The sequence below is a fragment of the Cetorhinus maximus genome, chromosome 24 (assembly GCF_964194155.1).
Source record: "Cetorhinus maximus chromosome 24, sCetMax3.hap1.1, whole genome shotgun sequence".
NCBI lineage: Eukaryota > Metazoa > Chordata > Chondrichthyes > Lamniformes > Cetorhinidae > Cetorhinus > Cetorhinus maximus.
In genome coordinates, this window is record NC_135902.1 from 38514892 (window position 1) to 38659070 (window position 144179).

The window sequence follows — 144179 nt, forward strand, 5'->3', positions numbered from 1 at the left end:
AAGTCCAGCAACCAATGGAGGTGCGATTAAAATCAAGGATGTTCAAGAGGCTGGAATTAGAGGAGTGCAGATATCTTGGAAAGTTGCAGGGTTGGAGGAGGCTACAGAGATGGGAAGGGGCCAGACCATGGAGGATTTTGAAAACAAGGGTGAGAACTTTAATATTGAGGTGTTGTTTAACCGGAAGTCAGTATAGGTCAATGAGCAAAGGGGTGATGGGTGAATGGAACTTGGTGCAAGTTAGGACATGGACAGCAGAAAATCTCAAGTTTATGGAGGTTAGAACTTGCAGCCAGGAGTGCATTGGAATTCTCTGGTGTTAACAGTGGCATGGATGAAGGTTTCAACAGAAGAAGAGCTGAGGCAGCAGTGAAGTCTGATACGGAGATAGAAATAGGTAGTTTTAGTGATAGTATGGATATGTGGCTGAAAGTTCATCTTTAGTCCATGGCTAGGGAGCAGAGTTTGTGACAGGGACTAATACATTGGCTTCAGTCTTCCCAATGTTTAACTGGAGGAGATTTCTGTTCCTCCAGTACTGGGTGTCAGACAAGCAGCCTGGCAATGTAGATGCAGTGGAGGGATTGAGGTGGTGGTGAGGTAAAGTTGGGTGTTGTCAGCATGCATGTGGAAACTGACATTTTGTTTTTGGATGATGTCACGAGAAGCAGCAGATAAATGAGAAATAGGAGGGGGCAAAGGATAGATCCTTGCAGGGAACACCAGGGATAACTGTGGGAATGGAAGCCATTGATAGTGATTCTCTGGCTACAATTAGATAGATGAGAATAAAATTCCTTAGAGATTGAACTCCATGAAAAGAAATAGGTACCAGCTGGCTGGAGCATGAGGTCAGATAATAGGTTCTGCTGTAGAGGACAACAGATGAAGACATTGATGGGACAGCCTACATAACAACAAATTGGTATGCACATGGGGTGCTTGGTCCATTGGGAAGCCTGTCAGAGAGATTGCAGTCAAAGTCAGGGAACATGAAGGAGTCCAACACTAACTTACATAGGGCTTTCCGCAGAGGTTGGAGCCCATCCTTTCTGGAATTGAAGTGGCGCTAACTCTATTTGTACACTCATGGCTTCAACCGTTTTGTAGCGTTTGATGGCTGATGTTGCAGCTTCCATTGCAACACCCATCATCTGAGTATGGCAGGGGTAGCTCAGATTTCTATCACACAAAATCAGCTTGCTGCCATGCAAGTCATAATGGCCATGGAGTACAGTGTGTAAAGGAGCTTGCACAGTGTCTTAGCAGTCCAGGAATCTGTCCTCCAACATATTATCACCCCAGGAGAAGTGCTAGTGTCTCCAAGGGGTATGAACCTCAGGAAGACGGCATTCTCCCTCTGACCCCAACCACTCCACCAATGTCTTTGCTGTTGTCTGTCCAGTCAGCCAACCCAGACTGCTGCCACCCATGCTGAAATAGTGCAATCCAGAGTTAGGCCCAGCGCTGCTCAAGGTCATCCTGCAAGGGCATTTGTATTCTCCCCCTTGGCAATGCATCCCAAAGCAGCTTCCCCTTATTTTCTTGGCCCACCCACCTCCAAATCCATCTCCACAGGGCTGGGAAAATCCAACTTTAAAAGTCAGCAGCTTTCCATCAGCTATGGTGCAGCTACTGGGGTGGTATTGCAGACGAGCAGTAGGACAGACCAAGGTACACAGAAGACAGGCACTAAGGTAATGTACAAGGGTAATTAATTGACATTTGTACTCTAGTATCCAAGTCATTTACATATATCGAAACAAAAACAATGGTCCAAGCACTGACCCTTAGGGAACACCACTTTCTACCATCCTCCAGTCTAAGAAACAATCATTTACCATTACTCAATTCTTTTTGTCCTTAAACCAATGTTTTATCCAAGCTAACACTGACACCCCCTATTCCATTAGCCTCAATTTTGTTAACCAGTGTTTTATGTGATACTTTGTCAAATACTTCTTCTGGTAGAGCAGAATAAAATTTCGTTAGCACTCTTCGAATAGAGAGGCTCAGGGACCTCCTTTCACAACATATTAACAGCAAAAGGCAAGATGTTGCAAATATCTCCAGCTTCAGGCTGGAAGGAGCCAGATGCATAGAAGTTCATCACCACAGTCACCTTCACATCCACTGGTGATGTGTTTTTGCCTTGCTCTGAGTTTGCAAAGTAGCTGCAGTAGGAGGCAGATTTCAATAAGGACATCCTTACTGAAGCAGAGGTGTCTCATACCCGGTTTCTTAAATGAGGTTCAGGTAGAATTGTTCTCCTACCTGGGTGACATGACCTCCTGATTAGATACCCTCTCTTCCTCCCCTCTTCCAGCAGTCCATCTTGTCTTTGTAATATCTCTATACTCTCCAAGTCATGCTCTAATCCAAGGGGATTGCTGACTATTCATGTTCTCCCATGTCTGGAAGCAATTGGTTTGTGGAGAAGCTTTGAAGTCAACAAAAAACGTTCTTCAGCACCTGCCACAGCATTCCCTGTAGACTTGCATTTTGAAACAACTATAGAAAGTACCAACCCTTGTTGCATCATAGTAACAATCAGAAACAACCAGCGGATTTTAGTAAAATAAGGCAGGATCTGGCCAAGGTAGACTGAGAACAGCTATTTGTGGAGAAATCTACAGGGGGGTGTTCAAAAAGGAAATGGGGAGGGTACAGGCTCAACATGTTCCCTCTCGGGTGATAGGAAGGAGTAACAAGCGCAGAGAACCATGGATGACCAGAGATACAGATATTCAGGATACGATGAGAAGGAAAAGAGAGGCTTTTAGCAGGTACAAGAGGAGCAAATCAGCGGAAGCATTAGTGGAGTACAGAAAGTGCAGAGTGGAGTAAAGGAAGCAATAAGGAGAGCAAAGAGGGGATATGAGAAAGTTCTGGCTGGTAAAAGTAGGGAAAATCCCAAGATATTCTATAAGTATATCAATGGGAAGAGGATAACCAGGGAAAGAGTAGGACCCATTAGGGACCAAGGGGGCAATCTATGGGTGGAGCCAGAGGTCTTCGGTAGAATGTTGAACGAATACTTCACATCCGTCTTCACCGAAGAGAATGAAGATGAAGGTATGGAACTCGTGGAGAGAGACTGCGAGGTTCTTGATCAAATTGATATAGGGAGTGACAAGGTATTGGAGGTGTTGGCAGGCTTAAAAAGTGGACAAATCTCCAGGTCCAGATGATTTATGTCCCAGACTGCTGAGGGAGGCAAGGGAGGAGATCGCAGGGGCTCTGACCCAAATTTTTAATTCCTCTCTGGCCCTGGGGGAGGTGCCAGAGGACTGAAAAACAGTTAATGTGGTTCCGCTATTTAAGAAAGGTTGTAGAGATAAGCCAGGGAGTACAGGCCAGTGAGTCTCACGTCAGTGGTAGGGAAACTATTGGAGAAAATTCTGAAGGACAGTATCTATCTCCACTTGGAGAGGCAAGATTTGATCAGGGATAGTCAGCATGGCTTTGTCAGAGGGAGGTCATGCCTAACAAATTTGATTGAATTTTTTTGAGGGGGTGACCAGGTGTGTAGATGAAGGTAGTGCAGTTGATGTAGTTTATATGGATTTCAGCAAAGCCTTTGACAAGATCCCACATGGGAGGCTTATAAAGAAGGCAAATGCACATGGAATACAGGGTAATTTGATAAGGTGGATTCAAAATTGGCTTAGTTGTAGGAGACAGAGGGTGGTGACAGAAGGATGCTTTAGTGACTGGAAGCCAGTGTCCAGTAGCATACCACAGGGATCTGTGCTAGGTCCCCTATTATTTGTCATTTATATAAACGACATAGATGACTATGTTGGGGGTAGGATTAGTAAGTTTGCAGATGACACAAAGATTGGCTGGGTGGTTAACAGTGAGGTTGAGTGTCTTGGGCTACAGGAAGATATAGACGGGATGGTCAAATGGGCAGATAAGTGGCAGATGGAATTTAACCCTGAAAAGTGTGAAGTGATACACTTTGGAAGGAATAATTTGACAAGGAATTATTCAATGAACAGCATGACACTAGGAAGTTCTGAGGAACAAAGGGACTTTGGTGTGTGTATCCATAGTTCTCTGAAGGCGGAGGGGCATGTTACTGGGGTGGTGAAAAAGTCATATGGGACACTTGTCTTTATCAATCGAGGCATAGATCACAAAAGTAGGGAGATCATGTTGGAGTTGTATAGAACCTTGGTGAGGCCACAGCTGGAGTAGTGTGTGCAGTTCTGGTTGCCACATTATAGGAAGGATGTGATTGCACTGGAGGGGGGTGCAAAGGAGATTCACCAGGATGTTGCCTGGGATGAAACATTTAAGTTATGAAGAGAGGTTGGATAGACTTGGGTTGTTTTCGTTGGAGCAGAGAAGACTGAGGGGCGACCTGATCGAGGTGTACAAGATTATGAGGGGCATGGACAGCGTGGATAGGGAGCAGCTGTTTCCCTTGGTTGAAGGGTCAGTCATGAGGGGACATAAGTTCAAGGTGAGGGGCAGGTGGTTTAGGTGAGGAAAAACCTTTTTACTCAGAGGGTGGTGATGGTCTGGAATGCGCTGCCTGGGAGGGTGGTGGAGGCGGGTTGCCTCACATCCTTTAAAAAGTACCTGGATGAGCACTTGGCATGTCATAACATTCAAGGCTATGGGCCAAGTGCCGGTAAATGGGATTAGGTAGGTAGGTTAGGTGTTTCTCACTTGTTGGTACAGACTCAATGGGCCGAAGGGCCTCTTCTGCACTGTGCGATTCTGAGAACTAATCTGTAAGTGGTTGAAAATCCCTTTTAGTAGTGCTGGATGAGGGTACTTCATGCTGCTGAACACATGTTCGGCTGTGCAAGGTTAGAGGAGCTATTGGTGGCATCAAATCAGTGTTGCACACTGCTCCACATCATCATGATCTGTATGCTCTGAACATTCACAATGGATATTTACTGCACGCATGCCAACACCTGCACCAATATGGTGTCCAAGGTGATTTGCCCTACAAGTGTACAAACATCCATCACAGACATCATTTTGGATTTCTAAGGGCAGATGTATCAGCCAAAAACAGGTGCTGACAAATCCAATTTCTCACCACAATGTGTCCTATTGGACAATTCTTGAATTGGCCCTCACCCTGTTCCCAACTGTTTGTAAAACCTTTGCTGGAACCACAACCCTGACTGCAGGGGTGAACACTGATCATCTAGGAGCAAGACTGCTACCACTAAGCCAAGGTTTATACCAGTGAAATAGTATGCAAGCTAAATAAAATCAACAGCAAAAGCTCTGTTTTTCCTCCAAAGTACTAAACAAGATAATATGCAGACAAAAGTGATTGGTTCAGCACACAAATTGGGCAGTAATAGAATGAAAGCTTTCGTATGCATAAGATTGAGGAAGCTGTCATATCAGGTTTGAGTGCCACATGCACTTTGTCAATCATTGCTTGCAGCTGCAGGAACCTTAAGCCTGTCAAAATAGATATGTCCACTTTTGCTTTTGTTTTGTGCCCATGATGAAGGATCTGAATCAACAAAAATTGCCAGAGACTGCCTGGAAGGACCCAACTACAAAAACATTCAGGGCAGTGGTGAAATTTACTGGCTCAGATGGTTTTGCTTCTGTGTAGAAGGGGGCTGCAAATCTTTGGCTTTCCTCAGACCAGAGTGCAGCCTTTTGAGGCATTGGCATTAAAAAAAAGTAAGACTGACCTTCTGTAGTCCCTGCTGAATGGGTATTAAGTGTAGGAAATTGTAAAGCCTGACTCGAAGCCTCACATCCAGACTCTTCTATATTCTTCTCTTCAGGGTAAAATAGAGGTACCCCTATTGGCAAATCCATGTCAGCATGCAAAGCGGTAATTTGAGCAAAGCTGAGTGAAACCAGCAGCAGAAGTTCTGACTGAACCTCCAAAAGTACTAATGAGATAATATGCAGGCAAATTAACACCAACCTTTAGTAGCAGCTTACAACATAATCTCCTCATTGCGGTCCCTCCTTCAAGGGTTCTTTACTGCATCTACCACTGCTACTTATATAATGGCTGTAATTATGAGGCTGAAATTGAGGAAAATGGCTTGGAGGGCTAGTCCTCTTGACCCTAATATATGATGGATTGTGCTTCTGGCGGGCCTTAAAATAAAACAGCTGCTTTTTTTGGGAGGATATTTTACTCCATTTACTACAGCAAATCTATTGAAGAGAAAAATCCAGGGCAATTTTTGGGTTATTTGCAAATGCAGTTGTGATATAAATACAAATAGACTCAGGGACTTGTCATTCTATTATGTATTCAGCAATTAAAAAATGTAAGGCAAAAAGTAATTGAAATTTATTTCAAAAGTATTTATTAATTTTAACAAAATTATCATTCCTTCCACTGCTCCATGCGATTTCTCTATTAGAAATCCCCAAAAGAACATAAGACTGGAAAGAATTAAATTTCTTGGGCATGAAAACAAATGTTAGATGGGTATTTTGCATTTTTGATATACAACAAGGGTAAAATATTCTTCAACCGGTTCTCCCTCTACATTTTTACTAATATATCTGCACATCTCTTTATATCTCCTGTCAGGAGACTAAGACCTCACACTATATATTTTTTATAAAATATGTATAGATAGCCTCATGGCTAATTTCTAAAATTTTAAATACTGGGCAAAGACCTTTGAAAACGGCTGAAGCTGTGTCTATCCGTGACCCTTCAACAAAAGGAGATTTCTGGCAGTATCAGGGAAACTCGCAACTTGTTATTTCTGAAGAGATACTAATGTTACCCCTGTGGGCTGCACAGACCAAATTCAAAAAGAACTATACAAAGGCTATCTGCATTTCCTAACCCAGGTTGGCCAACTGGAGTCTATTCGTCTGTTAGGACAAAGGAACCTGCAAACTTCCTTTCAAGTCTTAATAGTTGGAACATTTAACCATCTCAGGATCCCAGACAGGGTATACAGACCCTTTCCCTTTGTCAAAGACACTGTGAAAAGTGGGAGTCATGTGACATGAGCCTCTAGCTGGTGGAACCAGTAACATTGACTTGTGGAACTGCAAAGCTCAGTCTGCCATCTTACCATCTATAAGCAGCAGCACAGAAAAAGGGGGCTCCCATCTACACTGTTTCTACTGGAACTTCAGCACCATCGCCTACAAGACTGATTCATCTCTGCGTTCCTATCTCCTCATGTGGAGTCAACTCCAATGGAAAAGTGAATTATACAGCATTGGTTTCCAGCCTGTTGACCTCCATGAAGGAATACTTCATTGGACTTTGATTCTGGACTCTGGACACATGCAAGTCGTTAATTCTTTGTGATCTTTTCTCTGTCCCTCTTTTACTGCGCACCCTCTTTTAGTGTGACCCTCCTCCTATGTACAAACAAACATTTGAGTTCATCCTATCTCTTGTTTGCTGTTGAGTTAATAATAGAAAATTGAATCACCAAAAACCGAGGGGTTGGGAAATACACCACAGCCTTTAAAGGAGGAAGCAAATCAAAACACTTTTCTGTTTATGGAAGGGCATCGATAGGAGAAATCAAGGCTGTTCAAATTAAAACCCTTCCTGTCTGTACCACTCCCATGTATAGTTCACAACATGATAAATAAAGCTACTAGGATAACTACAAATAACATAGTAGCACCTGTGTATCATCCTCTATTTAATGGAGTAAGATGGAGCAAGCTGAATTGCCTCTTCCTTTTGTTAAACCTATTCTTTAGTTTGTATAGGTGTTTTAAAATGACAGAACTTCAATAATTAATTATTCTACTAGCTAACCAAATGTTCTGAACAATGCTATGCCTAATTGTATTGTTAAAAGTATTAAAAATCAGAAAGGATAATGGATTCTGATAATTACCCTATTGGGTTCCACATGTCATGAACATCTTAATCATAGAAAATGATTCATCTTCAAGGACATTCTGGAAGCATTGGTGTCTAAAAGACACTGCCCCTTAAAGGGTTAATGCAGGACTCAGATTGCTATTCCTGCCAAAAGCATCTTTCTACAAGGAAGGGTAATTAAGCAGTTGGGAAAAAACCGTAAACCCCTCGACCTTAGTGGCCTGGGTACAAAGGAGGTCACATGATTTTTATGGCTCTGAAAAGAACAAAAATTGCCTGGAAGACTATTTTAAAAAGTGGGGGTTGGTTCAGCTTTGAGAGAAGGACCAACTGCTTGAGAAGGAAGACAGCAACCTTTTTTCAGTCCAGAGCCAAAAATGAATAAAAGCTGATCGCAAGATGCTTACATGTTGGAATAGGGTAGCTTTGAGTATTCCTGGAATCCACCTGAAAAGCAGTGCCAGAGTCATTGATTGTTTCGCGGATCAGTGCTGAGACACCAAAAATAACCCGGATGCCATTTCAAGAAGTCCACCGTCTATCCTTTGCCTTTAAACTATTGACTTTTAACTTTTAGCCGAATTCCTCAATTTCTATTTTTATTTCATTGCATTTTTTAAGTGCGTGTGAGAGAGAGACTTAGAGGATTCTGAAAGAGTAATTAGGAGATTCTGAAAGAGTAATTAGTATAATTTCATATTCCATACTGTAAGTTTTGCTTTTCTATTCAACGTGACTAGCTTCATAATAAACTAATAGGTTTGTTGTTTATTGAAAGAAGCTTGGTGAAAGTCTCTTTTATTCTGGGTAACAGCAGTGAAGGTAAATAATTGGCCATTTTGGGTGAGTGAATTGAATATTTAAATGAATGTTGCGACTTCTGGAGCAGTGGGGCAAGGTCAACTGTGCACTCCTCCATCCTGGTCAATACTAAAGGAAATTTGCCATGTCGTTAAGTGCCAATTCCTTAAACTTCAACTAGTTTATATTTTTGGTAAATGTGGTAGTATTAGACATCAATGCATTTAAAGATTAACTATAGCAATTTCTTTACATTTTCTCTAACAAAGATGCCTGAAGGAGTCCGGACACTGTATTTTATCCCATGTGACGCTTTCATCAAACAAAAACTACTTTAGGTGCTAGAAGAGGTTATAGAAATAGGTAGGGGCGAGGCCATGAAGGGATTTGTAAATTATGAGGTGAATTTTTTTTTAAAAAGAGGGGTTGCTTAACTGGAAGCCATTGTAGGCCAGTGAACTCGGGAGTGGTGGTTAAAGAGAACCTGGTGTGAATTAGGAGATGAACAACAGAGTATTGGATGACCTCAAGTTTACAGAGGGTGGAAGGCTATGTAATATCCTAATGTTAGGTGATACAAATATAGGTAATGGGTCAAAATCCTGAACTCTCTCGCGAACAGCACTGTGGGTGTACTTACAGACTGCAGCTGTTCAAGAAGGTGGTGGATAATTCAAGATGGGTAATAGATGCTGGCCATACCAGTAACCTTAACATCCCATGAACAAACAAAAAAAATGCCACTATAGCCATGCATTTTTGCATGTGAATCTTATTCCTGAGCTATTTTATTGGCTTAGAACAATTGTACCATAAGGACACTGGAAAATACATTAAAACACTAAACAAAACGTATTGTATCAAATACTAAGGGCCTGCAATTCAAGGATTGGATCTTATATGGAAAGGTGATTAGCATTACAACATTCTATGCCAGAATAATAGGGAATGGCATTGTACAAATAATTCCTTGATTTTAGCTATGCAGTTAGAAAAAACACAATGAACAAAAAGATTTGGCATTTTCCTGCAGGTAGATTCAATTGCAAAGAGCTGAGAGTATAAATTTATCCACGTCAACTGGAAATGTGCCATCAGAGAGGGGTTTGGTTTGTTAGCATTGACAGGACATATTTGTGCCAGTGTATGTATTGCAAAAATAATAGAGTTGCTATAAACAACCTGGAGGATTAGCAGAATAAAAATAGCCTAGTAATTGGCAGTCAGCATGGTTTCAGTTGAGAGAAGTTCGACTCTTGTGTCTCTCCAATTGACAGTGTAGCATAGTCTACCTATGTGCCAGGAAAGCTTTTAATTCAAGTTCTAAATGAAGTAGCTTTCCTGGATATAGATAAGGAATTGGCTGAAGAGAAATAGTAGCAGGTACTAGTTGAGAGAGTGACGTTGGGCTGGGGAGATATACTGAGTGGGATGTATAGAATAATGCTGAAGCCTGGATTTAGAAATCAAATTTGATTTGGTGAAATACACAAATGATATGAAGTTGGTGGGGATTGTTAACCAGATTGAACAAACTATAGCAGGATCTTGACAACATTTACAGAAAGACAACAGATTTTTAAAAATCACTAAATATTACACAAGAATGGGAGACATTAACTTAATGGTCGATGCTGAATCAGCTAGGGGACCAGCAAACAATGAAACCGAATGCTGAGCCATATTGCCAGAAGGTAAGTCTGATGTAATCATGTTTAGTCAGGTCACATCTCGAGGACTGTGTGTAGTTCTGGTTACCCAGATGAGAAGGAAACAACCAGTCCCTGAAGGTAATGCAGAAAAAGACCGCAAGGTTGATCTCAAATGGCACGATTGAATTATGAGGATTGGCTAGGGAAATGCAAACCCTTTAGCCTTGAAAGGAATTGAATGAAAGGGAACATACAGCAATGCAAGATACCAAGCTGACTAGGAGAGAGAAATCTGAATATGATATTAATTTAAACTTCAACTACAAGACAAACGGCCATTAGTGGAAATCAAGTTCAAGATTGAGGAAATGACATCACTGCCTTCTGTGGAAGAATGAGCTAGACAGGTTGAATAAACGCACCCTCCTCTCTCCTCCCCACCCCACCTCCACCCCAGAACAGCCATCTGCATTTGCTTTTGCATACTGAATAAAGGTAAATTTTCACAGTGCTGCCCTCAGGCCAAGTATTTTAATGTGTTTTAAATGCTGTATAAATGGAACAATTCACATTAAGAAAAAGTTTACTAAGACAGTAGAATTTTCCATTTCTTTATTTCTCAAATCAAACAAATTAAGATTCACATTATTCTTTGGAAGAAAAAAGCCTGAGATTGAACAGGTAATTCCGCATTTGAAAGATGATTGAAGCATGTGTAAAAGTTATGTAGCTTTAGTCCCTTGAGAGAGCAAGCCACCCTTCATGGTTAAAAGGTACATCTAAAACCAGAATCTTATTGTTGGCCAGCACATAAATTTAATCTTTCAAAACATATAATGCAAATATTAAAATTAATGTCCAAATTTAAACTGATCAAAGTAGACCAAATAATAGTTGAAATTATTTATTGTATAATCAAGGATAATTGCATGTCCAATAATAGGAAAAATATGCTTTTTACTGTGTAATCAAGGGCCTTGCTACTTCATTGGTACCAAGGGGTTGAAACAATTAGAAGCATAGGAGAAATTGCCAAGTTTCTGGGCTCCTTGCACTTCTCTCTCCACCACAGACAGACAGGTAGGCTCCTCATCATTGAATCAAAGAGTATCACTTAGTAACATAGAGAATATCACAGTCCTGCCCAATATATCGAGGGTAAGGATAATCTGTAGAATTAATTTTTCAATTGTAAACAAAACCTCTTTTGAATGTAAACAAAGTTTTCCTTCAGTGTTTAGTCAGGTTTTACCTTCAGTAAAGATTCAAAGGCATAACATATGAATAATGGAAAAACCTTTGGCAAACCTTCTCCCGGATTCAACAAATGCAAACATTTTATATTACAGAACACCATAAACTAGGTTATACTACAGAAATGAATATGCATGAATTATCAGTTTTCAAATATAGGTCAAAGAAGAGCAGTAGCCTTGTTAAGAATTTGTTTCACAATTGTGCTTACCAGAAACATCAAAATGAACATTAATGCAAATTCACAAATAATGCAGATGGAATTCCTTCTTTCAGCAAACAAACTGGAAGTGCAAACTTCAACAGGATCAATATTCATGAGGTTTTAGTGCACATACTCAAAGGCATACTATACTTTTGCGTATAAAACTGGGCAGTTCACAAATATCATAACCCATCATAGGTTTTATTGGGTTGGCCATATAAGATAAAGTACATCAAACCTTTAAGCATTGTACTTATCTTTACATCTCCATACATCTTACTTTACAACAGACTTATTGTGCATTTCATGAAGAATAGTGTGTGGTTTTCTTCAAAATTAAGGATGACAGCTCTGAAAATAGAACACTTTCCCATTATACATTCTGTGCCAGTTTCCCACATTCCCAAGTCTGGTGCAGCACATGCTTGGTGCAGAACTATAAGAACCAGGATTCATCATGATAATGAACTGTAAGAACGTGATAACAAACAATGCAACAACTAAAACAGCAGAATGATGAGTGAACTACCGGTTCAGCAATCCCAAAAGCAAACTCCTTAACCAAGAGGCCAGAAGTGATTAGCAATGTAGAAAAACAACTTATATGGTAACAAAAGGCTCTTGGGAGGAGCAGACAGACCATGCCTTATTTAGTAACAACTTGAGCTGGTATAAAAGGAGGATAAGTTGAGATAGAGGCAGGAGAACAAATGGTATTGATGCTAAGTAGCTAATTTCTCAGTACTGTGAACTATCTACAAGATAGTCACTGGTTCTCTCAGAACAAAAGTTTGCTCAACCTATATTCTGAAGTGTACTCTGCAGGCATAAGCATAAACACTTTTACTGAATAAAATTACTGTTTGGTAACTGAATAAACCTGCTTGTTTGAGTAAAGTATGATTGCTGTCACTGTCTCACCTCAAGGTCTTACAAAATCAAAATACATATGGTCTTACAGAAATGTTCCCCTTATGTTGTTTTGACTTACGCACCTCTGCCACAGTAAAGCACCAGCTGTGGTATGAGTTTTATGATTCCACTCTTTACCACTTTAATATTGGGCCTGACAGGAAATGGATACCGAGTTACATGCTAAATTCAGCACACTTTTAAGAAATGAGCTGAAATGAGATCAAAACTGCTTAAACACAATTCAGTTGTGATCCTTCATTGAATCTAAATGAAGATTTCCCAGACTGTCAGCGAGATTTAGATCTTGAACAAATTCACTTCCTCAAATATTGCGCTTTAGATTAGCTGCCTTGTGGGGTGGGCTTTCTTTTTTAAACTGATACCAGAATTGTGTAATATCTATATACCTACACTGTAAGACTGAACTGCATGCACTTGTGTATATGGAACAAAACATTGCTTTTAGAAACAGTGATGGACCAAGTGAATGAGAGTCTGAATTGATTGTTCACTCATTGATGTAACTTATAGCGCCAACTAGAAACACTGGCTGGTTTTAAAACATTGCTATTGATGAGATTGGTCAAAATTGTATTTAACATGTTCTGAACAGAGGCCAGCATTCCATCATGGAACCACAACTAGACTTGAGCTTCACCACATCTCTTATACACCATCATTCGGGTAAATGTTCTTATTTAGGACACAAAATTTACAATTAATTATGAAGTGATAATGCTTATTTCAGAAGTACAGCTGTAAGCAACCTATAACGAACAAGTATCAAGTTCAACAGCAGACCCTCGAGACCTGATCCAATAAATTCAGAAATAGAGGTGAAGTAGTTGAAACCAGCTTAACAAGGCATGAGTTCTTTAAAGAATTCCGAGATTGATGATATCAATTTATACAATTGATTGAAGTGCAAAAGTACAATGGAAAATTTATTGGAAAAATGTTGATACCATTATTTTGCAATTCAAACGTGCAATACCAGCACATTTTAGGACTAATTATTTCCATGATGAATATCATAATAGAACCATCCATCATTATAAGTTAACTAATCAGAAAATATGCAGATAACTTTTCAAAACTTGACATTTACGGAAAAAGTTATGTAGTACAACACTATATACTTCAGAACAGATAATTTAACAGTGCTTCCTAATGGAATTATCACAATGCACTAGTTTAAAAACAAGTAAGTGTAGGAGAAACAGTAACAACAGTCCAATTTTTCCAATTTATTTAAAAATAGTGGTTTGGATATGTCAATTATTTAGGTTTTTATATAAAAACAGCTGATGTAGCAAAGCATTTTAAACAAAACAGTCACTTCAAAAAGATCTCTTTTTGCCTACAGGGATATTTACTGGAAGCAAGGTTAGATAAATTAAGCTTTTGTCATGTTTTTGATTAAAAAGGAATTTGAGGACCAGGCATTAAGACATGAAAGAAAATTTCCTTTGCTTAATTAGTACTGGATCACAGCTCTCTAACATGTTAATGTGAATCAAGAGCCAGGCTTCCTTTAAGCTTCTGTATCTATTTTCTAAAACCACTAGCTTCCTTTTGGTTCCTTCATACTGCGTTTGACAGACATGCAGTCTGTTGACCACAACGTTTGCTTGAAAGAAAGAGAATGATCAAATACAAAGCATGTCCCATTTTTAAAATGGGGGAATATCAAAATCGAATTTATGTCCAGCTGCCTAAATGTGCATCTCCACAATGTAACATGATTTAGATTTTCCCGCGAAAGGGCAAAATAAAATCTCTCATCAAACTTCAGTAAAAGCACATTAAGCTAGCAGGCAGGATATGTAGGTTCAGGTTTAGCTTTAGGTTTTCAGTCTTTCGGGCAAAGTAAATCCCGTTGTAAAAATGGGCCACTCTCAGCACATTTACTTCTGCCCATTTTATAACTGCAACAGACAATTTTAAATACCAACAGCTTCTATTTAAATGTGCTCATGGAACAATTTATGTTGAAAGCATTTTTAAAAAATACATTTTGTAGCTATGAAGAGATGGCAATGAATGGAAGGGCTGGGCAAAATATTCGCTTGTGCTAAGGAACCAGAACATAATGCTTTGATATAAAACTTCTTGGATTTATGACAAGCGTTCTGAAACAAAAGTCATTGTCAATGAAATGTACAGTATTATTACTCGTGTAAGATCTACATACTATCACGCAGCACCTGGAAACCTCACCCCCACCACCCAAATTTTTCTTCTTTGGTTTTTCCCAACCTCCACAAAAAACCAAAATAGATTCCTGCTCCATAACAGTCTTATACGGATGTAATATGGCATGCTGGCAACAATCTATATAAATAAATCCCCAGTTGGCACTTGCATCTGATAACACTTGGTAGTGTTAATAAAATTTCATGTTGGGGCTAGGAGAAAGCATGAGTTGCAGCAGCCCAAATTCAAACTTTGCCTTCTCTCAGGCCTACAACAATAGTTTCTAAGAATATTTCAAGCAATGCTGCTAAACTGAAGTCCATATCTGTAAACGTACAGTAACACCTAGCAACGCCATGCACTTCATTATGTTCTGAGCACAGTGCTCAGCTGACAGCTAAGACAGTCTTGTGCTGTGGACTCATGTTCATTAGGAACTGAACTGAAACTAGTCATTTCAATGAATACCCTTAATATCCATCTGACAAAGAACACCTTCATCCTACTAATCAAAGTTCAATTTAATCCGAAATTCCACAATGTTTCAACATAGCATCTAGCCTATTAACAGGATTAAAATTATCTAAAAACTATTTCTATATGTATTTGTTGCCAGTGTAGCACAGACATTTACACACTGGCCTAAATAAATGCCCTTATAATACCACCACTGCAACAGGAGCAAGGTAGAAAACAGTAATTATTTCCATTTGACAAAACACATTTTGGATTTTATTTAACTTTTGGACCACCATATACAACATGATTTCAAAGATGGTTTCATGATTACAAGATACAAGGCAGTCTAAAGGTTAAATTAAACTGTTAGATAGTATATTTAGATTTTCCACAAATAGATGTAAAGTAGGAATTCCTGAATAGAATGGACACACTGGCTTAAAGACTTATATAAGCAGATCATTAAGCAAGTGGCATTTACGAGCAAGATAAATACTGTACTGCAATTTTAAAGTGTTCAACAAATACAGTACTCAAATCCTGAAAGCTGCAACATTTCACATTGTCTTAAAAAGAAATCCAAAATATATTTTCAAACTACATGGGACGACTTTAACTCAGTGGGGTATGTTTCAGCAGGTAGGAAGGAAACATACGTGGAGAGTTATGTATGAGGCAATTTTAACACCCTGGCCTCATTTAAATACTGTAGCACTGTCTCCCGCCTAAAGCAGGCAGGAGCGATGTGAGGACTGTCAGGCTGGAACAGAAATTTGGCCAGGAGCCCGAGGACTCCAGGGAATTGGGGCGATCTCCACACCCAGGGATGGATTTACAATGAAACACACTGTGCTGTGGCACGGGGCCCCCAAATGACAAGGGGGCCCCAAAACTGAGTGAGTGCTGAACTGTTGGAAGTACCGCCTTTCAGGTGAGACATTAAACCGTCTGCTCGGCTGTACACAAAAAATCCACTGACAGTCTCCCCCTTCTCAAGACACTAAAACAAACCATTATACAACTTGCAAGCTTGATGCGGCTGGTGTGAAGGGGAGGGAGAGGGAGAGTAGGGAGGTGGGCGGGGGGAGGTTTTGGGGTAAGCAGCAAACTCCTTCTCCCTACACTCCAGTGCTCCAGGCAATGTGGATGAATGGCTGAGATCTGAGAGATGGGAAACACTCTCCAGTGATGTCCCTGTAATAATGTCACCTCTTACAGCTTTTAGATTCACCCTGCTGTGCTTGCTCAGTTATAGTGTGAGTGCTTCAGGTTTCAGTCGTGCAGGGTGAATACAATGAATGCAACATGGTTCTAGGAAGCGGAATGGTGTCACTGTTCCTGCTTTCAGAGGCACCAGATTGCATTGCTGGGCAGTTAGTTTTCAACTTAGGTTATAAAACAAGAGGGGTGGGGGAAGAGAGAGAAACAATCTGGATGCACAGCTCATTCATATTACTGCATAATAGCCCTTCTCTTTGTAGGCAGTACGGCGGCAGGAAAAGAAAGCCTGAATATTGCTAAAACCGATTGGGGATCCAAGTTGAACTGAACACTGACTGGTAGGGCGGGGGTGGGGGAACGGAGCGAGAGGCAAAGGGATGCTATTCATTCAGAGGGAACTGGGTGGGAAAGGGGGCGGCTTTGATGTTTTTGAAGCTTCAGCCCTTTTGTTGTGTGTGTTAACAGGGGTTCAGGCTGGCACTGTTTTCTAGAAGGGCAGGGGAATTTTCCCTGTACAACCAGCATTACAAAAGCAGGTTATCCGGTAAAGGTCACGTGTTAAAGCACACACTTCCTGTGTGCAACAGTGACTGCAACTCAACAATACTTTATTGGCTGTATTGCCATTGTTCACAACCACCAGATGTCTCAAAGTGTTATTACATTTCAGTCTCTTTTTTAAAACTCCAGCATAAAGATGGGGGGAGAGATCGAAGAGAGTCACAGGTTAAATGAACCCGGGGACCACTAGTCGGAAAACTGCATGATGACCTCCCTTCTCTTGCCCACACTGCCTAACGTGCTTAGAGAATTCTATTGCCTACTTCATAGAACCATAGAACACTACAGCACAGAAAACAGGCCATTCGGCCCTTCTAGTCTATGCCGAAATTTTATTCCGCTAGTCCCATTGACCTGCATCTAGTCCATAACCCTCCAGACCTCTCCAATCCATGTATCGATCCAATTTATTCTTAAAACTTAAGAGCGAGCCCGCATTTACCAATTCAGATGGTAGCTCGTTCCACTCTCTCACCAATCTCTGAGTGAAGAAGTTCCCCCTAAACCTTTCCCCTTTCACCCTAAAGCCATGTCCTCTCGTGTTTATCTCTCCTAATCTAAGTGGAAAGAGCCTACTCGCATTTACTCTGTCTATAACCCTCATAATTTTGTAAACTTCTATCAAATCTCCCCTCATTCTTCTACGCTTCAAGGAATAAAGTCCTAACCTGTTTAATCTTTCCCTGTAACTCAACTCCTTAAGACCCGGCAACATCCTAGTAAATTTTCTCTGCACTCTCTCAATCTTACTGATATCCTTCCTGTAGTTAGGTGACCAGAACTGCACACAATACTCCAAAGCTGGCCTCACCAATGTCTTATACAACCTCACCATAACATCCCAACTCCTATACTCAATACTTTGATTTATGAAGGCCAGTATGCCAAAAGCTTTCTTTACAACCCTGTCTACCTGTGACGCCACTTTCAGGGAATTATGTATCTGAACTCCCAGATCCCTTTGTTCCTTCGCACTCCTCAGTGCCCTACCATTTACTGTGTATGTCCTACCTTGGTTTGTCCTTCCAAAATGCAACATCTCACACTTTTCCGCATTAAATTCCATCTGCCATTTTCTGGCCTATTTTTCCAGTTGGTCCAGATCCCTCTGCAAGCTTTGAAAGCCTTCCTCGCTGTCCACAACGCCTCAAATCTTAGTGTCATCAGCAAACTTGCTGATCCAATTTACCACATTATCATCCAAATCATTGATATAGACAACAAACAACAATGGTCCCAGCACAGATCCCTGAGGCACACCACTAGTCACAGACCTCCGGTCTGAGAAACAATCATCCACTACCACTCTCTGTCTTCTCCCACACAGCCAATTTCGAATCCAGGCACAGGGCCCCACTAACTGTAAATCCGCCGCTGCCCACACCCTGACATGAAATTAGTACTGGTTGGGGTTCACAGAACATTTCTTTCTGGAAAATCACAATAATTATCACTTGAAACAGACATCATTTACTATTCCCTTATTAACAAGTCCTATTAAAAAAAAATCACTCTCTGCAACACTCCCTTCACGACAGCATGCACTTGTGCATGCCTTCCAAATACAGAATTTTGAAGGGTTTATTGTACAGTACTGAAAGTTTATCAGTTACAACATGATGTTAATAATCATATATTCTTACATTTTAAAGGGAAATAAATAGGCTTTGAGGTGAGCTTGGGTACAAATTAACTGTTTTGTAAGATCGGGCTTAACCAAGGACTTTAATCTCTATCCTGAACGTTTAACCTATTCGTAACATCTTCTATTACCAATAAACATCGGATGGTTTAGACTATGGCTGACGACTATGGCAATCATCACTGTGACTCTTTTCAATCCGAGAAACTGGCAACAAATTGAACAACATGAAACGAGTTAAAGAGTCAATACCAAGATGAAACACACAGTGCAGGATCAGCGATATCAGAAGGATCATCGCCTTTGTTTCTCTCTCCACAGAAGCTGCTTCATCTGCTGAGTATTTGCAGGATTTATGTTCATACTTGTGACATTTAATCAGAACAGCTCCGTTCTCAATCTACAGAAATGGATCCCTTCTAATTAAATTATTTTATTGCTCGAGATTGCATCGTGTCCTGTTCCACAGCCAGCCGAAACCTCATGTTTTTTGGAACATGAGCTGCTCAACAGAAGTTCCTCTAGGTTTGGCTTGAACTCACAGCCTTGGCATTGCACACACCTCAATCCTGCCATTAATGTGCCACGTGCTAACCGATTGCGCCACAAGAGCAAAGCAGCGCTCATTTGCATACATGTTTTAAGTGGTATCACCTCGTTAGAGGCACTAAATTTTTTCGATTGAGTGGAAAGAACGGAGGTTATGCAATAGTGTATGGAAGTAGTTATGTGACTGTGAGAAAAGCTGGTGATATTACCAGTGCCCTGTAGTTTTGGGTTGTGTCTGGGGGAGTGGGGGCAAAGATGAAACTGAGCAGGGCCCCACTAACTGTAAATCCGCCGCTGCCCACACCCTGACATGAAATTAGTACTGGTTGGGGTTCGCAGAACATTTCTTTCTGGAAAATCACAATAACTATCACTTGAAACAGACATCATTTACTATTCAAAAACAGAATTACTTGGAAAAACTCAGCAGGTCTGGCAGCATTGGCGGAGAAGAAAAGAGTTGACGTTTCGAGTCCTCATGACCCTGAAGCGTCGACTCTTTTCTTCTCCGCCGATGCTGCCAGACCTGCTGAGTTTTTCCAGGTAATTCTGTTTTTGTTTTGGATTTCCAGCATCCGCAGTAGTTTTTTGTTTTCCCTTATTAACAAGTCCTATTACAAAAAAAATCACTCTCTGCAACACTCCCTTCACGACAGCATGCACTTGTGCATGCCTTCCAAATACAGAATTTTGAAGGGTTTATTGTACAGTAATGAAAGTTTATCAGTTACAACATGATGTTAATAAAAAAAATTAAAAGAATGGACTGTAACATGATACTTGTTTCACTACTTTGATACATGGTAAGTGCATATTGACTGAAATTTTATCCATAGTGTTTAAAGTGGCAATTCTGTACATAATGGGGAGAGGCGGTGGTATTGTCACTGGACTGGTAATCCAGAAGCCCAGGGTAATGCTTTGGGGACCAGGTTTGCATCCCACAAGGGCAGATGGTGGAACTGGAATTCAATAAAAATCTGGAATTAAAAGTCCAATGGTGACAATAAAACCATTGTTGATTGTTGTAAAAACCAACCTGGTTCACTAATGTCCTTTAGGGAAGGAAATCTGCCATCCTCACATGGTCAGGCCAACATGTGCCTCCAGTTCTGCCGTAATGTGGTTGATTCGTAAACGCCTTCTGAAATGGCCTAGCAAGCCACTCAGTTGTATCAAACCGCTAAAAAGTAAATGAAAAGGAACAAAACTGAATGGATCACTGGGGTTGACCTAGGCACCAGAAACGACCATGGCAAACCTAGCCCTGTCGACTCTACACAGTCCTCCTTACCATCACCTGGGAGTTTATGCCAAAATTGGGAGAGCTATCTTATAGACTAGTCAGGCAACAGCCTGTCATAGTCATACGCATGGAATCATACCTTACAGATCATGTCCCAGGCACCACCATCATTATCCCTGGGTGTGTCCTGTCCCACGGGCAGAACAGGCCCAGCAGAGGCGGCAGCAGTGGTATACAGTCGGGAGGGAGTTGCCCTCGGAGTCCTCACCATCGACTCTGGCGCACAAGAAGTCACGTGGCATCAGGTCAAACATGGGCCAGGGTGGGGGACTTCAATGTCCATCACTATGAGTGGCTTGGTAGCACCACCACAGACGGAGCTGGCTGAGTCCTAAAGGACACAGCTGCGGCAGGTAGTGAGAGAACCAAGAGGGAAAAACATACTTGACCTCATCCTCACCAACCTGCCTGCCGCAGATGTATCTGTCCATGATGGTATCGGTAGGAGTGACCACCGCACAGTGCTTGTAGAGACGAAGTCCCATCTTCATATTGAGGATACCCTCCATCCTGTTATGTAGTACCACCACCGTGCTAAATGGGACAAATTTCGAACAGATCTAGCAACTCAAGAATGGACATCCATGAGGCACTGTGGGCAATCAGCAGCAGCAGAATTGTACTCAACTACAATCTGTAACCTCATGGCCTGGTATATTCCCCACTCTACCATTACCACCAAGCCAGGGGATCAACCCTGGTTCAATGGAGTGCAGTAGGGCATGCCAGGATCAGTACCAGGCATACCTAAAAATGAGGTGTCAGGCTGGTGAAACTACTACACTGAACCACTTGCAAGAGCATAAGCAGCAAGTGATAGACCGTGCTAAGCAATCCCACAACCAATGGATCAGATCAAAGCTCTGCAGTCCTGGCACATCCAGTTGTGAATGATGGTGGACAATTAAACAACTCACTGGAGGAGGCGGCTCCACAAATATCCCCATCCTCAATGACGGAGGGGCCCAGCACATCAGTGCACAAGATAAGGCTGAAGCATTCACAACAATCTTCAACCAGGAGTGCCAAGTAGATGGTCCATCTCGGCCTCCTCCGGAGGTTCCCAGCATCACCAGTCTTCATCCAATTCAATTCACTCCACATAATATCAAGAAATGGCTGAAGGCACTGGATACCGCAAAAGCTGTGTCCCCGGACGATATTCTAGCAATAGTACTGAAGACTCGTGCTCCAGAACTAGTGATGGAAGGGGTAATCAGCACTGTTGTCAAGTGGCACTTGCTAAGCAATAACCTGCTCACTGGCGCTCAGTTTGGCTGCCTCCAGAGTCACTCAGCTTCTGACTCCATTACAGCCTTGGTTCAAATATGGACAAAAGAGTTGAACTCCAGAGGTGAGACGAGAGTGTCTGCCCTTGACATCAAGGCTGCATTTGACCAAGTGTGGCATCAAGGAGCCCTGGCAAAACTGGAGTCAATGGGAATCCTGGAGAAAACTTTCCGCTAGTCGGAGTCATATCTAGCACAAAGGATGATGGTTGTGATTGTATCTTGTGCACTGATGTGCTGGGCTCTTCTGTCATTGAGGATGGGGATATTTGTGGAGCCTCCTCCTCCAGTGAGTTGTTTAATTGTCCACCACCATTCACAACTGGGTGTGGTAGGACTGCAGAGCTTTGATCTGATCCGTTGGTTCCAGGACATCACTGCAGGAGTTCCTCAGGGTAGTGTCCTAGGCCCAACCATTGTCAGCTGCTTCATCAATGACCTTCCTTCCATCATGAGGTCAGATGTGGGGATGTTTGGTGGTGATTGCACAATGTTCAGCACCATTCACGACTCCTCAGATACTGAAGCAGTCAGTTGGATCTTGTGGATTTTCGTCGCACGCTTGTTGTAAGTGGTGCCCAAGTTGGTACTATAGATAGAGTTGATCAGCAGGCACTTCTTAGGTGGAAAACATTATGTTTATTTACAAAGGTACTCAGCAGCAACTACATGTGTGCTTTCACTTCAAACCCTATCTCCATACTACTGACTGACTAGAGGTAGCCCGTGCTACTTTCCTATTGATTACTAAAGATCATGTGATCTTCCTTAGCAGCATTCTTCCTAAGGTATATTACGCATTAGATAAAACCACACAGTCCATGTCCAAATGCAATATCCAGGCTTGAGGTGACAAGTGCCAAGTAATATTCGCGCCACAGGTGCCGAGCAATTATCATCTCCAACAAGAGAAAATCTAACCATCTCCCATGACATTCAATGGCATTACCATCGCTGAGTGCCGCATTATCAACATCCTGGGGGTTACCATTGACCAAAAACTGAACTGGACGAGCCATATAAATACTGTGGCTATAAGAGCAGGCCAGAGGCTAGGAATCCTGCGGCGAGTAACTCACCTCCTGACTCCTCAAAGCCAGTCCACCATCTACAAGGCAAATCAGGTGTGTGATGGAATACCCTCCACATGCCTGGATGAGTGCAGCTCCAACAACTCTCAAGAAGCTTGACACCATCCAGGACAAAGCAGCCTGCTTGAGTAGCACCCCTTCCACAAACATTCACTCCCTCCAACACTGACGAACAGTGGCAGTAGTTTGTACTGTTTACACAATGCACTGCAGAAACTCACCAAGGCTCCTTAGACAGCACCTTCTAAACCCATGACCGCTACCATCGAGAAGGACAAGGACAGCAGACACATGGGAACATCATCACCTGCAAGTTCCCTTCCAAACCACTCACTATCCTGACTTGGAAATATATCACCATTCTTTCACTGCCAAAATCCTGGAACTCCCTCTATAACAGTGCTGTACCTACACTACGTGGGCTGCAGTGGTTCAAGAAGGCAGCTCATCACCACCTTCTCAAGAGCAATCAGGGATGGGGAATAAATGTTGGCCTAGCCAGCGATGTCCAAAACCCATAAATTAATTTTTAAAATTAATACTAGATGCTTGCCACAAACAGTATGGGTAGAAAAGTCGTCATCATTTCAACATGTTGAAATTGCCAGACAGGTTTTTAATGATCCAAAAATGTAAAGTGCCACAAAATAACTGCAATTTGGAGCTCAGAAACAGCACCTAAAAGTAGGAACATAAATAATGGTCTCAGCTTGTTAGATGCATCACTTTAAATGCTTCTTTTGGCAAGATTAAATGTTTTAAAATCAGAATTGTATTGCATAAATGCTCACATATAGATTTTTCCCCTTTGTCATTTAGGTTTCACTGCCAATCTCTATTTTCATTGATATGTTACACGTAAAAAATAAACTCATTATAAATTTCATTCAAATTTCAAAGCAATCAGAAGTTTCAAAAACAGATGACAGCCAGCTTGCTACAAAAGACACAGAGTCTTTTTAACCTTGATATCAACCGATTTCTAGTTGAGGGCATTGGTCCAATACGCTGCATGAGGCAGGTATCATCAGATAAAAAAGCCAACCTTCCTGGAGTGCATATTACCCAGTCCTTCTTCACACACTGCCATCAGATCTAACAACTTAAATTTTAGACATGAAAAGGCAATGTTCTAATACAAGCAATCAGCCAGTCCCCCTTTTGCTAAGGTTCATATTAAGCACTATAACTCTGGGTGTTACTTGAAACCCTAATGTGACAAGTTTACAACTGATTTTGATTCATAACTGGATAGGTAAAGTCAGATTTCCAAATGTAACAATAAAACACTTTGATGTACAATATAAGTGCACAGTTTGAAGGTGGTCCAGCACTCTCTGCTATACAATAATGAAACTGCTTTCAACAAAAAAGAACAAAATTCACCTTTAATGTTAAATATTAACGTTAAAGCCTTTTACTGACCTAAATCAACATTTAGACTGGCCTCAAACTTTGTATGAAGATCAGTCTGTACACTGTTCCTTCCTAGTTTTGCAGTCAATGACTGGAGAACAACTGAAGAGGTGCAATAGAATAGCATGTTGATTTTAAGCACTATAACTCTGGGTGTTACTCAAATCGGACCAACAATAAAAGAAAATTTCAAAAGCACCATTACCGAAGAAACTAGACTTTGTGTAACTGAACATACTGAAAGAATGAAATATTTGAAACAATCTACTGCTAGATTTATTAAAACAACAGCACTTTGCTGTCAGTCTGCCAAAAGATTAAGACTAAAGTTTAAAACATAAGAATACCTTCAATTTCAGTGGCCAATTTGAAAAGGGGCAAGATCTGATTTGCAACACAACGATGTGACTGCTATATCCAAACTAAAGCAGGTGAGATACAATCACTACATTGTTCACTTCAAAATATTTACTATGACCAGTTTTCATCTTTATTTTTCCCATTAGCCACCTCTTTTGAACCACATGCAAACCACCTGCTTCACAACTACTTTAACAGTGATGAGCCTAGGTTACCTTAAACATCAAAACATAAAACCCTGGAGAATTTGCAAGGACTTTTATCTTCAAGGTATCCTGTGTCACTTGGAGTGTGTGTGAGAATCTCGAAGTTCAAACATGTAACCCTGAAATATTCCAAAGTAAGTCCAGTTAGGACAAGTGAATAAATTGTGCTGCATTAGAACAATGGTTTCTGACGTCTAGGGTGTGGCCAGAGGGTTTAAATGCCAACATAGCCCAGTACTGTTCTCTGGGCACAATTATATTGAAACTGCAGGACTCTGATAATAAGCACATCTGTGAAATTTCCACAACATCCAGATATCTGTACCCATGTTTTTTATTGTGATGTTTGAATTAGTTTGCTATTGCTGCCATTCTCTCAGCCATCAATATTTTGTAAAGATACAATCATCAATTGAATTTTTTGCCCAAAATCTCCAGAGATTTTCCAAAGCTTTCAAGATTTCTGAAACAATATTAAAATGAACCATTACGTTGTAAAAGTTAAATGCCAGCAATAGTCATAAAAGTAGTGACAGGGGAAGTATTTTACAATGTTTATGTTACTGAGAGTGTAGCGAAATTTGAAGGAATTGTGCTTTAAAAGACAAGGGGAGAAGTTTTAACTTCATACAACAGGTTGGTTTGGGAACAATGGGTGGTTAAAAGTGTTGTAATTGACCATGTCAGGAAGTTGGTTCCAACCTGTCGATTTCTGTATTTAAGTGCAGCTTGTTCAGCTGCGAGCAGGAAAACCCCTTGGGAGAGGCAGGTTGCCAATTTAAATAAGTTAAGAGGCAATTAACAGCTATTTTAACGGGGGGTTTTCAACTGTGGGCGCACAGATGTTCCAGGATTCCTGGAACTTTCCAGTGAAAGCAAGGCAAGAGAACAGCAGCAATTGAAGGGGCTGAACATATAACAGGCGAAAGAAAAAGATCCCCCAAGTGCTCAGATCTCACACCTGCCTCCTTGCCTAATGAAAGGCTTTTGCTCACAGGACTCATTCTGAAAGTTTGTTTTTAGTGACTTCCACTGCTTTGGAGGTGACTTTCGCTACACTGGAGGTTTGTGCACCTGATCTCCATTTTCCATCTGGCTTAGTTCAGCATGGGTGCTGCTTATGCTGCTTTACCTTGGATCTCAGATGAGCACAGAGGTACAGCTTGCAGGGGGTGATACCCACAACACAGGGTATATATAGGCACAGGACCAGTGTCCTGGACATGTCTGAATACCAGTGCCTCAGGAAGCTTAGAGTATCCTGTCAGGCTGTCGCAGATATTAGCAACCTGGTGGAAGACCACCTGCTGCCAAGGGGATCTGATGGTCACGCTTTACCAGTCGCTGTCAAAGTGGTCACTGCTCTCAACTTCTTTTCCACAGGCTCCTTCCAGGGACCTGCAGGAGATATTTGCAGGAATTTGCAGTTAGTCTCCCATAAATGCATCACACATGTGAAATGCCATGTTTGCCAGCCAAGGCAGTTATATACGCTTTACCACCGATGCAAACAGTCAGAATGAGCGGAAGCTCAAGTCTGCAGCTCTGGCTGGCTCCCCAAAGGTGTAGGACAGCATTGTCTGCACACATGGTAATCAAGGCATTCAAATGAGTTTGTGAACAGTAAGGGTTTCCACTCCGTCAATGTGCAGCTTGCCCGCAACCACTAAAGCATTTCACAGGTGTGTGCAAGATTCCCAGGCAACTGCTATGATGCATTCATTGCCAGCTCACCCTCCCAGAGATGCTGGCACCTTGGAACAGAATTACCGACTGGTTGCTTAAAGACAAGGACTATGTACTTAAGTGTGGCTGGTGACACCTGGGAGGAGCTCAAGCAATAAGATGCAAGAGTGCTATAATCAAAGCCATAATATGATGAGATGTGTTTTAGAGCAAGTAATTGGGATGTTGAAGCTTCGGGTGCCTTGACAAATTTGTAATCACCCTTCAATACAAACCAGCAAGGATTGGAGTTGCAGGTGCAGCAATGTAGAAAGGAGGAGGAACATGACATGGCCATGGCACCAGCAGCAGCTCACACTGTTGCCTAGGATGCTCTCATAATGGCATAATGGTATACACCTGGCAGCCACATGCTGAACCCAGTTACCATGCCCACTGAGAGCCCCCCACCCACCAACACAATAGCAAAACAATCAGCAAAACATCCCTTTCACAGACACCCATTACTCGCCTTAGTCTTGTCTTACTCTTTATCACAAGTGAGAAGGCCACTTGCCAGGCAGCAGGCAAAGGCAGTCAAGATGGGAAATTGGTGCAAACAGATAATTTTTACCATGTCTCAAAAATTAAACAGAAACTTAACATTGTACAACACACCCATATGCATAACATTGTGCAACTATAAATCTTGGCTCTTTTTCTGCTACTCCAAATTGATGCAGCCCCTGTCACTTCAGCAGAGCTAGGAGGAGGCAGGCAGCTCAGCTCTCAGCACTGACTGCTCAGATGCTCTTGGCAGGCACCCTTTGGACATTGAAGCCCATGAGGGCTCTGTCAAAGATGGTTCCGCATCCACCTGTGCAGTGGTAGGCTTGGCCATTTGGATACCAGGCAGCATGTGTGGCACTGACCGGAAGCACTTTGAGCAGACTCCTTACTCCATGTCCGCTTTTCCATCTTCCTTTTCATGATCCACTGCACTTTCCTGCTAGCAATGAGCTGGAAAGAACTTTGTTACACACCAGTGGGGGACTGAAGAGTTGAGACTAGAGTTATCTATCCTATTTCATCCCAGCAAAAAGACATGAAAACCATTGGTGAAAGCCTGCATACACCTGTCGTTCCACGGAGTCACTCTTTCCATGGACAAGAACATCATCGCAAAGATCTACGACATCATGGCATTCAAGCTCCGATCTATTGCAGTTCTTCATGAGAGTGAGAGCTAATTCGTGTGTCATCAACATACTGTAGTTCTATTACAGAAGTGGTTGTTTTCCAGTTGAGGTTGAAGAGTTTACCATCAGTGCAATAAATTATTACCACACCTGGCGGAGGGGGGGCCCTGTCTGTAGTAAGCCAGTGTTGCTGCAAGAAAGATTGAGAATAGTGCTGGTACAAAGACACACCCTTGTTTGGTGCTTGTTTTGACAGGGAAGGAGTCTGTAGTGAAGTGATTGCATTATACTGTGGTTGCATATTGTCATGTCGGAGACCGATGAGATCTATGAACTTAGCTGGGCATACAAGAGCTTACAAGAGCATGAGACTTGCCCTGAATGCCAAGACCACCAAAGTCCTCTACCAACCAAATGCATCAAATCCAATGCCTTCAATTGTGATTCATGGGGCAGAATTTTGCCCTTGGCGTGTGGACTCAGCGGGGGCAGTCAGGAAGCCGACCGCCGCCCATGATTGGCACCACATTACGATTTCTTGGAAGCCATCTATCCCAAAATATTGAAGAAGAGGTACACCACTGATTATAGCACTGGCCAGAAATGATGGGATTCCACAATTTATGGGCGTGGCAGATACTCATTGCAGATTCTGTCGTCCAATCATCTTAGAAACCCCTTGCCATTGAACTAAGGCCCCGCTCTGTCGAGACCATGTGGTCCCATGTTCAAAAAGAATCATGCACAGGTATCTTCCACTCATATCAGATGGAAGCAAGTCATCCTCAATCCTGAAGGAATGCCTGAGACGAGACACCACTGAATCCAATGTGCCAGCTCAGCCTATGGTAAATTACCAGCTCGAGTTTTCGAGAATCGTGCTATCAGACCTGCAACCAAACTCAAAGTCTAATGGGCAGTAATTCTCCCAACACTTCTCTATGGTGAAGTTTGGACAATTTATAGATGCTATATCAAGGGCCTAGAACAATTTCATTAACATTGTCTTAGAAAGATCCCTCAAGTGGAGGTCAAAAGAACAAACATGAGCATCCTCCAAGTCACAGATATGCTAACTATACAGAGACCATGATAATCTAAATCAGCTGAGATGGATAGGACGTGTTATCAGAATGCTCACGTCAAGACAGTCCAAACAGGTGCTCTACTCAGAGCTACGCCAGGGAGACCACTCACACAGCAGCCAAAACATTTCAAAGGCAATCTCAAAGCCCCCACGAAGAACTGCTCTATTGCCATCAATACATAGGAAGCAGCTGCCCAATCATGGCCAAAATTGCGATCCATCGTCAAAAATGGTGTCAAGACCTTTCAATCAACAAGAGCAACCACCGAGAGAGAATGGCAAGAGAGATGGAAAGAGAGGGCAGCTGTTTGAGCCAACAATGTACCACCACCTCTACCAGCCAACAACTGATGCCTTCACCATAGGAAGGTCTATAAGGCTAAGATAAACTTCACAAGCCATCTGTGAATCCTTAGCCAACACTAACATGTCCCTTCCACCCAACCATCTGCAAGGAAGAATCATTCTCAGCACAAGTGATTGTCAATGATGACTCATGCTCCAGACAGATCCTTCCAATCACTTTGCAGCGTGCAGTTGGAGAGTCTTCCAGTACCTCACATTTTTTTTTTGCTGCTGCTCCAGAATTATTCTTTGTCAACAACCCAATGGGGTTCAGTATCTGCATCCAGCTGAGCTGAGCAGAGCTTGGAGCAATTGTGCTCTCTGATGTGGAGTCTTCATTACTCTCCCTGTCTCCACCATCTGCTCTTGCTCAGTTGTGATGTGTGAGACACCTGGTCAAAACTTAACTATATCTTACCAGTCCCACCAAAATGTGTGTATCTGAGCTGGTGCATGGTCTGCAAGAGTCCTGTAATGGTGTACCTTCAGAGTGTGTGACCACTTCAAAGGAGTCTTTGTCTTCATCTTGCACAGCCTCCTGCAGGGTGCTTGATGAGACTATGCGAGCTTAAAAAAGTGAATCATAACTCTCAAAGTGAGAATTCATTAAGTGTACATTATGCACATGATTGCTTTCCACATGTTGACTTGATGCCAGCAACCAAATGATTGTTGTATGCCATGCGGCTGAGAGATATTTAATTCTGTCACCTGGTAGCCGACCCACACCCCCCACTCCTTCATGCAGAAGCTCAGCTTATCTTCAGCATTTCCTCCTTTCCAGCTGTCAGTGTTGAGAGGGCCACTTCTGGCTCTTTACCTCTACCTGGTATTTTGTGCTTTTTTCATCAGCAAAGAGGGAGAGACCTATAGGTAAGAATAATGGAATGTGTCAGTTGGATAGATGAACAAAATTTCTTGAAGGTCACTGAGAGAAAGGTGTGACATTGCATTAGGATAAGGGTGAATGCCAGTGGTAAATTGTGGGGCAGTGCCAAGAGAGGAACAGATGCATCTGGAAGAAAGTTGGGACGAGGAATGATGTTCAGGAATAGGCTTTGGAAGGTAGAAGAAGAGGAGGATCAGGCTTATATACACATACAGGTTGTGGCTGAATGTGCCTTTGAAATCACCTTTCCAGACCTGATTTGGTAATTAAACTGCTTCCCACACTGCATTCAGGAGTGTGGCACCACATTCCTGTTGCTAACCTCCTCAGCAATCACCAGCTGTGCCTTCTTGCTCTCCAAGGCAAGCTTCTTCCTCCTGTCTGCAGGGAAGAGTATCTCCCTGCAGACCCTTGCACACTACAGCATGAAGTCTAGGAGGCTGTGAACTGAGGCACAACCTTGCCATACTGGGAATTCATTACTACAATTGCGTCCTTTGTTCCCTTACCTCCACAATTCATCATGTTTGCAGTGTCCCTTTAAATAGTTCAGCTGAAATACAATGATGCAGGATGCCATCATGCCTGTTCACACTAATTGTTCAAGAACCCAGAAGTCATATGCAAAAGCAGTAGCTGGTTTAAAAAGTCACTGACAGACCTGCTGCAGCTACTTCCTGGCTCCCCATGTGCCACTGGGCATTAAAATCTCCCCCAAGTACTAAGTTTACCTTTCTCATCAGAGAAATTACTTTTGGAATCTATTGTTCAGTTGTACTATCATTCTTTTTATGTAAAATACAGAACGCAAAACAGCTCCCTCAAATGGTTTCATTGTCATAAAAAAGGAGATATTTTTAGTCAGCCAAAACTTATTTGAATGCTGAAATCTGATCTGCTGCAAAATATGCCATATAATTCATTGAGGAGGTTGAATCTGACTGAAGATGTCAATGATATCGGGCCCACAGTCCCATACCTGATTAATGAAAGGCAGAGGTGAAGCAGCTTAAAGATCAAAATAATTGGTAAAATCATTAAATACTAGAGAACTGAAACAATATTATAAAAATCTTTAGCTTGTTACACTAAGATTATAGGAGCAGGTTTGCCAAGTTGAAGACATGTCTATTCTTTCACTGACAACCTATTTGAATGGCAAGAACACACATGCAAAACTAATACTTATTTTTGAATATCTAAATAGCATTTGCAACTGCAAGAACTACAATTTGAGAGGAAGGTCAACGCTTATACAATGGTTCTCAAACTGAGGTCCATAGAGCCCGAGGGACTTCCTGTGGGGTCTACAAAATAATGTGTTTACTAAGCAGGGTTGGCCTTATGGGTGAGCAGCCACCCAGTGTGCAGTAGTCAGGGGGGCCATGATCAAGATTAAAAGAATGAGCAATGGGTGGAGATGGGCTTGGTACAAGCCAGGAGCGGAATGCATCCACCAAATTGGCAGCAGGTTGGGTGGGTGGGTGGGGGGGGGCTGAGGAACGGATGAGCGCTGAGCGCAATACAAAGTTCGCCATCTTGTATCACAGTTACCAAGATTGGTGGTGAGTTTTATGTCAAAGGTACTATATATTTAAACTCAAAGAAAAGATGACAAAATACAAGTTTGCCGAGAGCACCATTTTCCTAAAGTCAGCCATGTTAACGAGTGTAGCTGTAAAAGTGACTTCTTGTTTACAGCACCTGTAAACTCCGCAACACTGCACTGTGAAAGTTCACAGTTGCCATATAGAGCAAATGCAAAAACAAACAAAAGTATACATTACCTTTGGAACATGTTTTGTTGGCTGTCATTCTGACAACTCTGTGCTTCTGTACAACACTGACACCCTTAAAAAAGCTGATCGATGATAGTCTTTGAGTAAATTATTTTAAAATAGAAAAGTACTTAAAACGGCTTCAAAGTGCCATTGCAAGTAGTTCAGCTGAAGCCACGGACAATACAGAGTCCGTTAATGAGGAACAAATGAAGAACAGAAAGTGTGAGGAGAGTTATACAGGATTCGGATTTATGGATCTCAGTGATGGATGGCTGCAATATGTTGTGTACTTAAACATTTTATCCAATGAAGCAATGAAATAGGCAAAACTGCATCGACACCTCAAAACAAAGCAGCTGGAACATGAAGATAAATTGAAAGACTTCTTTGAATGAAGAAAGCAAAAGAACAGTTAGAAAACTCAAGTGACAAATATCACATCAGTTCTGGAAAAGGCCCCGAAAACATCTCTCTTAACAGGGTTTTGGTTTGCTAAAAGAAAGAAAGTCCACACTATTGGAGAGGAGCTGATTCTTCCAGCTGCTGTGGAAAGCTGCTGTAAAATTGTGATGGTGACTGAAGAGGCAGCACAAAAGATGAAGGCCATAACCATTTTCTAATGGCCGAGTTGGTAGAAGAATCAAGGAACTTAGACATAAAATGCCAATTGTCAGAAAGGCTTTGTGAATGTGAGCAGTTTGCAATTCAGCTGGATGAGACAATGGATGCTGGTGGTACAGCACAATTATTAGTTTAAGCGTGCTTTGTTTGATTAGGGGAAATTTTCAAAGATTTTCATTTTTGTAAGGCGTTACCAGAATTAACAACAGGTGAGGAAATATTCAAGTTACTGAATAATTTCATGGAATCAGAGTGGGAGCTTAAGTGGGAATGCTGCATTGCACAGATGGTGCTCACTCTATGGCAGGCAAAAGGAATGGTGTTGCAAGAAAAGAAGAGCAGCAGGTAATTGTGACAAAAACTATGCTGAATCGCCAAGCCCTTACTTCAAAAAGAATGGAAGCTGAATGACATGCTCTTTTCAATGCAAATATGAGAGCTGTGACTTTTGTGAAGTCCAAACCTGTGAATTCATGTTTGTTTGCAAAGCAGTGTTCAGAAATGGGTGCAGAACATGAAAATTGTTTCACATTGTAGAACATTGGTTATCTTGGGGCAGAGTAAAAGTTTTTGAGCTTCATAAACAGCTTCTAACTTTTTTTTAAAAAGCACAATCCTGCATTAGCCAAAAACTTCTCTGATCACAAATGGGTAACAAATTTTGCACATGTCGCTGACATTTTTAACCTGTCAATATTCTGAATCAAATCAATACAAAGGGCAATACAACCATGCTCAAACTAATTGACAAGACTGCAACATTGAGGAACAAAATTGAGATTTGGAAAACTAGACTGATCAATGGAGTTTTAGACATGTTCCCGCTGCTGGCTGTGTTTTGGATGCAAACACGATGACAGCTAATTGCATGAAAGAAAGGACCATTGCTCATCTTGCAACATTGGCAGAGTACTTCAGCGTCGATTTTTAAAATATAAAAATTGATAAGTCCGATCAGGTTTAGGATTCATTTTCAACATTTGCTATGTCATTTTGTTGCTGAAGTGGAAAAGTGAAACAGGAATGGGTGGAACCTGTGACCACTCACTGAAAATTAAGGTGTAAAAACAAACACCTTCACAGTTTTGGCCATCCACTGCTGCAAAGTAGAGAGAATTAGTGAATGAAACAATGAATGTGTTGCTACCTTTCCCAACAACTTACATTTGTTAAACATGATTTTCTGCTTTGACAGCAATCAAGACAAAGTGCAGGTTGATCTGAAAGTGGAGATTGACTTACGAATGTCATTGCCAAACATCACACCAAGAACTGGTAGACTCTGCAGTGAGAAACAGGGACACCCATCTCACAGATATCTGTAAGTAAATACCTGTTTTCTTAAAAGCATTACTAAAAGACTCTTTACATGCAGCATTTTCATATTATGAGCATTATGCAGTATTATAATTTAGATGGGAGAGTCCATGATTACTAATCTATTTGAAAAGGGGTCCTTTAATCAAAGAAGCTTGAGAACCACTGACCTAAGTTGCTTTTTTAAAATGGAAATTAATGTCCAGTGATACGGCAGAAATACTAACAGATTTCAAGATGCTTTCTGGTTGTACAATTAATGGTTATACCGGGATGTGGCAATTTAAACAAGATAATATGGTAAATGAGATGTTTTAGTTTTCTCCATCAAAACTTTTTACCTTTTCGCAAGAAATGTCTGAATTCTCACGACTGTCACAAATCCACAGCTGGACTGAAGTTTAGCCAACAGCATACAATTAGGTAACACCATCATGTGAAAAGGCAATGCATTTAGCTACTTTTGAGCTATTATTGTGCTAAGGGCAATGCATTTTCAGGTATAACATTTCCTTAATAGGGATGTGGTTAAGTGCTATTTACAGACAATACTGTAAATTGCTGGGTGCCAGCAATTTAAAAAATATATTTAAATCAACACTGAAGTGTTTCATTGTATGGGAATTGTCAAATAAGCTGCATGTTTATACTTTCACACAGAGTTTCCCAAGGGTCAACTGCGTTTTTTGCAACACGTCATAAGCATTCCAGAAAATTGACTTTTCCCTTCCCTAAAAATCATTCAAAACAAACACTATGTTTAGGCTAATTGAGGGAATCCCCAAGATACCCATTTATATTTCAATAGGTTAAAGTGCTCAGGTCACCATCATCTCCCTCCTTGTGTGCCTTTTCCACTTCAACTCAAATCACCTAAGTTCAGAAAAATTGTATTAAATAATTAGTTTTGTGCAACTGTATCAATCCTAGGGACGCCCAAAACTGTATCAGGAGAAATATCAATACTAGCTCATAGTTACTAAAAAATATATAGTTACTAAGTAATCAGGTTCAGCCCCTATCAAGTAGCTACCTTCAAAACAATGCCTAGTAATTGGACTTTGAGCACAAAATATGCTTAATTAGAAAGACTATCTCAGGAAAGTGAAAACATCTTTTGCCCCTCTTTTGCCTTCATGTGCTGATCTTGGAGATGGTGTAGCAGAGGTCCCTCCATACGGGCAACCATCAAAATCCAAGTGATTTAATGTACACTCCACAGCTGGGATGTATCCGCTGTCCCACATTCCTGTGCCACACAACTTACACAAGTCATGTAGACTGCAGGGGATTCTGGGCAAGAGACGAAATTGGTACAAAAGACTCCGTGCCTGTAAAAGAGAAGAGAAGAAATTGGGTCAGATAAGACAAACAGGATTGAATGAGATTTGCCCCTTTCAAAGCTTTTATTTGGGAACAGTGAAAAATAATCAAATTTCCTTTTACATAAAACTCTGTTTAACATCAAATTTCGTGATGATTATTCCCCAATGGCTGGAGAAAACCTGTAATAGCAATCTAAGGTGGAGGGGAATGCTGCAATTATTCAGTACACAAATGACCATGTTTTTTGCCTGTGCCTTGCAGCATGCTACCATTGGTGAGAAAGACAGCAGAGTCACTTTTTTCTTACATCAACTGCACCACTGCAGTTCGTCCTTGAGTGGCACCGCACACACAAGCCTCCTCACCCCCACCCCGCAAAAGAAAATGGAAACATAAATCAGAAGTCATCATTCTCCAGAAGTTGTTTTAAGAATTTTTTACCCTCTTAGTGGACTGTTTTGCAATTCATAGAAAAGATACCCCAATACTGGAGATTATCAGGGCCCACTGAAACATTTAAAAACACTGTTGTTTGCCTAACCAAGTCAGTTCAGCTATTCAACAAATACTAGAGTCTAGCTGCTGTTGACAACAATTTCTTAAGCCTTCTCCAGCTGTCATTACATTAAATACGGTTTTGGACTACAGTGCACATTAGGGCAAAGTAACTAGAACACTGAGCACAATGTAGGACAATGTTTGTCATATAATTTTATCCCATTTTTATTCTCCCCACAAAAGAGTAAGTCGCTAACCAGTAAACAACCAAAAAAATGCACAAAAATACCACAACGGGAACTACTTCCTCATACAGAGAAATCAGCAGGAAACAACGTTCTGCCAACAGCTGTACATCATCGTAAGATTCAACGTCTTTTTGCTAAAAAACAGTAGAAATAAAATATTACATGCCAGCTTGTTGCTACAAGAATACCACTTGTTTAATACTATATTCCGGTAAGTTTTTTGTTTAAAAGGATAAGTGCTAGAATCAGTATCTTTTAAAAAAATAATGTTATGGAGAATACTTCAGTTTTTTTTAAAAAAAGGATTGATTGAGTGGCACACTGGGATAGGATATTGTTATATTATTTATGCAGCCTGGGTGATGGATTTTCCCATCACTTCGACACATGAGTTTTCAGCAAAAAAAAGAAACACGGTTTTCGGTCTATTTTGATGAGTGACATTAGACCAAGTCTCAATTTGCATAACTGATTGTCAGTGTTGGAGGGATGGATGTCAGTGCTGGAGGGATGGATGGAGGCATTGGTTTTGTGCCATGTTCACTTGTCCTGAAGGTATTGACTCTGCTCTCCTCGAATGTCAAAACTGCTTGATGAAGAGACTTCTCCATTTGGGTCTGTCCAAGTTTGTCTTTTCCGCCATGTATTAGGATCTAGCTTGCAAGTTCGGAGGTTGGCTTTCAGATTGTCTTTATATCCAAGTTTGGGACGTCTTGTGGTGCAGGTTTCCGTGCTCAGCTGGCTGTAGAGTACTGCCTTTGGTATGCGGAAATCCTCCATGTGAACCACATGACCGACCCAGTGAAGCTGAGCTCTGATGAGCATGCTCTCGGTGCCAGGTATGCAGCATTTTGCAAGAACCTCAGTGTTGTGGATTTTGTTCTGCCACCTGATGTTGCAAATAGATCTCAGATGACACAGATGGAATGCGTTTAGTTGCTTTACATGATGCTGCTTGGGTGTCCAAATCTCTCACCCATGAAGAAGTGATGCAAGAACAACTGCCTGGTAGATTTTGATCTTTGCTCTGAGGCAAACGCCATGCTCTTTCCAAAGTCTGCCAGTGAGCCTGCCAAACGCTGACCTTGCTTTTGCCAGGTGATGGTTGATTTTGTCATCCAGCATAGTGTTATTGGAGAGGGTACTCACAAGATAGTAAAACTTCTATACTGAATGGAGGAGTGTGTTGGTGGTAGTGACTGTAGGGTTTTGGAGTATGTGGCCAGGGGTGGGTTGAGAAAATATCTCATTGTCAAGCCAATGTGCTTTGAGCCTAGGACAAAGTGATCAACAAATAGTTGAATGTCCTCCCGAGTATGTGCCAAGAGATCCCAGCCATCTGCAAACAATAGTTCATTCAGTAGCTGCTAAGTAACCTTCATGCAAACCTTGAGCCTTTGCAATTTGAAGCGGCTGCTGTTTGTCCTGAATTGAACGTGTACTCCTTTGTCAAGATCTTTGAGTGTACTGCAGCATGGCCGAGGCGTATAGAGCAAACAAACAGAGTCTTGCTCGGTGCTGTTGGTGACAGGAAAGGCACCTGATGATGTACCACTTTGCATCATGCAGGCCATCATGCCATCATGAAAAAGATGACACTAATCATCTTTTCAGGGCAGCTATGTTTGTACAGAATCTTCTAAAGGCCTTTCTGGCTTACTGTCTTAAAAGTCTTTGTCAGTTCAACAAACACCACATAAGAGGGGTCCTTATTCTGTTCATGAGACTTTTCTTGAATTTGACATGCTGCAAAGATCATGTCTACTTTTCATGATCCTGCACGGAAGCCACACTGATTCTGGGTACACAATCTATGATATGAGTGACAATCCGATTAAGAATAACCCTTGCAAGAACATTTCCTGATGTTGAAAGAGATATTCCACAATGACTGTCACAGACGGACTTGCTCCCTTTCTGTTTATAAAGATGAGTTATGGAGGCATCTTTGTAGTCTTGAGGTACAGAGCCCGGATTCTCGATTAGGCAGAAGAGACTAGTGAGTTTCCATGCGAGTCCCTCCAAACTTGAGTACTTAAGGCAGGATGCCATCAGCTGCTGGTTTCATTGCTCACTATGGATAGTTGGTTTAAGATGATGTGCCATGCTCGTTATGAAAGCCAATTTACCTTCTCGTCGAGAGCAAAGGTCGGGTACTCCCAAGTTTCGACAGGCTTCAGCGTTTCTGCGCATGCACGGACTGGGAGCGGGCTGCATCTGTGCAATTCAGCATTTAAGTTCTTTGGGCCGAGGACGGGCCCAGCGCGCCTGTGCTGAAAGGGATAACGGCACACAAGCCCAGTCATGTGACCGGGAGCAGCGCACCACTGCAGACAAGTGTCCAAGGCAGGGAACAAGGGGAGGACCCAAAGGAAGTCCCAGGCAGGGGACAGAGACGGGGGACAGAGACAGGTCCCAGTTAAGGCCAAAGAGGAGCAGAGAAATAGGGTCCAAGCAAACAAAAGGGGTGCAGTTGGCAGACTTTGTAGCAAGGGCTCAGGGGAAGCCCTGGCAATTGAAAAGGGCTCAGGAGAAGCTTTGAAGATCCAAGAAGGCAGCTGAAGGTGAGTGATTCCATGCTGTGGACCATTGGGGCAAAGGTACCCCTTTGGAGCAGTAGTATCCTGCTTGGCACAGCCGAAAAGCGGAAGTTGTGCTTGTGAGTTGGTGCTTGAGTGCATAGCCGGGAATCCAGGGGAACAGAATCTCAGGAGGCAAGACTGAAACCCTGCAATGTGGGCAGTTATTGATGCCATCCAAGTTGGAGCGACTTTTGGAGCGAATTCCAAGGTTAGATCTTCGAAGGTGAAGACTGGGATCCCTCATGACAGGGACAGAGTTTCAGCCAGATTGGTTGACTCTGTTTACTGACATCTAGGTGGGTTGTTGAAAAATCTCTGGACTCTGTCTTGGTTGCACCTGCCATTTATAGTGCAGTGTGGTGTGTTCAACCACTGTTTGCCTGTTAATTCCCATGTACCTCATTGTTACACCGAATGTTATACTCTAAGATAGATATTCTAAGTGTTTTATGTTTCTGACCTTGTATCGAAAAATTTAATTTTCCTTTGTTCAAAACCCATGGAATTTTGTGGCTTTATTCTCTTAGTAAGTGCACTGAATCTCAAACTTTGTTTACTTTAAACAAAACGTCATTGGTCCCCAACAGATCTTATTGAAAACTTGAGGTCTGGTCTAGGATCATAACATGCCCAACAAGAGACCATCTCATGTCTATTTGTTAGGAGCTGATTGTCATCTGCTGGGAGGATGGGTGTCACACTGTTGGTTTTGGGGCCACAGACTGATTGCAGACTTTTGTGTGGAACCTTCAGGTCATTTTTTAAAAAAAAAATCGGTAGCTGCTTGAAGTTCATCAGCCTTATTTTCCCACCATCAGTTCTTAATTTCTCTTAGCTTGGCCTGCAGCATGTGTTTTGTGTGATGGTATCTGGTGTTCCTTGCTGGTGATTTCTTGTCAAGTATGTAAGATCTGTGAGTGTTCATTTAGAAGCTTGCCTGTGTCTTGGTCATTGCTGTCAAACCAGTCTTGGTGTTTCTGTTTAACGAATCCTAGGACCTCAGGTGCCATGCTGTAAGTAACATCCTTTAACTTCTTCCAATAATCTTCAATAGCAATATTATCCTCCAGGATATTAGCAATTCCTGTGGCTAGTTTGTGTTCCAGTTCTTTTCTCTTGACTATAGCTTCAAGGACAGTTACATCAAGCTTCCTTTGTGGCTTGACACTGTGCCGAAATGCCTTAGAATCTTTCTTCAAAGATACAATACTCCTAACAAGCCAAGACAAATAGTCAGACCAGCATTCTTCACCTCCAAGGCAATGGGTGGAGTGCATGTACTTGAGGTGGCATAATAACATAGCTCACCATGTGCCATCTATGAGTTGCATCCATGTTGTTTTCAATTTGTCTACTTGCTGGAAGACTGTGCTAGGGATGGTCAGGTCAAACTCCCCGCACTTGGAGAGAAGGAGCTGGCCATTGGAGTTTGCTCTGCCAATACCATGGTGTCCCAGAACTCCCCTCCATGTATGACAGCCTGTGCCCATTCAGACATTGACATCACCAAGAATAATGAATTTGTTCTGATGGGGTACTCCTTTAATTATCTTGCTGATGTCATCATAGAATGCTTCTCTGACCTCATTTGTATGTGTCATCGTCGGAGCATAGACACTAATGAGTGTTGCAAGCTGGTTACTGGCAAGGCGCAAATGAAGAACCATGAGTTAATCACTGATCCCTGTAGGAAGTGAGTCAAGCTTGCGTGCCAGTTCAGATCATATAGCAAAGCCTACGCCTGACTGTTGAGACTGGTCCCTGGACTTGCCAATCCAGTAGAATGTGTAGCCTGCACCAACCTCAAGTCAAAACTCCTCAGTGAGCCTCGTTTCGCTTCGGGTGGCTATGTCAATGTTGTACCTGCCCAGCATGAGGATTGTTCTGTGCTCTAGTCTCATATTGTTGTCTATAATGTGTTCAGACATTCAATAAACCAAGCTTCATATAATGTCTTTACATTTCGACCACAGTGAACAGGTGACCAGCCAGGAGCAGTAACCTGGCAAGTGCAGGGAGAGCAGGTTGTTTTTAGGGTCCCTTTCCTTTCCCGGATTGGGGAGATCAGCGCTGAACCTGAAAAGGTCTGCTCTATTGTCTCAGGAGAATACAAACTCCACATCTGCCCTGATCTGTGCAGACTTTCCGTCAGCCTGAGGCTGCCTGTGTGCAGGGTTATGACTGAAGACTGCCAGTATCATCCTCTACCTGTCCCTGTTGTCACTTCCCCATCGCCGCAGGGCTTGTTATATCTGATGTTTTGATTAAGAGATGTAATAATAGGAGGCAGAAACTTGTAAAATGGTCTAGTTTAAGTTGGCAGTTAAGATACATGCACAAAATGGGCCTAGAAGATTGATTAATATAGGGGCTGGGTACATAATAAAAGCTTATTTACATAGAAACAGACTTGACAGTGCAGGGACACTTTCACGTTTGTCACCTTTTGCTGGATTCTTACAGACCCCATAGTGAGCTTCTCCCTAAAATAGTCATTTCTTTCTCCCTCAGCCTTTACACTGAACAACTCCTCATCCTAGCGGATTTCAACCTTTATCTCAACTCATTTTGTCCTTTTTTTAAAAAAAAGTTAACTGCACATAATAAAAACTCTCCCACCCATGCCCATCCCCTCAATGTTGCCATCTTGTGTGGCCTTTCTGTTCCCATTGTCTCAATCACAAAGAAGGCCGCCTTTGAATACTTCCTTGCATCCCTTGTTAATGGTATATTAGTTATATTGGTAAGATACATAGGTGAAGGGCATTGTTTAATTAAGTACTTAAAGCACTGACTGCACTGCGGGGCTGGAGTGCATCATTGGCCCCCAAAATGACATTCTGTTTTGATTTGATGTTTTCTTTAAAATTTCTGTCGTTTGTTACATTGCCCCTTTAAGGGGCTAGCACTTTAATTTAATTTTATTTGTTAGTTCGATTTTCTCAAAAGAGTATAAAGAGAGACTGTTGGGACACTGGATTGGTAGGTAAGCAACAGACATATGTAATGCTGCATTCAGTGAATAAACCCATGATCAAGAGAAGTATTAGTGTCTAGTTTCCTACTTCACCAAGTGGCTTGGGATCGGAATAACACCACTCAGCACCCATGCCTCCCTATTGCCTTTCATTGGTCCCTAGAAAAACTGCCCCCCACCCACCCCACCATTGCCCCATTGCTTATAATGGTACTTTTAAATTCCCAATGAGCTAGCCTTTGGCCAGCCATTCCCCACAATACTTCCGCAGTTGTTGATCTGCTCAATCACCCCCTTGCCTTCATATCTGATGCCCTTCTCCACAGTAAGGCCACTACTCTGTCCCTCCTTGATCGTTCCTCCTACTGTGGCCCCCAGCTTTGTTCTCTACAGTCACAGGGATTCAAATTTGAATGTATTGAGCACACAACTGGTTGAGTCATTCATCATCAGATCTGGCTGGATCGCATCAAATATTGCTTTGATCTCATCTGCCCACACTACAGGATCATAGAATGGTTACAGTAAAGAAAGAGGCCATTTAGATCCATCATGTTTGTACCAGCTTCCTGCAAGAACTCAGCTAGTTCCTCTCCCGAGGTGCAGGCGTGCAAATTTTCCCTGTAGATGTGCAAGTTTTTTCTATTCATCTCGGAAAATTATGATAACCCCCAGCTTCTTTCCTCTATTAGCAGCTGATTATCATTCATAACCTCTCTGCAGGCATCGTGTTTTTACCTCTGTTATTCAGATGAACCGGACTGCCCTTGTCTGGTTCAACTCCTAACTATTCTGTCACAGTCACAATCTCCTGCAATGGCTTCTCTTTCCACCACTGAGCCACTACCTCTGGACTCTCAGAGATCTATCCTTGGCCCATCCTATTTACAGACATAAGAGCAGGTGTAGGCCATTTGGACCTTCAAACTGCTCTGCCATTCAATAAGATCATGGCTGATCTTGTGCCTCAATTTCACCTTCCTGCACTATCACATTTCTTAATTCCCTTATAACCCAAAAAATCTACTGACTTCTGTCTTGAACGTGCTCGACGATTGAGCATCCATACCTCTTTGGGGTTAAAGAATTCCAAAGATTGACAACCCTTTGAGTTAAGAAATTTCTCCTTATCTCAGTCCCAAATAGTCAATCCCTTATTCTGATTCACTGGCCCCATGTTCTAGATTCCCCAGCCTGGTGAAATGTTTTCTCAGCAACTATCCTGTCAAGTTCCTTAAGAATTTTATATGTTTCAAATAGATCATCTTTTATTCTTTTAAACTCCAGGGAATATAGGCCTGGTCTACTCAATCTCTCTTCATAGGACAATCTCCTGATCCCACAGTCTAGTGAACCCTTGTTGCACTCCATACTACCTCTAGAGCAAGTCTGCACATCGTTAGGTAAGGAGACCAAACTGCATCAGGTGTGTTCTCACCAATGTTCTGTATAATTGCATTAAGACTTATTTTGTTCTCATACTCCAATCCCTTTGTAACAAAAGCTAAAATACCATTTGCTTTCCTAACTGCCTACTGTACCGACATGTTAACTTTCCTTGATTCATGTATACGGACACCCAGGACCTCTGAATGCACACATTTCCCGGTCCCTCAACATTCAAAAATATTCTTTTTCATTTTTCCTAACAAAAATGGAAAACTTTACACTTGCTAGATTGTATTCCATCTGCCATGTTTTTGCCTACTCATCCAACCAGTGTATCTCTCTCTACATGCTGCCCCTCAGTGACATCAGGTTCCACACATACCCTAATGCCTAAACCGTCTTATTACCACTGCTCTTGGCCCCTCCACTGCTTCTGCATGCTTGTCAACATGCTTGTTCGACATCCAATCGTGGAGGAGTCACAATTTTCTCCTTTTAAAAACTAGGAACATTGTTTTAGGCTCCTGCCACAAACTCCATTCCCTCCTCATTAATTGCATTCCCCTCTTTGGTCTCATGCTGATATGGTTGCAACCTTGCCGAGCTCATACCCAATCCCTTAGAAAGACCACTTACTTCTATTCGATTTCTGAAAAATCAATCTTCTTCCCCCCTACCTCATCCCATCAGCCTTCATCTGTGCTTTTGTTATTTTCAGACTCTACTATTTTAAAAGTCCATTGTCCAACCAACCATCTTTCACCCTTCACAAACTTTAGCTATTCCAATACTCTTCTGCCCGTATATCCTAACCCAAATAGTCTTTGCTCACTTAAAACTGGTGTTCACTGACTTACATTGGCTCCTGGTTCGCCAATGCCTCAAAATTAAAACTTTCAACCTCATATTTAAAACTTTCCATGGCCTTGTCACTTCCTATGTCTGTAATCTCCACCAGTGCCATACCAGCTCCTTCACCCCCCACCAGAACGCTGTGCTTCTCCAACTCTGGCCTCTTTTGCACCCTTTTCCCACACTGGCACTGTGCTATCAGGCGATTAGGCCTAAACTCTGGAATTTCCTTCCTAAATCTCTGCCTCATCACCTCACCAACCCTCCTTTGAACTTAACTCTTGACCAAGCTTTTAATACTCCTCCTAATAAATAAATGTGCAAGTTGTTGACCTGAAAGTGCATGATGTTGATGCCTGGACAAAAAAAAAGTGTTGAATTCTCCAAGTACTGTTATTCCTTTTGGTGATAAGCATAAAAAATAATCCACTAAGTATATTTAAAATAAAAATCTCCCTCATTACATTTTTGGGATTCAGCATCTCAGGTCCATTTGCAAGTAAGCCTTCATTGTCTTCTATACTAGAGAGTGCTTTATTTTGCACAGATATCCAATTATTTGTACCATTCCCAAGAATCGTACAGAGAAACACCTTCATTGTAATTTCATGACTATTTTTATCGCTTGCATTCACTTTTTTTTTATTAATTCACTGGATGTGGGCTTCGCTGGCTGGGCCAGCATTGATTGCCCATCCCTAGTTGCCCTTGAGAAGGTGGCAGTGAGCTTCCATCTTGAACCGCTGCAATCCATTTGGATTTAGTGCTGTTTAGTGCTGTTAGGGAGTTCCAGGATTTTGAACCAGTGACAGTGAAGGAACAGGACGTCCACCTATCCTGGCTGAGAGACCTGCCAGCCAATCTGATTCGCTGGCAGCTCTGTAGACCCAGCAGTGCCAGTAGCAGCAGTAGCCAGGACTGGGACTATGAGCAGTCCCCAAATTCTGTCCCAGAATGCAGGACCAGCTAAATGCAAGGTGTGGGGGGGGGGTCCTCATGACAAGGAAGGGTGAAGCCTGGGAATGTGTGTAGAGGGGGGTGCAGGGCTTGATAGAGATGCATGGAGGCGGGAGGTGAGGAAGGGGGAGGGGGGGTGCTGGTGAAGGAAGCAACTCCATGGTTGGGGTGGGGGGTGGAGGTACCCAATGCGGAAAGGGGGTCCTTGAGGGAGGTACCCCCCCCCCTCTTTTCCCAGCCGAAGCCCTTGCAGGGTGAACGGCCTGGCTTCCCTCTGCCCCTGAACTCCCCCCGCCAGCATCAAAATTGGCCATGTATGGACCTCAATTGAGGCCTAGGCCTTGCCTCCACCATGAAAACTGTGAACAGGTCAGCAGGAAGGCCATTTGGGCTATTTACAGGCCTCCCTGCCTGCAAGCCCACCAGCAGGGGACTGTAAAATATTTCCCCATGCATTTATAAGTCTTAAAAGTAATTCATTTTTTGTCATAATGCATGATTTTTAATTTTGCTTTTATTGTTACTTACACAAAAATGTTAACTTTGCTTGTGACACAAGGAATGCTTTGGCTTAGATGAATTGCTCAATATAGTATTGTGAAGGAGCAAATGTATATAGTAAAATTCATTCTAATATCATACATATATACAATCACACACATCAGCTGGGATTTTCTGGTCCCACCTCGGGGAATCGCCAAAGGTCCATTGACTTCGGGTGGGAATTTCTGGTCCTGCCGCAAAATCCTCGCTATCGTCTATATTAATTTGCTAAAAATTTCTACACCAGAAAACACAACTATGATGGTAGCAATTATATAATTCTACACATATTTGTCAATGTTTTTTTTAGTCCAGAATAATGCAAGTGGTGCAGTTAGTCTTCTTTTGACAACACTGATGACTAATGAAGTCAGATGGCAGTATAATTCAGTCCGGTTAATCAGCACTAAAGCTAATCTTAATTCATCTATAGCTAAACAATATTGACAAAAAAAGTCAAGATTAAACCACAATTATTTTCAAGGAAAAGCTGAATTTTGTACTGTACAGCCTGTGCACATTTTGATAATTTAAAAACAAGAAATCTCACCTCAATAACCACATCCACTTCAACACTTCCACACAAATATTGCAGACAATATGCAGATTCAGCAATTGTAAAAACATTGACTTGAGGTTTTCTGCTACTGCACTTGGCAGTCTGCAATTTTCCATCCATCGAAATATACGCAAAACAAATCAAGAACCAGCAAGCAAAAGTGGAAAACCAGGTTGCTAAGACACATTCCTAAACAAACATATAGATACAAGGCTCTAATTGAATCGCAAGAATAGGATATTGTCACTTTGTCAATCTAGGACGTTACCTGTAATTAATGTAATTATAAATACTTTATTTTAACTGAGTGACAGTTACAGGTAATTCCCCATATAACTCAAGATATCTTTTAAAGAGTACTGTAAGAATGTTTTGGTCCTTAAGATAAATGGAAATAAACTGCTGTGAAAAAGGCCTTAAGCTACAATCTTTTCTTTCAAACCAGGTTGAGGCCTAAACACAAAAGGCTCATGTTAAAACTGGAAGAAATAGCACCAGTCATACAAAAGTTATTCTTTAAGTATTTTTTTTTAAAGCTTAGTATAGAGAAATAACTTATAAATGACTTCTGGAAAATCCAGAAAAAAAGAGAATGATCTGAAAGTTAGAGCTAGGACATTTAGGAGTAAAATGAGAAAGTGCTTTTTCAGGCAGAGAGTAGTGCTAATCTGGAACTCTTTTCCCAAAAGGCTGTGGAAGCTGGGTCAATTGAAATTTTCAAAGACTGAAGTCGATAGATTTTTGTTAGGTAGGGGCATCAAGGGATTTGGATCAAAGGCAGGTAGATACAATTGAGTCAATCATGTTCTGAATGGCTGAATAGGTTCAGGGGCTGAATGACCTACTCCTATTCCTATTGTATTATTCTCCAGCACAGACAGCATGTAGCCGGCATTGCCATAGACTCTGCTGAAGCCTAGGAGTTGCCGATGTTCGGATTTGATCGATGCACGCCTACATTCACTTCTCCTTCCTTTAGATTGTCTCTTGGTCTTTACTCACCACATCTTCCATAATACAGTTGCTACTGGAAATTCTATTCATGAGGAACATGAAGCATCAATCTGGTCCTAAATTACTGCATGAGATATATGAAGAGGACTAACATAGTCAAGCCAAGCAATTACTTTACTTGCCCACTTTTTAAAATGTATACTTATCTCATTTTAGGTTTTCCTCTCCCAGCCCACCACTTACTGACCAAAATAATGCTTGATGACTCATATTCCCATTTGTGACATCGAACCTATCGCGTGCATCAATACACAAATTTCATATCATTGAAGTCCAAATGTTTCATTGATTCCAATGTTGAGAAAAGATGGTCACGGTCAAGTGCTTTCAGTGCACTTTTAAAAGTTTTATTTTACACTTTGGATAAACATTAAGAACCACACCCAAGTAAAAAAAAAACATCTGGAAATTAGGGCAGCTTGATACAGATATCCCTTGTGAATCTGGGTAAATATATTACAAATCAGGAAAAATGGGATAAATTCTTTTACTTTACAATTAAACTAAATGTCATTAAATATTGGGTTTTAATACATACTTTAAAATTAAATCAAAGTAAAACTCACAATTTTGGCCTGTGTATGTAATTTTAACCTGCTCATTTCATAGGCTTATAAAAGAAACAGGTGATGCAACTCACAACATTTTTAATAAGAATATATTTGTTGAACACACTTAATTTCACTTTCTATGCATTGCGAATATCATAGCTATATGAAATGAGATCAAACATCTGCACAGATGGCTCACAGCACTTACATTTACTAAAATGTGATTATTGCAATTTAATAACTGTTACTTTCCCCACTTCATAGGACAGAGTTCTAAAGTCATGTACCCTGCCTTGTGTATAATATCTTGCAAACAGAAAAAAAACAGCTTGCAGCCATTTTTAAAAAAGAAGCAAGGGACTTTTCCCCACTTTAACAAAAAAAAAACAGAGCAAGGACACTGGCATTATGTCAAAGCACCACTATGTTCATATTGCTGCAATGCCTGAAAAATATATTTACAATTAAGGCAGCAAATAATTCTGTCACCAAAATGGTTTCTGTGAATTCTGGCTACACAACAGTGAACAAGGCATTACCAATAAGGCATTGTTCATTTTGTTTGTTTTCCTTGTACAAAATTGGGTGGCTGCAAGGAACTTATGTTGTAAAGGAAACAAAACAAACAATTCATCATTGCATTAATAGTACAGCTCTTTCAAGACTTCTGAACAATCTCTTACTACGCCCCTCAAATTTTCACTACCTTTCATTATATTGAGAGGGATTTTCACATTTCTAAACAGTGTGCGATACATAATGTACTGCAATTGAAAATGTTGCATTCAATCATAATTTATAAACAGAAATATTTCTATGGGTTCCTACCTTCCTTAGGACAATCACCCCACTCATATGCATGGCCAGGTTGCTGAAATGAAGTAGCATCTGGTCTGTTGCTAACTGTTGTTCAATCACATCATCCCCATAAATCACAACAATGGCCAGACAAACAAACAGGTGGAAGTAGTCAGTCTGCAAGACACATATTCATTATAACTTCACTAACAGATAGAAATCTAAGGTACACACTAATCATTCACCATTACAAATATTAGATTTGCAATACTGATAGCCAATGCATTGATTTGTCAGTAGCTGAATTACTGCCAGCACTTCGCTGTACATCTTCCCACGCACCCGTCACAATCCTCCAAACATCTCCCTTTGAAGGTCACTTGTCCTGATTCTATTAAACATGGAAGTGGGAATGGTTCTAGGCTTTGTATACATCTACAACAAACACAGCTAGTAGAATCGTCTTCCTCTTCCTCAGTGGAATAGACATCCTTGCTTTCATGCAGCATATCTTTTAGCTGTCTACTCATGAATAAAACTTAAATAATCAATAAGAAATTGTCTTGAAACACAACCCAGTCATTTCTGGTTGGGCTAGCTTTTAAATTCACATATGCTGATATCAAGTATATTGCACAGCTCCACTTCTGTGCAAGGGATGTAAGCCCAACGCTTCAAATAAAAAACATAGAAAGGAGAGGCAGGGAATGCGTAGTTATTCTTAAAATTTGCAGTGTATTATTTACTTCAAAATCAGTAAAGAGAAATAATAACGATTGTGAAGAACAGGTTTGACTAATAACAACAACTCAAACGAACCAGAACACAAGTGAAATTTACTACTGGTCCTATTGGTATATATCAGTTAGGTGAACTTTATTTCACCATTGCAAGACATTGATCTTTCTCTGCATTTCATTCAGTGTCATTTGTAAAGTTGTATAATTTGTTTTATAATGATGAACCATTTGTACAAATGTTTCATAACATCTTTTATAAAGAACATTGATACCAGGCTAAATACTATTCACAGTCCTGGCTGTTTTCTAGTAGTGTATTGGGGTGTGGCATTCTGCTATTTTCCAGAAGTGCAGTAAGAAAATTCTGTTGCAAATACTAGGCCTTATTGCTCCTTCACTGAACTTTGGCTCTTCAACTAACAATCGCAACTCCTGTGAAGGAGTATTTGTTGAAGGATGGTTTCTGCATCAAAAAACAAAATAACTTCATTAAAAAAAATTGAATAAACAAGTTTCATCAGGAAGTATGGGAGGAAACAACCCATCGAGCCTGTCACATCTGCACTGTCATGGAATGTGAGGTGGTACATTTTGATCAAAACAACAATTATGCTTTGAATAGGAAGGTTGGGTGATGTGCAAGAACAGAGGGATTGAAGGGCTCAGGTTTATAAGATCTTACACATAACACCTCAAGGTGAATGAGGAAATTTTTAAAAAGCCAAGATTACTAAATTTTATAGCAAGCGGGATAGAATATTAAAGTTGAAGTATAATGATTAATTTATATAAAACTTTAAAACAACAGATGGAGTAGTGAGTTTAGCTTTGCGCTCCTCACTTAAGGAAAGATGTTGAGAGAACTGAAAAAGCAGTACGGATTCACTCAGATTGTGTCTAGTATAAATAGTGCAAATATATAAAAGTATTTGAATAACGAAGGCTGTTTTTCCCCCAAAACAAGTGAGATTACAGAGTGATTTGATAAAGGTGCTTAAAATTATGAAGTGAAAATTATGAAGGGATGGGACACATTAGATAGAGAAACAGACTTAGAGATTGAATGGTTTAAACAAGGGAACATAGAGACAAAATTAGATACAAGCTGTTAGGATAGAGAGCAAGAGAAACATTTTTACACAGAGGGTTATAAGACTGTGGAACGCATTTCTACAGTTGGTGTTTAAAGCAGAGACTATGTATGCTTTTAAGAATAGTTTTCAAGATCTGTATCATGCCCTCTTTAACACCTTTGCTTTAATGAAAACAAGTGCAGTTCCATCTCTATAACTCATTTAATTAAGTTCTGGAGGTGTTGGAGAAATTGCAGAAACATGGGGCAACTTTACTTTGGGAAAGGATGTCAAGAACATTTTCCATATGATCTTTACCTTACCAACACTATATAAAAAGGTGAGCTAAATCGCAAGACTCCAAGAACAGCCATTTTATTTGCGCTATGAAAGGGCCTGAGCAGCTAGTGATAGGGAACATTTCCAGCTCCCTCTTCTTCAAGATTCTACCACTTTGGCCTGTCCTAATAACTCATATGGCTCAGTATTAAAATGTGCTTAACAAAGCTCCTGTGAAACACTATGGGACATTTTACTACATTATCTCTCCCTTCATGCAGCGTCCTCATAGACTGAGAGTTGCTAATCATGGCTTATGCCATAATATCACTATAGGGCAAAGTGAGGAGGCAGGCCCATGAACTACCTCAGCCAGTACAGGGATTGAAACCAAGCTGTTGGTGTTATTCTACACCACACTCTAGCCAACTGAGTTAACCAGCCCCTTTTGTACTACATTAAAGGCACTCTTTTATTCCAAACTGTTGATAGCAGGAGGCAAATGCACTGTGTGCTGAATTAATTTAATGTGAAGAATGCAGATTAGCCAACTGGATAGGTACTTTCTTTTCTTCCTCATTCTGGCATTATCCACACATTGCAGGAAACTGACAAAGCAGTGAGAAGAAGGGGTAACTTTCAGGGAAATTAAAGACTCCGCTGTCAGACAGGATCTGTTAAGCTCTTTCTAACTTCCAAATTTCCGTTTTACAGGTACTCTAAACAGACACTTGCTCCAAGGTTAATGATTAGATAACCATAAAACCGGATTGAACTTTTGAGTGTGAGAATAGATTTTTAAAAAATATTTTGGGGAATAATGCGTTATTCTGTAAAATAAGTGTGTGCGCGCGTGTTTGTTTTAATTAAGCTGGGCAGAGTTTGATAGGATTCAAGTTGTCTGGGGGGGTTTGAAACATGAAAAGGGACAGAGGCGCTGAGTTTGAGGTACAGGCAAATAGGTTAGATCTAACATTTGCATTTTTAGATAAGTTTAGAATTAGTTTGAAAATCAAACATGTTTCTTGTCAGAGGTGACAAGAAACATGTTTGCATCATGCAGGAGTTCCATAGATAAATAGTAGTGTGGATATTATATTTTATTGACCCAAAAGCAAAGACAAGAGGTAAACATGAAAGATCTTATATTTGGAAGGGTTTGAGTTTCAAAGAGGTGTGTGAGAACAATGGAATGGAGATGAAGGGGATGTTAGCGTTACTGTGGATAGCTGTTGAGCTAGAGATAGGTGGAAATAGCTGGAGCTCTGGGTTGGGAGAGAGGATGCAGTCTGAATCATCCATCCAGTTAAGCCAGAAAAGTCTTAGGCTGCAGCAAGCAGTTTCGTGCTGAAGTAGATTCCACTGCAGAGTGAAAGAGGGCAATGATCAAGTGGTATGCCTTTATTGAAGCTACAGCAGTTTGCCTTGTGTAATACCACTGGATTTCTTGGTAGACATCTATAAGAAAGCATTGCCTGGAAAGTGTTTACTTTGGGTTTGACCAAGTAGAGAGTTCTTGGGGGAATGTTTTGTAAGACTAACCTTAATTGTGTAACTGTAATCTTGTGTGCTTAAGTTTTCTTTTATTCTTGTTAATAAAACTTTTATTTTTAACTTATAAAATCCCAAAAGTGTTACTGGACCTCTTACTGCTGAGGTCGGTATGTCTTCTTCTTGGTTTCAGAATACAAAAAAGGTTACAGCCCGTAAGCCAAGTTTCCCCTCTGGGATTTGGTTTGTGCAGCAATTAACACCGGCTGTGGTCATAACCCCGAGCCTGAAGATTTTCAATTGGAAAAATTAACAGTAATAGATCTTGACAGCCCTGGAGTAAAAACAGTTGGTTACCCTGTAAACTGCTTAAACAGGGGCTCTTAAGAGATATGCTGCAGCCTCTCCTAGTCAGATTAAACCTGAGGCTCGGTTGTGCAGGAGAACAGTTGGGTCTGTTATGATGGCAAATTCAACACTGGAATATCATTGCAAATGCTCCTCGAGAATTGCATGATAGTGTTGATATTTTGGCTGGAAACAAGAAGAAAATTTGACATGCTAAGTTGCATTGTGATAGACAACAAAGGCATGTGTCATCCTAGCCAGAAACTGTAAGTCTGCCTGTACTTAAGAGCAATATTTAAAACTCACTGCACCCAGCATGATGATGGGAAAAAATTATTGTTGCTTTTATTGAAATGGAATCAAACCAGGTATAGCAGCCAAGTACTATCGAAGACTGGCGATTGTGGGAAAACAATAGGCAACACTTGAAGGATAGGCAGAACATTAACCAGCAGGGGAGAAATAAGTGGCTGCCTCATCTTGCATTTAATATGGGAGCAAGGAAAGGCATTCTTATGGCTCAAAGTGCTTCTTTCCTGCCATATTATTCATATTCATATCAGCATAACCATCAGCATATTAAAATATTAACATATTAGCTGCTGGGACTGGGACACAGAGTACCTCCAGCATATCCAGAATTTCTTCCCCAGCTGCAAGTGGTTGAAAGATTGGTTAATTGAGCGTTTACCAGTGTGATCAAATGCTGTGTGTGTGCGTGTGCGTGTGTGTGTGTGCGCACGAGGGGTCTGGGGGAGGATCTCAGGGCACAAAGTGCAAGAAAGCAGACGTAGTACTTAAACTGGTGGAAGTAAATCAATTCCTGATCAAAAGATTGGAAGTTAAATTCCTAGTCCCCTTGCCACTTTAGTCACTTAACAATTGACCAAATTCAGTCAACTGAGCTATGGACAGCTCATCCTATTTAAATTCTGGTTGATGAGTCAAGATGGAGCATGGTAGTAAAATTCATGGATAAGTTTACAACAATGATAATTCTGGTCATTTCATTTGGTGGAGAATAATGGCCAGTTAATGGGCATGTCAGGAAGGACAAGAAAGGTTTTGTTTAAAAAGTGAAAATATACGTTTTGGTATGAAATAATACAACCAAAATGTCTCTCTTTTCCAGCACTTTTTCCAACATTTTAGTTTGTATTTTTTAAAAATCCATTGATTTACTGATTAAATCTGCATGAAACAGTATCAGACTTGCTCGATTTTTGTACAATTATTTTGGCATTTCAGTGTTGCTCTATTAGTAAATCTGGGACTAAAATTAAAGAGTGCATTGTCTAAAAGGACAGCAGTCTGAGCAATTATGCCATTTGACCAGAGGGCAACACTGACAGAATGGAATATAATACCGTGTTATTTTATCCTGCATTTATCTTAGAGAACCATTTCAAGCAACAATGTTTTTCTAATACTCTTAAGGTGCTGTCATTATAGAATTCACCCTCTTTACACTACAGTACCAGAAGAAAGAAAAAACAGCACCGTTGTTTGAAAACCAAGATCAGCAATTTTAACTTATTATCGTTTGCAGTGGAGGAGGAGAGAGTGATGAGGGGTGGTTGGAGAGAGGGGGGAGAGAGAGGAGAAGAGGAGAGTGGGGGGGTGGGAAGATGGTTCATATAGACTAATGATTGACAAACTGTATTGCTGGCCTGTATGTGAACTGAACACTCAGGCCATCCACAACTCAACTTAATGTAATGTGTGTCTGGCGATGTTGCCTTCAGTGAAACAAGAAAAAAACTCATGTTCTAGTCCATCAGTGCATCCAGGAGCAGCACTACCACCATATTAACCGTATCACATAATTACCAAAATTGGTGTTGCTGTTGGCTAATATGCTATAATTTAAAACACCATTAAACAAAGTTACCCATAATGATAATTTCAGAAGTGTTAAAACTCAGCTTTTCGCAAGAGCACAAGAAATATGAGCAGTAGGTCATACGATCCTTAGTGTCTGCTCTGCCCTTCAATAAAATCATGGTTGATCTACAACCTCAAATCAATTTTCATGCCCATCCTCATAGCCCATGATTCCCTTAAGAGTCCAAAAATCTATCAATCTCAGTCTTGAATACACAATGACTGAGTACCCACAGCCCTCTGAAGTACAGAATTCCGAAGATTCACAACCCTCTTAGTGAAGTAATTTCCCCTCATATGAGCGTCCTAAATGGGCAACCCCTTATCTTGTGACTATGCCCCTTTAACTCTCAGCATCTATCCTATCAAATGTTTCTATTAGAGCGCCTCTCATTCTTCTAAACTCCAGACAATAATAGGCCTATTCAATGAAATCTCTCCTCCTAAGGACAACCCTCTCATTCCAGGAATCAGTCTAGTAAACCTTCATTGTACCCACTATAAGGCAAGCATTTCCTTCCATAGTTACAGAGACTAAAACTGCACAGACTACTCTGGGTGTGATCTCATCAAATCCCTTTAGAATTGCAACAAAACTTCCTTATTCCAAACCCCTTGCAATAAATGTCAACATACCATTTGCCTTCCTAATTGCTTCCTGTACCTGCATTTCACCAACTTTGTACAAGGACACCCAAATCTTTGAACAGCAACACTTGATAGCTCAAAAAGCAAGATACTGGAAATCTGAAATGAAATGAAAAAATGCTGGAAATGCTCAGGAAATCAGACAGCGTCTGTGGAGAGAAACAAAAGCAACGTTTCAGGCTGAGATGACCATTTCTCAGAGCTGAATAAAGATAGAAATGGAATAGGTTTTGAGCCAATGGAAGGAGAAAGAGGTAAAGAATAAAAGGGAAGGTCTCTGATAGGGTGGAGGACAGGAGAGATTAATTGACAAAAGGCTAAATTTTAATAGTTTCTCACCGTTGAAAAAGTACTTTGCTTTTCTATTCTTACTACCAAAGTGAATAAGCTTACCTTTCCCCAGGTCATACGCCATCTGCCACCCAATAACTTCATCTACGTATATACCTTTGCAGACTCTTTTGTATCCTCCTTGGAGCTTACTTTCCCACCCAGCTTTGCTTCATCAGCAAGTTTGGATGCATTACACTTGGTCCCCTCATCTAAGTCATTAACACAGATTTTAAACAATTGAGCTCTTTGTTCCTACTCTCTGCTTTCAATCTTTTAACTAATTTAACCCCATGAGTTCTTATCTTGTGCAGCTATGTTTCGTGTGGCACCTTATTGAATGCCTTTTGAAAAATATACTGCATCCACTGGTAGTAACATTCTCAAAAAATTTTGATAGATTTTTCAAACACTATTCCCTAAGATTAAATCATGTTGGCTGTGCCTAACCATATTACGATTTTCCAAGTGCTGTGTTACCACTTCCTTAGTAATGGATTCCAGCATTTCTCCAACAACTGACATCAAGCTAACTGGCCTGTAGTTCCCTGTTTTCTCTCTTCCTTTCTTGAACAATGGTGTTACTTTTCTACCTACCAATCCAATGATTCCAAAAAAAAACCTTTTAGAAAAAGGTAACAGCACTGTCAACATGAATTTGTCCTTTATGTACCTAGTACAGTTATGAATCATGTGTCATTGCAGCACAATAGCCAACAAAGCAATTAGAATGCTGAATTATATAGGCAAAATATTACAAAATGGTGGAAGTCGAGCTGTACAAAGCTCTGGTTAGATGTTACCCTGATTACTACATCCGATTTTGTTCAGAAATTCAAGCCAAAAAAGCTCAGAGAAGAACCATGAGATACATCCCAAGCTTCAACTGCATGATTAGGCAGAATGAAGAAACCCGGCTTTTCAACTTCAAAAGAAAAAAGTATCTGAAAGGTGGCCTCAAGGGGTATTTAATATTGTAAACTGTGTGGAAAGGATGGATTGAGAACTTTACAAATTAAATTATAACTATAGAATAGTAGGGCACTGGTTCAATCTAGGTAAATATAGATCTAACGTCAAGAGGTCTTTCTTCACACAGGCATTCTCAATGCATGGAATGAGTAGGATAAGATGGGATAATTTTGCAACTGTCTTTCTGCATAGATGAGTGAAGATGGCCGAATTGTCTCCCTAACGGAGACAATCTGTGATGGATTCTAACTATGGTTTCACATGTAAAAGCAAAGGATTATAATTATATCTAGTACAGCCACAATGCTGTTAAGTGTAAATACCAACCTAAAAGAGTCCAATTCAATTATTGGTGCAAACTATGTTCAAATGCCCTGGTTTAAAAATAAACTATTGTAGGTTTGTTACTCCCACAATCAGCATTTATCCAATCTACTGGACTTAACAAATGTCTAAAAGAGCAAATGCTAACCTGGTAATGAGCCCAACATGCCTCCCAAATGCGAAGTGCCTCTGCTTCAGGAAACTCGCGTTTAAAGCAGAGAAGAATCCACCGATGGCAGAACAGCATTTGGAGCCCATCCTCACCCAGGGACACCAAGTGCTGGTAAAAACGGAGGTGCATCAATCTCAGTAGCTCTCTCAGGTACAACTTTAAAAAAATACACAAACACTGCATTTTTAAAAATATCTAACTACATGTATATTTTTTAAAAAATAGATGAACTGTACAATGTTCTTAAACAGATGAGATTTGCCATAATTTTAAAAAATTGAGGTCAAGGAAGAGTGCATTACATATAATTTAAGAAAAAAATTTTATTTTAAAAATCTGTCATATATATATATATATATATATAAAATAGGCAACCTAACAAATCATGCCCCATTTACAATGCATGAAATAGGGCAACAGGTGCTCTAAATTAGCTCTGTTTACACTGTATGAAGGATTCAGAACACCAATGCCAACAGTGGAATAACTGGAAGTGGGAATGATTTATTCCTAATCATTGAAATACCGGTACTTTCTAAACCATTCACATGAAACTACAAAGTTAACTTTCAGCGTTCAAGTGGTTTCTGCTCCAAGTATCCAAAATTAATTGTAAGTTCTCATCGAAAATCATAAAAACTGCTGGAAATTGAGAAAGTACGAAAGAAAAATAAATACTATACTTCATGAAACATGATTTGTTCCCAAGCATCCTATATTGTAAAGGAATTTTAAGGCAGCAGCTAATCTTGCTACAAAGATTTGTATTACCTGAAATTTGAAGAGTCATATTAGAATTAAACATTTTTCCAAAAACTAATTTAGTTCCCTTCAATCATTTTCATTGTCACTCAAAGATATTTTTCCCCAGCTGACTCAGCACCTACCAGTTGTCTTTCCATATCATCATCCCGTGGTGAGCTGATGAAAATTGTATTGTGCATTAGTCCGACAAAACACCAAAATGTGTCAGATTCATCCCTGACCTCTGACAAGATTGGAGCCACCAGATCAGACATTCCTTGGGAATACCCTATCTCAGGACTGTAAACTGCATAGTTCAGCAAGATTCTCCTGTGAAGATATTCAAATAAATATGCATAAGTGATACATTTCCAGAATTTTTATCATTTTTTTATTCATGTAAAGGATGTGGGATTCAATTATGCTTAAGCGTTGTGAATTTTCACAAGTCAAAGAAGAAGACCACAAGCTCCATGTATTGGAGCTTGTGTAGCAAAGCCAAACACAGAAAGTATTACCACACAAAACAGGGGAATTGTTAAACACAGGTGCTCCCAAACATATGCATGTCATGAAGCTCTGAAGAAGAGTCATATGAGCTCGAAACGTTAACTGTTTCTCTCTCCACAGATGCTGTCAGGCCTGCTGAGTTTTTCCAGCATTTACTGTTTTTATTACATGTCAGGAGTTGGGTAGGCCATTCCTGATGAGTTTTGCATGATGCTGGTTTCAAGGTGTGGGGGCAGTGCAGTAGTAGTCATGATTGGCAGTTTTCTGGTCAACCCCAAATGGGTGGGGAATTCAAGAACCAAGCCCCAATTAATGATGTGGCAGAAATAAAAGAGACCTACATATGAGGGGTCAGTTAGTCAGGACCAGCATAGGCTGTGAAGTCAGCTCGGTTTATGAAAACAAAAGCAACAAAGAAGTCAAATCCAGTGAAGGTTGTGAGAAGGTTAGAGAGTGAAGGGATAGTTAGAAATTACTTTAAGTGGAACAAGATGCCTTGCTGTTTATGAGGCATAGCATATTCATCACTTGTATTATTATGCAAATAAAAATGTAATACTTTAAATAAGGAAATCCGATCTTTGCCTCTATGTTCTGGTGCTGTGAAATAAAGCAGCTTAGATGATTCATATCTGGCCTTGTCTCAATAAGTACTGGTTCTTCAATCTTTCCAATGAACATGTGCAAAAGACATGAATATTTATTTACATTGCTGGGTTACGCTTTAATTAGATATTGGGCAAAACGGCCATGCCCTCAAACATATAACACTCAGACTGCTTATGGAAGTGACTGGAACCTCTATACCTGAAACAATATTTCAGACAAGAACATGAACTTGTAACAATAAGTCATTTTTTAAAAATTGGATGGAGGCCTTCTGCATAATTACAACATAGCTCTACATAACTCAAACCATTTCCTGTAGTCTTCATGACATTTTCCACAGTCTCTGCAAAGTTAGCCATTGGGCATTTCCATGAATCAATGAAATTGTCACCAATTGTCAGCCCATTTTTCTTGTTGAGTATCAGATATAAAAAGGAAAGGTTTGCATTGATTTGGTTTATCAAATTTTTCAGAAATATCACAATATGGAATAAACTACTTTGAAATGCAGTCAATGTTACGTAGACAGCACAAACATTAGTTGCATCAAATGTAATTTAATGCAAAATTCAATTTTCTGCTAAACAAAAGACATTGTAAAATTGAAAGTAGTCAAACTGTAATTCAGACTATTGTTTGCCAAGCACTTCTTAAATTTAAGGAGTGTCATGTTGCCACTTTGTGACATTGTCTTCAAAACTACCCAATCAACACAGTCACACACAACAACCTTACCTCATAGCTTCCACATTGGGATTGTTTTCCCCTTTGAAGAACTGTTTGGATCGATCAGTCCGAACCACGTCTTTATCGACAGTAAACTGAACTTTCCGCCAAAAATCTTCCTGTTCCTCTGGAGTCATAGACAATCTGCAAAAGGGAAATAATTTAAGCCTGAATCCCTGTAACTCACACAGCTCACCTCCCTTAATTCTGTCTAGCTGCTTTTACACAGCCATCCAGCAACAAGCTGGAGAAGGATCTGTTATTACCGATCCTTCCTTCAGATCTGTCGTAATGACAGATGTTGAGTGAACCTATCACAATTATGATTGGGCTTCTTGAGCTAAAATGTGAAAAATCAACGCGAGTAATTTCTAAAATATATTGAGAAATCAAATAATGTAAGTTATATTTTTGACACGATGTTGGTAGTGGCAGAGCTAACGGGCACAAATGTTGATAAGCAAAATTGTTCCTTTTGAGCAAGTTGTAATTGAACCCAGGTGAACCACCCTGAATATATTATGAAATCTAACATTTCTCTTCAGTGTTATTTTAAGGTTTGATTTTTTAAAATTTATAATGGAAAATATGATTTTAGGTAAACAAGGCAAATGTTTTACTGTTCTTGACATTTCCTCAGTTCAGTTTTCTCATAAACTTGCATTAAAAGGCCACCAGCAAAATGTACAAAAAACACTCATACTTGGCACATGCATATTCAAAGGTACACTTGGAAACCTTTTTCTATTCAAATTGTAACCATCTTTAATGCCACAGTTATAACTCTACCTACTGTTGGTTTTTTTCTCCCTATTTTAAAATTATCTTTGCTCTCCCACTTTTAATCTAATCATTCCTATTGATAGGCATTCTGATTCCTGCCATGACTGAGAGGTTTAAGAGTCGCTTGTGTTGACATGCTTTTCATTTTCCTTTAGAAATTATTCTGTGCAATGGCCCAACAGAGGCTGTATTTCACATTAGCTACAGATGACAGACCTACTCTACCACACTGTGGCACACTTATTTTCTTTTAACTCCAAAAGGTTGTATTGAATAACAGAAAGATAAATACTGTAGAAAGAATTAGTGACAACCAGATAGTTCCAAACGTATTTACTATAGCAAGCTGTGAAAAAAAAAGGTATGAAACAAAAGGCTACTAGTAATGTGAACCTGAGCCTTCACTAACTAATAAGCCCCCCATTCACTGACCTTTTCGAAAGAATTTGGAGGTGAAATTTGTCTATGCAAGTAGTGCAAAAAGAGCTTACAGCAAATTGACTAATTTCTCCCTGCATTTCATTTTCTTACATATTTTTCCCTCCATTTCCTTTCCATTTCTTGGCTACCTGTAATCTTTTCCTATCCTTTATTTCAATCCATATGTATTCTGTTCACAAGAATGAAATTCCTCATTCCTGGAACCAGCTATGAAGAAAGATTGGAAAAGTTGGGACTGTTTTCCATGGAGAAGAGAAAGCTGCGAGGAGGTAGCGGTGTTCAAAATCAAGAAGAGTCTGGTCAGAGTAGATAGGGAGAAACTGTTCCCACTTGTGAAAGGATTGAGATGAGAGGGCACAGATTTGAAATATTTAGCAAAAGAAGCAAAAAAGTGATATGGGGAATAACTGTCTCATGCAGTGAGTAGTTAAGGTCTAGAATGAACTCCCTGAGAGTACAGTGGAGGCAGGTTCAATCGAGGCATTCAAAAGGGAATTAGACTGTTATCTGAAAAGGAACAATGTGCAGGGTTACAGGGAGAAGACGGGGGAATGGCATTCAGTGAATTGCTCATTTGGAGAGCTGGTGCAGACACGACGGGCTTAATGATCTCTTTTTGCACTAACGATTCCATGATTTCATATTTTTAATTTTTTTTATTATTACCATTGTTATTTCTAAGTAACAAAGCCAGCCCACCACCCCATGTTGTTTTTATCTTTTTTAAATACATTATATCCTGCAATATTTAATTCCAAATCCTATTTTATCTGCTGCTACGTTTTTGTTATCTCTTCTAATCACTTCCTCCAATTCCCCCATTTGGTTGCTGATGCCCTGTATATAGCCCTTTTTTCTTATCTTGAGGTTATTATCATGTCTATCTGAATCCTCCTTTCCCCTATGAAAATTCCTTTTCTACAGTTCTACTTATCTCTTCTAGTCGCAGTGTGTTGCGCATGTATACCGTCTCAACTGTACAGCTTATTTTTGTCCCAGTAGTAAAAGGAAAAAGACTTATATTTATAGATAGTACCTTTCAGGACCTCAGGACATCTCAAAGTGCTTGTAGTCAATGAAGTACTTTTGAAGTGCAGTCACTGTTGTAATGTAGGAAACATGGCAGCCAATTTGTGCACAGCAAGCTCCCACAAACAACAATGTGGTAATATCCAGATAATCTGTTTTCGTAATGTGATTGAGGAATAAATATTGGCCAGGAAACCAAAGAGAACTCCCATGCTCTTCTTTGAAATATGTAATGGAATCTTTTTGCATCTACTAATATCCTTTAGTGAAAGAAACCCACCAGTCTTGCCAAGTCTGGCTTTTATGTGACTCCAAAGCCATTGTGATATGGTTAATTCTTAACTGCCCTCTGAAAAGCCTAGCAAGTCACTCAGTTGCACCAAAAACTGCTACAAGAAACTGTAATCCACATGAAATGCAGTGTTTTAGGACAGTGGTTCACCACCACGTTCTCAAGTGCAATTAGGGATGGGCAATAAATGTTAGCCATGTCAACGATGCCCACATCCAATCAATGAAGAAAAAATTTGATAGAGCAGGGGTGTCCTTGGTTTAATGACTTATCTGAAAAGGCAATAGTGCAGCTCTCCCTTAGGACTGCACAAAACATTTTAAGGTTTGCCAATCTCAGGTTGTTGCTCAGCTGATCATCGTGCAATCGGTCAACAGCAAATAACTCCTGAAGAAATGCCCAAGAAGCCAGTACTGGTCATTTGCACATGAATTATAAGTTACCTTTTTTGCTGAATTTCTTCATATTCTGCGCGTTTCTGAATCCGTAGAGCTTCCCTTTCTTCTGATGTTGATTCACAGCTATAAAATCGTAACAGAAATGGCCAGACTTCTCCACGAATTGTAGGATCGATACCTCCAAAAAATATTGCCTTTGAAGGAAACAGAGAATAGTTCAAATAAAAATTGTGAAAATTTCTATCATCTGGCAGCTGGTTCTTTCCCAATTGTAACATACACAGAAAATATAAACATAAACAAGTAGGTGGGTGCTTATATTTCACTTTCTTGGGAATCTATACAAACTTAATTCAAGCAAAGTGAACCAAAGTTTTTTGAAATTAAACCTGTAAGAAGTGACTTGTAACTAAGCTGTTTATTATTACTGTTAACAAATGTTGGAAAGAGCTAATTGTTACAATACAGGATCTCTTATAGTTCTCTGTATTCAGGTTCACAGCAAAGTACAATTCTGACAAACAAATTTTCAACCCCCCATGAGCTAGTACATTCAATTTTGGAATGTGCAATGAACAGGAGTAATGTGAATCAAGGTTAACAATTCTACGCTTTTAGCAGTAAAATTGCTATTAGATAATTATGTAGAATTTCACCATCATATTTTAGAAGGTTCTTTTGTCAGATTTATTTAAAAACGGAAATAGAAACAAAGTGCTGGAAAAACTCTTGAAGCGTTAACTCTGTTTTTCTCTCTCAATAGATGCTGCCAGACCTGCTAAGTACCACTGGCAATTTGTTATTTCAGATTGCCAGTATCTGCAGTATTTCGCTTTAATTTAAAAACAGAATTGCTTTCACAAGGATGCAATACAAATGAATATTACACAGCACAATAAAGTGGTCTAGATGTAATTTGCAAGGAGCTAACTAAACCATTTAGTCTGAACAAATCTCTGTAGTTCAAAAGCCAAAGTGTTTCTTATTATTAGTATAGTGAACAAATCTCTGTAGTTCAAAAGCCAAAGTGTTTCTTATTATTAGTATAGTATTATAGTTAAAATAGAGTTTCTGGAGGAATTATATAAGTGTTTGTTAATGAAACTTAGAATGCCCCAATGCATCATAGCAATCTGACCCAGGATTAATTTAAAATCTGACTTCTTCAGATGAAGGTCAAAAATTCCACAAAATTATTTTGATGAAGAACACAGAACTCTTCCTTTGTCCTGACAAACATTCTTCCATCAACCACATCTCAAAAAGCAGATCAACTCATCATTCATCCTACTTCCATTTGTAGAGCCTTGGTGTGAAAAATGGTTGCTGTATTTGTCTACATAACAGTACATTTGATGTTTTTATATAACATCTTTCATGTCCCCAGGCTGTCATCAAAATGCTTCACAGGCAACACCTCTGAAATGTGGTCTCTGTTGTGTAGGTAAATGTAGCATCTAACTGGCACATTGCAAGATTTTACCAACACCAATGAGGTGAAGATTATACTGCAGATGATGGAAATCTGAAATAAAAACAGAAATTGCTAGAAGTGCTTAGTGGTTATGTCAACATCTGCGGAGGGAGAAAGAGAGGCCGGAATTCTGTTGGGCCGATGGGGTCTCACCCACTGGTTAGAGAACTGGTGGGGAACCCCTGTCAGTTCCATCGCGGAAACCCAACGGAATCGAGTGCCATTCAGGCACTTAAGTTCCACTGTTGGGGGTTCCTTGTGATTAAGATCTCTAGTGCTTGAAGTCCACCAAGAGCTGCTGGCCAATCAGAGGTCTCCAGCTCCTCATTCCCACCAGCGCCAGCAGCTGGCAGTAATGCGCCAACCAGGGGTCAGGGTCCAATCATCGTGCGACTCCAGTTCAGAGGTGAGTAAAGGCAGGATGGGGGTCACAGGAGAGTGGGGCACTTGGTGGACCTCCCCCTTCCTGATGTCAGGTGCCTCCCCTCACCCAGGTGGCCAATGGGGTTTGTTGGGCTGCCTTCCGAGGGCGCGGGAGAGCCATGTGGCTCCCATTTAATCCCTTAGCCACCATTAAGTTGCAGTGGATGCAGTGATAATGGGTGTCACTTGGCTCATTAATGAGCCTAACTGACATCCTGCCATCAGGGGCCAGGAATCCCGCATCAGCCCTTTCTGCCCTCTGCCTTAATCCCATGAGATTTTGCTGCTGCCGGGAGACTGATGGGGCCTCTCCTGCGAGTAAGCGGGCCTGCCTGCCGTATTTCCTGCCATGATGGGCTGCAGTAAATCCATCCCAGAGTTAACATTTCAGGTTGGACACCCTTCATCAGAATTCTGACCAATGGTCACCAGTTCAAACATTGTTTCTCTCTCCAAAGTTCCAGGCAGACCTGCTAAGATAAATGTGTTGTTGGAAGAGGGATAAATGTTGCCCAGGCTTTAGGAAAACTCCGCTGTTCTGCTGTGTGTGAATCATGCCATTAGATTTTTTATGTTCACTTTAGCAAGCATTTGGGGACTCAGTTTAACATCTCATCCAAAAGTCAGTGCATCTCTCCCTCAGTACTGAACTTAAGTACTTGTCAGCCTAGATTCTGTACTAAGATCTATTAAACTTAATACTACAGAGTTTCACCACTCTTATGTCTCATCTGAGAGAGGCAAGGCTGATTTCATTCATTTTTGAATTACTAAATGAATTACCCTGTAAGAGTGCATTTGGCCTTAATTACTTATATTTGGGAATCTCTTCAAATCCATATGTTACTCTCTAGCAACGGTACATACTAGCATCTTGCCAGTCTTGGCTAGGACCTCAGCTGTGACCAGATGCATCACTGTGTCATTGTCAAAGCTCCACAGGCCATCCATCTCCTCCAGTTCAGCATTAATCTTCTCCCTGCTGGTGCAGAACTCCCAGGTCTTGTTGTGGAAATGTAATACTTTCCCAAACCCAATTATCACCATAGCCATCACATGCTGATGAAGCAAGGCAGCGACCAGCAACTGTGCCATATGGGACAACACCAGGGCTGACTGATCAGAAAGAATTCTCAATGGAGGCCTGCCAGCACTTTAATTAAGACTAATACAAATAACTTTAAAAATACAAAAGGTGGAATTCAGAATGGATCAATATCAACAAATATACATTTTGCTATAAAAAAAATCATGCATCTCAGAAGCTAGTTGATATATAGTAATTAGAATTTTACACTAGTCACAACTCTTGCTCTAAGTCAGGCCATTTGATTATAAAAAAAGGGATAACTTTTCAAAGAAAAGATCATTCTTTTGCAGCAAGGTCTTCAGCAACATGGTTGATTAATTGTGCATTGGAAGGTGGAACACTATATAGTTAGGAACAGGTACTACAAAACCACCACTAGCTGTAGGGCTGGGCACAAGAACAGAGGTGTGCTGCAGGGATACCAGCAGTGGAAGGGTCCACATAGGCACTAAATTTCCACAACAAAAGCTGGGAATTCTGTACTAGCAGGGAGAAGATTAAAGCTGAACTGAGGAGATGGATAGCCTGTGTCGCCTTGACAATGACACAGTTCATATAGGCAAACCCCATATCAAAGGTGAACATGATGGGAAAAAGTTGACAAAAAAAGGCGACAAAAGCTCTGAAGTGTTCTGAGTTTAATTCAGCATCATTCTCAAAGTTAAGTCTTGCAACGGGTAATACTTGGATGCATGGAGTACAAGTTTCATTATAAAGTTGCAGAAATACTGGATCAAATGTAATAAAACTAAAGGCTTTGTAGCTGAATGTATCCTTGCATTCCTTCAATAGTCATTCAAAAGGCAACAGGAAGTAAAATGGCACAGACAGCAAATGAAGCGGGACAAATATATAATTTAATTCTTAAGATCCTGTACTCCTTAATATTTGCTTCACAGAATCAGGGTGAGAGGATGGGTAGAAAACTGCAGACTTCTCCATGGTCTCTCTGCCAATGCTCATTTGTGGCCAGCTGGTATGATATACTAGAGCTAGATTGTGATACAAGGCACAGCCAAATTTTCCTGCTTCCTTTCAACAAGGCACCTCATTTCAGTACTGTGTCCAATGATAAAGCCAAGATCAGCAGCTAGTTGCCTGGAGGAACATTACTCATGGCTAAGTTTCAAAAATCTTCCAGCCCATGGACACAACGTACTAAACATGTTACACTGCTGAGCTATTTCATTATTCCCCAATTGAAGTTCTATTTGGGGAAATGAAAGGTTTGATCTGTTTTGACAGCAAATATGAAACCATATTTGGGCAATTTTCAACTACAAATCCTCAAGCAGCCCAGAAGGGACATTCTTTAACAAAAAAGGCAAATAGAATAAGAATATTAGCATTTCCTTTATTTCAAGAAGCTGAATTGAAAAGGCACAAGTATGTAGGAATCACTTACGAATAACTTCTGCATACAGACAACATATTTGCACAGGTACATTCTTTTACCAGTTTCACTACAGTGTATAGACTTAGCTTTCTAATCAAACTTCTACTCTATACTCCAGCACAATAGCAGTACAAGAACTCTCAATTGTGGGTTATCTGCTAACTCAGAATCAGAGCACTTAGTTTCTTCTCCAAGTCACTTGCATTATAGATTTTGTCTTTCCTATAGTAGCTAAAATGGAGACAGAAGAAAACTTGCAGGGGGAAAAACAAGGCAGGCACATGCATGCAAGTGGTGGGGGGGGGGGGGGGGGGGGGTGCCGTCGAGTGAAGTGGTGGGGGGAAAAGAGAGAGAGAGAGAGAGAGAAAGCAAGTGCACAAACGCAAGAGGACAAGAAGATAGATGAGAAACCAGTTCCAAGGTTTCTCAATGGTCATTCCAGGTAGCTGATAGTAGGTCTTCAAGATTATCTTGGACGACCTTTTTTTATGATGTTACTACGGTGGAGTCATGGAATTCACCATGGTGAGAATTCGATAGCTCAACTTAATGCGCCTCACTGACATTTTATGGTCCAGTCTAAAATGGAGCTGTCCCATACTGCGAAGCAGCATGAATTGGTGAACGATACCACTTCTCCCTTTCGATGCCCAGAATGAGTTGCAGCTAACTAGCTCTTAATCCATCACTATTTTTCTCCAAACCCTTTCTTGACTCCCATTTCACAAAAAAACACATTTCCCCAGGCCTCTGCCTAGGTTTCTTTGGAGATGGCTCCTAAGAATAACCAGCAACAGGATTTTCTCTCCTCCTTTCATGCGAGAAGGAAGCTTTTCGGACTCCAATTCTTTGCTGTCAATCCAACCAAAAATCAGAACCTAATCACTGGGAAACCATGGGCAACATCCTTGACCTGCCTAACCTGTTGGTAAAGACACTGAATAGTTAAGCAGTTCTCAAACCTTGCGGAGTTTGTATTCCTCTTCCACTTGGCCAGCATCATTCAGATGGTTTAACCATGTAGTGACATCTAACCGCTTGTACATATTCTCTTCTGGGTGAGTCTCTGACGATGGCAAATTAGGGCGTTTTATTGAGAACTGTATGCAAGCCTTTACATCAGACACCTGGAGGGGATGAGAAAGACTAGTTACACAGCTGTGAAAAAAAAATGCAGTTACATCATTTACCAGATATATTGCCCGACACAGGTGAAAAAAATGCAACTGCACCACTCCTTCAGAATAAGGGGCACAAAATACAAATGGAAAATATCAACTGGCTAAGATAGCAATAAGTAATCAAAGCTAATGTTGCCCATCTGTAACTCAGTGTGGCTGGCAAACTCTCATTCACAGGATTTGAATTGGAGCTGAGGTGAATGGATTTTGTTCCATTTGGATAGGCTACTAATTATTACAGGTCCACACTTGTTTCAGCATTGTCAATCACTCTTGTAACCAAACCTCAAGTCTTCCATGATCAGAAACTTATCCTTACTGCCCATACATAATCATATGATAGGAACTGTTGTATGCAATGAAAGCTCTTGTCTATACTGCATACTACAAAATCATGTGTGTCTCCATGTTTCTTCCATGCAGAATTATAAACACTATTGAGATTGGGGTGCTGTGTTAGGCAGTTGGCTAGAAGACTAGCATGTGAATCAGTAAGGAATTCGATCCCCATTCCGGCTGAGGTTGATTCGGGGCCAGCCTCCTCACCCTACCCTTAGTAAAAATCACAGCAACTTTGCTGTGGTTTGGTGAACAATCGTTAAGGACCTGCCTTCGGGCAGAGAATTCAGGAAGAGGAGTGAGTTGAAGTCAACAGTAAACCAACAATCTGGTTCATTCTGCATGATATACAAATAAGCAGGATATGGTTTTCAGAAAATTTCAATCTACTTCAGCATTTCTTGAGACACAAAACAACAAAGCATGAAACGTGCACCTTGATAATGGACTATTTTCATTCCAAAGACCAGTGAATCCTGGAATATGTTGACCCTAAGCTTAAGCTCTCTCGCTTTGGTGATTTTTTTAAACTCCTAATTCACTGTTGGAGATTTGGCAATTGAATTGTCAAACTTGCTAACTCCTTTCTAGTTGCAGGACCTCAAGCAGCAACCTCTTACTAGACTCAAATGCATCAGTCCAGTTCAGCATCATGAGTGTGAATGTCTAGATGGTATTAAAAATCAAATGGTACACACTGTGAGGCATCATTAATTCTTGTCATCAAAAAAACTACATGCTAGGATTGCCAGTTCTGTTTGGACATAATCTTGGAGGCTTCATCACATGACTTATCACCTCCAACTGGTCAGCCTTTTCTCTCCGTCGTTGCCAATATTTTTTGAACACTTTCATTTAACAGTTAAGAAAATGTAAACATTTTTTAAAAAACATTCCCCTGTGATTTTTCTCCTGGGTTGTTCACAGCAGTGCGCAGATTAATCTTTTAAATTCCTGGAGACCCCTGGACACATCTGTAGGATTGGTATTCGTACAACATGCTCATAGACCACCCATTCTTCTGTTCACGTTGAATAATGTTTAGGGTAGCATGCATCAGAAGTATAAGCTCTTTTGTTCCTTTTAGGGTTCCACATCCAAGATGCAGATTGACAATCTGCTTTTGGGCATTTAGCAGAGTCAAGCGACCCAGCTATAAAACATACAGGAATGGCCTACAGTGACTTGACTTGCCTGCTAGTTTTTAAAAGACACAGAAATTACTTTAAAATGACTTGACTTGCATGCTGGTGTTCCCATATTTCCTTCCTTCAATGAAATGCCAAGGCTCTACTGGCCTCAACCATAGATTGCTGAGATGGGAGTGGGAACTCACCATGTGGGAAGCCTTGCCAATCTAAAGTACCTGTAATACCTTGAACCAAACAAACCAAAAAAGGACACTGAACACATCTGATTTAATTATAACTCTGATAGCCAAGAAACAAAGGACAGAACTTGAGCCTAGTCTTTACACACTTACAAGCTTTTACTTGCAGAGCTTCACATATGCACTTCCAATCCAACAACCAGTTTCACAGGTAAATCCCCATTAAATGCCCATCACCTGAAACTAGTAAATAATTAATATATAATTCAAACCCTACAAAGGAATCAATGTTTGATTAAAAACAAAAAGCTGGATGTCAAGGTACAACAGCATACTAACAAATATTACTGCAAAGGAATGGGCAATCATTTCTAGAGACTAAAGTTAAATAGGTCTCCACAAAGCCACAGATGGTCGAGGCTATAAATTCAGGCCAAAGGGATTTCACAAAATACTAAATTAAAATTGTGTGTTTTAACACCTCGGTGATTGCTCTCCTAAAATCAATTAGGGAGATGCAAATTAAATTAGGGAGCATCAGCATCAGACTGCTAACAAAGATGCCCCAAGTCTAAATCCTAGCTTAAATAATATTTGGACTTGGTTAACAGCATTTGGTGAGGTTTCACAGTTTGTTAGATAGAACAGCTTAAAGGGGTGGAGAAAGGAAGGAAAGAAAAACTGTTTCACTCAATCCCACCGTGTAAAAGTACACCTTCTATAAGCCAATATGGACTGACATTTATTGAGTGAATTTGTTGGCTCCAATGTTTACTCCACTTTCTTTACAAAACATTGCCTCAATTTCCTGTGAAATTAGAAAATTAATGAACAGATGAAATGAGAAAAATGATGATATCTTTCTTAAATTATAAGTGATAAAATGCCCTCTCAATTTGGAGTGAGCCTATTTGTTCTACTATTGTATAACTGTATTGAATACTGCCTTGGAGAATTATGATAAGGAACACACTGTGTAATAAAAGTATATCCGCATTAAGATTACGCTCATTCTTTTAAAGTATTTCCCCCTCCACCCCACCATCTGGCTCTGTCAATTTTCTTTCAGTTTCTCTGGAAGGTGGTTTCTCCTGAACGTGGTGACTACACTGGGTTATGAATCCAAAAGAGTTGGTGACCTTCTGCAGATGGATTTTCTGATCCAGTCCCTCCCTGATCCAGTGGCTTTGGATCATGTGTCAGCCATAGGTCAGTTGGTAGCACTTTCATCTCTTAAGTCAGAAGGTTGTGAGTTCAAGTCCCACTCCAGGGACTTGAGCACATGACCGAGAAGGGCCCATTTCAGTACAGCATGTGCTATGCTATCAGCGGTACTGGCTTTCAGATGAGAAGTTAAAGCGAGGCTCTGTCAGTCCTCTAAACGTAAAAGGTCCCATGGCACTATTTTGAAGAACAGCTGGAGAATTATCTCTGGTGTCCTGGCCAATATTTATCCCTTAAACACATCATAAAAACAGATCATCGAGTCATCATCACATTACTGTGCACAAATTGGCCGCCACAATGCCAAATAACAACAGTACTTCAAAAGTACTTTGTTAGCTATAAAGCACTTTAGGATACCCTACAATCATGAAAGACGCTATATAAATGCAGCAAGCCTTTGGCTAGAATTTTACATGCCCACCACAGGAGCAGGCTGCCAACTTGAGGGGGGGGGGGGGGGGGGGGGGGGGGGGTGGGGGTAAGAGAGAGGAGGAGGAGAGCGGGCCATCCTGTTCATGCTCCCTGTATTCCATCCTTGCTTATCCCTCCCACCCTGGCCTCTTGAATGCCACCCCCAACATGGGGCCTGCCTAACTGGCCCTGGCGGTCACTTACCTGCTTATCTGGCCTCCATCGCTGTTCTGACTACAGTCCCAACAGTGGTCAAAAGGTCTCAGTGACGCTGCTGACACTGGAAAACTACCAGTCACCTGAGTGGCTGGAAGTTTTTGCAAGTGGAAACCACAACCTCAGGCAGTTAACAGCCTGATGACCGTAAACTGGTTGTGGCTTCCTGGGTCAGTGGAGGTGGGATTGGCCGCAACTTTTCAAACACTGGGCAAAGTCACCATCTCCAGAAAAGATTCCAGCCCTTGTTTTCTTTCATAGTGAATATTTTTCCCGCTGTTTGCAAAAAGGCTGACCTTGCACAAACTTGAGTTTGGCATGAAATATCCACAATAGGCATCCTGCCTGAACTGGGCCTCAACTTAACTGCCAGTTAACTGGCAGCTCACTTAATGCAGGGTGGAATGTCCTGCAATAGCAACAGCTCAAATGATTGCTGCTGATTTTCTATGCGTCAGCCACAAAATCCCCTCCAGCACAATTCAGTGCTTCATTCAATAGCACAGAAAAAAACAACAGGAAAACTATCCTACTCTCAAATGAAGGAGTGGAGGTTCAGGAAAGGGGGGGGTTGTATTTTGGGCAGAACGGCACCCACCTCATTGAGCAACCAAATGTACTGTGTGAGAAGCTATGGTCTAAAAGGCAAATGTATTCCCCGCTGCCACAGAAATGTGAAAATAAGCCAAAGATTTGACAGCATCAGGAAAATGGCCAAGACAGAATACTAAACACTTGCCTATTCAAACTAAATCAGCAAAATATGCATGGCCAAATAAATTTTCTCTTAATTTTACAGTTTGATTGAGGTCACATGCAAATCACGCAGTTAACATTTTCAGAGATTCATGTGCATTTCCAAATTGTTGCAAAAGAAACTTTGGTAGCCAGTCCCAAAATGTAGGACAACTGTCCTATTTACATCTGTAAAGCTGTGCCAACATAGCAAGCTTCCAACAATACCTGCATATGGTATACGATAATTTACTCATGCATGCTAAGCACTTGAATGTCAACATCTGTATTCTTCAAACTTCCATTATCACAATACTCAAACTTCCAATATCTCAAAAGGAGGCAGCACATAAAGGAAAAAAGCAAAAGCACACAGGAAGAGGCTGTGCAACTTCAGACCTGTAAGTCAATTTGGAGGCACAAAAAAGTTTACGGGACAGAAGTAATATGGGAATTAAGGGGAGTACAATTGGAAGCTTTCTCAACCTTAGGGTTGTCACCATTCTATCTTTTCACTCTTTCTCTCTCTCTACTCACTCTCAATCTCCACCAAACACTGCAGCACAACAGCATGATAAGTAGTATACCGCACTGCAGGCTTGAATTAAAGGGATATCTTGCAGCCAGGTTTCTATCCCAACTTTCTCTTCGATTTCTATAGGCATTCCCTTAAAGGCAGTTATAGTTTCAAATGCTGAAGGGTAAGGCAACAGCTCACACTATGAATCATCATTGACTTCAAATGTTGCAAGCACCAGAACAGATACATCAGCTCTGAATTAATAGGACAGTTTGAGGAGGGAGCACAGGATGAAGCACAGAGCATGAAGGAGCAGAATTAGGTGGAAGCTGCAATAAAAGAACAGGTAACATGCAGGCTTGAGGGCCATCCACTGTCATGGTTCACCTGCTAAAGCCAGAAACTGGAGATTCACAGAGCCTGTGCATGAAAGAATGTTATCCAAGGATTAAGCAACCTGCAAAGTCTGATGACAAGTAATGAGGAATTCACTGCCTGAATGTCAGCAGTGGTGTATGATTGCTTACAAAGCATGTAGCAACTCCAGGGCCATCTGTAGCAGAATCCCTACAAACAGAGGTACTAAACCCAGTTGGACTATCTCTTGTGAATACTCACAGTAATACTATAGAAGCATAGGACTCCAAGTGTCTTATTTAAACTTCAACATTCTGGAAAGGACTTTGAGATAGGACTTGATCGATCTCACCATCACTCTCAGTTATACTCCCATGCACATCATTTGTCATCCTGAGTGCCCAGAAACAAAGTAACTGGTTGAAGTAACAGTGACTTCCACATACAGTGTCTATATAATAAAGTTTGCTAAACTAGAGGAGAGCAGGAATTAACATGGGATAGATGTAGTCAAAGTTTTTTTTAATTGAGTTGAATAGAAGCATTCAGAAGGCAAGAATGAAAAGTGCTCTAAGTAACAGAGCTAGACGTTGGCAAAACTAAGGGTATGTTTCAGTAGTAGTCAGGTGATTTTTGCTCTGTAACAGCCTGCTGTATCTTTCTTATTTAGATTCAACATTTCTTGCTGCACCCTTGGCTGTAGGTGTGCCACCTCCTCCATAACTAGGTCTCTCTAGATGGCAAAGAAGTGGAGTTGTTGACAGATTAGAATGATCTTGGAGATTGAGTCGGGGCTTATTGTAAACCACCCACAAATCTGTCCAGTCACTTGAAGCAACGCTTCAAATTGCCTAGGGTGTTTTAATAATGATCTTGATTACACATCTATCTTTACTCTTTTGCTGCATAATTGAAGAGGATCATATCCTGTCTTTTTAAAATGGACCAAATAAAAGCATTGTTTCTAACAGGAAATGGTGTGAGAAATAGTCACTAACCTGATAGACTGATAACCCTCATTGTTCATGAAAGCATAGGATTGAACCCTGAACACACATATGTCCGAACAATGCCCTAAATTTTGAAGAATCTGATATGAAAAAAAAATGTCAGGCCTTTCACTCTGGTGTTGTGATTTTGGGAGGAAAACTATTGAATTTTCATGCACTTTTGCACACATATAATCAGTGTCCTGTTTAATGCATTGGTTAATTGACTGATGTTGTTGATATTGGAATGAACATGAGGCAAAAATGTTTAGTGGCACTAGCAGTGTCATCTTTGTTGTTATTTTGTCTGAAGGTCAGATTGGAGGATATGACTTAACTTCATAACTACCTTCTTTGTGATATGGAGCTAACAAAGTCAGCTCCCCAGAGATACACCCAAGTACCAATACCTCAGTTTGTAGAATGGTTCCATGCATGAGGGTTATGTAGGCAACCCACCTCCAATGTAAGCACACTTTCTTTCCATCCTTCTCAGATCCTCATTTTCCACCTCCAAACCAAATGGAAGCGAGAGAAGGGAGACTGACTCAGAAGAATTCCAATGGCCTCAGCAATTCACTTTGCTAGCCAGAACCCTTCTCAACCAGAATCCACTTTGCATAGGTCACCATGCAGGGACCAGATTGTTCCGAAAACATAGTTACTGCCAGAGATGTGTTAACTGGTGGTCTGTTACCAGTTTGTGTAAAAGCTGGCTGTGAACAAACTGCTAATTGATTTCTCCAAATGCTTTTACATCCCAAAATGCTTTGCAAACTAGAATAATGCAACTGAATTTCTGTTATATCTAGAAGATTAAAGGAAAATCTATGGCAGAGGAGGGAAAAAATAATAAAACTTGCACATTTCCAATAATATTAAATTCATTTATCAACAGAATTATAAAGTGTCACAACAAGTATCACTATCTGTAAAAGTATTAAGGTAATCTGCATATGTGTAATACAATTAAACTCAGAATCAGTTTCCAGGTAGTTAAATTACCATGAAGCGTGTAAATAGTTTTCAGTGATCCAGAGCAGAATCAGAATTAGCACAGATTGCTTACTCCTAGGCTCAATATAATCATGCAAATTTTTCAGGTCATGTTGATTACATACCTGATCCCTCTGATGGGTCTCAGTGCAATATTTCCATTGCTGAAACACTTCACTAAGTTTATCAAGACCACCATGGTGAAAATGGAAAATCTTGTACTGACTTTCCCGGCTAGCGATGACCAGTTGTCCACACGTGCATGCTTCATCACTAGGACGAATACATTTAAGAAACAAAAAATTATATTTTGTACCTGTACATAGACCCCCAGTTCTTTATTATATATTTTTTGCATGTATCTGTTTTTAAAGGTAAAGGATGATTATTCATATATGCTAGGGATGCATGGACATTGCCAAAATCTGGTGAGGACATTATAAACAGTTTTCCTCTCAGTTTCCACAGTTTACCAGAGGCAAGTTGATAGAGGTTACTGCAACTGAGTCCATTGAGAACAAAATATTTTTCTCAAGCATAATTCTGGGCTGGAAATCACAAATTTGAATCAGCATTTGATCGAATAATCAACTAGCTGCATACATTATGAAACCAAATACGGCAAATGCTGGAAATCAAACAAAAAAGAAAAAGCAGGAGAAACACAGATCAATAAGCACCTGTGCACAGCACAAAAAGTCAAAGTTTGGGCGTATAATCTTCTTTGTAAGAAACATAGGAGCAGAAAGGGTTGATTCTCAGTTATTTATTTAGCAAATGCAAAGCCCCAGAACCAAGCGATCATCTCCTCATTAGCTGAATTTGAGGTGAATAGTCCACCACTTGGTCTGTAGAGGGGGCACTCCTCAGTAATGTGCAGCGTTGTTTGTGTCTCTCAACAAGTGCATAAAGGGTTTGTACTGATGCCCCAGCAGTGGAGGTTGGCTGCACAGGGACCCTGACCTGTCCTGAACCTGTTTAGCAAGGGCCACTCCTGCTGTGGTAGATCAAAGCCTGCCATTCGACAGACGGGGTTTGTCACAAGCAGCTTATTAGTGGCTTCCTGTGTTTCCCATTCCTTGGTCCAAATAATGTCTGCTGGTAGACCTTGCTCACCTCACATGGGATGCTGAGATGGAAGGCAGGCAGAATCGGATTGAATAGTGGCAAGTGCGGTGCATCACGGATATTTTCAACCAGCTTGTGGGTTTTCGTCAGTCGGCGGATGTGTGGGGGAGTGATGTTTGCAAAGACTGGAAGCCAGGGAGAGGTGTTAAGCAGAGAGTTCCAGTTATGATATGCATTGCTGAATTCAGTCATTGGTCAACAAGATATGTGACAGACGACCTGTGCCAGACAGGTGCGCAGTACTCTGCTATGGAGTATGGAAGGGCAAGTGCTGAGGTCTGGAATGTTGTGGCATCTGTGCCTCACATAGTCCCAGCAAGTCTGGTTAATAAGTTGTTTCTGGGTTTGACCTTTGTTGCTGTTTTCTTCAGATGTTCCTGAAAGGACAGAGTCCTATCCAGAATGGCTCCTAAGTATGCTGGGTTGGGATCATGCTTTAGTCTCTGATCATCCATGCAAATATGCAATTCTCTTTTGGTACTGGCACTATGGAGGCAGAATACACTGGATATAGCTTTAGATGAATTCAATGTAAGTCGCCATGTGGTGCAGTAGTCCGTCAACTTTGTAACGTCTTCGTTAATGGTCTGGTCCAGGGCGCAGAAGATTGGAGCTTGGGTGGCACAACAGATGTTGGCAGCATAGATTAATTTATGGATGTGGTTGCTGGCAGGTTATTAGTATATATATATTCAACAGCGTTGGGGCTAGCACTGAGCCCTGTAGTAGTCAGTTAGCCAATCTTCTCCTTTCTCCAAGATGGACTCTAAATCATCTGCTGCGAAGGGATATTTCAACAATTGTCCTGACCCAGGTTGGAAGGACAGTGGATAACTTTAGGAGCAGACCAGCATGCCACACTGTATCATAGGCAGCTATGAGATCCAGCAGCACCACACCTGTGGAAGTTCCTTTGGAAGCCATTTTCGATATAGGTGGTGAGTGTCAGAACTTGATCACATGTGCTGCGCCCCTTATGGAAACCAGCTTGGTTGACATTAAGGATGGCCTCTACTTCCCGAGATATGCATTGCAGGAAAGGACGCTCAAAGATCTTAAAGCACACAAGGTAGTGAAATCGGTGGATAGCTGGCTACCAATGTGGGATCTTTTCTGGGTTTTGACATGGCAGAAATCATTGCCTTCAGGAGCAAGTCTGAGCTGATGATTCTTGTGTAGAACTGAGTGAGCCAGTACGAGCACGGGGGCAGAGTTGTTTCAGGAATTCTGGTGTGTTGTTGTCATATCCTGCTGCTTTGCCACATTTCAGGTCCCTTAATGCTGTCTCTAGTTCTGTGATCTTGAAAGGATCAGGACTGCCATGTTCTGCATGATGCTGGTGTTGTTTTTTCAGTTCATTACAGATGATGCATTTTGTTTTCTTATCCAATGGTGTCCTTGCTACATAAAGCAGATGGTGAGCAATTGGCTTGGGGTGACGAATGGGTGATTTAATGCAGGTCATTTTTGGGCTGCTTCAAGGTGGTGAATCCGACTGGAACGATTGAAACTGTGCCCTGCTGTGGTTTCCTCCCACCTGGCGCAGCGAGGAGCATTGAGTGACTTAATGAGGTGGTCTGCTATGTCAGGGTCGCTAGATGATTCTTATTCCTTTAGGAGTGCTGCACTCTCTGCATCAAGGCATGGGATGTAGATGAGTCGGTAGCCACAAGGGATGGCTATGCAAGCAGCTTTGCAAATAGCACCACCAAAACACCTACATATACCTTATACAGGTATGTTATGGATAGGTATAGTTACAATAATACGGTCCAAGGTCTTGCTGTATTTTTGCCAATCAGCTTTACGGAAGTTCCATCGCAAATACCTTACACAGTTGATGAGTAGAAGGCCAAGGCAAATATGGATGAGCGGTGGCCTGTGTTGGCTATGTGGGAAATCATCCAGGACTAGGCACCGTGCTGGTTGAGGGTGAGAATCAAGGGAACTGACCCAGCACAGCTCAGGTGAGTATTTCCAGCCCCATCTAGCTGAATGGAATGCTCCCTGTTGGTGGGTTGTGTATCAAGGTGAGGTCATTTCTGGGGGACCCACTCTCAGAGCTGTTCATCATCACTGTTTGGTACTGAGTAACTCCAGTCAATGTGGTGGCTGTTGAAGTTTCCCACATAGGTGGCTGGGTGAGGCAGTGTTGGTAGAACTTGCTGTTTTCAGCTGGCACTTGGATGCTTGTGCCCGTTTGTGATATGGAAACTGCCAACCCGAATTGTGTCACAGAACATGACTGATGGCAAGGTGGCTACATCAGCAAAGCCAGATCAGACATAGGTGACGTGGCCATATTTAGCATGAGGGGAGTAGAACAGTAGATCAAAGCTTTTGATGTAATAGCAACCTGCTTCTTCAGTTCCAACATGGGTCTCTTGTAGGCAAATTATGCCAATGGAGTGTTGGGTGGCAAGGCATCCAATGAGGTTTCACTTGGCAGCCGACAGGCCCTCAACATTAGGTTGCAAGATTTGGAGAGCATGCCCTCTTGCCAAAAAGCCAGGCTGCTCAATTTTGAGACTACTGGTTCTAAGGTGACTGGGATTCCGCAAGGAGGTTCTTTCGGAGCCATTTAATCTTCTCTTGGAATTCAGTCTGCTGGTAGGATTATTTGCTTCCCCAGGGGCAATAATTGGGTACTGACGGCAGTGGGGCGGGGGTGGAAAGTGACGTGAACGCTGATCCATTGTCTCTCTGCTCAGTTCACAGATGCTGACAGGGCTGATATGCTTACAGGTTTCTGTTTTAAATATATTATTTCAGAGCTGTACAAAACATTAGTTAAGATTATGCTTCATATTACATTAAAAATTTAAATGTAAATGCTACACTAGCTTGTCTGAGAAATTCCAACTATTGCAACAATAAAGCTAAGTAGTATAGAAAAGAAACATAACTGGGGCAGAGGATGTGTCTGACATACATTCCTTTTCAAAACAAAATGGAATGCAAGTAATATGCAAAATGCTGTACTGTTCAAGAAATATGTTGTACACACAAACCTTTTTACAATTGATTAAGAAGTGTTCTGTTACTCAGATACCTGTTTTACTTCTTCAGGGGAAATCCAACCTTCCTTTGCATTACTTCTATTCAGATATTGCTCTGAGTATCAACTACTAACAAAATGAACAGAGCACTTAGAGTTTATTGACTGAGAAGCATATGCAACATTGCACTCCAGAGGCAATTGGAAAGAGGTCGTGCAATCCACAATTCTTTCCTAATGAAATTGCATTTAAATACATTTTCCCTAATTTACTGAACATTCAACAGAAAACTGTGACCGCATTTGCAGCATCTTTGACATTATTTCGTTACTTATTTTCTTTTTATGGGCAAGATGAGAGTTCCGATTTCATGTACATACCTACAGATAAAATATTTGAGTGAGCATTCGTATGCTCGTGCCTTAGAAAATAGCTTTCTTTGCAGCTCTTTTTTTATCTCTCCCTGGACTCCAGTAGCAACTAATCTAAAAATTATCATGCATTTTGCTGAATTAAAGTATTTGGTTGTCTGAATAAGAAATTGTACTCAGAAATGTTATCAATGTGAAAAAAGGAGGTTTTATTCGAAATGTACAATAGCAAAAAACTGCAGATGCTGGAAAGCTGAAATAGTACAGAAATAAATACAGAAGATGTTGGAAATACTCCAGTGGGTTAGGCAGCATCTGAGGAGAGATATACAGAGTTAATGTTTTAGGTCAATTACCTTTTATCAGAACTTTGTTCATCAATCTGAAACATTAACTGTGTTTTTTTCTCCACTGATACTTCCTGACCTGCTGAGTATTTCCAGCATTTTCTGTTTATATTTAAATTGTACTCTTCCTCTTTCCAAAACTGGCTAGTGAAAGCAGTACTGCTTCCAATCACAGCCAACCAAAAGTATGAATTTAACATGAAGTAGCAAATCTGCATCATCTAATAACATAATGCTGAAGCTGAAACATAACTGGAAACTCTCCTGCAAACTCTGGGGAAATAGAGGACTTTTTTTCAGCAGTTATGGTCAGAAGAGATAAAATGAACTATTTACAGATGTGAAAGGACAGAACTTTTATATTTTAAAAATGGCAAAGAACATTCAGTGCTCAATGGCATTAATTCATATAACAACATGGCAGTAATCCCACAGCACAGTGGTGTTATCAGAGAACCACTTTCATATCCTTGAGATCTTATACATCAGCAGAATAACAATCATAATTAGATGTTAATGCATTCAGGTGCCATGAGGGATATGCAAAGTAAGCAAAAGAAGAATAAAGGAAGAAAGAGATTTTTTTTAAAAATCAATGCAAGTCTTCAAAGCCAGAGTTGGCATTTCCTCAGTCGGACTGGAATTTAATATATATTAAAATTACATAAAGTAACCCATTCCAAACCACCTAATGTTAATATGAATTTGACAATTAAGTATATATTTTTAAAATGTTACATTAAGTCAAATTTCTTGGTTAAGCGGATAAATAGATTACTTAAATTCACATTAAAAAAATAATCACAAAAATTAACACTTCAAAATTACATTAAACTTCTTCCACTCCAAAGAAACCTCAATATAATAATATTTTTATATCCATAATAAAAATATAAAGTTGCCTGCATCAAACTTAGCAAACTATTTACTTAAAAGATTGCAGGCTTGCATGATGCATTCATCTTGCTCCTTTTAGTGGTGAGAGCTGTTTCATGTTGGTTCATTTCCATTGACATTGTAAGGAATCATCTTAAAACAATTTATTTTTTAGTTTAGGTAACTATGTGCAAAAGTGGTAACTCTGAAAAATAAATATAGACTGAACATTTCCAATGAAAAACCTGATGTGAAATGATGCAAGAAAAATATTAATGCTATTAATTATTATCTTAAGAAGAAAAGCTGAGGAAATCACTGCAGCCTCCAAGGAATTAGTTACCTGCAATTTGAGTAGCATTACTCCCCAGTAAACATGCACTGGTAAAGAACTTTCAACTTGCATCTGCCTCACACTAATTTGGTCCAATCCAGTTTATGCAGCATCAATTAACAATTGACTTTTAACAGTTGCAAGTTACTACTAACCAGCATCTGCAATAGTTTACATTCAAATAGCACATAAGTTCTAAAATTAATTAGGTAAACAGAACGAAGACTTGATACATGAACTTCAGTAGTTTTTCTTCTAGCACCTCCTATTTAGAACCTTTAAGTCTTGAATGAGGGAGACGCTTGAAAAAAATGTCTTCTACAACTTTTAACCTTGGTAGCCTCCTCCTCAATGAGTCTTGGCTCTTTCCTCTGTTTCTAAGTTTAAATAAAAGGTCTGTGCCTGCTCTCAGTTGTTAACCAATGGTGGCATAATGAAAGTCAACAAGTTATCCTTTTTGTGAAAAAAAAAGTCAGAAAGAAGAAAGAAATGAATCTGGAATCCAAACAATGGCCCAAATCTTCTGATCAGAATCCCTATTCCCGACTCTGATCAGATTTAAAAAAAAACACCCACTTAGCTTGCTCTGACTTTTCTGGGCAATATCCAATGGAGGATCCTGCAGAACCCAGTCAGGACAGGAAACCTCAGACATCAACGGAGGGAATCCAGGCAGAAACCACAACCCCTTTTAAGGCACTAGCTGCTGTACTCTGCTAAGTAAAGAGTTTAAGTATCCTAAAGCTTCTTTGAAAAGCTACGGAGAGGGGGCAAGTGTGTGAGGGGGTAGGGTAGGTGAGGTAAGTGGAATAAGGGGTAGTGGGGTTGGTGAGGTAATGGGGTAGAGTGGGCAAAGTGGTTAGGGTGGCTAGGTTGGAAGGTGGCTAGGTTGGCAGGATGGCAGCTATGTAGGGTGGTAGGTAGGATGGAAGGTGGGCAAGGGGGTAGGGCAGCAGCTGGGTCAGGGGGTAGTCTGGTTGGGTGGTGGAGGCTAGTTCAGGTTGGGTGGTGGTGGCGGCTAGTCAGGTCGGGTAAGGGAGGGTCGTGTGGTGAGTGGGTCAGGTCAGGTTGGAGGGGTGGGGGAGAGTTGGGGAGGTAAGGGTAGGGAGGTGGGCAGTCATGGGTTAGTCCGAGGTGGTGGGGTGGGGTGGGGGGGGGGGTGCGGTGGTTGAGGTTCAGCTGTATAGTTATCCAAGAGCAACACTAGGACTTTTCTGTCTAACATTTCCTGGGTAATTATTCAGGGTAAAAACAGGATCATCCAAAGTCTTCGACTCTAACTCAGAGTTGGAGACTTTTTCAGAGGGTCCCAGGAGCAGGGGTATTGCCCTTTAGACGTACAAACTTTCTGGGCAATTCCCATGGAGTCAGTGCGTTGAGACGTCTGAGCAATCCCACAGCACGTCTTCCAGCGTATGTCTGGTCTCCAACAGTCTGGAGACCAGAAGATCTGGACCATTGTGTACTCATAAGTAGTTACAAGGAATTTAGAGGTTACTGGATTTTAATAAATATATTCTTTTTGTTTGAAAACTTGCAGCATTTAGCTGTACTCGATAAAAGGATAATGGCAGATTCAAAGCATACAATGACAGTTTTTATTTCAATTGCTGTTATTGTAGAAGTCAGTTATGACAATAAAAAAAAGGCTTAGAGTTCAGTTATTGGATTTCATATGTGACTAATTTAATCTAGATTCAATCACTGCAGATAAAACCATTCAGAAAACAAAGATCAGTATCATTCTTGTATTTAGTACACAATATTCTGTTTCAGGCATTGTCCACGTCCAGGTTAGAACATTTTTTTAAATAAAAAGAACCTTCCTTAGAAAAACAAATTAATTATTAACTTATTATTAATCCCAAGGAAACTTCACTCCAAATACAAAGCTTTTGAAAAATATTAATCTCAAACAGAAAGTTAACTACAACTGAGCTGTAGATCAGTTTAATGTGAAGGTTCAAGCATAATAACTCCCAAGTGCAACTATCTCATCAACTGCACTATTAAATCTGACCCAGTATATTAATATGATATACATAACAATAGCTTTCAACATGCAGGCTTTACCACACCTTCCTGCAGCAAAGGCAGTAGTATCTTCCTTATCAGAATTATCATCAGGCCCATAGAGCATGTTGGAGTCATTCCAGAACAACAGAGTTAGAGAGAGCACCTTTTAGTTAAACTGTCTGGAGCTTCTCTATATAGAGATGAATAATCCATACGGGAGAAAGAAAGAAAGAAATAATAAATGGAGAAATTCCTTATATTAATGGGAGCTAGATTTCTAACCTGAAAAAAAGGCGCAGTGATCGCATTTGGCCCAAATCAACTCTAAAAACACCATAGAGTTGCTCAAGTGCCAACACCTTCTGCTGCTCTTCCCATTTTGTGCTGTACGGTTGTGTATAATTCTCAGAAAACTGCAAAGTGTACTGTGCATCAGAAGAGTGGTCTGAGATGGAGCTCGCCAATTTAGCCATATGTTCTTCGCACATCTCTCTGCATAATGAGGAAAAAGGGGAAAGAAAGCGATTATTAAAAGTATATTTTCTAAAATGAAATTAGAGTGGAAAATATTTTGGTTGGGAAACTTAAACAATGACTTTGAATTTGAATTTACCAATGTCACTGAATTAACTTATCCAAAGTAATGATTTTAAAAATTATATTCTTAAATTTGATAACAGCAACCTATTCATCGCCATTTCAAATTCAAATTGATAGTTTAAAACAGCCAATTTTACCACCAAGATCTTTTAAATAATCAAACATTAACCAAAGAAAAATTCAATGGAAATGGAAGACAACTTGATCATTGGTCGAACAATGGAACAAGCACATACTAGAGTCACCAGTATAAAAGTAAACTACTGCTGATGCCAGAAATTTGAAATTGAAACAGAAAATGCTGGAAATACTCAGTTCAGACTGCATCTGTGAAGAAACATAAAGGAACATTTCCCACCCCCCCGCCCCTCCCCCAAACGGGAGAAGAAGTGCGGGAGCGGGCGCCGGTAGCCGGCCTTCCGATCAGCGTCCCCAGTTGGGGGCGGGGGGCACTATTTTACGTGGGCGGGCCAATTAAGGCCGGCCCAGCGTGACATCCGCCAGGAAGTGCTATGCACTCCCTATGTGAGCGGGGAAAGGCGGGGGGGATTCCCTCAGCTGGGAGTGTGCTCTTTCGCACATGTGCGCAAAAGAGTACACAGATCTCCCTGAGGCAAAGTGTTGCCTCAGGGAGATCGGCTCTGAATAAAAAGTTGAAAGGTAATAAAATAATTTCCCTGACACTGTCACATGAGTTGGGACATGTCCTTAACTTTTATTTAAACATTTGATAAACATTTAAAAACCCTCATGAAACCTCGTCCTGCCCGTAGATGAGATTTCATGCTTTTTCCGAGGCCCACCTGGGCTCCCAGCCTGCCCGCCAACTCTAAAGCTGGACGGGCAGGTCCATCAATCCAGTTAGTTTTTTAATGGCCTTAATAGGCCGTTGACAGTTCGGCTGCACGCCCGCAGGACTGAAAATCTAAATGATGCGGGGTGACGTGGGGACGCATGCCCGACGTATCCCTGCGTCATTTGATGCGTTGGCAAGCGGACCCCGCTCCCGCTCGCCGACCACAAAAACCTGCCCATTTGACATCGATGAACTTTCCTCAGGTTATCAGTTCTGATGAAAGGTCATCGGCCTGAAACGTTAACTATGTTTCTCTCTCCACAGATGCTACCTGGCCAGGGTATTTCCAGTATTTTCTGTTTTTAGCTTTATAGTTACTAATAATGCTTTCTTACAGAGGATATGTTCTCCACTGTTCCTTAATGTCACTTGAGCTTCCCAATTTATAAGTAGAACTCAAATTCAAGGAGTCTTTTACTGCATACACTAAAGGGTTAATTAAATGCAATATTTTCCATCAATGTAGAGCTATAGCAGCTCTTAAATAAGGGGTTGAATATGCAGTGAGTTGCAAAACTTTTCTTTTACACTTGAACATATACAAATAGGTTTGCCGAATGCTAGACAGATGTGAAATTATACAGAATAAGAGACATTTTAAAATTAAACATGATAAATCAGAGATATAGCTGAATTTTGGAATGGAATACTGGGAACTACAGAAAGTATTCCAGGTCCCTAGATAAAATATGTTGAACCAGATTGCTAGAACACAGGCTCACAGGCACATATCCTTGCATGTCTAGTTCCTGATCTTGACTGGGTCACTAGTGAAACGTGGAGTAGAGATCTGGTGCTCGCCTGCAACTCTTTGGGAGGTGAAGACTAGGCTTATTTTTATGTAGCCCCAAACAGTCAGTTACAGTACAGCACAGTCCTGGCAGTGTAGCTTAATCACTCGAACATTGTGTGCCAATGTTGGTGTGGATGGCTTAGGTCCAGAGAGGGTGGGGGAGGGAGCAAGAGAGAAAGCCAGAAATATATTCTGATAATTGTAGTCAACTATGAAAAACACATCATAATCATAATGTACGTGTCACCTAGCTAAAGTGTATTATTTCTCACATCAATTTTTAACAGTATTAATTGCTTAAATTAATCACTATACAGAAGCATGAAAGTCTGTGCATAATTTAATAGAACAACAGAGTCCTCAGGAGTATTTTGCCTAACCTTATATCATTAAATAGCTACAATCTTAGACCCAAAGCTTTGCCACCTGAAATCTCCCTCTGGGTGATGCAGTCATAGCAAAGGAATGTGAGCTGTCGTATACCAATTCAGTCTCAGGAGTACTCCTTTACACTTGACAAGAGAGCCCCGATTAGCTAAATAATATAACAAAGCTTAAGGGACAGCACAATGCAACAAAATAGCTGTCTCAATAGATCTCTCATTATCATGGGACTATATCTTCCAATGAGTTACTGACAAGTAATCAGAAATGTTTTGTAAGCTTCCAATGGAAAAGAAACTTTAATGCAGCTGATAGTTAAAATAGAGCCTGGCCACGAAAGAGCATTTTTATGTTAGTTCAGCTAATACAGCCTAGTATCGACATGATGATCTGTAAATAAAGATGTGTGGAACGCCTCACACAGCAATCTTGGCAACTGGGTTACAGAGAAATCCAATATCCATAACACCAAAATAATTCCTTTGCTACCCTGTTCAGCATCACAGAATAGTTATTTAACTCCAAGTGACTTATAAGTATCCACAAAGTATGCTAAATTTGATACACAAATACACCCAAAACAGTCACACCTCAGCTAGATGCAAATTGTCCTGTACCATGCAAATAGTTCTCAAATTATCTTCTCAAAAGATTATGCAAGATGTGTATAACACTTCTACATTTTCTCAGTCCAATTTCCCCATTGAGCATTTTGTGTAGCATTTACTTTCTCAGAGAGTTCTCTTGCTTCCTTCCATTTTGTAAAATTTTTCTCTTAATTTAGGATTATTCCCATGCACCATATAACATTCCATATCATTAATAAGCAATTTGTCCAACTGCTTCTTCTCTCTAACTTTAAAAAAAACGCTTCAGTTTACCTTCTCTACTTCAGTCACATCAAGAAGTGATGAAGTAGTCATTGTACAACTCAATGGAAAATTCCATTATTAAAAGCAATTTCCAGATAATTATAGTGAATTACATTTTTACATATCTTCACTATTCAGGACCACCTTCTGTGATGAGACACCTTAATTACACCAAAATGGCGTTAGTCTGCTTTATTTGAAAACGGATTACCATCTTTTCTCATTTGTGGAGTAGCCTGGGATCATGTTTTGAACACAATAAAATATTTATAAATTTAGAATATTTTTGGGGTGGGGAGAAGAGAGAAAGTCCTCATTTACTGATGGAATGTCAAACACACGCTTAACTTAGAAATCTTTATTTACAGCATTTGAGTTAAATTCCCAACTGTGTTTTCATTTTTATATATATATATATATGACAGCTCACTTGAATTATCAACAATTTGGAGCCAATATCCTTCAGTATTAGTATGGAAATATCGGATAGTTACAGGTTTTGAGTGACATTTGATGGAATTCTGGCAGTTTAAAACGGAGATGCAGTTTGAATTTTTTTTATTTGTTCATGGGATGTGGGTGTCGCTGGCTAGGCCAGCATTTATTGCTCATCCCTAATTGCCTTCAAGAAGATGGTGTTGAACTGTCTTCTTGAACTGTGGCAGTCCATGTTTCAAAAATTTAGCTCCCCACCACCTTCTCAAAGACAATTAGGGATGGCCTAGTCACCGACAGCCACATTCCATGAATGAATTTTTAAAAATTTAAACGACATCTCTGTTTTCAACTGTTAGCATTCTGTCAATTCAAAACTTTATCAAATGCATGGCCAAAATTGCCACTAAAGCATTTTTTTTTAAATGGCTGGAATAAGATATAATAGGGAAAACACTAAAGATGGCATCGGACATACCTGACATTGTTACACAATAATAAAAACAACCTGCATTTATATAGCATGTTTAACATGCTAAAACATTCCATGGCGCTGCATTAGGAGTTTTGACACCATGCCATATAAAGAGATATTATGACAGGTGACCAAAAGTTTGGTTAAAGAGGTCAATTTTAAACGTGTCTTAAAAAGGAAGCGAGGGGGATAAACAGAATCAGATAGAGAATTCCAGAGCTTAGGACCTAGGCAGCTAAATGCTAGGGTCAAGTGCGGGATGGACAAGGGGCCAGAGTTGCAGGAGCGCAGAGTTCTCAGGGGGTTGTAGAGCTGGAGGGGGTTGAAGAGATAGCCTCACCCCACCCCACCCCCCCAGCTATGGAGAGATTTGAACACGAGAATGAGAATATTAAATTCGAGGAATTAATGTATTGGGTGTCAATGTAGATCAGCAAGCATGGCAGGGGTGGTGAAACAGGACATGGTACAGGTTAGGATAGTCTGCAAAGCTTAGGATGGGCTCAAGTTCATGCAGGGCCAAGGGTCAAGATAAGAGTCCAGTCAGGAGAGCAATGGCATAGTCAAGTCTGGAGAACACAAAGCATAGATGAGGGTTTCAGCAGCAGATGTGTAAGGTGGGATGGAGACAGATAACATTATGGTGGGTGGAGATGATATGGGACTGGAATTTCAGCTCATGGTTCAATATGATGATGAGGTTGCAAACAGTCTGGTTCGTTCAGAGCCTGTGGCATTGGAAGGAAATAGAATCCATGGCTCGGAAACAGTGTTTATGGCGGAGGCTGAAGACATTGGCCTCAGCCTTCCCAATATATTTGTCTCATCCAAGATTGGATTTCACACAAGCAGTCTGACACAGAGGCAATGAAGGGATTAAGAGATTTTAATAAAATAGAACTTGGTATCATCAACATATATGTGGAGTTTGAAATTGTATTCTGGTACAGCATGTAAATGAGAAATAGGGAGGTCAAGGATAGATCCTTCTCAGCAAGAATGTTTGAGAGAGCAGTAGAACAGGTGTAAGCAACTAGTTTCTTTACTCCAGCCTCTCTTTTGCAAAATCTGGCAACCCTTCAACCTACCTCATCCAGTGACTCAACAAGTTTAGGGATCACTCCTTCATTTCCTTCTGTTTTCCCATGCTTCTTTCTTCTCCCCTGTTGCATTCTCTTTACCACATAAAAATAGGCTAGCCTACCACTTTCCTCTTAGCTTCAGCTCTGGCAGCATCACACTGACTAGATCCCTTGTCTTTCAGAAGAAATGTTCAGATGTTTCAATGCCATCTTATCCAACTTCTTCACACTTGTATACAATATTGTATTGATTGTACTACTTAACCTGAAAATGTGTAATTCCCCAGAGGCTTAATTTTTTTTAAAGCAACATTTATTTTATCTTTGTTTTTTTGAAATAGTTTTTAAATGTTTTATTGAAGTTAACAGTGAGATCTGTAACAGAACTTCCAGTGACACTACCTGCTTTCTGCATCAAGAAACACAGATCTGCTACTTTCTGCCATAGGGTCACCAATTGGAGACAGACATAATGGAGATGAGAATGTATCAGAATCCGAGCCAATGGTGCTGTCCCTGCTGACATCGTCAGTGGTTAGATCATATGATGCTTCATCTTCTCCTTGCTCCCTCTTAGAATTAGCCTCGTTTTGACCTTCCGCAGAAACCTCCAGAACTTTCTGGTTGTCCTGGCAAGTTATTGTCGAAGAAATTTCTGAGTCACTGTGAGTTTGCTGTCGTGCACCATGGGAGATCTGCAATGTGAGGGAATGTGGCGACGTGCTCTGCTCTGGCCCTGGTGAGCCAATGTGCATAGAGTTAGTCATGCTCTCTGACACAGTTATTATCTCATCATCCTCTGGTGGAACCAGTTCTTGCCTTTGTCCTGTACTGCTCATAGGCTGATGTACAACAGGTGCATGTCGGCATCTCCTACGCTGTACCTTTCGCACAGGAGAACTTTCAGGTGTGATGTATCTTAAAGCCTCTTCATCTTGTCGTTGGATACGGGTGTTTGGGATCCAGGTGATAATAAGTGTTGTTCCAAGTAATTCATCCTTTTCCAAATGTATGCATAAGTACCCTGGATTTGAAGGAGGGGGGAGAAAAGAAGAGAAGCCAAGGTAGAGAGTTATTTTAAGAGAAAAGAAAATGCAAAAAGGCATGAACTATCATTACACAATAAAACCTTCACATACATCATGATTACAAACCTAATTCAGTTCAATATTTGTAGCCTTCCCTCAAGTGGAAAAATGTCTCTATGTCCACCATATCCAGTCCCCACAACTCCAGTGACCTCCACTAGTTCACCACAACCTCCTGCAGAGGGAAGAGCCCCAGTTTCTTCAAGCTCCCCATCGGCCACAATGGTCCAGCCTTGGCATTATCCCTGGACCCTCTCCAGTGACTCCACATCCCTCCCCATCAATTAGAAGCACACTAAACATAAATAAACTACAACAAAGGAGTAATGGCATTATAGCTCATTCCTTCTACTGCATCCAAGGCTACAATTTTCCAAATGCATTTTTATTGAAGTCTGACAATTCAAGCTATTTTGATCATGGGATAAGAGTTCATCTCTTTTCAGTTTCATTTAAAAGGGAGGAGTTATTCATTACAAAATTACCATGGTTTATAATATATCATTTTTGTGTATTCCTCTATATATCAGTATGATTCTTGAAAATACTAAGCTTTTACTGATCCTGTTAATCTAAATCCTACAGTAAGATACCACATTAAATTCTGTTTGGTGACATGCTAAAATAAAGGCATTTTAAAATATTTTGCAAATTGATTATCTTTTTCTCTGTAGCTAGTCAATGAGTAAAGGAGGACCTCAATGACCCAATGAAATTTGCGCAAAATAGCCATGCTTTTTGACAGATTCCTATGTGAAGCTGATGCATAATCTCTTAATAAAATTTTGGCTTATAAAAATCCTTTTGTTCTTTATTTCTTTTGCAGCTTCACATCTTATTCAATGACTTGCATTTATATAACAATTTTAATGCAGCAAAAGCACTTCAAGGCACTGAGAAATCCTTTATGTTCGATAAACCTGTTCAGCATTCAAAATAGAACAAACACAGAAAAAGTTATAGATTCCAACTACAGTTCTTTTGGTAAGAAAATGAAGGTGTTTCTGTTTATTTACCAAGCAGCTTACTGAAAATTAAAAGGGTTTAATGAAAATACTTAACCTACACCTGATCACAACATTTTTTAAAAAAGTCTCCAATCACTGTACTTTTGGACATGACTGCAAATTTTCTTTCTCAAAGGAGTCATTGGGAGTCACTCCCAATCAAGGAGTCATTAGTGGAACTCGAACCAATTAAAAAGTAATTCATTGATTAATTAACTCCAACGAAAAAGGAGCTGCACAAACATTTGGCCTAAAATCCCATCCTGGCAGTTGGTGGAATTTAAACTTCAGTTAATAAAATCTGGAATTGAAAGCTAGTCTCAGTGATGGTGACCATGAAACTTAATGTCCTTCAGGGAAGGAAATTTGCCTTCCTTAACTGATCTGGCCTACATGTGATTTCAGACCCACAGCAATGTGGTTGATTCTTAACTGCCCTCTGAAATGGCCTTGAACCATTCAATGCAAGGGCAATTAGGAATGGGTAACAAATGCTGGCCTTGCCAGAAACATCCACATCTCATGAAAGAATAAATAAAAACAAACAGAATTCAAATCTGTAGAAACAGGCTTAAACATGGTTGACCATATACTTATTCCATGCAACGTTATGCTACTTAGCCTTGTGTTGTTTAAAACTGAAAAGACAAAATATTTTAAGCACAAGAACCCTTGTAATTTCATTCCACAAAATTGAAGAACTATTTGGAAAAGTTTCTTCATAATTATTCAATTACCTCTGCTCTAATCATGATATTTCAGTAAAAACTATGCATCAGGGAAAAGAATGTCTCTATGTGCAATTCATAGTAGAATCAAAACTGATCCTTTATAAATGAATTTACAATTTTATCAGCATTAGCACAGAGGTAAACTTCCCCGTAGGCTTGAGATCATAAAGATACTTCATTTGGATGAAAGTGGTGAAGCCTTCCACATGAAATGACAGAATTAGTGCTCCTTAACAGCAGTAGCTAAATCCAGATAATCACATAGAACTGAAGTGAAATTCAAATACATCAAATCACTTTACACAATCCTATTATCTAAACATCATGCCCATACAGTTAAATGTTTAATTCCAATTCAAGGGCAGATTTTTTGCAATATTCAAATTTCCATTGTTTAATATTGTTACTCCTGCTTGTCAGTTTATCTTTGATGAACTAACAATTACTTGTAAAATCCAGTTTGCTTTAGTTATTTTTATTTAGGTTCAGCTGTATCAGAAGTGACTAAGTGAATTGGGATATAAGTATGATAAGCTGTTCTTTTATGTAAGCAGCCTACATTCCTGGCCAAACTGCAGTGGTTATGGGTTTATGAGGATTCAACTGAACTTTACAGCATACCCAGTCTGTTTTGGTTAATGAGTTTGAAAACATTTCCAATTTACAGTATAAAGGGAAATTTTCCAATACATTTTCATAATCCACCATGCAGAAGAAGCATGTCATGGTAAAGCTAAAGCCTTGAAATTCTACTCAATGAATATTTCACATGTTTGAATGGAATTACTTTGCTTTTTCAACAGAGGCATTAACCTGTAAAATAAATGGGCAAATACCTCCATTAAGTATATGAAATTCCTTCCCTGCTTTAGCGTTGATATGCTAATTTTAGAACAGCAAACTTTCAAGGCTGAAGCATAATAAACTCAGAGAACGTGCTCAAATTTTGATTATTAAAGTACAGCAGTGTTACAACACAAAGAAAGAAAACAAATATCGGCTATAGTTGAGGGCTGCTTCAGTGAATTATTAATCAAGGAAGGAGGGATTACAATTTATTGTTTCAAAAGAAGTTACATTAGTTTTATCCATGGGCTAACTTTTTTCATACAAAATGAGAATTTTTTAGTTAATCTTTGAAGATTCTTTGTTGAAAAACTCAAGTGGTTCAAGTACTTCAGAATGGCATCCAGTGTAAAATTACTCCAACTGAATCAGACAACAAAGCTGCCAATGGAATGCAAGTCTTGCTAAAAGCTTAGCTTCCTAGTCTTAACTGATAGATGTCTAACCAATAGGTACTACACAGATCAGATATTAGCAGAGTTTCAGCCACTGGAGAGTTCAATAGTCAGAGGTAGTATAATATTAAAACTAATATTTTTTGACACACTTATCATAGGACATGTTCCAAATTCCGTGACAACATTTGTCCATTGCATGTAACATGATCCATCTAAACTCTCCTACACGTACTCATGATTATCTCTTCAACCTTGTCATTTCACAAGCTTTCTACTCCCAAGGTCTCAATCATCAACAAAGCCATCTCTCACCACCCACAACCCAGTTCCATCTCCACTTGCCTCTGAATTACCTCTTCCCCTTAAGTCACTTATAGAACTGCATGTTCAATGCCCACCACCCCAAACCCCTACACTGCCTACATTTTGGCTCCCCACTACAATCTTTGTGCAGCTGTCAATCTGCTTAATCAATCCCTCACCATATTTGATATCCCTGTTTCTATTAACCTCTGCTCTACTCTCTCCCATTCTGGTTGTAACCTGTGCATGATCCCCATTTTCACTTCCTCAAGTGCAAGGGGTACAGAGTTGACTGTATCTGGTACACAATCAATTATCAGAACTGACTGGACTACATTAAGCACCACAAGGCCTTGCTCTCCTCTGCAAAAAAACACCATCCTCGAGAGCAAATATAATCCTTTTTCTTTTCTCCACGAACAATGATCTCCTTAAACGTCTACCCTGGCCCCTCCACTCTCACCTCTGAGAGGAGTTCAAAGACGTCTTTGCCTCCGCTAAATTCACATCTTCCCCATGTCCACAAGTTTAAACCTCCTATAAAAAGGACCCCCCTGCCATGGTCCTGAACTCGCATCTATGTGTAGATTTTCTTTTATTTACCCTTGTGCCCTCTTCAAGTTCAACTTGTGCATGGGATCCATCTTTTGCTCCTAAGACACCATTCCCACAAAAAGGCTAAACAACTTTGTTCACTTGTCAGATAATCCAACAATGACTCTTCCGTTCTCACAAACTACTGCCCTATCTCTAACCACACCTTCCTTTCCAATGTCATTGAATGTGTTGTCACCTCTCAAATCTCTGCCCATCTTTCCTACAACTTGATGTCTGAATCTCACCAATCAGCTTTCCGCCTCTACTACAACGATGAAATGGCTCTAATCAAAGTCATAGATGATATCCTCTGTGGCTGTGACCATACTACATTATTCTACCTCAGTTTTCTTAATCTCTCGGCAGGCTTCGGCATGAACAACCACATTATCCCCCTCCTCCTTTGTCTAGTTCAAAGGAACTGCCCTGGCTTGGTTCTACTTTCATCAAATCCGATTATAGTAAGTGGATCTCCGGAAATTATTTCTCTTCCCACCCCTGCATACATTAACTAGGTAGCCCATGATGACTTATACTGGGCCCTTCTTCCTTCTCACTTACATGAGGTATGGACCAGTTGAATGGTTAGGCAGATGGAGTATAATGGAGAAGTGTGAAATTATCCACTTGGTAGGAAGAATGGAAAATCAGATATTTAAAATAAGGTGAGTATAGAAAATTTTGGTAATCAGGAGGGATTTGGGGATCCTTGTACATGAATCACAGAAAGCTAACATGCAGGTACAGTAAATAACTAGAAAGGCAAATGGTATGTTATACTCCAACCCCTTGCAATAAAGGCAATAAGCAAGTCTTGTTGCAATGAAATAGGGCTTTGGTGAGGCCACACCTCGAATAATGTGTACAGTTTTGGACTCCGTACCAAAAGAAGGATATACTTGGAACGGGTGCAACAGAATTTCATTAGGCTGATATCTAGGCTGAGAGGACTATCTTTATGAGAAGACAGAGTAGGGTTGGCCTATATACTCTCATGTTTAGAATAAGAGGGAATCTCACTGAAACATATAAAATTAAGGGGTTAGACAGGGTAGAGGCTGGAAGGATATTTCCCCTGGCTAGAGAATCGAGATGTAAGGATGATAATTGTGTTGCAAGTTGTTATCCTTCACCAAGTCTCACTGACTCATCTTTCCTGCCCTTGCTAACCTATACTGGCTGCCTATCTCCCAATGGCTCTAATTTAAAATTTACATTCTCATGTTTCAATTTCTTTATGGCCTTTCCCTTCTCTATCTCAATAACCTCCACCAGCCCTAAAACTCTCAGAACACTGTATTCCTCCAACTCTGGGCTTTCTCCATTTTCCCCACCATTGGAATCTAGGACCTAGACTTGTGAGTTCTCTGCCTCTCCAACTCCCTCTCATCCTAAAAGGCCCACCATAAAATTCACTTTCTGACGAAGCTTTTGGTCCCATTCTAACTTTTCCTTTAAGTCATGCCCAGTTTTTTGTCTGATTATGTTTCGCTTTAGTGCCTTGGAACATGTTTCTATGTTAAAGATGCTATACAAGTGCAAATTGTTGTTTCTGATAGTGTAATTTACTGAAGAAAGCTACTGACTGACAAATTATTGGGTAACATCGATATTATTTTCATATGTGACTATTCCTCAGCCAATCATAGTCAGCATTTCAGTCCAAAGGCATAACATTAAATGCACTATTGCCTAACAAATAACTTACTTTGCTTATGATGAAAGCAAAGGCTCTTTTATAAGAATATACAAACCACCCTCTTAAAATTACTCTTCAGACAGTTCACAAACACAGTTGTAACACTGGCCTGCTAAACAACTTTTTTCAAAATTTCTCTGCACTAATTTGCTACAGTGCAATACCTGTTATTAGAGAACACAAAAAATACAGTTAACCTAGAAAAGAATGAATTGAAACAATTCTCTCGGTATTATCTACCCGTTATCTTTTTTGTTTTTCTAAATATTGGTATCAGTAAGATATTTTTACTCCAGTTATCGATTAACTTATTTGCCCATTTTCTGATCAATGACGGATACTTGGAATGTTTTAGTTTGAACTCGGTTTCCTCACCTCTATTTCTACAGGTCAAGTGCAATGGCTTCAACACTAGAGGGCACTCTACATTAACCTTGGCTGAGAAATTCAAGACAAGTTCAGTAGCATAGTGCTGTCATGGAATACTCAAAAACTCATCTGGCATTTTCGGTAAACGGGATTGAACTTTTCAAGGTCAGGTACATTCATGTTATTTTGCAGTCTGTCAATGTATTACTGGAATAACTTAAAATTGCAATCGGAGATTCTTGCGCTCGTTCCCCTTCCATGCTTTCTTCGCATACAAATTTTCTGGCTCCAAAATGGAAAACACATAAAGCAGCTTTACAAATAGACACAAGATGTTATACAGTTTTCTGCAAAGGGTGGCACAATAATTAACAGAAGAGAGTAAAAGTGGTGGATTTTAAGCAGATGTTGATTAAAAGCTAATTTAAAATCCATTAAATTAACACATCTACTAGATCTCCAGTAGTTGTGAAATGTGTTTTTCCCTGTAATAATCTGCTCACTTGTATCCATGCAACAGTACATGAGTACCTTCTACTGTCTACTTTTGCCAAAGCATTTTCATAGCACTGCAAAGTACACAGCTTAACGCCAGGCAAACAAGAAGGCATGTTCTTTTAGACAAACAAATCTACCAATATTTGTGATGACTAATTTATAGTTAATGAAATCCTAAATCAAATACTTTTGATGGCAGTTATTTGGGAACTGAACATGCAGAAATAGAATTGTATACAAACTGGCAATTTTCTTTGTGAAATAGTAACTGCTAGAATATTTAAGTTTTACAATATTTAAATGGATAATTTTGCCACAATAATTCTGGAGGGTACAGAAAAGATTGGCTAGAAGAGTCTATCATTTGGAGTCCATAAAAATATTCCTTGGAAACATTAAATTTTAAGTAACTTGGTCCCAAGTTCTACATTTGATACATTAAATGCAAAAAAAAAGAAAAAAAAACTTTGGCATTTGCGAGAGATTCTTTATTATTAAAATGGGATAGGGTAGGTTGTTAATGATTTGATACATCGAATGACGTGGAAGTGCACGAGGCGTTGCTGTCAAATCTCAAAACCACAACGGAAACTCATCAAGTAGGTGTAAACATCTTCCATCTGAAAATCTTCCATTCAGCTCCACTGGTTCCGAGATAGTGAGTGAGGTTAGCAAATGCTAACATAAAACTCTCAACACGTTTCAGTGTATTGCAAGTAGGGGGGCAGGGAAAGAGAAAAGCTGTATTTTATGGCACTGGAGCAAAACTGAAATTGTTCATACCATTAAGAGCTAACAGAAGATGTTTACTCTGCTTTCGAGAATTATATTTCTGCCTTTTTCAGTGATTTTGAGTTGAGATTAATATTAATTAATTATATTATTTGCAATATGCTCAAATGCTAGCATCAAGGTTCTGCACTGATGGCAACATTGAACAAAATGGTAAATTAGAAATGTATTTTGATTTTGTGAGTTCTCTTTTAAAAAAAAGACAAGTCTTTCCCTTCATGTCTGCATCATGGACCACTGTATGACCAAGAGGCAGGACAGTCCTGTTTCTTAAATTCTGTCAATGCCATTTTTGAGCTGGCTGGTAGAAAGATGCTCAGGAGTGGTACTGTGATAAGTCTCCGGTTTTTAGTCAGTGCAGCACTTGTCTTCCACATTGCACAACTTTGCTGTTTATCTCGATTTTATTCATGGGGAGTGAAATCCCTAGCAATTTATGGTTGCTAACTAGCATCGAAAAGAAAGGGAGCAATGACTGACTATCTAATCCAAGATATGGTCAAATGTAGGTCGGATGTATTTGCAGTTTGCAATCCAATGCTCATTAGAATTAACATATTAACTAAACTGGAAACATTTTAAGGAGTGAAGACTGTTCAAGACAGAGCCATGAAGAATAGTTCAGCTGCCTGTACCATACCTGGGTGGTGTTCTCCAAGGCCTCGCAGCAGGTCTGACGGATGGACGCAAACATTGTTCTTTGAGTATATAATTTCACCATCCAGGATCCTGGAGGATCCACTTGACTGATTAAAGGTCAGGAGGTCAGAGGCTTTTGAAGATGCACGTCGCAAGAGCTGACCCAGAGACATCTCCAGGAATATCTTTCCATCATCTAAATTCTTCACCCTAGAGCAAAGCAAAAATTTAATTTCTTAAAAATCAGATTAGAGGAGGTTGAAGGAAATCTGGCTGAAGGGTGATGACATCAGCCCCTTAATGAAGCTGCCGGGTCTGGCTATAGCTTCCACCACTTGCCCAGCTTAAATCGTGCTCTTTAGCCAATATCGCCAAATCATACCTTGATCAGTCTTCCTAATCTTTGGCACCTTTTCCTCCATTGAGTATCTCGTTTGTTCCACCCTTCACGCCTTGCATTTAAATTTCTTGTTCTCGACCGTCCCTCAATCCTATTCTCATTAAACTACTGACCACCCAACTTCCCTTCCTGGCCCCCATGTTAGCTGATGTTGTTCACAGATCCTTCTCCTCAGGTACTCTCCTCCTCTTCGAAATTACCACCATCGCCCCCTCCTCAAAAAAACCCATTCTTGACTCCTCCATTCCCTCCTCGTGATTCTTGACCTGTCTGCAGCCTTTGTCACGGTTGACCACACCTTTCCTTCAACACCTCTCCACTGTTGTCCAGCTGGGTAGGACTGCACTCACCTGGTTTCATTCTTATCCATCTAATCATAGCTAGAGAATCACCTACAATGGCTTCTCTCCCATCTCCTGCACCATTACCTCTGGTGTCCCCCAAAGATCTATCCTTGCCCCCCCACTTCTTGTTCTCATGTACATGCTGCTCCTTAGTGACATCATCCATAAACAAAACACCAGGTTTTACAAGTATGCAGACGACACCCAGTTCTAACACACCACCACCTGTCTTGGCCCTCCTTTGTCTCAAAGTTATCACACTGTTTGTATGACATTCAGTATTGGACGAGCAGAAATTTCCTCCAAATAAATATTGAAAAGAACAAAACCATTGTCTTCAGTAGCCACCACAAATTCCGTTACCAAGCCACCGAATCCATTTCTCTCCTTGGCAACTATTTGAGGTTGAGCCAGACTGTTTACAACCCTGCAGTAATATTTGCCACAGATGAACTTCTGACCATATATCCATTAACAAGACCATCTATTTCTTTGTCTGTATCATGGCCCCTCCCTCAGTTCATCTGCTGCTGAAATCCTCACCCATGCCTTCGTTACTTCTAAAATTAAATTCATGTAGGATAGGAGTTGGGGGTTGACCAGTAAAACGTGGAACAGTTGAAGTCATCCAAAACTCTGGTGCCCAAATACTAACTTGCACCCAATCCTGTTTACCTATCTCACAACTGTTTGTTAATCTACATTGGTCCCCAGTATGGCAATGCCTCAATTTTAAATTCTAATCCTGGTTTGCAAATTCTTCCATGGCCTTGGCTCTCCCTTTCTCTTTAGCCTCCACTAACCTTTCAAAATATCTGTGCTCATCCAATTCTGGCCTCTTCTGCATCCCCAATTTTAATTACTCCCTCAGTAGGAGCCCTGCCTTCAGCTGCCCAGGTCCTAAGCTCTGGAACTCCCTCTCTAAACCTCTCTGCCTATCTACTTTCTCCTCCAGTAAGAAATACCTTAAAACCTACCTTTCACAAAGCTTTTGGTCATCTGACCCAATATCTCCTTATATGGTTTGGTGTCAAATTTTGTCTGATAGCATTCCCGTGAAGTGCCTTGAGATATTTCATTATGTTAAAAGTACTACATAAACACAGACTGTTGCAGTTGACTAATTGGAATCTTCCTCCATCCACTTGGAGGACCTTAGGAATCTAGTCTTCTTGACGGAAGCATGGAGAGTTGCAAGGGGCGCCGGGAGGGGGGTGTATGGGGTGGTGGAGTGAGGAATAAAAATAAAGAAAAAAATTAACAGGAACATATAATTAAGATATTATGGAGATTTGAACGTCTAAAAATGTGCATTGAAATGAAGTTTGTTTCCTTCTAGAACTCAAATCCTAGAATAGATTAGTGCAATGTAATATTCAGTTCTATCAAAAATACTCATTAACCTCAAACTCAAAGCATCTCTCGTAGCATCAGTGTGACCGTTTTCACATTTGCCAATGTTGAATTACAGGTAGATTTGAGCCATAGACTTGCACCTGTTAGCAGGGTCTCAAATTCAGCAGTTCTGATGGGCAATCGAATACTGTGACAGGAAAATATAAATTATGAGACAAGTCTGCATAGTCAATACTGGCAGTTTTTGGTCTCATGAAATGATGGTTTGTGCCTTGGTGGTCAAACCTATGTTAAACGTCACTTGGCGTGGTTCAGAAGTCCCACACTGGTATGGCAGTTTCTGCCACACAGAGGAAGGCAGTGAGCTGAGAAGGTATGCAATTCGCTGACCTCTGTTTTCTGTGGGCCCTCTTGTCAGCTAGCCGAGATTTCTGTTTCTTTTTACCTCTTCTAACGCCCCTCCGAACAGTCAGCCTCCAGGTAGCCCTGACCATCAGTTCCCAGTTATCAGTGTCAATGTCTATCAATCTTACTTGCAGTGTCCTTGTAGCAGAGGTATATCCATCCAGCAGGTCATGACCCAGTGGCCAGTTCACTGCACAGAAGGTCATGGGGTATACAGCTTTCATCTATCTGATGGAAGTGGCTGAGCCATCACAGGTGTCATTGGCAAAGAGGTGTGTGTGTGTGTGTGTGTGTGTGTGTGTGTGGTGTGTGTACGCGCACGTTGGTGTAATTAGCACACTCCAGGACCTCTTAATTGGTGATCTTATCCCACAAGGAAATACTGAGGATATAGCTGAGACTGAAGGTGAAAACTCATTTAAGCTCTTCTCCTGCCCAGCATACGTTATCCGCTTCTCACTACTGTAGAGGATTATAATGAGGACACAGGCTTGTTAGACTCACAGTTTGGTGTTCTCCATCAGTTGCTGTTGTTCCATACTCTTAATCAGCTTAGCATAACAGCTACAGTTCTTGCAATGTGCCTGTTAATTTTAGTATCAAGTGACAGATTGCAAGTGATTGTGGAGCCTATATATCTAACTATCAACAACCTCAAATACACATTATCAATACTGATTGATGGTGGTATGGCAACACCCTGGACCATGACATTCATCTCCTTGATGTTGATGGTCAAACCAAACTTTTTACAGGCATGAGATAGTCTGTCCATTTGCTGCTGAAGATATTCCTCAGTATGGGATGCTACAGCAGCATCAATCAGCATATAATAATTCTGCTGAGGGTTTGGTATATGTGTGTCTTGCATCTCAAGCGAGCAAAGCTCAACAGCTTTCCATTGGTTCCGGTATGTAAACAGACACATTCTGTGGGTGAACTGAAGACAGCAACACGCCAAAGAATGTCGGTGCCAGAATGCAATCCTGTTTGACTCCACTGCGGATCTGGAAAGGTTCTGATGTTGCCCCATCATAGCTGACCTTACCCCACCTGTTGTCAGGGAAGGAGATGGCCATACTGAGCAGCTTCAGCAGGCAGCCAATTTTCTTCAGCAGCTTAAATAGACCACTTCAACTCACATGATCGAATGCTTGGCGAGGTGGATGAAACCAAATATGGTGTTCTCCTTTTCTCATGGTATTCTTTTTGTAGCTGCAGGACTGAAGATCATGTTGACTGTGGATCCTTAGTTTTGAAACTACTTTGGGACTCGAGATAGATGCATTCAGCCAAGGTCTGCATCCGACAAGGACAACACAGGCAAATACTTTTCCCAAGATTCCCAGCAGGGAGATGCCTCAATAGTTGTACCGTTGTTCTTATACAAGGTCACAATCTTTGCATCATGCATATCATGAGGCACTGTTACTTCCATCTAGAAAGGAATTTGTGCAGATGCTACAGGAGTGCTGGTTTCCTGAGTTTGATGAGTTCAGGCGGTGCAGCATCAACTGGAGCTTTGCCAATGGCAAGCAAAGTCAAAAGCTTTGCTAAGCTCCTCCATTGTGGATTTGGTATCCAGCTCTTCCATGACAGTCAGGCTCTCTACACTGTCTAGGGCTTCCTCAATTACAGTGTTTTCCCTGGAGTACAACACAAAGGAGTGTTCCAACCATCTCTCCATCTGGTTATTGCAGTTAGTGATGACCTCCCCTGCTTTGTTTTCAATGTAGTTTTCTTTGCTGAAGAAATTACCTATTGCCTTTTTGATCCCATCACAAAGGCCCCAAGCATTCCCTGTGTCAGAGGACATTTGGATATTCTGGCAAAGTTTTAACAAGTAGTCACTGGTGCAATGCCTAGCAGTCTGTCAGACTTCTCACCTGGATCCCTCTTGCAATTAACAAAAGCAGATTGCTCGACTTCAATGACAGGACATTGGCACCAGCTCCACTGATCATCGCCAGACGTGACTCAACAGCATCCTCAACTTCTACAGCCACCACAATGCTGCCTGTGACAAAAAAATCTCTCTCTGGTGTGCACCAGGGTCAGGACGCAATCCTTGAAGCATTTCTATCCAAAGCAGAAAGGCTATCCTCATATCAATGCAGCCATACTGCCTATAAAGATAGGAACCAACAGTTCCTCGACTCCATTGAACAGGTGCTCTCCGACATTCTCAAGCAAAGTACAGAAGCATAATGGAATATTCTTTGAGATACTATTTCCAATACTGCATTCTTAACATATAGAAAGCAAAAATTTTTAAAAATGCTGACTGGTATGAGGCTACCATCGCTGTGATGGATATGTATATTTTTTAAAAAGTGCTGTCTGTTCTGAAGAAAAAGGTATGTAAAACTATTTAAGTCAGCTGAAACAGCTAAGGGGCAGCTAGTTAAATTGATGGCTGTATTGTTATAAGTGCCCCAATTTAAAATATGGCAAAGCTTAAACACAAAAATTACCATTCAAATTGAGTTTTACCATTTCAAATTAGAGTTTAAAATGACCTCATTATATCTCTCATTATGTTTAAAGTGAGATGGACCAACACTTATGAACTAGAAAATTTCATCAACTTTGCTACCAACTTCACCTTTCTCTTGCCTACACATGGTCTCTGACTCTTCCCTGTCCTTCCATAAATTTTTTGTCCCCATTTCTGGGAATAGGCTATCAAACAATATTCACTATAAGTTCACTGACTTCTGCAGCTGCCTTGACTACACTTTCTCACATCCACTTCCAGTAAGGACATTATTCCATCACATCTTTGCAGACGATGCAACTTTCACACTACTACAGCATCCAATATGTTTTCCTTTTTCCTCAACCAAGGATTCCACTCCAGCATTGTTGACGGGACTCTCAACCACGTCTGTTCTGTTTCACACACTTGTACTCTCACCCCTTCCCCTCCCTCCCAGAACCATAATAGGGTTCCCCTTGTTCTCATCTTACACTCCACCAGCTTCCATATTCAACAGAGCATCCTCTGCCATTTCCATCACCTCCAATGTAATGCAACCAAAAACCTCATCCTTCCCTATTAGCTCTCCCTACAGTACCCTTGTCCACTCTTCAGTCAGCCCAAATCCTTCCCCCATTTCCAACTGCACTTTTCCATGCAAGCACAGGAAATGCAATTTCCTTTTACCTGGTCCCTTTGGAGTGCTGAAAGGGGAGGGCAGGAGAAGGTGTGTTTGGAGATGGCATCACTCTGGAGCCAGTGAAAATGGCAGAGGATGATCTGTTGAATATGGTGGCCAGCACGGTGAAAGGTGGACCCCTACCATGGTTCAGGGAGGGAGGACAAGGGGTGAGAGCAGGAGTTCATGAAATGGATCGAATATGGTGGAGAGCTCTATCAACCACATTGGATGGGAATCCTCGGTTGAGGAAACAAGGAAGATCTATCAGAAGCGCTGGTGTGGTAGGTTGCATCATCAGAACAGATGTGACAGAGACATAGAAACTGGAGAATGGAATCGAGTCCTTACAGGAAGCAGGGTGTGAGGAAGTGTGGACAGGGTAGCTGTGGGAGTCCATTGGTGAACATTAGTTGAAAGCCCATCTCCACAATATTGCAGATACTGGAAATCGGCAATAAAAACCAGAAATGCTGGAAATACTCAGCAACCAATGCAGCATCTGTGAAGAGAAACAGAGTTAATGTTTCAAGTCTGATCAGATGTTGCCTCACTTGCTGAGTATTTCTGCTGGTGTGTGTTTTCATTTCACTTTTTATTTAACTATTTAGCATTTATTACAGCATACTCTTGAAACTACTAAACATTTTAGGCATCAGTGGTCATCTTAACACCCTGAAACATTAACTCTGTTACTGCTCCATAGATGCTGCCTGACCTGCTGAGTATTTCCAGCATTGCCTATTTTTAAGTCATCTTATGGTTCCCTAGCTACACAATTTGTAATCTATGCACATCTAAACTTGATGCTGATTGTAGATTGAAAATCAAAATGAACAGAAAACTCATTATAAAGTTTATATTTAAGTTGAGAGTTCTCCTATCAATTTAATTGGAGAGCCCTTAGTTAGGCCAGCCCTCTAAGTAAATGTGTACTGTGAAGTAACCAAAAGTCGTGTTATCGATAGAGAGAAACTCTGACATCACTACAGTAATCATGCATGCATTCATCTTCTCATCAAGACAGCACAACAGAGCTGCAGTCTGTAGGACTACACTATACTAAATAAAAGATCTTTCAGCTGCAAAATCAAAGCAAATTAAATAAAATTCATAAAGATTTAGATTAGAAGTTTACAGTAGAAATGCAACAGAAATAACTATGTCAAATGAATTAACTTGGAAGTAATGGAGTTAAATTGCAGATAAACCATGATCTCATTGAATGGTAGAACAGGCTCGAGGATGCAAAATTGCCTACTCCTGTTCCTACATCCCTATTGGAAACTTGAAGCCATGTGCTAAATAAATTTGCAATCTATGGACATGGAGTTCCAATGAGAAAAGTGAAACACTTTCAACAGTATTGCAAAGAACAAGTTGAAGGATTAAGAGGTCTTAGATTAATTTTCCCATTAATTAATAAACATATGTGGACAATGCTTAAAAGAGAGACATGTTACGTTGCTTAATCTTTTTGTTTTGCACTCATCAGGACAAACACAAGAATGCCAAATTTTAAATGATCATAACAATTTATACTACAGGAGAAAGGGGTTCAAATTGGTTGGCAAGTCAACTCTGATTGGCCAAGCTATTGCCATTGTTATGCTCCTTGACCAGAACCCCAAGTTTTTTTTGTAAAATCAGATTAGGGACCAATAATATTTTGTTTAAAATAGATAAAGTTTGAGATTCAAGACACTTGCTCAGCAAATAAAGCCACAAGATTCCACAGGCTTTGAACAAGCAAAAATAAGCTTCACTATAAAAGGTCAGAAAGATAAAACAATTTACACTATCTATCTTATACTCAAACATTCAGGGTTAAGATGAGGTACATGTGAATTAACAGGCAAACTGGTCGAGCACACCACACTGCATAATAAATGCCAAATGTGACCAAAACAGATTCCACAGATTCTCAACAAGCCACTCGGACATCAGTAACACTGAGTCAACCAATCTCACTGAATCTCCATCTCTCTCATGAGGGATTTCAGTCTTCACCTTTGAAGATCTTGCTTTGGAATTCTCTCCACAAATCGTTACAACTCGGGCTCAACGACAGCCCACCTCGCAGGGTTTCAATATTGTCTCCCGAGATTCCATTCCCCTGGATTCCCGGCTACGTACTGAAGCACCAACACACAAGCACAACTGCAGCTCTTCTGCCATGCTGAGCCGAACACTACTGCTCCAAAGGGGTACCTTTGCCCCAATGGCCCACAGCATGGACTCACCACCCTTCCGCTGCCTTCTTGGATTTTCAGGGCTTCTCCTGAGCCCTCTTCAATTACTGGGGCTTCCCCTGTGCCCTTTTCACTTAAAGTCTGCTCCCCACAGCCATTTCCCTGTACAAAGCCTGTTTCTCTGCTCCTCTCTTTTTAACTGAACTGGGACCTTTCCCTGTCCCTTCTCTGGAATTTTTCTGGGACCTCTCCCTGTCCTCAGCCTGGGATACTTCCTCACAATGGCACTTCACTCCCAGTCACCTGTACTAGGTTTTCACGCTGTTTTCCTTGCACAAGCGCACTGGGCCCAAAGGATGTAAAATTGTCAATCTGCGCATGTGCAGTCCACTCCCAGTCTCCGCATGCAGAAAAACTCAGAGGCCCATCAGGAGTTGTAAGTTCCCACCCTCTGCTCTTAATGTTAAAGGCAAGTTTGATTTTCATAACACCATGGAGAAAGCAATGGGAAACTACAGGCTCTCCAAGCTCCCAGGGTAACTGAAGTGAGGCGCAAGGCTTGAACATATTACTTTTGTTTGCAGAAAAAGGGTTCCTGCATATGAAAGTATGTTACTAATAGCAAACGTAAATGAGCCATATTATGAGCTCAACTGATCATCTTAAATTGGTTGTTAGTATAGCTATTAGCACTGAACTTAGGATTGTTCAGCAAGTGCTTTCCAATTGTGTAATAACAGTAGACATTTTGTTTTGGGTTTTACAAGTATAGGTTGGTTGATTATAGACTGCACTCTGCCTAACACGCACAACTGAAGGAACATGCTGTTTGGTTTAAGGTAATCAGTCAAGCTCATAATGTGGCTCATTTACGCTTGTTAGAAGCGATATACTTTCATAAGAAGGGACCTGTTCTCTGTAAATAAAAGGAACATGTTCAAGCCTTGTGCCTTTTTTGAATTATCTGGGAGCTTGGGGAGCCAATAGTTCCCCATTGCTTTCTCCATGGCAACGCTTCAGCCAATCAGAACTGACATGCCAAGCAATCAGCACCTTTTTCTCCTGTAGTACAATTTGTTGTGATCATTTGAAATTTGACATTCTTGCTTTTGTCCTGATGAGTGCAAGATGAAAAGCTTCAGCAACATGTCTTCCTTTTCAGCAATATTCAAGTTCTGTACTCCCAAGCGACTATATGTAGATGTGCATATGATGACATCACTACAGTACATAGATTACTCTTGGACTTCCCATTCCTCCTCTCTTACATAGAAACATAGAAAATAGGAGGAGTAGGCCATTCGGCCCTTCGAGCCTGCTCCGCCATTCATCATGATCATGGCTGATCATCCAACTCAATAGCCTGCTCCCGCTTTCTCCCCATGTCCTTTGATCCCTTTTGCCCCAAGAACTATATCTAACTCCTTCTTGAAAACATACAATGCTTTGGCCTCAATTACTTTCTGTGGTAGCGAATTCCACAGGCTCACCGCTCTCTGGGTGAAGAAATTTCTCCTCATCTCAGTCCTAAATGGTCTACCCCATATCCTCAGACTGTGACCCCTGGTTCTGGACTCCCCTACCATCGGGAACATCCTTCCTGCATCTACCCTGTCTAATCCTGTTAGAATTTTATAGGTTTCTACGAGATCCCCCTCATTCTTCTGAACCACAGCGAATATAATCCTAACTGACTCAATCTCTCCTCATATGTCAGTCCCGCCATCCCAGGAATCAGTCTAGTAAACCTTTGCTGCACTCCCTCTATAGCAAGAACATCCTTCCTTAGATAAGGAGACCAAAACTGCACACAATATTCCAGGTGTGGTTTCACCAAGGCCCTGTATAATTGCAGCAAGACATCCCTGTTCCTGTACTCGAATCTTCTCACTATGAAGGCCAACATACCATTTGCCTTCTTTACTGCCTGCTGCACCTGCACAGTTACCTTCAGCGACTGGTGTACGAGGACACCCAGGTCTCATTGCACATTCCCCCTCTCAATTTATAGCCATTCAGATAATAATCTGCCTTCCTGTTTTTGCTATCAAAGAGGATAACCTCACATTTATCCACATTATACTGCATCTGCCATGCATTTGCCCACTCACTCAGCTTGTCCAAATCACAATGAAGCATCTCTGCATCATGCTCAGCTCACCCTCTCACCCAGCTGCGTCAACTGCAAATCTGGAGATATTACATTTAATTCCCTCATCTAAATCATTAATATATATTGTGAATAGCTGGGGTCCCAGCACCGATCCCTGCGGTACCCCACTAGTCTCTGCCTGCCATTCGGAAAAAGACCGTTTATTCCTACTCTTTGTTTCCTGTCTGCCAACCAGTTTGCTATCCATCTCAATACACTACCCCCAATCCCATGCGCTTTAATTTTAAACGCTAATCTCTTATGTGGGACTTTGTCGAAAGCCTTCTGAAAGTCCAAATAAACCACATCCACTGGCTCCCCCTCATCAACTCTACCAGTTACATCCTTGAAAAATTCCAGTAGATTTATCAAGCACGATTTCCCTTTCGTAAATCCATGCTGACTCTATCCGATTCTGCCACTTTTTTCCAACTGCTCAGCTATTAAATCTTTCATAATGGACTCTAGAATTTTCCCCACAACCGATGTCAGGCTGACTGGTCTATAATTCCGTTTTCTCTCTGCCTCCCTTTTTAAAAAGTGGGGTTACATTAGCTACCTTCCAATCTGTAGGAACTATTCCAGAGTCTATAGAATCTCGGAAGATGGTCACCAACGCATCCACTATTTCTAGGGCCACTTCCTTAAGTACTCCGGGATGTAGATTATCGGGCCCCGGGGATTTATCGGCCTTCAATCCCATCAATTTCCCCAACACCATTTCCCTACTAATGCTGATTTCTTTCAGTTCCTCCCTCTCACTAAACCCTGTGTTCCCCAATATTTCTGGTATGTTATTTGTGTCCTCCTTTGTGAAGACAAAACCAAAGTATGTATTTAATTGGTCAGCCATTTCTTTGTTCCCCCTTATAAATTCCCCTGTTTTTGACTGTAAGGGACCTACATTTGTCTTCACCAATCTTTTTCTCTTCACATACCTATAGAAATTTTTAGTCAGTTTTTATGTTCCCTGCAAGCTTACTCTCGTCCTCTATTTTCCCCTTCTTAATCAATCCCTTGGTCCTCCTTTGCTGAATTCTAAACTGCTCCCAATCCTCAGGTCAGTTGGGTTCTTTTTAGCCAATTTGTATGCCTCTTCCTTGGATCTAATACTATCTCTAATTTCCCTTGTAAGTCATGTTTTGGCCACCTTTCCTGTTTTACTTTTGCACCAGACAGGAATAAACAATTGTTGCAGTTCACCCATACGCTCTTAGAATGTTTGTCATTGCCTATCCACTGTCATCCCTTTAAGTAACGTTTCCCAATCCATCATAGCCAACTTGCGCCTCAGACCTTTGTAGTTTCCTTTATTAAGATTCAAGGCCCTAGTCTCAGAATCAACTACGTCACTTTCCATCTTGATGAAGAATTCTATCACATTATGGTCGCTCATCCCCAAGGGGCCTCGCACAACTAGATTGCCAATTATTCCTTTCTCATTACACAATATCCAGTCTAGGATGGCCTGTTCTCTTGTTGGTTCCTCAACGTCTTGGTCCAGAAAACCATCCCGTATATACTCCAGGAATTCCTCCTCTACGGTATTGTTACTAATTTGATTTGCCCAATCTATATGCAGATTAAAGTCACCCATAATTACAGATGTTCCTTTATTGCATGCGTCTCTAATTTCCTGTTTAATGCCATTCCCAACATCACCACTACAGTTTGGGGGGTCTATATACAAACCCCATTAACGTTTTTTGCCCTTTAGTGTTTCTCAGCTCTACCCATACAGATTCCACATCGTCGGAGCTAATATCTTTCCTCACTATTGCGTGAATTTCCTCTTTAGCCAGCAATGCAACTCCACCGCCTTTTCCTTTTTGTCCGTCCTTCCTAAATACTGAATGCCCCTGGATGTTCCGTTCCCATCCCTGGCCACCCATGTCTCCGTAATCCTGACTATATCATACCTGTTTACATCTATTTGCGCGATTAATTCATCCACTTTATTGCGAATGCTCCTCACGTTAAGGCACAAAGCCTTAAGGCTTGTCTTTTTAACATTACTTGTCCCGTTCCCACTATTTTCCACTGAGGCCCTGTTTGATTCTTGCCCTTGATTTCTCTGCCTCTCACTTTTCTTATTCCCCTTTCTGTCTTTTGTTCTTGTCCTTGATTCCCCCTCCTCTGACTCCTTGCATAGGTTCCCACCCCCCTGCCATTTTAGTTTAAATCCTCCCCAACCACTCTAGCAAATATTCCCCCTAGGACATCAGTCCCGGTCCTGCCCAGGTATAACCCGTCCAGTTTGTACTGGTCCCACCTCCCCCAGAACTGGTCCTAATGTCCCAGGAATCTGAAACCCTCCCCCTCACACCATCTCTTCAGCCATGTATTCAGCCGATATATCTTGCTATTTCTACTGACTAGCGCGTGCATGGCACTGGTAGTAATCCTGAGATCACTATCTTTGATGTCCTGCTTTTCAACTTACTTCCTAACTCCCTATATTCTGCTTTTAGGACCTCATCCTTTTTTTAACCTATGCCGTTTGTACCAAAGTGTACCACCACCACTGCCTGTTCACCCTCCCCCTTCAGAATGTCCTGTAGGTGCTCTGAGACATCCTTGACCCTAGCACCAGGGAGGCAACACACCATCCTGGAGTCTTGTTTGCGGCCACAGAAACGCCTATCTATTTCCTTTACAATTGAATCCCCTACAACTATTGCATTCCCACACTTTTACTCCTCCCCTGTGCAGCAGAGCCAACCGTGGTGCAACGAATTTGGCTCTGTAAATCTCTTGTAAAGACAGACATTGTGGCTGTTGGCAGCATATATTTCCATTAACATTGGCAAACATTGAGTAATTTACCAAGTAGCCATTTTACAAATTTGAGTCCAGTATAAGCATCAGCAGGGAATGCAACCAAAAGCATTACAGCCAAGCCCAATATATTCTCCCTGAAAGGCATGCATGCACTTTTCAGTCAGCAATGCACAGAGATAAAGAGCAGACCTTTGGCATATGTTTCACTTCCTTAGCTTTCAGAAATCGAGGAAAACTTTACTGCAGCCTGGCTGAGATTAATTAATACAGCATAAATTAGGGATCAAACTTGGGACCTTCCTGTTATGCAATGTGCAGTACCACATTCAAAAGTCCATTAAATCCACCACAACTCTTACTCAATAACACAAAAACGAACCATAAACAGCAGAGAAAAAGAACCCAGAGTGATAGTAAATTCCTACTAGGGGAATCTGCTAGCAACAATATATTTTCTGAATGCAGTATTCACTTTGTTAAAACCCAGCTTTGAAAAAATTGCCCAGTCTGCTTGAGAGGTTTATAGCTTATTGTATGTACTCTTAAAATTGCACAGCTGCATAGTCACTCCTATGGTATGGGTGAAGCATGAGCTTGGAGGGTCAGTATACTTTGCCCTATCCTGTTTTTAAACTTGTACAGTATACACTCTGTGGAAGAGTGTAAGTCTACACACCATTATTTCAGCCACTGTTTTATTTTAATCCAAGTAAAGCTTTTAAAACCTAGGATCCCATATTTTGTTTAAACAAAGCTTTCTCAATTTTTTCCAATATTCTGGATTTTGGTGTCTGTGTTTCCCAGGGATAAGTGTTAATATATATGAAGAAGAGCAATGGTACTATTAGAAAAACTGTAATAATCCACTGAAGGACCATACTGTGGTTGCTTATTTCTAAACTCTGGTTTGAGTGGTAGATTCGTCATGGTTTTTGATGCTCTTGGATCCGCAGGGAAGTTCACAAAGTCTTTGGATTTTAGTACTTTTTCTGTACCAGTGAGTTACTAGCATATTGTATGAGCATCCACAACCGAAACAAAAATGTATTCTATAATACTACATATTATATAGGATTACATAGGGTATAAGGCACTGAAACAGGCCACGTTAGCGTTTATGCCCAACTGGAGCTTCTCCCATCTTTCCCTACTTAAATCTATCATTGTAATACTTTATTCCCTTCTCCTTCATGCTTGTCGAGCTTCCCCTTGTATACATTTATACTATCTGGTTCAGCCACTCCCAGCAGCAGTGTGTTCCACATCCTCACCACTTATTCGGTAAAGAAGTTGCTTCTGAATTCCCTTTTGGGTTTCTTCTTTGGGTAGGTGCCAGTTCTTTCAGAAGCTTGGTTGAGGTTTTTAGGTCTGTCACACAGGACAGTTTCAAAACTACTGCTGCATGCCATAGGAACCTATTGTTAAACAATAACTGTACACACTGAAAATTAAAATCTAATGGTAAGCCCAACATTTGTACTAACCTGAAGTCTTGAGTCTGGCTGCCAGATATTTTATTAAAGTTGAATTGGCTCTCCATTCAATAATTCAAATTGTGATTCCTTTGAATACCACAAAGCTAGCTGACTGCTTTTTAAAAAAATCTTGCTTAGTAACAGCTACTCTGTCTGACACACGATCCTTAATGCAGATGAAACTAATCCACATTGACAAAGAAGGCTACCTATCTGCCCTGCTTGTTGTGGTATTGTATGCAGCACAGACAAACCTTATAAAGTTACATCAAGCTTACAGCACAGAAAACAGGCCACTTGGCCCAACTGGTATGTGCCAGTGTTAATGCTCCCCACGAGCCTCCTTCATCTCATCTTCTTAGCTTATCCTTCTGTTCCTTTCTCCCTCGTGTGCCTATCTATCTTTCCCTTAAATGTATCTATGCTCTTCACTTCAACTACTCCTTCTGCTACCATGTTCCACATTCCTACCACGCTTTGGGTAAAGAAATTCTCCTGAATTCCCTATTGAATTGATTACATTTACAATCTTCAATTTTGGACTTCCTGCACAAGTGGAAACATTTTCTCTGCATCTAACCCATCAAACCCCTTTCATTATCCTAAAGACATCAGGTCACCCCTCAATCTTCTGTTTTCTAGAGGCAACAGCTCAAGCCTGTTCAGCTTTTCCTGCTAAGTATATCCTCTCTGTTCTGGTGTCATCCTTGTGGGTCTTTTTTGCATCCTCACTAATGCCTTTATATCCTTTTTATAATATGGGGACAAGAATTGTGCACAATATGTCAAGCACAGTCTAACCAAGATTCAACACAAGTTTGATGTAGTGAAGGGAATAAAGACCAAGGAGAAAATAAAGTGGAATGAGAGAGAAGAGACAGTGGGAACAAAAAGAGAATATTAGTAGTCAATGGGAAGAAAAAAGGAACTGAAGCTGAAAATTGGAGAGGAAAGGGATCAATAAGAGCAGAGGTGACAAACAAAAGATTAGGCTGGCAGTGAAAAATGAAGGGCAAGAAGCAGCTAAAAATAATGCGAAACTGATACTAAAGTAAATACAAAGGATTTTTTAAAGACATAGTTTAAAATAAATAGATCACAACAATAAAGCCCATAAACTTGTAGAAATCATTGTTGGCAAATTGTAAACCCAGCTCGACAAACACCATCTATATGTCAGTGGTTTGTATTTAATAGTTTAGACAAGTCTCTGGATAATTATAAAAAGGCCTAGCTTTATATAAAAAAAAATCAATACTGGAATCAAAAAAGCAGCTCATCAATAATAACCTAGATCATGTATTCATTGAAGAGCATCTAGAATGTCCTAGTAATGGTAGCAAAGCATTCTTAGACTATAAAGGTTAGCCCAGGTGTTATGGCCAGAGGCTCAGCTGTTTCACTTTTTTGCGGCCACACTACCAGTGTCTTTGTTTAACTGATCAACAATATAAATAGGTAGTTTAAACCCCACCCCACTTTATTATTGCAGCGGATGTAGGTCTGCCTGCGAATGGAGCGGTTACATGTTCCCATCGGCCAGGATAAGGCATCGGGTGTTCGGAGGATGTCTTAATGCGAGCGCTCTCTTTTGTTGAATAGCACTGCATGTTTTTTTGCAAGGTAGCCCTCGCCATTTCATTACGACAAAGTGCAAAGTGAATGTCCTTGGACAGCGCTGTAAATGGCACTGAGTTACCTGGGCTGGAATTAATTCCCAAGGGCATCAATCACGAAACTGTTGGCAAGATGTACCTTTGTGTAATGTTTAGTCCTTTCCTCGACATGCTGGGGTACTTATATCTCAGCTGTCTTACAGTGCATCTCATTAAAGTGACTGGGATACACCAACTTTGCAACAATCAGACTTATTGCATAAAAGACAGTTCATTCCTTCATGGAAACAGTATCCTGAATATCACCGATTGTGAGGTCAGTATTCAAAGTCAATGGTACTGAAGGCATGCTGAAGTTTAAAAAGAAAATTGCATCACTGTTGATTTATTTTCTCTCCTACCTTTTCCAGTACTACCCTCTTTTAAAGAAAATGATTTATGCTGGCATAGTTTCACATCTGCTGGGATTTCACTGGTGCTTGCCCAGCTGGGCATTCTTCAAGTGAGTCAGAACAGCATGCATGCTTGAGCTACTTAACTCTGTAGGCAAAGATTGCTCCCAGTCCCGATAGCAATTACAGGAACGTGGCTGACATCTCTTTGTAGCTCAGGTGTCCAGAGTCCAATTATGACAACCATACCACCAACGAGACTGACACCAATTTATTTAGTGCAAACCAAAGACTGACTTAACCACAGATTCTCTTGGTTTTCTGGTTCAGCACTATAATGTGCAATCATCCACTGGGGTACTCAAGCAACCCTTGGTGCATTTTGAACAGGTAGCCAATGTAAAATCCAAGTTACTAACAACCTGTTGACCAAATAAAATTTGATGTGCCTGGTTATTTAAGTGCACTTGACATATGGGTATTGCCTGTCTCCTGCCACAATATGTCTGATAATATAAAACAATCCACTCCAGGCTTCCTGTTAATACTGATCAGCCAATGTGAGATTTGCTTCTGCAGTTCAAGACTGGTCATGTTAGTTTTTCCAACCTATCCAATCTTCCTGAGAACAATCAAAATTAATGCAGATAGAGAAAATAAAGTTAACTAATAGGAGAATATTAATCTTCCGGTTACCAGGAAAACAAAAGTAGATTTCAACTACCCCAGTTTGGTAAGATCCTTTCTTTCCAAACTATTACCTTTAAATGCAGAGGAAAAAAACGGGCCTAATGATGGTGGTGATTAAGGAACAGGATCATGGGTAGGGGAATTGAGGTGCAAAGAAACTCCTTTCTCTCCTGCACAGAAGTTAGTCCCCTACAGCATCATAACCTTAGGTACAGTAACCTTTCCAGAATGGTATTGCATCTCCAGTATCCATTCAAACCTGGGGAGATGGTGGTGTAGTGGTAATGTCACTAGATTAGTAATCCAGAAGCCCAGGCTAATGTGCTAGGGACACGGGTTCAAATCCGATTAAATTAAATTAATAAAATCACTGGACGAGTAAACCAGAGACCCAGGGTAATGCACTGGGGACCTGGGTTTGAATACCACCATGGCAGATGGTGAAATTTGAATTCAATTAAAAAAAATATGGAATTAAAAGTCTAATGGTGACCACGAAACCATTGTCGATTGTCATAAAAACCCATCTGGTTCGCTCGTGTTCTTTAGGCAAAGAATCCTGCTGTCCTTACTTGGCCTTGCCTACATGTGACTCTAGACCGACAGCAATGTGGTTGACTCTTAAATGCCCTCGCAAGCCACTCAGTTGTATCAAAACCGCTAAAAAGTCTAAAACGAATGGACGACCTGGCATCAACCTAAGCACTGGAAATGACAACAGCAAACTCAGCTCTGGCGACCCTGCAAAATCCTCCTTACTAACATCTGAGGGCTTGTACCAAAATTAGGAGAGCTGTCTCACAGGCTAGTCAAGCAGCAGCCTGACCAAGTCATACTCATGGAATCATAGCTTACAAATAATGTCCCAGCCACCACCATCACCATTCCTGGGCATGTCCTGTGCCACTGGCAGGACAACCATGGACAAGGAAACCTCCTGCCGATTATCATGTACCACACCCCCTCAGCCGATGAATCAGTACTCCTCCTTGTTGAGCACCACTTGGAGGGAGCACTGAGGCAACGATGCAGAACATACTCTGGGTGGGGACTTCAATGTCCATCATCAAGAGTGGCTGGGCAACACTATTACAGACCAAGCTGGCCGAGTCATAAAGTCCAGAGCTGCTACACTGTGTCTGCGGCAGGTAGTGAGGGAACCAACAAGAGGGAAAAACATCTGTTCATAACAGTATCAGTAGGAGTGACCAACGCACAGTCTTTGTGGAGATGAAGTCCCATTTTAACATTGAGGATACCCTCCATCATGGTGTGTGTGGTACTGCCACTGTGCTATGTGGGATAGATTTCCAACAGATCAAGCAATTCAAGACTGGGCAATCATGAGACGCTGTGGCCATCATCAGCAGCAGAACTGTACTCAACCACAATCTGTAACCTCATGGCTCAGCATATCCCCCACTCAACCATTACCACGAAGCCAGGGGAACAATCCTGGTTCAAAGAATAGTGCAGGAGGGCATGCCAGGAGCAGCACCAAGCATACCTAAAAATGAGATGTCAACCTGGTGAAGTTGCATCACAGGACTACTTGCATTCCAAACAGCATAAGCAGCAAGTGATAGACAGAGCTAAGCGATTCCACAACCAACAGATCAGAGCTAAGGTCTTCAGTCCTGCAACATTTACCATTCAGTCGTAAATGGTGGTGGACAACTAAAAAACTCACTGCAGGAGGCGGTGGCTCCACAAATATCCCTACCCTCAAAGATGGAGCCCAGCACATCAGTGCAAAAGATAAGGCTGAAGCATTTGCAACAATCTTCAGCCCAAAGTGTCAAGTGGATGATCCATCTCGGTCTCCTCTGGAGGTCCCCAGCATCAAGATGCCAGTCTTCAGCAAATCCAATACACTTTACGTGATATCAAGAAACGGCTGAAGGCACTAGATACCGCAAAGGCTATGGGCCCTGACAACATTCCAGCAATAGTACTGAAGACTTGTACACCAGAACTTGCCACGCCCCGAGCCAAGCTGTTTCAGTACAACACTGGCATCTACCCGGCAATGTGGAAAATTGCCCAGGTATGTCTGTACACAAAAAGCAGGACAAATACAATTACCACCCCAGTCTACTCACAATCATCGGTAAAGTGATGGAAGGGATGATCGACAGTGCTATCAAGCAGCATTTGCTTAGCAATAACCTGCTCACTGACGCTTAGTTTGGGTTCCGCCAGAGCCACTCAGCTCCTGACCTCACTACAGCTTTGGTTCAAACATGGACAAAAGAGCTGAACTCTAGAGGTGAGGTGAGAGTGACTGCCCTTGACATCAAGGCAGCATTTGACCGAATGTGGCATCAAGAAGCCCTAACAAAACTGGAGTCAATGGGAATCAGGGGGAAAACTCTCCACTGGTTGGAGTCATACCTAGCACAAAGGAGCATGATTGTGGTTGTTCGAGGACATCACTGCAGGAGTTCTTCAGGGTAGTGTCTTCAGCCCAACCACCTTCAGCTGCTTTATCAATGACCTTCCTTCCATCATAAGGTCAAAAGTGAGGATGCTCGTTGGTGATTGCACAATGTCCAGCACCATTCACGGCTCCTCAAACACTGAAGCAGTCCATGTTGAAATACAGCAAGATCTGGACAATATCCAGGCTTGGGCTGACAAGTGTCAAGTAACATTCATGCCATCACCATCACCTTCTCAAGGGCAATTAGGGATGGGCAATAAATGCTGTTGTAAAAGCCCATCTGGTTCACTAATGTCCTTTAGGGAAGAAAATCTGCCATCCTTACCTGATCTGGCCTACATGTGACACCAGACCCACAGCAATGTGGTTGACTTTTAATTGCACTCTGTAATGCCTTAGCAAGCAACTCAGTTGAAGGGCAGTTAGGGATGGGAATCAATGTTGGCCTTGCCAGAGACACCCACATCCCATGAAAGAATAAAGAAAGAGCACTTAAAGCCATTAATACATTGTTTTACCTAGGCTGTTTTCATGTCTCCTCTCAACCAAGTTAGAGACTTAATGTCAGGGTACCCAATGGTTGCTATTGACATTCTACATCATATTGTACAGATCCCAGAGAGTCCATGAAGAGTATAAGGCAGGGTTATTTCATAATTTTTAAAAAAATCATAGGCCATTATTGCCCCCTCTCCAAAAAAAAAATCTAAAAAAGGTACAGATTGGATTGCAGATGGATTTACAGCTTGCATTTGTGGCCTGGGGGTAAACGTAAACGCATGTTAACGCAGACATTGGCAGAGGTAATGCTGATTTTAGACACAAACGTTGATGCTGCCAAGAGAAAAATTCAAATGCCAAGAATTAAACTTAAAGCCAAGAATCTTGGGACTGAGAGTCAAGTTAACAGAAGCTCTTATCCAAGTATAATTATTCAGATTGTCATTGGATAACAACGCACATCCTGAAATGTACAGATTTTGCATCACAGTGGGTGTATAAGGGGTTGGTGTGGGGCACTGGGAAAGAGGCCGGCAGCACTGAAATAGTTTCCTACAGAGAGGACAAATTAATCCGTGCCCTATGCTGCAAGTAATTTTCACTAAGCTCATGAATACAATTGCTAGGTATGGCTCAGTCAGTACAAAATTCACTCTCATTTTACTCATGCAATTAATATTTTGTTTATCATGCTATAGCTTTACTTATACTCCTTTTGTGGTATAAGCCTAATTAACATCTCCTTTCTCCCTGCATTTATTCAACTCTCACACGTGGACTACTGTTTCATTTACTTAAATCTCCAAAGCCTTTTAGTAATATATTAAGTAGTACAAAATCATTCATACATAATTTCAAACCTTACTCTAATTCCCATTATACAGAATTAGTCCTGTAGCCCTCAAAGGATTAAGCAGCCAGTTGCTGCCATAGCAACAATCAATAATAAAATGACAGGTCAGCAACGCAAGTAGAACCTGCACCTGGCATTACAAGCAGCATGATCCACATCATAATCACTATTCATTATAAAAACATCATCGAATATATTTGAATTTGGGATACAAATTTCAGTTATCACCTACCTCACTTGCTTTGGTTCAAGTTTTAAAGTGGCCCCTTTAAACTGCAAGACTTCACAATTTTTGCCCAAAATTCATCAAGAATTTAGTATAATTAAAATATCCTGTAGAACACAATACTTCCTCAATGTGCATCATAAAACTCAAATCCCAGACCAAGCCTCCAAGGGTGTCAGTTCCATAATGTTCCCAGAGAGAATATAGTGTTTCTGGAAGTTCTATGTATAGGCATTCCCTGGAAATGTCAATAGCTGAAGCAGCTATCATGTACACCAAATACCCTGAAAACTTACATCAAATTATCACCAAGTATAAACTGCAGGTGCTGATATGTTGGGAGTGATGGCAAAGTGAAGCAATTAAATATTTTAAAAGTACTCAGTTTATGCTCCGCAGGAACAACATAATATTTTAATCAGTATAAATTATTGGGAGGACTATAAAAATAGGGATACTACACATGCACAAACAATGAAAAGGCAGTTTTAAACTACAACTTCCTACATCCTTTAAAGAGAATTATGGAATCTTAAGTGTCAGTTCACTGTGTTTTCTATATCAATTGTACCATGCAAAAAGGTCACTGATTTGGTAAAAAAAACTTCAGATTTGCACCATGATAAAAAGGCACTTGGTGAAAAGTGCAGTTAACCCCTCCTTTCAGCAGGTTATTTAAGAAATTCCAAGGATGAGGAATACAGTGCATAAAATCACATTTGTTTCAAATATACATGTGTTATGTGTCTTTCTTTATCTTCAATTCCTTGCAAAGTCTTTTCCTTCTGAATTGAGGAGTACAATACAATGACAATATGCTTGCAGGAACAAAAAATGTCAAGTCTGGGAAAAAGGAGGAGCCAAAGCAATGTTGATAGCAATTTCTGGCTGGCAAGCCTTAAATTTTGACAAAGATAAAATCTGATAGCCTCCAACAGAGCCATAAACTGCAATCTTACAATTATTTCAATAGCCATGTTTAAGTAATCGAACAGACCAGCTACATACCCAAGGATCATATATTCCACCAGTTGGTCTTACCCCGGACTCCTGAATGTCAGCTCCTCTCCTATCATCATTTCAGGTTCAATTCCTTCATGAATGTGGCTATAGCATTCTCTACTCTAAGCATGTTCAGCTGCGACAAACAAAGCATCTGTCACTGCCTTTCCCAGAATAGCAATTCTAATCATGTCATCCCCTTTTTCCAACAAATATGACATCTAGTTTGTTGACTGGGGACAACAGAACATTCTCTTCATCCATTATTCTCCAACTTTCCCAACTTCCGCCTGCTCAACACCACAATCCAGAATGTTCACTACCTTGTGAACAAAGGCCCTCCCCATTCATGACAATGTTCCTCAGCCTGGATGAGTACAACAATATCCTTAGAGGGTGTTGATTTGGAGAAGTTGGCTCTGTGGCAAAGCGATAAACAGTCTCTACCAAAAAAACCATCCTTAGCTCTAGATGAAATCTCCTGCACAAATGCCAACTCCTTTCCCCTTTCCTTGCAGCCGTGGCATACGATCCCTGCTTGTCTTCCTGCACCTCTCTGATATTTGACAATTAGTGTCGGAAGTGGTAATTTCCAAGGTGCTGACTGTTAGATGAGATGTTAAATTGATGCTGTCCTCTCAGGTGGGCAAAAAATACCCCAGGACACTATCTGAAGAACAGTAGGGGAGTTCGCAGCGCTCCAAACAATATTTATTCCACAACTAAACGTTAAAACAGATTATCAGGTCTATATCACATTGTGACATTATAACAGTAATGCCTCAAAAGTACTTGATCAGATGCTAAATGCTTTGCAGCATCTGATGGTCATGAAAGGATTTATATAAACCCAGGTTATTTTTTCACTCCATTCCCATCCATTGTCTTTTCTGCATGGTACACGTAGAGGTCACATTCTTTCGATTCTATGTATACTTTCAATGTCATCAGCAGACATTCAGCAATAGCTTCTCTTCTCACCCTACATCATCAGTTGTGGGGTATCCCATGGTTTCAATTATGGTATTCTTCTTTTCCTCACTTATATGCTGTCCCTCAAAGAGGTTATCTGAAGGGATCTGGCAATTTCCATAAGTGTAATGACAATATTGAGCTTTATCTCTCCACTATCAATCTTGACTCCACGTGTACCTCAGTTTTATCACATTGTCATTTGACATCAAACGTAGCTAAGCTAGAGCTTGCCATAAGCACAACTCTTCTGAGCTGCTTCTTCAGACTAAGGCACACAGTGCACCAATCTCAGAATTCCATCTGTGCTCTGGGCTAACTTCAAATCCCAAATCCAATTGATCACCATGCCACTTAGTTTCTCTACTACATGTCTGTTAGCTCAACGCTAAGTTTTCCAATGACCCCTTTACCACCCTCCCAAATTCCACCTCGTTCAAACTCCAACTGGTTTAAATCCTGTCCTAGACCAAATCTCGTTCACCAATGTCCTTGCTAACTTCCATTGACTTCTCTTCCTCAAAACATACGATTCAAAACCATTGTTATTGTCTTCAAATCAAGAAGGTGACTTACTCCAGATCCAGGGTCAAAGAACCTGCCAACGTGCATGTCTAGTTAGTGACTAGATGCCACTTAGTGCAGACTGGATGGGCCGAAGGGCCTCCTCTGCACTGTGAGATTGTGAAATCTTGAAAGCTTGGGGAACTACACGCAACAGTAGTCAGTGCCTTCAACAATGAGGAAACTAGGATTTTTAAAAAAAAGACTATAGAAGCAGATTTACAGTCCATCAGCATTGTCAATGTAAATTAAACTGTCACTGCTTTTGGTGTCTGAAGTGGCCAGTGCTCCTTTGCGGCTAACCTCTCCAGTGGACAAAGGTGCGCCTTTTAAAGCGCTCTCTCAGCCGTGCTAATAAGAAGCATCTCAAACCTCAAGTACTTTTTGACGTGAGTAAACCACTCAAAATACTTTACAATGAAACACGATGACTTGGAACGAGAAATGGGAGGGCTTACCCTCTCGAAACTCAGTGTGGCTGCCTCGGCGTCCCTTCAAAGACTACATGGGGGCTGAAACGTGAACAGCTGCACCCCAACCCTTTTCCTGCTATTGTGGGACACGTTGAACCTGGAGAAACGCTGGCAGAACAGCAAGAGGTTCCGGTTCATTGTGTGAGAGGCCGATCCTGGATCGGAAACCAGGAATGAAGCGGGCCGCTCGCCAGGAGCCGAGTAGCTGCGGCCGGGGAATGCGGGAGCCGCAGCAACGCCCACTTTACAACAGCCACATCTCATACATTGATCAATAAAGGAGCATTAATGAACACCGCGGGGTTTTTTTTTATATATAATGGGATCTTTTGTGCCAAGAGCCGACAGACAATTCATTGTCTCCCTGAGTGAGGCACGAGATCCGCTTCACAACCCACCCAACCCGGGAGGGGGGGATCAGTAATTCCCCCTCTCGCCTCCCATTATGGAAGCCCCGAACAGTCAATGCTTAAATCCCCCTCCCCAAACAGTGGTACAGTCCGGCACGTGACTCCGGCAGCGGCCGGGGAAGGTGGTTGTAGTTGTTGTTTCTTAGCAACGGAGAACATGGCTGATGGGGAAAGGTAACTTGGCATCACCATTCCCAATCTATCCACAATGCTTCCCTTTCACATTTAAAAAATAATGTCGTTGTTACCTAGTTGTGTGCGACAGCAGGAAATTCAAAGTAATTTCGAAATTTTATTTAATATTTGCGTTAAAAGATTCCCAGACTCAAAGTTCATTGATCAGAGGAGGGATCTTCAATGTGATCATTTGAAAATGTCACCGCGTCTGATGTATATTCTAACTTGAAAAGGCGCAGTTTTCTTCTGTTCTATTAGGTTTACAATGGGCGTCACTCGATCATTGCGAATTTCATTCCTGAATTTTCCTCGATGTTCACAATTCTTAAAAGTGTCCTTCCTCTCTGTGTATTTTTTATCGTGTGGTCATCAAACAATATGAATGCATACGTAACTGGTATAGAAGCACAAATACATAAACAAATACTACAGATACTGAAAATTTGAAATAAAAAAACAAAAAAGTGAGAAACTCGGGGGGTCTGGCAGTCTCTGTGGAGAGAGAGTCTTAATGTTTCAGGTTAGTCGCACTTCATCAGAACGGGAAAAAGTTCGAGGCGCAATAAGTTTAGCAAGTTAAGCAAGTACAGAGGCAAAGTGTGGGAGGGGAGCAAGGAATGAAAGGAAAGGTCTGTGACAGAGTGGAAGACAAGAAGGATTAAATTAGGCTAATGTTGCAAGGCAAAAGTGGGTAGTAACCGGACAAGGAAAGTCAGAAAAAGATGCATCGAGAAGAGCTGTAATTGACAACAGAACCAATGTCAGCAGCTACTGTCTGAAAAGTTAGCATGCAGGTGCAGCAAGTAATTAAGAGGACAAATGGAACTTTGGCCTGTATTGCTAGGGGTTCAGAGTTTAAAAATAGGGAAGTCTTGTTACAACTGTACAGGGTGTTGGTGAGGCCGCACCTGGAGTCATGTGTACAGTTTCAGATATACTGGCATTGGAGGCAGTTCAAAAGAGATTCACTAGGTTGATTCCTGGGATGAAGGGGTTGACTTATCAAGAACGGCTAAACAGGTTAGGCCTTTATTCACTAGAGTTTAGAAGAATGAGGGGTGATCTTATTGAAACATACACAAGATACTGAGGGGGCTTGACAGGGTAGATGTTGAGAAGATGTTTCCACGAGTGGGGGGAATCTCGAACTAGGGGACATAGTTACAGAATAAAAGGACACTCATTTAAAACTGAGATGCGAAGGAATTTCTTCTCTCAGGAGACAGTGAATGTTTGGAATTCTCTACCCCAAAGAATATGTGGAGATTAGATCACTGAAAGTATTTAAAGAGGAGGTAGATAGATTTTTGAAATATCAGGGAATTGAGGGCTTTGAGGAGTTGGCACAAAAGAAGAACAGCAAATGATTAGAAAGGAAAATGGAATGTTGGCATTTAGTGCAAGTGTATTCAATTATGAAACTAGGCAAGACTTGCCACGCTGTACAGGGCCTTAGTTAGATTATGTCTGGAGTACAGAGTACAGTTGTGATCTCCTTACTTAAAAAAGGATATAGTTGCGTTAGTAGTTCAGAGAAAGTTGACTCAACAGACTCCTGGGATGAAGGGGTTCTCTTATTGTCGTGATATCTTTAAGAGAGAAAATGCTAAGGAGTAAGTAGTCAATATGTAAACAATGTAATCAGCAGTCATTGTTCAGAGGAGCTTTCAGTTTAGCTAAGAACATGGTGTATGAAAGAATTTCAGCTGTACATTCCAGTTAATAATAGCTGTTGAATCTTTATAGTAAATCTGCCTGCTGAGTGATCCTGTACTACATCTCCAAATAAACTGAACCTATGTTAGTTTACCAGTCCTGTGTGAGATTGCTTAATACAAACTTACCAAACATAGAAATACAACATGGTGAGCAGCATGGTTCCTCTTAAATAAAATGTTGAATATTTGAAGATCACAGGGAAAGCCACAGATGAGATTTTGTGTGGTACAAGGCTGTATATGCATTGAAGACCCCAGGAGGCAGAGTCCCGCTACAGACAGTGTTTCACAGAGCAGTGAGTACCTGATTTGTTGGGTAGCCAGATCAGAGGCAGATTGGGCAGTCCATTTTGATTCGGACAGTACAACATGTAGTTCCATCATGTGTGTACAGAAAAAAGATGGCAAAATCTGGATATGCTTATAACCAAGAGGTCTAAATCTTGGTCTAAAAATAGTGCCCACACAAAATTCGAATTGAGTAGAATTGAATCCCAAATTCACAGGAGCAATGTTTTTCTCCAAGTTGTATGCTAAACACAGATATTGGTTAGTTTATTTGACAGAGGGATCTCAGGAAATCACTACTTTCACTACACCATTCAGAAGATACTGCTTTCAGAGATTATCCTTTGGTTTATCTATCAGTCAGGATCTGTTCCAGCAGCAAATGGACAGAATTACTGAAAATATCCCTCGAAGCATATGCATCACGGATGATATTGCAGTGATGGGCAAAACCAAAGAAGAGCATGGCTGAAATCTACACTTGCTGATGGCAGCCACACATCATGAAGGACTCATCTTCAACAGCAAGAAATGTCAGGTGAACATGGGTCAAATTAACTTTTTTGCGGTTTTATCAATTCAAGTTCTGGGATTTGTCCTGACACAAGCAAACTCAAAGATGTATGAGACATGTCTACTCCCCAGGACAAAGAGGACTTGCAGAGATGCCTCTGATTTTTCATCTTCTAAGACATACATACTCAACTTTGATGATGCAACATCATCACTTAGAGAGCTGCTAAGGAAGGAAGTTCCATATGTATGGCAGGAGGACCATCAACATATGTTCGAGTCACTTAAACAGGCATTGTCAAGAAAGACATGTGTTCTACAATACTACGACCCAAGAAAGGGGATGATCTTCGAGGTCAAATGATCTCAAAAAGGATTAGGAGTGTGCATTACACAAGATGGCAAACCAATTGTTCTAAAAGTCTATCACAAGGGCAATCCAATTATTCAAACATAGCGTGTGAGACACTCGCTCTGGTATTTGGTATCACAAAGTTCCACATGTACCTATTTGGTAAATGATTCTTTGTGAAAACTGACCACAAAACATTTGAAATGATTTGGTGCAAGCCCCTAACGAGTGCACCTCAATGACTCCTGATAAAAATTCAAGGATAGACTTCGAAGTCCATTACAAACCTGGTAGCAAAATGGTTACTTCAGGTGTACTGAGCAGGTTATCCAATCTGAAAAAAACTGCAGATGTTTCGCTAGACCTACAAGTAGATGGCATAGAAATGGACATAAATGTACTCAAGGTCGATCTGATGAATTTTCATCAGCACAAGTGCAACCAAGTTCAGGAGGAAACAGCAAATGATCCACGATTGAAGGCATTATGGAGAGTCATTATAGAAGATTGGCCTGATACAAGAAGTGCTAGACACTCTCAGATTTATTGGCAGTACAGAGATGAACTAGGTATTTCAAGAGGTGTGATTTTCAAGGGAAAAATGGTGCTTGTACCCTAAGCTCTTCACCAGGACATATTATCACAGTTACACCATCAGCATTTGGGCATAGAGCAAACAAGGCACCTGGCAGGGTATACTGTGTATTGGCCAGGGATCAACAATATTGAGTAGACAGTGAGGATATGCGGAGCATGCCAGAGACACCAGCCACATCAATGCAAAGAACCTTTACACTCTCATGAGGTTCCATCATATCCTTGGTCTAAAATTGCAACAGATTTATTCACGATCCATGGCAACGACTTTCTCCTAGTCACTGACTACTTTTCCATGTTTCCAATCATCAGGCAATTGGAGAATACCTCAAGCGCGTCCGTGGCAGACACAATGAGTTCGGCTTTTCAGCTTATCCGGTATACCTGAAAAAAATCATATCGGATAATGGGCCACAGTACATGGGCAGACATTTTAGGGACATGTGTGCTAAATGGGACATAAACCATGTGACAGCCTCACCACTCTATCCCAGATCCAAAGGTCTTGCTGTACGATTGGTTTGCAATTAATCATAAAGTGCAGGGAAACAAAACAAGATCTTTGTATCACTATGTTATGTTTCAGAGCAACACTTTTAGACATGGCAAGAACAGAATTACCTGGAAAAACTCAGCAGGTATGGCAGCATCGGTGGAGAAGAAAAGAGTTGACGTTTCGAGTCCAACATGACCCTTCAACAGAACTGAAGTATAGTTAGGAGAGGGGTGAAATATAAGCTGGTTTAAGGTGGGGGGGCGGGGGGATAGAAGTTGAGGGTGGGGTGTTTGTAGGGACAATCAAGCAGTGATAGGAGCAGATAATCAAAAGATGTCACAGACAAAAGGATCAAAGAGGTGTTGAAGGTGTTGATATTATCTAAGAAAAGTGCTAATTAAGAATAGATGGCAGGATTCTCAAGGTACAGCTCTAGTGGGGGTGGGGTGGAAAGACTAACAAGGTATTAGTTGTAGATTTAAAAATAATGGAAATAGGTGGGAAAAGAAGAATCTATATAAATTATTGAAAAAAAAATGGAGGGGGAAGACTCCACTCCAATAATACACAAGACATCAACAGATCTACGAACCAGGAACACCCAAGTGATTAGTCTAGATCTCAGAAAGGTCATACCATTATGAGATTCGGGAGGGCTGTTCAACTACTTCTATGTTGTATAGGCTTTTAAACTTTTAAATTCTTGAAAAAAGACTTATTTTTTGTGTAAATAGTTTTCATAACTACCCGAACATATAAGTATTTTTACACAGTGTGTATAAAGTTATCTTGGAGGGAAAAAAGGGGATGTTATGATATCACTTTTAGAGAAAATAGGCTAATGACTGAGTAGCCAATATGTAAACCATGTGACCAGCAGACATTGTTCAGAGGAGCTTTCAGTTTAGCTAACAGCATGTGGTGTGAAGGAATTGCAGCTCTACTTTCCTGTTAACAAAAGCTGTTGAACCTTATAGTAAATCTGTCGACTGAGCAATCCTGTACTACGTCTCAGAATAAACCAAATCCACATTTAATTTACCAGTCCTGTGTGAGATTGGTAAGTTTGTATTAAGCAAACGTAGAAACACAACACTTATGAGGAAAGTTTGAGCAGGTTGCACCTATACCCATTGGAGTTTAGAAGAATGAGAGGTAATCTTATATGTTTCGATAAGATCCTGAGGGGCTTGACAGGGTGAATGTCAAGGCTGAGTTAGATAGATTTTTGATCAACAAGAGAGTCAAAGGTTATGGGGGTGCAGCGGGGGGGTGCAGACAAGAAAGTGGTGTTGAGGCCACAATCAGATTAGCCAAGATCTTATCAACTAGTGGAGCATGCTCAAGGGGCCAAATGGCATACTCCTGCTCCTAATTCTTGTGTTTGCTTCCCCAAAAGAGGAAACAATATCTCTGTATCCACTCTATCAAAATCTTTAATAATTTTAAAGACCTCTAATTAGGTCAATTTTCAGCTTTTTTTTCAAGAGAAAAGATTATTAGAAGTAAAATTGACACTGGGCCATGTAAGATGATGGGGTTAGGGTTGGGGAAATAGCCACCAATGGTGACGTGATTAAAATCGGCTATCTAGAAGAGGCCATAATTGGGGAAAGGAGGAGATGCTGTATGTGTGCACACAGAGCAGGCAGGAGGGCATAATTGGATTGACACTACTCATCCAGCTTTCTGCCTGGATTGTGTAATTTGATGGATTCAGGCTTGAATCTGTATTTCAGCCTTCAAGCTCCATGCTAACATTCCTGAGTTCAGACTGTATAATTGTTAATACTGAAACAGAAGCAAAATACTGTAGATGGTGGACATCTGGAAGAAACACAAAAAATGCTGGAAACACTCAGTAGGTCAGACATTTGTGGAGAGACACAGTTAGCGTTTCAAGTCAAAATTTATTCTTCTGAGATACATGTGAACATACACATTAGGAGCAGGAGTAGGCTATTCGGCCCCTCCATCCTGCTCTGCCATTCGATAAGATCATGGCTGAACTGATTGTAGCCTCAATTCCACATTCTTGCTTACTTCCCTATGCCCTTTGACTCCCTTGTTAGTCAAGAATCTATCTACATCTGCCTTAAAAATGTTCAATGATCATGCCTCCACCACTCAACAGGGAAGAGAGTTCGACAGAGTAACGAGCCTCAGAAAAAAATTTCTCCTCATCTCCATCTTAAATGTCCACTAGTTCTAGTCTCTCCCACAAGGAAAAACACCCTTTCAGCATCCACCCTGTCAAGTCCCCTCCGGACCTTATATGTTTCAATAAGGTAAACTCTCATTCTTTTAAACTCCAATGGATACGGGCCCAATCTGTCCAACCTATCCTTGTAAAATAAACCCACACCACCCCATCCCAGGGATCAGTCAAGTGATCCTCTTTGCAACTTACTTTCCTGATCTTTGTATCATCAGCAAATTTAGCAACCATACTTTTGGTCCCATCATCCAAGTCATTGATATAGATTGTAAATGGTTGAGGCCCTCACACTGATCCCTGTGGCACTCCACTTATTACATCTTGCCAACCCAAAAATGACCCATTTCTGCCTACTCTCTGTTTCCTGCTGGCTAACCAATCCTCTATCCATGGTAATATGTTAACCCCTACATCATGAGCTCTTATTTTGTGTAGTAACCTTGATGTGGCACCTTGTCAGGTGCCTTCTGGAAATCGAAGTACACCACACCTACAGGTTCCCCTTTATCCATGTTGTTCATTACTTTCTCAAGGAACTCCAATAAATTAGTCAAACACGATTTCCCTTTCACAAAACCATGTCGACTCTGGCTGATTGCATTGAGATTTTTTGCAATAACCTCCCTAATAAAAAAGATTCCAGCATTTCATTCTGACACATGTTAGGCTAACTGGCCTGAGGGTTCCTCTTTTTTTGTCTCCCAACTTTCTTGAATAGAGGAGTTCAAACCACACATAATGTTAACATTCCTCATCATTCAGACAATGCACAGTGCTAACACTCCCACGTTCAGCCAACTCACCTGAAAACATTAAAATTTGAATCTAAAATTTGGAATATGGGAATATATTTCTTACTGAGTCTGATAAGTGTCTTGATTTGGATGAAGCGGTCACCTTTGATTTATGGTAAAATGTCCATATGTGATATACTTGGACAATACTACTAATCTCTGTACATCCATGGAGCTCAGATTTCTTGCCAGAATTAATGACCAATACGAAAAAATACTCTTCAAAAATTCCAAGGCCTAGGTAGTCAAATCCCCTACTTGTTTCAGGTGTTAGATCCCTTTTAATATGAAAATTGGGTCTCATATTGTACATAGAGCCCCAATTACTATTTCAGAGTAGAACTAGTCAGAGCATGGACTGTGCATTTTTCACACCAGTTTCACTGGTGATTGAGCCAAAGAGGCCCTGAACACAAGAAACAAGAGCAGGCCATATGACCCGTCTAGCCTGCTCCACCATTCAATACGATCCTGGCTGAGATCTGGCTAAATGTAACTTTTACACTGGGCTGGATCTTGCAACAGTGGGGCATCTTGAGGCATGGTCCGTTAGTTAGCCTTTTCTCTACAGCCTTCAACTCTAAATTCTTTTGTGCCATAATTTAATGGAAATCAAAGCTGATACCTGTGTGGTATGTATCTGTCATAATGAAATGTTGGAATCTATTATTAAGGAGGTTATTGCAGGGCACTCAGAAAATCTCAATGCAATCAGCCAGAGTCAACATGATTTTGTGAAAAGGAAATTTATCAGAGCTCCTTGAGGAAATAACAGGAAACATGGACGAAAGGAGAACCTGTGGATGTGGTGTACTTAGATTTCCAGACATTATTTGACATGGTGCCACGTCAAAGGTTACTACACAAAATAAGAGCCCATGATGTAGGGGTTAACATATTACCATGGATAGAGATATCCATGACTGGGCATCTGAGATTCATTAAATGGTGAGTTATGAAACCCAAACTTACCTCATTGGAGAGTGTGGAGGTTGGGAATTTAAACTCTCGGCGGGCCTCAGAGTTTTTGCGCAGGCACAGACTGGCATTTAAAATTTTTTTTTGCCCAGTGTGCTTCTCCATAAGGAAACAGCACAAAAATCTGGGTCAGGTGACCAGGAGTGGAGCACCATCAAGAAGAAGTGTCCCAGGCAGGGGACAAAGAAGAGGGGATGGGAGGTGGGGGGGGGTCCCAAAAGTAGAGTCCTAGAAAGGGGACAGGGACAGGAAAAGATCGCAGTTAAGCGGAGTAGAGAAAAAAGTCTCCAAATAGGGAAAGGGCTGCAGGTAGTAGACTTTAATTGAAGGAGGCTCAGGAGAAGCCCTGAAGATCTACGGAAGCAGCCAAACGTTGGTGACTCCGTGCTGCGGACCGTTCGGACAAAGGTACCCCTTTGGAGCAGTAGTATTCTGCTTGGTGTGGCTGAAAAGCTGCAGTTGTGCTTGTGAGTTGGTGCTCGAGTGCATACTCAGAGGAACGGAATCTGGGGAGGCAAGATTGGAATCCTGCGAGGTGGGCTGTCGCTGATGCTGTCCGAGTTGGAGTGACTTTTGGAGAGAATTCCAAAGGTGAACACTGGAATCCCTGCGAGAGAAACCGAGTTTCAGTGAGATTGGTTGACTGGTGTTGCTGGTCAGAGAAATCCGTGGACTCTGTTTTGATCACATTTGGTATTTATTGTGCATTGTGGTGTGCTCAACCACAGTTGGCTTGTTAATTCACATGTACCTCATACTTTAACATTCAGGGTAAGTATAAGATAGATATTGTAAAGTGTTTTATCTTCCAGACCTTGTATAGTAAAGTTTATTTTTGTTTGTTCAAAACCCGTGGAAGCTTGTGGTTTTATTCACTGAGCAAGTGTCTTGAATCTCAAACTTTTTCTATTTTAACAAAACGTTATTGGTCCCTAACCAGATCTTACCAAAAACTTGGGGGTCTAGCCTAGGATCATAAATGTGAGACCAATAATGTATTTCCTTAAACAATGAGATCTCAGGATTGAGAAAGAAACAGAGGAATGACTGAGAAGGAGGGTGAATTAGGTTGGCTGAATTAGAGTTAAATCAGATATAAAAAGAAAAAAAAAGATGGAGAAAAGGATTAGTTTAAGAGAAAACAAAGAGATATAAAGGAAACATAAAACGAAAACATTTACAATTTGTCATTTTTAAAATCTCCAAGAACAATTTTCCAACTGAATGAATGAGACTTCAGATGTCCATTTCTGGACCAGGGAGGGTGATTGGCATTGCATTAACAATTGTGATGTCATTAAAAAAAAGTACTTGCACTCTTAATTACCAGACTTAACTTTCTGCCCTGAGTTTAATGGGCAATTAATGTGCAAACCAAAGAGTTCTTAAAAGTAACTGAGAGGCTAAGGGCAATTTGCCATTTGTGCAAAAGCAATCAGTAAAGAGGCACAAATTGACCAGCAATCCTGCAGGTTCACCAGTCATGATGTAACTCTTAATCCACTCATTTGTTGTGATTTGTACATTTATAATGGTGTAAAAAAAATAATACACTGTCCTGAATCCGATGAGCTGCATTGGTATGCTTATTAGGTACATGCAGCTTACAACTTCCATTTAATTAAGGCCCGTGCCTCAAAATGACAACATCCTCTTCGGTCTCAAACACAGATGGGTTGCAGCACATTCCAACAGAGTACATTGTTGGGGGCTGGGATTTAGATTAAGGTCATTAATTGAAGGAGAATTTAACAAAAGATTGTTCAGAACTCTCAAAATCAACAAGGTAAGTTATACCCAGATGTGAATTGCCAGTCACGAAATGACTTGTTTGTTATAGAGAAGTCAATGTCATAATTGGTTCTGCCATTCTTGCAGTACACAAACATTCAAGGCATGAGGAAGGAACTTAAAATAACTTGCTTCCTCTTTCATTTATCTGCACATTGAAACTAATTCTCAAGCAGTATAATAATTGAAATGGATAAAACTGAGAGACAACAATGGAGCACAAAAGACCCCAAACATTTGTTGGCTTGAACAAACAAATAAAATTAGGTCTTAGTGAAAGCACATATATTATACCCACTTGTTCTTGCAGATACGATGAAGGGAAATGTCTTAATCTAAGTTTTCTGTGCACATGTGTTTACTTTGATTGCTTAGTCTTTGACTCATAGAACTTTGTTCTTTCTGAAATACTGCAATACCTACAAACAGCACTCCAGTTCCTCAGCGGATGAGCAATTCACACGAGATGTAAAATACAGCTGATCACAATACTTGATTTTGGCGAACAAATTATATCATTAAGCAATTCATCTGAATCTGTTGACTAGAATTTCAAAAATTGATTTCACCTGGAGCCAACTTTTTCAGCATTATCACTAATTTAATTATGGATATTTACGGGGAGGCGGGGAAAGTGCGGGGGGAGGCCGAAAATGACCAAAGAACCCAGCAAAGCAAGAAATGCAGAGGTCCTGCCAAATTTAATGGCAGGACCTTGTTATCATGTTTTCCTTTTGTTTTCCTTCTGTTTCCAGTCTGGCAGCTGGCCACATTGACAGCTGATAAAAGCAAAATACTATGGATTCTGTAAATTTGAGTTAAAAACAGAAAATGCTGGAAATGCTTAACAGGTCGGGTAGCAGAGAGAGAATCAAAGTTAATATAACATCAGTGACCTTTCATCAGAACAGGCAGGGAAACCAATGGCAAGAGGCCTCAGCTAGGGAGTCTTGAGAGGATGGTCTGTAATAATCATGAGAGGGGAAGTTTGCCATTCAGGGCTTGGTGGTGATGGGGAAGTTAGCCCTAATCATAGCATAGAGAACAAAGCATTGGGTCTTGGGCTGAGGCAGAGAGGTCGATCACAATTGGGGCAGAGAGCCTGTGGCACTTGGGACTTGGTAGGGGAGGGAAGGAGGGAGGGAGGGAGGGAAGGAGGGAGGGAGGGAGGGAGGGAAGCCAGCAGTCCCAGAAGGAGTGAGAGATTAGTAGAGTGGAGGCCAAAGAGTTCCTTGAGGGTCCAGGTGAGCAATCCTGCTCATTGGACGTTTTGGAATCCCCCACTCTAAAAGCAGCTATGAACATGTAGCAGTAGATTGGGGACACATTTTCCATTTTTTAATTTTTACCCATCCCCAACCTTCTCCTGTCCATCGTGGATGGGGATTTGATATCAAGGTCTTAAAAATTAAAACCTCCCACAAAGATTCCCTACTAATACTTTCTCTTTCATCAAACCATCTGGAACACGATTATATCATCAGCCACCATCAATGACTGATTTGCCCCAGTAGCTTTCAAGCTATTAATTTGTTTACTTGTTTTGTTGGAGAAGTAAGGAACATTTATCCCTGTGAGAGAAAATCCCTATAACCTTCGGCAACCTGCCTCACTTTGGCATTCAAGAAAGAATCCCCTTGACTATCCTGAGCCTCGTTCTCCATTCCAACAAATCTCAAGAGTGGGGGATTCCACAGATTTTTCAACAACCCACCCAGACATCAGTAAACACTGTCAACCAATCTTACTGAAACTCTGTTTCTCGCATGAGGAATTCCAGTCTTCATCTTCGAAGATCTAACTTGGGAATTCTCTCCTAAAGTTGCTCCAACTCGGACAGCATTAACAGCAGCCCACCTCACAGATTTAAATCTCGATTCCCAAGATTCTGTTTCCCGGGATTCCCAAGCATGCACACAAGCACCAGATCACAAGCACAACTTCAGCTCTTCGGCTGTGCCAAGCAGGACACTACTGCTCCAAAGGGATACTTATGCCCCAATGGTCCGCAGCATGGAGTCACCGACCTTTTTCTGCCTTCTTAGATCTTCAGGGCTTCTCATTAGCCCTTTTCAGTTCCCAGGGCTTCACTTGAGCCTTCTTCACTTAGTGTGCTAACAGCAGTCCTTTTTCTGTTTGGAGCCCATTTCTCTGCTCCTCCCTTTATTAACGGAGACCTGTCTCTGTCCCCTACCTGGGACTTCCTTCTGGGGCCCCTTTCCCTGTCCCAACTCCCTTTTGGGGCCTCTCCCTGTCTGTTCTCCCCTCTTGGGCCTGTACCTGTCCCCCCCTGCCTGTCCTCTTCCTGGGCCACTAATCTCCATGGTGCTCCTTTCCCGGTCACCTGACTCAGGTTTTCACACTGTGTTTCTTCTCTGTGCCAGTGCATTGGGCCCAAAGAATGAAAAAAATGCAGAACTGCGCATATGTAGCCTGCTCCCTATCTGCCATGCGCAAAAGCTCTGAGGTCCATCAGGAGTTGGAGTTCCTAACCTCCACTCTCAATGAGGTAAGTATAGTTTTCATAACAACATACACATGAATGATCTGTGAGTCTGGTTCCCATCCAATGACAATAGCAACTATCAATGCATATCTTATTCAAGTCTTCCTGAACAAAGTCTCTCTTCTCCAGTCAGGAAGATGTATTCTCTGCAGCTTGCAGAAACAGAAAGCATTAAACAACATTAACCATTTCTTGTTGTGACCAAAAATAAATAACTCAATAAATACTCCTGGCTAGACAAGAAGACTTATTTCAGTATACCTGCAAAACTAGTTGATAACTGAGTCACAAAAAGAATCCTGTGCTTGCTAGCATCTTCATGTAAATGCCGCATGGGAGACTGATAACGAAAGTAAGAGACCATGGGATCCAAGGCAATTTGGCAAATTGGATCCAGAATTGGCTGAGTGGCAGGAAGCAGAGGCTGATGGTCGAGGGATGTTTTTGTGACTGGATGCCTGTGTCCAGTGGGGTTCCACAGGGATCAATGTTGGGTCCCTTGCTATTGGGGTATGTATAAACGAGTTAGACTTGAATGTAGGAGGGTTGACCAGTAAGTTCGTGGATGACACAAAAATTGTTGGGGTGGTAAATAGTGAGGAGGATAGCCTTAGGTTACAGGAGGATATAAACGGGCTGGTCAGATGGGCTGATCAGTGGCAAATGGAATTTAATCCAGATAAGTGTGAGGTGATGCACTTGGGCAGGACAAACAAGGCATGGGAATACACGATGAATGGTAGGACCCTGGGAAGTACTGAAGATCAGAGGGACCTTGGTGTGCATGTCCACCGGTCCCTTAAGGTAGCGGGACAGGTAGATAAGGCAGTTAAGAAGGCATATGGGATACTTGCCTTTATTAGCCGAGGCATAAAATATAAAGAGCACGGAGGTTATGCTGGAACTGTATAAAATGCTGGTTAGGCCACAGCTAGAGTATTGCTTGCAGTTCTGGAATCCCCATTATAGGAAGGATGTGATTGAACTAGAGAGAGTGCAGAGGAGATTTACCAGGATGTTGCCTGGGCTGGAGAGTTTTAGTTATGAGGAGAGATTGGATAGACTGGGGTTATTTTCTCTGGAGCAGATTAGATTGAGGGGAGACATGATTGAGGTGTATAAAATTATGAGGGGCATAGATAGGGTAGACAGGAAGGAACTTTTCCCCTTGGTGGAGGGATCAATAACCAGGGGGCATAGATTTAAGGTAAAGGGCAGGAGGTTTAGAGGGGATGTGAGGAAGAATATTTTCACCCAGAGGGTGGTGGGAATCTGGAACTCTGCCTGAAAGAGGTGGTAGAGGCAGAAACCCTCATAACATTTAGGAAGTATGTGGATGCGCACTTGTGATGCCATGGCATACAAGGCTATGGGCCTAGTGCTGGAAAATGGGATTAGAATAGTTAGGTACTTGTTTGACCAGCACAGACTCAATGGGCCGAAGGGCCTTTTTCTGTGCTGTAGACCTCTATGACTCTATGCCTTACTGAACAAAATGCCTGTCATAAAACTGCAGTTTCTACTAACTCCTGCTAACTCCCCTTCCATGCCATTATATCCACACTTTAAGTTATCTTTGGCTCCAAATTCATGATACCAATAACAGTTAAGGCTGTCAGGTGACTCCTTTATTGGTTTCTGGGCAGACCGAGACAAACATGATAACATACGTCTGGGAAGTTACTTAAAATGCAAATGGCCTTCCAAGGTGCTCATTAACTATCCTTCACCACTTCAATGGAAAAGATTTAAAGGACAATGGCTGCTAGAGATGTCGACCCCATGAAGGTGGGATGTCAAACAAAATAATTCCTGGAGGGTGATCATAGCTGGAATGTTTGACGGGATATCAAACATTTCCCCATTGCGTGCCAATTACATCAGTTTCATCCCATTTTGGGGACAATGGAATACTTCAATACTACCAACACATGACTGAAACTGGCTGAAGAGGGAGCCGATACCTTATTAATCCTCAAAGGCAGCCCAGCAAGGCAGTTTAGGACCAGCACCTCGGGAAGATATCATCTTAGGGAATGAAAACTGGCTATTTTCATTTTACCTGCAAGAGTATTTCTTGAACACCAAGGCTCCATCACAATTTTGTCTGAAAAGCCAAAAACTTCCATTGTCTTCAAGGAACCAGGAGAGAATCTTTCAGGCCTTCGGTGTTTTCAACCACCATCTTGAGGACTGTGTACACAAGTGACCCATTTCTTTTTACTCTGTTAGTAATCTTAAATGCATGCTACTTCTCTAGAAATCATCTTTTCTTTTGTCTGTGTGTGTGTCCGTGTGTTTGGCAAGTGGGTGTTTGTTGCATTTACGTTTTGATGATTTATGGAAATAAATATTTATCCTTTCTTTTGATTTAAACTTACAAGAAAGCCTGTTTGTGTCTGTTTTTTAAAGTCATAGCACTCAAAGGATTAAAATACTCCTCTTCAAAAATACATCTTGTTGTGGTCAGCTGAGAGGTGAGAAAGGGGGAAAGAATTATCCCAAACCTCTCCCTGTCTTAGTCAACCGTTCTGCGCCACACTAGTTTACTACTTTTTGTGCACATTATTTTCTTAACCTAATTCACTTTTGCTGACCTTTAATAATCGTGACCATTCACTGAAATCAATTATTTAGTCCCCAGAAAAAAACCTAGGTATCATCTTTTGCACACTTCTTTAAACCTGAACACCATTCATTTATTTCTTCCTATGATCCTTCTGATATGAAAAACACACTGCATGTGATACTATTAATAATTGATTTTCCTCTCCCTAAGTTGGCTAATCAGCTTTTGCTTGTATTTGTTGCACCTGCCCTCACAAAACAAAAATTATTATCCTATTCACAGCTGTGTATTAAGTCCAAGATTACATTCTATGCTCTTTTACTTTCTTGATCAGTTTTCTCCCAAATGTCACCCTGTTATTTATTTCTTAATTTGACTTCTTCTAGACATTTTCTGTATTAATGTAAAATGATCTGATCACCAAAATTAAATTAGCAAATAAACTTTTATTTTAACATATCAATTCGCATCAGCATGAATCTACAGAATCATAAGAAAACTATTTCAAATGTTTTCTTAAAGACATTCTGTGTGCAAGCCACCCCTTGGTCTCAGTAACTTAAAGATATATCATGTTGTACTGAATTAATTAATTGAAGTTCCACTCAAAACCGCCTTTCTTAATGTATGTTTTCCCTGCCATATTAGTTTTCTTCACCAACTAGTTTTGCTGCAATTTTTGTGTATCCTTTTACAGTAGTTCCTCCTATGCTGTTCCCCGTGCTGCTAGTGCAAGTGTCACTTTACGAAGTACTCCCTGGTACTGGGGCCATTCCTCCTGGATACGAGCAATGATAGTGCTGATGGTGTAGATTCGACATTCTTGCTTCTGTGTTTCATTCCTCAATGTCTGTGCAGATCTGCACTGTAGGATGTACTTTCCTTCTTTCACTGCCTGAAGGTGTTTGAGTCGTGTCTGGTAAGTCACTATTTTGGTAAGATTCTAAATAACAAGAAATAGTAAATATGTTTCATTTATATATACAGTCTAATTTAACCTACTGTTTCATTATCTCTAGCAATTAATGCATTTTCAACAGTCTGCTGGTGCACTTCCTTTTGTACTCCTTGGGCAGAGGAAGGGGACGCATGGAGAGAAGACTATGCCACAGTGAGACATACACGGTGTGTGTGGGTGGGAAATTGGTTCAGGTGGTTAGTTCTGGTAAACTTTTTCACTGGTTTAAATTTAGATCAAGTGTCAGGATCTGACATAGAACTTGTAACCTTCAAGTGAGCAGTGGCAATCACCTGTCATTCAGTTGAAATTAGTTGGTTCAAGAAGGTGTTAATTACTGTAGCAGGACGCTAAGCTAGCTAGTTTTTTTTATTCACTCATGGGATGTGGGCATCGCTGGCTAGGCCAGCATTTATTGTCCATCCCTAATTACCCTTGAGAAGGTGGTGCTGAGCTGACTTCTTGAGCCTCTGCAGTCCATGTGGTGTAGTTACGCCCACAGTGCTGTTAGGGAGGGAATTTCAGGAATGGCGATATATTTCTAAGTCAGGATGGTGTGTGCCTTGGAGGGGAACGTCCAGGTGGTGGTGTTCGCATGCATCTGCTGCCCTTGTCCTTCTAGTTGGTAGTGGTCATGGGTTTGGAAAGTGCTGTCTAAGGAGCCTTGGTGAGTTTCTGCAGTGCATGTTGTAAATGGTACACACTGCTGCCACTGTACGTCATTGGTGGAGGGAGTGAATGTTTAAGGTGGAGAATGGGGTGCCAATCAAGTGGGCTGTTTTGTCCTGGATGGTGTTGAGCTTCTTGAACGTTAATGGAGCTGCACTTATCCAGGCAAGTGGAGAGTTTTCCATCACGCTCCTGATTTCCACCTTGTAGGTGGTGGACAGGGTTTAGGAGTCAGAAAGTGAGCTACTCGCCACAGGATTCCTAGCCTCTGACCTGATCTTGTAGCCACAGTATTTATACGGCGAGTCCAGTTCAGTTTCTGGTCAATGTGAACCCCAGGATGTTGATAATAGGGAATTCAGTGATGGTAATGCTATTGAATGTCAAGGGGCGATGGTTAGATTCTCTCGTTGGAGATGATCATTTCCTGGCACCTGTGTGGCATGAATGTTACTTGCCACTTGTCAGCCCAAGCCTGAATATTGTCCAGGTCTTTGTACATTTGAACATGGACTGCTTCAGTATCTGAGTTGTGAATGGTGCTGAACATTGTGTAATCATCAGCGAACATCCCCTAGTCAGTGTGGCTCAGTGCCACACCATTTGATGCAGTTACCCAATAAGCTATGAGGAGAGTATATTCATTAAAATCTTTGTAATTTATGAAGAAAGCAAATGAGTATGCTGTCTGCATTATGTTCCCTGTTTCAATTTAATACATTTAGACTTCTTGTTTGATGTCAACAAAAGGTTGTGGTTGAAATAATGCAGCATTATTGCACACTTCATACGTAGGGTATTGAACAAAATGTGTAAAGATGTGATGGTGTATGAGCAGTCATACACTGGCAGCATCGGCGGAGAAGAGCACAGTTGACGTTTCGAGTCCTCATGACCCTTCAACAGAACTAAGTAAAAATAGGAAAGGGGGTGAAATATAAGCTGGTTTGGGGGGGGGGGGGGGGGGTAGAGAGAGGGAGGGGGTTGTTGGGACAAGCAAGCAGTGATAGGAGGAGATAACCAAAAGATGTCACAGACAAAAGAACAAAGAGGTGTTGAAGGTGGTGATATTATCTAAGAAAAGTGCTAATTAAGAATGGATGGCAGGACACGCAAGGTCCAGATAGTGTTAAGTAACATTTTCATGTGAAGACAAAATACTTGCTGATCCTTAGAGGGCAAAATCTCTTGAAGTGAGACAATATGAAACAAACAAGAATCTCCTTTTCTTCATGGATTTTGCGGGATTATCTCCTTTCTTCTCATTCCGCAAATTGCTATTTCATTACTCAATTCCACGGTGTAGAATCCCTATTTGCTGCCTACTTTTGATCCTGCTGTGTAGCTCCATCTTGCTTTCTCTGTAAAACAGGCTCCATTGCACGCGATGGATATCTCACATTAAGGGAACGCACTTGAGAAGTGTACTTAGATTTTCAAAATGGATAGCAGTTTTTCTGTCATATATTGATAACATCAAACTAATGCCATTTGATGAGCTTAATTAATTGCAACTAATTATCATATAAAATGGGTCAAAATCGTTTCCAAGTTAACTATTTGAATACCTCCCTTCCCATATTCTTCAAATTAAATACCCTGTGTTCTCAAACCATTCTTACCGCTTGTTTCTTTTCCTGTTGCGATTCTATGTTTGCATTTAGTTGATCAACCATAGATTGCTGTTCCTGAATGTGACACTGCTTTTCTCCCAGCTGTTCATACACGATTCTCTGTGATTCCTTCAGCTCTTCGATAGTTTTGTCACATTCTTCAATTTTCTAAGAAAGAAATGGTGTGGCCAGATTGAGTAACACCAACAACATCAATTAACATTACGGAAAATGGCACGGTTAGCTAAATAGAAACCTTTTTTGCAGTTTGTTTAAGGTTTGGAAATAACAATAGGGTGAAATGGACTTCACAATGGATTTTAGCATTGGTCTTTTACCTCTGGGATGGAGTTTGAACATGTAGAAAACTATTGTGTGTCTTTACAACTATAAGTATGACAAAGTGTGTTGAGTAACTAATATAGGAACAAGATGGAAAAATGCTTTTTTCCTGCTGTCCAACAATAGAAATTATGGCAATTATGGGGACCAATATGGATTGGGCTTCCCTTCTCATAGACTAACTTTGGGCCATTCTGCAGCATTCAAAAATAAACAAAGTGTGTGCCTTACAACTTAAATTCTGCCGTAACAAAGCCACTGTTCATCATTACCACCAAATTTGGATCGCCCACTGCACGCGGATAAAGGCATGGCCAAGCGAGCCCCAGAATTTCCACAAATTTGCATGACTGACACATCATGTAATCTCTCCAGTACAGAAGTGGTGAAAGAAGCAGCACAGTGGGATTGAAGAGCCAACTGTTGGAAAACTGCTGGTCACAGACTGCCAGCCCAGTAAGGAGTGCAGCCTTGTCAATAGCTGTTAAAAGTGATCGCACCACTAAATTCTTATGCCAGCACATCATTCCAGACAGCTTCAGGTGAACTCAGTAACATAAATCAATCAACGGTGTACCACTGCATCAAGAAGGTCAGTGATTTATTCAGAGTCCTCACAATTTACATCTTTCTTAATGGACCAGTTCCCAGTTAAGCAGTAGAGAGATTTTGATGAGACACTCGATTCCACAGGAAGAGGGTGCAATCAATGGAACTCACAATACATTGAAGGTATTATATGGGAATCTGATAAATTTTATCAACAGAAAGGGGTATTGTAAGTTAATGTGTAGCTAGTGTGCAATGGCAATTATACACATGTGAATGGCCATTACTCAGTAAGCTGCCATACATTTGTACATCAACAATCACATAAATGCATTGTTTCAACATAAGACTGAGGTTTGTTCATTGAAAACTACACCTTGCAGCTCTTGTACATATCACTTCTCCTGAAATCATCCTCCACAGCAGCGTATTAGTATAATGAGACCATAGAATCCAGTCAAATAAATATAGGACTAGCAAACTGCATATTGAAATCCTGTTTCCAGTACCTTAATAAGTTTGGAAGTCTGCAGTGAAGCCCAGTAAGGGTTAAAAAAAAAGCACAGTTCCGAAACATCATCTTGTTTTGATAAAAGGTCATCAAACTGAAATGTTAACTCAGTTTCTCTCCCCACACATGCTGCCTGACCTGCTCAATATTTTCCAGCATTCTCTGTTTTTTATTAGAACAAGGAATGCTTTATCATAGGTACCTTTTGAGACTGACACCATAACAATATTTAAAATGGAATGAAGTAAGTATTTGAAAACGAAGAAGGATACAGGCAAATAGCAAAGAATTGGGATTAAAATTGATAGCTTCATTTGAAGAATTGGGATTATCATAAACACAATGGACCAAATGGCCTACTACTGTGTTATAATTTTAAGTAATCTGCACAACAATGGGAATTTTAAAATCAATCTTGATCCCCTACAACGCATTACTAGCTGCTAGAATTCTCCATAGTTGGTCTGTGTTTAAAACTCAGTGTAAAGCTTTTACAAAATTGTTCCAAAGGATGAATTTGCAAGTTTTAGCCAGATCATGTAAAGGAGAGGAGAAATGATTGGGAGTGGCCCATTATCGTGCTGCCAAATGATCCTTCTCCAGGGTGAATCAGCAATGGATGACTGTTTGAATGAACTGGACTGCTTAGGAGTTCCACTATTCAAGCCTTTTGATCAAGGTTACAATGCATAGTAGCTGGGAGAAAATGTATAGTACATATTAATTTAATTACATAGACTATTAGAAGTACTCAATCTTCTTTATCTCACCTTTTGTACATCTGCAATTTTCTTGCAAAGTTCTTGTATCTTTTTATGACAGTCTTGTTTAGTTACTTGCTTCTTGCTTACTTTGGCCTGTGCTTCCGCACGTGTCACAATTGTATCCCTGCGTGAGACAACAGCCTCCATTTCACGAATCATTTGCTCTTGCTGCCTCATAAGCTGACTGTGGCGTATCTTTGGATCAAAAATACAGATCTTACACAGTGATTTTACAACAAAATGATAGAACCTTTCAACTCAAGCAATTTAGTTTGAATTCATCCAACACAAGTGGAATGTCTATTTTTGGACGACTAATGAGGATTAAGTGAAACAAATCTAGCTAATTTCCATGACCAAAGAGGATAGGGCACCAATTGCCATGAATTTAGTAAATCATAAATACAATAGAAATAAAACTGTTGCGGGAATACTTTAAGGAATAATCAACAGGAGGTATGTCACAATTACTGTCATGTCTTTTGAATGAAGTTATAATTATGAATATTTCTATATGTAGTCAATAAAAAATAAAAGAAGTGGAATACTTAAAAATGATGTTCAGAACTATGCAGGAATTAGCCCTGGAGCGCCTATTATTTGTAATATTCATGTGATCTTCCATGACACTGCTCGTGTTAAGTCATGGATATGTCGTTTATAAAGGCAGCACAATTATACCATTTAAATGCACAATGAATTATTCTGCTGCTGGGGCAGATTTATGCTGAATGAAGCCCGTCCTCTTCAGGTCACAGAGTTGCACAGGCACAAACTGGAGTGAATTAGAAGCAGCCTGACTCTCTGGCAGAAGTTTCATAGCAGATTGGCAGCTTCTCCTCCTCGGAGTCAGAAGAAAACAGCAGGAAGTGATTGCTTTTCTTTATTTTGTATCCAAGTATAAAAGTTGCTACTTGTTCAGCTATACAGTTGTGAGTTTATGCTGCCCTATGAATATCATATTTGAATTGGCTAGAATCATAGATTGGTTACAACACAGAATGAGACCATATGGCCCGTCATGTCTGTAGCTGGCTCTCTGCAAGGGCAATTCACCTACTGCCACACCCTGCCTTTTCCCTGTAACCCTGCAAATTCTTCCTCCAATTCTCTTTTGAATGCCATGATTGAATCTGCCAGCACCACTTTCTCAGACAGTGCATTCCAGATCCTAACCACTTGCTGCAAGAAAAAAGTTTTTCCTCATGTCACCTTTGCTTCTTTTGCCAATCACCTTAAATCAGTGTCCTTTAGTTCTCAACGTTTCCAACAATGGGAACAGTCTCTCCCTATCCACTCTGTCCAGACCCCTCATGATTTTAGATATCTCTATCAAATCTCCTCTAAACCATTTCTTCTCCAAGGAAAACAATTCTAACTTCTCCATATGTAACTGAAATTCCTCATTCCTGAAACCATTCTTGTGAATCTTTCCTGCACTTTATCTTATGCCTTGAATTCTATTCTGCACCCTCACTAATGCCTTCACATCCTTCCTTAAGTATGGTACCCAGCACTCCAGCTGAGGCCAAGCCAGTATTTTATACAGGTTTATCACAGCTTCCTTACTTGCTTGTGTACTCCATGCCCCTATTTATAAAGCTCTGCATCCCAGATGCTTTATTAATTGCTCCCTAAACTTATCCTGCCACCTTCAATGGTTTAGGTACACTGTGACACAAACATACGCTTATGTGACACTTTCAACTATGCCATTTCAAATATGATAGATATGCTAGACAAATGACTTTTTTTAAAAATCACCTTAAGTCCCTATATATAGTGCCCACATACAAACAGAAAGAAATGCTATTCTTTTGTAAGTGCATTACAGTATAATAAAGATGATATCAAATCTAGATCAAAAGATTAAGTAAGTTGGATTGCTTTTTCATTTGACAATGTGATTTTGAACAACTTTTGCAACATTTTCACAATTATGAAGCAGATTCACAAAATTCACAAACAAATCGTTCACTTCAATTAGGTGTTTAAAACTCAAGGACATAGTTTAAAAATAAGGAAAAGGAACAGATAGGGCATTTAACTACAACTATTTTTACATTTTCCTCCAGTTTTATAAAAAAAAATCTAGTAGTCCCAACATTGATAATATACCAGTAGTACTGAATTAGAAATATATTGGAGTGGATAAAACTGGTAACTATTGCCAGTAGTTTATTCTTAGTTCATAGTGCAAAACAATCTTTTTAGAT

At 40.7% G+C, this 144179-nt stretch overlaps 2 protein-coding genes across 4 annotated transcripts in view; both read right to left on the reverse strand.

Moving 5' to 3' along the window:
• Positions 1-32714: 32714 nt before the first annotated feature.
• tbc1d16 (TBC1 domain family, member 16) lies at positions 32715-121546 on the reverse strand. The gene is made up of 12 exons (XM_078571046.1): positions 121136-121546; positions 97157-97365; positions 88591-89212; positions 82974-83183; positions 74746-74893; positions 67282-67446; positions 61982-62130; positions 59003-59137; positions 57292-57478; positions 56381-56560; positions 48174-48320; positions 32715-35180 (listed from the first exon to the last, which is right to left on the reverse strand). The coding sequence occupies exons 2-12, from the start codon at positions 97326-97328 to the stop codon at positions 34941-34943; spliced, it is 2355 nt and encodes a 784-aa protein (XP_078427172.1). The 5' UTR covers positions 97329-97365; positions 121136-121546; the 3' UTR covers positions 32715-34940.
• A 15439-nt stretch (positions 121547-136985) lies between these two features.
• Positions 136986-144179, reverse strand: part of ccdc40 (coiled-coil domain 40 molecular ruler complex subunit) — a 135573-nt gene continuing 128379 nt past the window's right edge. For all 3 annotated transcript variants that reach the window (XM_078571048.1, XM_078571049.1, XM_078571047.1), the window contains 3 exons: positions 141970-142158; positions 139807-139965; positions 136986-137500 (listed from right to left, as the gene is read on the reverse strand). In XM_078571048.1, coding sequence (XP_078427174.1) covers positions 137264-137500; positions 139807-139965; positions 141970-142158 — 585 coding nt within the window. In that variant the 3' untranslated portion in view covers positions 136986-137263. The remainder of the gene's footprint in view (positions 137501-139806; positions 139966-141969; positions 142159-144179) is intronic.

Excerpts from the sequence above, each read along its gene's own strand:
- tbc1d16 (XM_078571046.1), bottom strand. The coding sequence starts at position 97,328 with ATGTCTCTGGGTCAGCTCTTGCGACGTGCATCTTCAAAAGCCTCTGAC. Across the intron at positions 83,184-88,590 it reads TTTCTTGATGCAGAAAGCAG|AGAGATGTGCGAAGAACATA; the intron begins GTAGTGTCACTG and ends CTCATTATGCAG. Across the intron at positions 35,181-48,173 it reads GGGTGATTGTCCTAAGGAAG|GCACGGAGTCTTTTGTACCA; the intron begins GTAGGAACCCAT and ends TCTCTTTTACAG.